Source organism: Melospiza georgiana, chromosome 10, assembly GCF_028018845.1.
Source record: "Melospiza georgiana isolate bMelGeo1 chromosome 10, bMelGeo1.pri, whole genome shotgun sequence".
NCBI lineage: Eukaryota > Metazoa > Chordata > Aves > Passeriformes > Passerellidae > Melospiza > Melospiza georgiana.
This window is the reverse complement of record NC_080439.1, coordinates 21,140,949-21,277,386: the sequence shown is the minus strand read 5'-3', so window position 1 is coordinate 21,277,386 and position 136,438 is coordinate 21,140,949. Positions and strand designations below refer to the sequence as shown.

At 51.3% G+C, this 136,438-nt stretch overlaps 9 protein-coding genes and 1 non-coding gene across 13 annotated transcripts in view; 5 read left to right on the top strand and 5 right to left on the bottom strand.

The window, feature by feature from the left end:
- UBE2G2 (ubiquitin conjugating enzyme E2 G2) overlaps positions 1-11,581 on the top strand; it is a 19,581-nt gene extending 8,000 nt beyond the window's left edge. The window contains exons 4-6 of the mRNA XM_058031508.1: positions 2,958-3,076; positions 6,551-6,691; positions 8,401-11,581. Of these exons, the coding sequence (XP_057887491.1) occupies positions 2,958-3,076; positions 6,551-6,691; positions 8,401-8,513 (373 nt within the window). The 3' untranslated portion in view covers positions 8,514-11,581. The remainder of the gene's footprint in view (positions 1-2,957; positions 3,077-6,550; positions 6,692-8,400) is intronic.
- Positions 11,582-20,686: 9,105 nt separating this feature from the next.
- Positions 20,687-35,869, top strand: TSPEAR (thrombospondin type laminin G domain and EAR repeats). The gene is made up of 12 exons (XM_058031394.1): positions 20,687-20,804; positions 24,404-24,624; positions 24,699-24,937; positions 26,732-26,822; positions 27,562-27,718; positions 28,374-28,505; positions 30,898-31,130; positions 32,434-32,620; positions 34,430-34,659; positions 34,736-34,923; positions 35,446-35,547; positions 35,716-35,869. The coding sequence occupies exons 1-12, from the start codon at positions 20,687-20,689 to the stop codon at positions 35,867-35,869; spliced, it is 2,052 nt and encodes a 683-aa protein (XP_057887377.1).
- A 3,351-nt stretch (positions 35,870-39,220) lies between these two features.
- LOC131087285 (leucine-rich repeat-containing protein 3-like) lies at positions 39,221-40,193 on the bottom strand. The gene is given in 3 exon segments (XM_058030789.1): positions 39,221-39,243; positions 39,366-39,557; positions 39,560-40,193. Coding segments are annotated over 3 exon segments (849 nt in total).
- A 2,861-nt stretch (positions 40,194-43,054) lies between these two features.
- Positions 43,055-66,867, bottom strand: TRPM2 (transient receptor potential cation channel subfamily M member 2). The gene is made up of 33 exons (XM_058031055.1): positions 66,696-66,867; positions 63,292-63,558; positions 62,872-62,957; positions 62,273-62,441; positions 61,536-61,716; positions 60,591-60,757; positions 59,967-60,147; positions 59,319-59,380; positions 58,936-59,136; positions 58,550-58,652; positions 58,208-58,329; positions 56,964-57,314; positions 56,522-56,659; positions 55,044-55,173; positions 54,630-54,775; positions 54,402-54,514; positions 53,685-53,904; positions 52,986-53,104; positions 52,574-52,706; positions 52,267-52,438; positions 51,469-51,652; positions 51,110-51,288; positions 50,825-50,957; positions 50,619-50,706; positions 49,896-49,983; positions 49,461-49,612; positions 48,895-48,971; positions 48,706-48,807; positions 47,185-47,271; positions 46,952-47,057; positions 45,841-45,942; positions 45,062-45,178; positions 43,055-44,251 (listed from the first exon to the last, which is right to left on the bottom strand). The coding sequence occupies exons 2-33, from the start codon at positions 63,484-63,486 to the stop codon at positions 44,126-44,128; spliced, it is 4,530 nt and encodes a 1,509-aa protein (XP_057887038.1). The 5' UTR covers positions 63,487-63,558; positions 66,696-66,867; the 3' UTR covers positions 43,055-44,125.
- Positions 45,899-45,983, bottom strand: LOC131087864 (Z6 small nucleolar RNA). Its single transcript, XR_009115002.1, has one exon. It is a non-coding gene; the product is annotated as a Z6 small nucleolar RNA (small nucleolar RNA).
- Positions 66,868-74,752: 7,885 nt separating the features above from the next.
- On the bottom strand, positions 74,753-92,153 carry THAP4 (THAP domain containing 4). 2 transcript variants are annotated; one of them, XM_058031307.1, is made up of 6 exons: positions 92,039-92,153; positions 90,029-91,185; positions 80,368-80,527; positions 78,357-78,466; positions 77,271-77,374; positions 74,753-75,067 (listed from the first exon to the last, which is right to left on the bottom strand). In XM_058031307.1, the coding sequence occupies exons 1-6, from the start codon at positions 92,113-92,115 to the stop codon at positions 74,948-74,950; spliced, it is 1,728 nt and encodes a 575-aa protein (XP_057887290.1). In that variant the 5' UTR covers positions 92,116-92,153; the 3' UTR covers positions 74,753-74,947. The 2 variants fall into 2 exon arrangements, with proteins under 2 accessions (XP_057887290.1, XP_057887291.1); XM_058031308.1 differs by lacking the exons at positions 90,029-91,185; positions 92,039-92,153 and adding an exon at positions 87,065-87,193.
- A 693-nt stretch (positions 92,154-92,846) lies between these two features.
- On the top strand, positions 92,847-112,273 carry ATG4B (autophagy related 4B cysteine peptidase). The gene is made up of 13 exons (XM_058031535.1): positions 92,847-92,911; positions 97,903-98,001; positions 98,419-98,490; positions 100,472-100,570; positions 100,992-101,093; positions 101,484-101,556; positions 101,857-101,936; positions 105,044-105,240; positions 106,153-106,231; positions 106,852-106,997; positions 108,136-108,192; positions 108,604-108,697; positions 110,519-112,273. Exons 1-13 carry the CDS (start codon positions 92,902-92,904, stop codon positions 110,590-110,592), a joined length of 1,182 nt encoding a protein of 393 aa, XP_057887518.1. The 5' UTR covers positions 92,847-92,901; the 3' UTR covers positions 110,593-112,273.
- Positions 112,274-113,413: 1,140 nt separating this feature from the next.
- Positions 113,414-118,911, bottom strand: DTYMK (deoxythymidylate kinase). The gene is made up of 5 exons (XM_058031131.1): positions 118,782-118,911; positions 118,057-118,165; positions 116,764-116,854; positions 114,388-114,585; positions 113,414-113,947 (listed from the first exon to the last, which is right to left on the bottom strand). The coding sequence occupies exons 1-5, from the start codon at positions 118,909-118,911 to the stop codon at positions 113,837-113,839; spliced, it is 639 nt and encodes a 212-aa protein (XP_057887114.1). The 3' UTR covers positions 113,414-113,836.
- A 110-nt stretch (positions 118,912-119,021) lies between these two features.
- ING5 (inhibitor of growth family member 5) lies at positions 119,022-127,318 on the top strand. Of its 2 annotated transcripts, none has more exons than XM_058030996.1 (8): positions 119,022-119,135; positions 119,659-119,730; positions 120,353-120,519; positions 121,846-121,957; positions 122,655-122,748; positions 123,956-124,091; positions 124,272-124,333; positions 124,883-127,318. In XM_058030996.1, exons 1-8 carry the CDS (start codon positions 119,099-119,101, stop codon positions 124,923-124,925), a joined length of 723 nt encoding a protein of 240 aa, XP_057886979.1. In that variant the 5' UTR covers positions 119,022-119,098; the 3' UTR covers positions 124,926-127,318. The 2 variants fall into 2 exon arrangements, with proteins under 2 accessions (XP_057886979.1, XP_057886980.1); XM_058030997.1 differs by lacking the exon at positions 119,022-119,135 and adding an exon at positions 119,401-119,504.
- Positions 127,319-127,419: 101 nt separating this feature from the next.
- Positions 127,420-135,970, top strand: D2HGDH (D-2-hydroxyglutarate dehydrogenase). Of its 2 annotated transcripts, XM_058031440.1 has the most exons (9): positions 127,420-127,865; positions 129,014-129,071; positions 129,975-130,114; positions 130,537-130,730; positions 131,830-131,998; positions 132,575-132,718; positions 133,116-133,258; positions 133,384-133,549; positions 135,149-135,970. In XM_058031440.1, the coding sequence occupies exons 1-9, from the start codon at positions 127,595-127,597 to the stop codon at positions 135,421-135,423; spliced, it is 1,560 nt and encodes a 519-aa protein (XP_057887423.1). In that variant the 5' UTR covers positions 127,420-127,594; the 3' UTR covers positions 135,424-135,970. The 2 variants fall into 2 exon arrangements, with proteins under 2 accessions (XP_057887423.1, XP_057887424.1); XM_058031441.1 differs by lacking the exons at positions 129,975-130,114; positions 130,537-130,730 and having other exon boundaries at positions 128,974-129,071.
- Positions 135,971-136,438: the final 468 nt, after the last annotated feature.

Genomic DNA, 136,438 nt, shown 5'->3' with positions numbered 1-136,438 from the left:
ATAAAGCTAGAGCTTCATATAATGGCACATAACTTTAAAAAAAGAGACCTAAATAAAAAAAAAGACATCTCTCATTTGTCAATTCAAAGGTAGGCTGGGTAATGTTACATAGATTGATGTAAGAGCTTGACTTGGAGATAAAACAAAGCATTTCTAAATAATGGAAATAATAATTACTTGTATCTCCAGTGTTCTTGTCTGCAGCAGCAATGCTGGAGGAATGTGAAATACATAAATGTTGAGACCATAATAAATAAAGGAGAGAACAAATCTTACACTCCCAAAATGAGTGTGATGGGCACAGAACTGAAAATACCCATGTGAAAACCTTTCTGAAGACCAGAGGTGGGGAGCATTGTTGAAAGCCAGGTCTTTGCAACATCATTTCAGGAGAGTTTGCCTTGTGTTGCTCAATTCCCTGGCGCTGCGTGAGGTCCTCCAGGCTGTGTTGTGTTCATGGATTTAACATTTCAAGGCCAAGTTTTGCCCTCTCTGGTTGGCATGTACAAGTGTGTGTTGCTATTAAAGTTTATCCCCAAAAGACACAAAAGCATGCAATGGTTAAGAACTTTATTAGCCTAAAGATTGCTTGAAAACTAAACAGCGTAAATTGAAGTCAACTTATCACAAAGCAGTTTAGAAAGGTAATTAGATCTATAATTAGGCATATGACTTTTGTTTCCATTCCCCTTTTGGGCATCTGATGATTGTGGGGTTTGGTGTTTTTCCAGCATCTTTTCACAAATAAGCTGTTTGCAAATGTATGTGAAGCTGTGATTATAGAATTAGAATCACAGAATTGTTAAGGCATCAAATCCAACCATTCCCCAAGCACTGACAAATCCACCACTAAACCATGTCCCCAAGTGCCACATTCACATGGTTTTTGATTGCTTTCAGGGATGGTGACTCCACCACTGCCCTGGGCAGCCTGAAAAACCCTTTCAGGGAGGAAATTTTTCCCAGTATCAAAACTAAATCTCCACTGTTGCAACTTGAGGCCGTTTCTTCTTGATTTGTCTCTTGTTCTGGGACAGAGCCTGACCCCCACCTGGCTGCACCCTCCTGTCAGGGAGTTGTAGAAGGTCCCCCCTGAGGAGCCTTTTCTCCAAATTTCCATTAGCTGTTCTCCTCAAGGTACTTCTCTCTCCTATTTGGAAGATCCCCACCACTCTTCTCTGCCCCTTGCATGAGTTACAGCCAGCTCCTGGAGGGCAGAGCTTCTCATTTTCATGTTTTGTCTTCTTGTCAGCTTTGGAATCACTGCAGAGCAGGGGGTGATTGCAGCAGCTGCCATGCCCTTACCTCCCTGGCCCTGCCAGTGTCCTTTGTGAGCTCAAAGTGATGCTGTCAAGTTCAAATGCTGAGTGTTTTGTAGCTGCAAATGCTGTCTTGGATTAACTTTAATAATTTCTTTGAAGTTGATCCTGGCAGCGCTGAGTGGCTGAAACAAAAGCATTTTGCTCACATAATACAGGGCCTAAAATGGAGTATGTTGGGTTGAGTGTATTTGACAGAAGAGCCCTTAAGGCTGTGGGTTTGCTCTCAAAACAGAACATAGACACCCACCAGCTTTTCAATGCCTGTATGTACATACTCTCAGAAGTTCAACAATAAGCCTTTAAAATGCAGCTGGAATTAAAATGGTCAGGAAAAAATGCATTCAGTTTACTCTCAGATGTGAATTGAATCCTGACTAAATTTAGGGAAAAGGCCAGAAAGGGAACAAAGTGGTTGAGACAGTTTAGCTTTCATTCTTGCAGAATGTTGGTGCATTTCTCTTACCTTACCTGCCTGTGTCAATATTCATGTTTAAATCACATAGGTTTTGTGATTTAAGCCAAGTTCTTGTGTTTATCTGCCAGCCAAGTCTTTTGAATCCCCAAGTTTGAGACGGTCTTCCACTGCTTTAGGATTTGCTGCTCACCAATTTTAATGTTCTTTCTGGCATGGAGAATGTGGACTGGGAGGAGGAAGCATGAATATATTCCTAACCCTTATTTCCCAGACACTGGAACCTTTGTTTGAATGGCTTTTTACTAAATACATGAGGTTTCCTTGGCAACAATTTTTAGTGCTGAAGCTTTTTTCGTCATCTTTCCAATCAAGGGAAATCATGTTTGTGTTACAACTTCCAGATGGTTCATCAAGTTTGAATACATCATGGCTAATGATTTATTACTTGTTTTTTGCTCACAAATAGCTTGGTTTTTGCTCACTTTCCACAAGTGTTTTATGTAGGCAGGGTAAAATAGTTGTCTTTATGTTCTCAACTCGGCTGCACTTTGAACTAGATTCTGAACACAATAAGGAAATGTTCCTACAAGAGCCCTGATGAAGCCATTTGTTCTCCACCTGCACTGGAGGCAGGGCAAACTCAATAGCTGAAGTCTGCAAAGACACATTGTTGTCCTGCATGTCTTCTGACAATTATGGTCTCTGAGCTATGTTTTTATTTTTCCAAACCTTTGCTGTGCTTTCTGCATCAGACAGTGATAAGTGTTTGTGTGGTTGTGCTAGATACTGGCAGTTGGGATCTCTGTGGCATTTATAAATTAATTTTGAGCTCCAGCATTTGACATCTCTGTCTTGCAGAGCATAACAGTATCTTCAAAGGCACAGGAGTCCCACACCTGCCTCTGCTTTCACTTGACGTGCAGACACTCAAATCCTGGAACATGCCTTGGAGCCAGATACTCCAATTATATCCAGACACACCCTGCTAATTAAACAGTGTTGTGACCTTCCTAGTAATTTAGCGTGCAAGCTTTGATTTCCCCCCTGCCTCCCAAGCCTCATATTTGGATTTAAGTTTATGAGGTGTGGGGTAAGAGCACCTTAACTCTTTGCTTCCTGGAGAAGACGATGTAACCCATGCCTCAAACATCTCATGAGACAAGAATTTGGGTGAAAGAGCTGTTTAAAGCTTTGGTGAATAACCTTTTCTCTGTTTCCAGGGGTCCTGAAGACACCTGTTTTGAGTATGGGGTTTTCCCTGCTATCCTGAGCTTCCCGCTGGATTACCCGCTGAGCCCTCCCAAGATGAGGTTCACCTGTGAGATGTTCCATCCCAACAGTGAGTCTGATGCAGCAGGATGCACAGGGGGGGTTGGAGTTGCTTGTGCAGCTTAAAAAGAAACTTTTGCAGCAGCAGATCTGGCATCCTTCCCAAGGGTGGTTCTCTCCCTCCCCAACCTGGAGCAGGCAGCACGAGCATTCAGCTGCCCAACAGTTTTGCTCTGTCTTAAGGTCCTTTTATCTTTATCCCATTATTCCTCATAAAATTTTTGCTCATCCTAAAAGGATTCCAGCAAATTCCATACCTCTAAATCTTCTGTACAGGATGTGAGACTTAGTGAGTTAATGCAGGCTCTTTCTAGACAAAGAATCATAGAATATCCTGAGGGACCCATCAGGATCGTGGTGTTCAACTCCTGACTGTATGCAGGACACCCCAAGAGTGCTACCATGTGCCTGAAAGCATTGTCCCAACATACCATGAACTCAGTCTTGCTCTGTGGCTTGTATTTAGGTACTTTTGTGTTATTTTAATGACTGAAAAGTTGTTCATGGGTGCAGCTTTATTAGGCAGCATGGCTTCTGCCCCTTGAAATCACAGGTGAAACATTTCTGAGGGGATCTCTCTGAAATACAGTGCTCTGTCCAAGCAGACAACACATTTACAGGTGTTTAATATTAGAATTTGCTGGCCTTTGCTCTGTGATGCTGATTGAGTTAGAGAGAGACCTTTTCCAGCCTTAGTGAGTCTGTGATGGTGACAATATTATCTGAAGACTCTTCAGTGGGAGTAATTGCAGTGACAAGAAATACAGCTCACAAGTTTGAGCCCTGGACATGAAAAAAACTTTAAGTTTTTGTTAAAAACCCTTGAAGTTCCTTAAGGAAAAGGCAAATGCTGTGCTCCTGCCTAGTGCTGCCTCTTCAGCTGACATTCTTGCACTTGGAAAACACACGTCACAATCTCAGCTGGCAATCAATTTCTTTCACCCTATACACAAGGAACTTTGCAATTTCTTGAAGTTTCTCTGTTATTCCTTCCTGGAAGCAACACCTGTGAAGGTTCTTGCCCATTTAATCCACATCTTTATTCTCCTGTAGAGGACACACCAGCATGTCCCAGCACAGAACTGTGTGGACATGCCCAAGGCATTGTGGCACCACATCTGGAGCACTTTGGCATTGGAAGCAGTGTGGCCATGTCAGCACCTTGCTCCAGCTGGACTAATTTGCCCAAACTTCTTGCCAGGACTGTTCTCCCTGAGCAAACCCTTGTCCCTGCAGCTCCAGCTGTGGCCTTGGCTTGAGGTTCACTGCTTGCAGCTGTGTTGTGTGCAGCACTGCCAGGAGGAGTGGGGTGTGGAGAGGCACAAATTGCCTGACTCCTGTGTTGAAGAGTGGCTTTACACATGGGTGTTTCTTCCATGGCATAGTTGGAACACACTGGATGGTCAGCTCAGCTCTTTAAAGCCCTGTGTCTCTGAGTCTTCTCAGTCTGAAGCTGAGATCACCTGAAGTAGACACTTGAATGTTTCTTCTCACTGGGGTTGTGGTGGGCTGCTTCTACCCAGAAAGGGGTGGCTGGGCTGTGCTTTTTCTGTTTATTTCTCCCCCTGTGAGAAATCACAAGGAAAATGTTTTAAAAGTCTGCTGTGTCCCCTCATCTTTGCAGTTTATCTTATGTCAAGGGGGAATTGGGATACCACAGAACTGTTTTCTGTTATACTAAAATGACCTTGGATACCCTGGCAAAAGTAACTAAGTAGTGATGAATGGCATTGCTTGCACTGGCACTGAGCATCAGTGTGGGGAGATCACAGGTAACAGGTGCTTTGGGAAGGATTATTGGAAGGGAAATTAAAACCCATCCTGTTCTACGCCTTGCCATGGGCAGGGACACCTTCCACTGTCCCAGGTGGCTCCAAGTCCTGTCCAGCCTGGCCTTGGGCACTGCCAGGGATCCAGGGGCAGCCACAGCTGCTCTGGGCACCTGTGCCAGGGCTCACCACCCTCTCAAGGAACAATTCAACAATTCCTTCGCAATATGCCATCCATCCCTGCCCTCTGGCTGTGGGAAGCCATTCCCTGTGTCCTGTCACTCCATGTTTTGTCCCCAGTCCCTCTCCAGCTCTCCTGGAGCCCCTTTATGCACTGGAAGGGGTTCTGAAGTCTCCTGGAGCTTTCTCTTGTCCAGGCTGAGCACTCCCAGCCTGTTTCAGGGGCATCTCTCTGTGGCCTCCTTTGGACTTGTTCCAACAGCTCCACGTCCTCAGGTTGGGGCCCCACAGCTGGACAGGGGTGTGTCTCACCTGAGCAGAGCAGAGCAGAGAGGATCCATACATCTTCCTGCAGTCAGCCTTTGATGTCCTGCCTGTGCTGCTGTGCTCCAGCTGTTTTAAATGAGGCACTGCACAGGAACAGGAGTGAATCCCTTCTGCCAGTGGGTTCCTGGCTTGCAGGAAGTGCTGATTCAGCACCTGCCCTGCTGTTTTCACCTCTTGCAGCTATGGTTAGAGCAGCTCCAGTCCTCAGCCTGGGGCTGCAGGAAGGACTGGGAACAAAAGTGCTCCAAGCAGTGTTTACGTGCTTGGGCATAGCTGGGTGAATGGAAGGAGCTGGAAATGAGCACAGCTGCTTCCAGCAGTCATTCCCACTTTTTGTTTTGTCTTGCTTCCCTGGCAATGGCACCAGCTTGGTCACCTGAGGAATAGAAGCCCTGAAATTATTGCATTAAAATTGTCATTCCTCAGGAGCCTGCCATGCAGGAGAACTAGGCCATGTTGGTAGAGCAGTTTTCTTTTGAGGTGCCTCTTCAACCTTTGTTTGGTTTCATTACCAAGTCAGTGGAGTCCAGTCTCTCTGAAGACAACTTGTACTGTTGCTTATGCTAAAGGTGGGAGGGGAAGCACCTGGATCCTTAATTCATAGGTTTCTTTCTTTCCAGGTGGTTTAATGCAGCTGGGCTTTAAGCAAAAAAAAAAAAAAATAAAGTAGTGGGAATTCTTCTGAGTGCACCTCAGTAATATTCAAAAAAAGATCAGTCCTACTGTTCATAATATATTTAACATAACACTTTATTTTTTTCTCATGTTTATAATATATATAACATCACACTTTTCCCTCCTTTGTGTAATGCTTTTCATGGTCACAGTCCAGTGGAGGACTCCAATGTGCATTCAGTGCATTCATTTCCATTTAAGTGGCACTGCTTACCTGCTTGGAGCTGTGTCTGTGCATAAATTCTTGCCTTATTCCACCAGGCTGCATCATTCATTTCTTCCATGGAGCCTTTCTGGTTATTAAATGACACAAGTGTTCCCAACAGGCACTTGGGGAAGGAGTTGCTTAAAGAAGATTTGTCCTGGGGTTTTGTTTTTCATATTTTGTGTCCGCTTGCTTATAGAGGAAATTTAAACCTGGATTTAGTTTTAATCATACAAGAGCTAAGTCTTAAGGCTGATCTATGCCCAAGAGATGGAGATGCTGATCATTTCCACTAAATAACAAGCAACTCTGTGTGCTTTTTGTGCAGTTTACCCAGATGGGAGGGTGTGCATCTCCATCCTCCATGCTCCTGGGGACGATCCCATGGGCTACGAGAGCAGCGCGGAGCGGTGGAGCCCCGTGCAGAGCGTGGAGAAGATCCTCCTGTCTGTTGTCAGCATGCTGGCAGGTGAGCACTGCTGTCCTGGCAGCCCTTCCTCAGTGCAGCACCTTGCTTTTTGCTTTGTTCGCTGAGCAAAGCATGTGGAAAGCTGCTCAGCAGCAGCCACAGTTCTTAAAGCTTTGGGATTTATTTATTTATTGGTGAACCAGTGTTCTGAGAAGGGTTGGAAAAAATGCAACTGAATTAGTAATGGGGGTTACTGCAAGGCTTTCCTTCCAGGTTGGTAGCACCTGGGACAGTAGAGATGGATGAGGTGGTCCCAGAGGCTCAGCTGGACAAAGCCCTCTCTGTATTTGCTGTGCTGTTCTTTATGTTTAAAGCTGTGGATTACAGCCTGTGTTGGATTTGGCTTTGGCAGCTGAAGGGCTATCAGACCTAACCAGTACAGTAAAGTGGAGCCCATGGCCTCTGGTTCAGAAGCCAGCACACTCTGTTTGTCTTTGTTGTTCCCCTCTCTGCCATCTCTGGTTCAGAGGAAGGCTTCTTGAGAAAAGACCTGGGGTGAAAACCTTTTTGTGGAGCCTTTCAGATGTTTTTTCCTAAATCTAACAAGAGCTGTGGATCAGCTGTGTCATGTACAGCTCTCTGGAAAATGGATCATTTTCCAGACAGTGGACAGAGCCACTGAACTGCCTGAAGAGGGCAGAGCCATGTCCCTTAGAACTGGTTGTGAAGGATAAATGGGTTTAGAAGCTGCAAAGTTGACCAAAGAGCAAGCAACAGATTCGTGCAAGGGGCTGTTTTAGCTTTGGAATAGTAACCTGCAGTCGGGAAGCTGAGCAGACAAACAGTACCCATGGGATTCCCATGGTTTGGTTTGTGGTGCAGCCTCACCTGGACTGGGAAGTGTGGGAGCCACCTGGTCTCCTTCTCTGCCTCTGCATCCTGTTTTTCCCATGGCTTTTGGAGAAATTAGGCTAAAACACCAGTGGCCAGCTTCTTTCAGGGCACTGGAAACCTGTGAGCCCTGGCTGTGCAGGTGGTGTAAGCCCAGGTTCTCCAGGCTGGGGACCTGCTCACCTGCTGGCTTTTAAGGTGCACCATCAGGACCATGTGGAGAAGGATGGATCCCAGATACTGCCATGAACTGGGCTGGGGTGGGAGTGGGTGTGACAAGAGAGGTGAGCAGAGTGTGGTAGTGCCTTCTGGAACCCCAGGACAGTGTCCTGCTGCCCACAGACCTTGTAAGTCCTGGGTTTCACCTTACCCCCATAAAAAACAGGGAGCCCCTGGGACTTCAGCACCCATAAAGCATTCTGAAATCATCTGATGAAAGATGTTGCAGAAGTGAAAGCATATTCCATGGGTTTCCTCAAATTATTTTGTTGTTTTTTAATAGAACAAACCATCCCAACAAGGGACAGCCTGTTTGGGTGGCCTGCTTGGAGAGGTTTTGTGTCTGGGAAGCTGGAGAACAAGAAAAAAAAAACGTTGTGCAGGAAGAAACATGTGGTTTTAAAAGCCCTTGACAGTACTGGGGGTGCCACATCTTGTGCCACTTGTTTCTTGCCTAAACTCAAACTTGCTGTGATATCCTTTCTCTTGTGGTCAGTTAAATCAGAGCCTTCTGGGAATGCAGGAGCTGTCACTGGATTTGCTGCAGTGGTGTTTCTGCAGCCTCAAGGAGGAGAAGTGTTTCAAAGCCTTGGGGAAGTGACATTCCTGAAGAAGCAAGAGGCTCCATTGCCCACCTGCCTTTGTCTTTCTTGTTTCAGAGCCAAATGATGAAAGTGGAGCCAACGTAGACGCCTCCAAGATGTGGCGGGAAGACAGAGAACAGTTTAACAAAATTGCCAAGCAGATTGTGCAGAAGTCACTTGGACTTTAAGCTCACAGAGAGACTGAAGTGTTTTGTATTTCTCTCCACCTGGAAATGAGCAGTGCTCAGTGCTGGTACCAAAAAGGAAAACTTTGTAAAACTATTGGCCTAGTTCTTATAATTCGTAATTTATTTACCATTTCTTTTCTTCCACTGCTCCAGAGAAGCCTCTAGTTCACTCACTAAATTGTGTGGAAAAGGGATTCAATGGTAGAGAAAAATACAGAGACAATGCTGTTTCAAAGGCTGCTTGTTGCTACCCTCCTTTGTGGTGTGGAAAGCCTGGAGATTTGGCAATCTGCAGCCCTCCCTCACCCATCTGCTGTTGGAGAGCAGTTTGGATCATCTGCTGGCAGAATTAGTTGTGTTTTTGTAGGTAGCATTGCATCAGGAGCAGCAGTAGACAGGAATTACTCTATCCATTCTGTACTTGGTAGGTTAAGGGCAGCAGTTGCAGTCAGAGCTGATTTGAAGAGTGTAGTTAGCAGGAGAGGCTGTAAAGCAGAGCTGTAGTCAAGGTGTGCTAGCAAAGAAAGGAGCTTTAGGCAGTGAGTGTGAGGGCTGGCTGGGGTCTGGAATGGCCTGGTGTTCCCATGTACCTCTATGAGCTTGTACTGAGCCTTTGAGTCACTGTTGGCTTGGCAGCAATCCCAAGAGCTGCTTCATTAATCCTTGAGGACACTCAGCTGTAAACTCCACACTCAGAGGCACAAGGTGTGAAGGCTGCATTGTGCAAGGTCACCTGGCTGAGGTGGGTCACTGGCAGCTGGAAAATCCAGTGAGGGTGTTTTTGTTCTGCTGGGCATGTTCACAGCTCTGCAAGAGTGCCAGCTCACTCTGGTGACATGTGAGTGCTGAGAGGATTTGGCACTGCTCTGCCATCACACCTGTCACCCATTTTCAGGTGAATGAGCCAAGGTGAGCATGATGGAGTTGCAAAAATCACTGAGTGCTCTGTGTGTTAAATAGGAGCCAGAGAGGATGGGCTGTTTGCTGGAGGATGGTACTAGGGGTGCTTTGGACATTGCAGTGTTGTAGCCAGTGTGCAGGAAATTCCAGCTGGTCAGTTCCTAAAACTGCTGAGGGGCCTCTGCTGACCTTTCTGCTTTGCAAACCAATCTCATGTGTAGGTCCAAATTTCTCCAATTTACTACAAGCAATAACATGCCCATTGATAGCACATGGAACCCAATTTTGTTGGCAGCTTTAAATGGGCTAAATTTGACAAGGGCTGTTTTTTTTGTTTTATTTTTTAAATGTGAAAAAGTGTGATGTGGAAGGAGTCACACCATGAAGAAAGCTTTGCAGAGGTGATCGTGTGCATGTGTGTGGTACAACTGTTCAGCATTTTTGTCTTGCTGTCTGTGCTGCAGATCACACTTGGCCATTGTTGTGCACCTCTGGAGAGTTGTATTGCTACAACCTGCTGATTTTACCTCCTTGTAGAAATAATTGTGGCTTTGATGTCAGGGTGGAAGTGGGACTGGACATAGTTTGGGAGCAGAGATGATGAAATAGTGTTGTACCTAACTAGTATTTCAAGGCATACAGGAAAATGTAGCACTTTATGCAAACTGGGAGTGTTTTGTGTAGTAGAGGGAGGATTGTTCCTGGGAGTACTGCAGCCACCTTTGGGAACAATCCTGGAAAGCTGCAGGATCCACTGCAGAAACACAGACCTGGCAAAAGGGGGGTTTGCTTAAGTGCTGAGTGTTTTATTCATGTGTGCTTGCTCATTATCTTGATTTTATGGTGGGATTTAGTCTGTATACTGAAAATAAAGTGCTTCTATTTTCTCCTTTTATAGTTGTACACAAATGTATTGCAGTGGGTGTTGTATGTGAGTAACCACACAGCCAAGAGACCTGCTCCAAAGGGCTGGAAGGGTTCATTCTAACCCAGCTAAAACATGGCATACTTTAGCAGTGAAAGAGCTGACATGACTGCATGGGCTTTCCAGGCAAATGTCTTGTCTCTAATGCTGGCAGTGGGTGATTCAAAGAAAACTATAAAAATCTGACAGTGGGCAGATGTGTAGTTTGTCATTATATCCATGTATCTGGCCTAGGAAGTTCTTGTGAACATGCAACAGGTGAATTCATTCAGAATGTGCTGGTATCAGCACTTGGATTTGAGGAGAACATGTAGATCATAGAATCACTGAATGGTTTGGATGGGAACAGACCCTAAAGACCATCTGGTTCCAACCCCCTGCCACAAACAGGGATAATTTCCACTCAAGCAGGTTTCTCAGATGCCCAGTTCCAACTCAGAGCTCCCATAATCCTCAAATCTCTGTTCAAAAGTAAAAGAACCTTTCTTTTTAAGTGACTGACATGCAGTGGGCTTGCTGATGGGCATTTGACCCAGTGACCATATCCACCTCTAAATCTTAAAGGTGGCAGAATGTGGGCAGAAGTTCACCTCAGAGGACTGAAACTTGGTGTTGAGCTGAGAACTGTCCTGCCTGGTGGGTGTTTACTCAGCTGAAGGCAGAGGGTGAGCATTTGTGTGCATTGAAATTCATTGTTCATTGTGATCTTTTAGGAAGGAATTTCTCCCTGTGAGGGAGGTGAGGCCCTGGCACAGGCTGGAAATGTCCAAGGCCAGGGCTTGGAGCAACCTGGGATAGTGGAAGGTGTCCCTGCCTATGGCAGAGAATGGAATGGGATGAGCTTTAAGGTCCCTTCCAACCCACACCATTCTGGAATTCTATGGAAGGTTTAAAGGTTAGATTCCCTGCTTATATTTGCCAAAATACCCTAAAACTTGATTATTCTGCCACAAACAGAATCCTTGCATGAAGCAGGAGGGTTCAGCTCCTGCAGCTGGGGAACACCTGAAGGTAAAAGCTTGCAAAGCTGGTGTGTAGCTCCTGGGATAGACATCCCTGAAAGACTTAATTGTGTCCCTGAATGAGCACTCATGTTGGCAGGATGTGCAGTAGTGGCCAGTAGCAATGTTTTTCTGAGCAGTTGTCTTTTTTCAGCCTGAAACACTTACTATAAAACATGTTCCTTGGGGAGTGTCAGAGCTCTACAGGTGTTATGCATGTAGGTAAAGTATTAAAGATTTTTTTTTAAAAATCCTTTTCTCTGCATTGTATTTGCTTTAGGCTTTTATATTAAAAAAAATAATCCCAACCAAACCCTCCAACAAAGCTGTAAAAATGCAAGCAACATCCTCTGTCAATCCTTTGTGTATACACACATCCACACACGCTCACTGTTGTTTTTCCTTGGCAGAGGGGCTGTGTCAGAACACACACAGTGGGCTGTGAGACATCCATTAAGTGGGTTGGTGTGCCTTTGAAAGTGTGAGAGGCGTTGGAGCCACATGAAAGGGCTGCAGCTCGTGGGCAGAGCCAGCCCTGGGCTCCCTGCCAGCTTTTTTTTGCCTTTCTGGGGTGATATCCTGAATGGAAGGTGCTGTTGTGCACTGGGATGGATGCAGCAGGGAAGCTCTGTGCCAGGTGCCTTCCTGGTGAGGATGCTCCGTGTGTTTTACCCCTGTGAGGATGGAAAGGACAAGCAGCACAGATGTGAAATACCTGGGTATTTCAGATCTGCATTTTCCAATACCCGGCAGTCCCTCCAGCCAGGGACACCCAGCAATGGAGGGAGAGAATGATGCATCTGACTCCATGTTCTCAGAAGGCTAATTTATTACTTTATTATACTGTATTATAGTATAAAAGGCTAATTTATTATGTATAGTATAGTAATTATAGTATAATATACTATACTAAAGAATACAGAAGGAAGAGAAGAAACTGTAGCTGAGAGAAGAAGCTGTGGCTGCCCATCCCTGCAAGTGTCCAAGGCCAGGTTGGTGGGGCTTGGAGCAGCCTGGGATAGTGTAAAGGTGTCCCTGCCCATGGCAGGGGGTGGGACTGGATGGGCTTTAAGGTATAATACACTATAGTAAAGAATACAGGAAGGACACTTACAGAAGGCTAAAAAGATAATAATGAAAACTGGTGACTCTCCAGAGTCCTGACACAGCTTGGCCAAAGAATCAAAACAACTCAGACCAGAATCCAATGAAACAATCACCTGTGGGAAACAATCCCCAAACTCATTCCACATGAGCACAACACAGGAGAAGCAAATGAGATAAGAATTGTTTTCCTTTTCTCTGAGGCCTCTCTCTGCCTTTCAGCTTCCCAGGACAAAAACCCTTTGGTTGAAGGGCTTATTTCAGAGAATGTGAGTGCCACAGCCAGGAAGGGCTGTCCTGGGCCAGAGCTCCCTGAGGAGGGAAGGCAAACACCCCTGCTGCAGCCAGGGTGGGTTCAAAGCAGAGAAATGCAGGATGCAACATGCAGGGGTTGGGGGGCACCCACACACTTGTGTGCAGGGCCCTGCATGGGGAGGCTCTCCACCCACAGCTGGGATGGAAGTTTGGGCCCCAAACAGTTCTCCCCATGCCAAAATAATTTGGCAGATTGAACCCAATTGGGCTGGCATGGGGATGTTGAATGAATCTGGGTTTCTTTGCCAAGTCTGCCTGGAATGGGCTCACACAGACTGCTCTCCTGGTGTGGTGCTCCACCAGGATCCCTGTCTTGAGGGATCTTCATGTTAGATCCCTGAGATCTGATCAGATTGGATCCCTCCAAGCTTGCTCAGCAGGTGAGGTGCTGGGGGATCTCCCTCTGTGAGACAGGTGTGTTAGAGGCATGCCCAGGTCCCCAAGCTGAAAATGAACAGCAGAGCTCATCCCCTTGCTTCCCCTTGCCATTCATCCTTCTGGGAACTAGGAAATGGTGAAATATGGAGTGGGTTGGATCAGGTGAACTTGTTCTGAAGCAAAAACCTCTGGGGCTGGAGATCCTTCCTTGGTATCTGACAGGCTTGCTGTGAGGGTGGCTCCAGAGGGGCCTTGCTCACCCAGAGCTCAGCTTTTCTCACCAGACCTTGCAATGGAGGAGGATGGCAGACAGGCAGGCTGGAGTCCAGGTGTTTTCAAGCTCCATTTGTCTGGAGAGGCAGTTAGAAGTTGAGCTTTGTCCTTGGCCAGATCCTGGTTTGATATGGGATCTTCTCCTTGGAGCCATGGCCTTGGTGGGAGGCCCGGTGTTTGTGGGCTGTGGGAAGCTCCCAAGGCTCTGTATGAAGTGCGGCTTTACAAAAACATCAGTATTATTGGAGAAGCCACTTGTCCAATGTGTCCAGCCTCACTTAACATTTGAAACTTTCAGCATCTGTCCCTGGAACACCCAGTAAGTGACCAGGGACATTTGCTTTATTTTATCCATCTGTCACCATCCTACAAAACTCATAGGTTGAATTCTCTCTCACACAGTAGATTCCTTCTTTGCTCAGAGAATAAGGTGTGGCTGCCCAGTCCCTGAAAGTGTCCAAGGCCGGGTTGGATGGGGCTTGGAGCAACCTGGGACAGTGGATGAGCTTTAAGGTCCCTTCGTACCCAAGCCATTCTATGATTCTTCTGTAGATGCTTCTGTTCCCCCTTGGAGACCCACAGAAATGATCAGGGTGATCTCCTTCACTTGGAGAAGTGATCAGAGTGATTCTCCTTCACTTTGAGAAGTGATCAGGATGATCTTCACTTTGAGAAGTGATCAGGGTGGTCTCAATCCCTTTGAGAAGTGAGCAGGGTGATTCTCCTTCCCTTTGAGAAGTGATCAGGGTGATCTTCACTTGGAGAAGTGATCAGGGTGATGATCTCCTTCACTTTTAGCCCATGCTGAGCTCACCCCTTCCCCACCACAGGCTCTGTTCCTTGGCTGGTTACAGGAATCTGGGTGTCATCACAGAATTGTTCATTTGGACAAGACCTCTGAGATCACGGAGCCAAACCATCAACCCAGCACTGCCATATTCCCACGCCTGAGCATCTCAGGGATTCCCAGTGGGAATTTTCCCAGAAAATGCCTGGGTTTCCTTGCTGTGGCTCCTTGTGGAGTAGGAGAGGAGCCGTGGTGGGTGGGTAACGCTGCTGGCAGAGCTGTCTGTGTGCTGCTGGAGGGCTCGGAGGGTCGGTGGCAGGGGAACCCCATCCCCAGAGCGCAGCGGGCCGCGGTTCCGCAGCCGGAGAGCCTGGGCAGCAGCACCGCGCTGGAAGAGCCGCCCTGAAGAAAGTCATGGAAAACAATAGGAATTGTTCTCTGCCTTTGTTCGCTTTCCTTGCCGGATGTCGGAGGAGAGGGAGCCGGCGGGTGGGCACGGAGAGCCCGCCTGTCCCGCCGCCTGCCCCGCTCCTCCGAGCCGGGACCGCTGCTCCTGGGGGAGTTAATGTGGAAAACACCAAGCGCTTGGTTTTAAAATTTTTAAAAGTTTAATAGTAATAAAATGGTTATAAAATAATAATAATATAATTGGAGTAATAATAATTTGGACAAATTGGATTAGGACAATATGAGACAATAGAAACAAACAGTTACGGACAGTGTACCTTTTTCTGGGCAGCACAAGCCTGAAAAAGAACATACATTAACAGAGGATTAACCCTTAAAAACAATAGCCCGTTGAATATTCATACATGTCATACATGATGCATAAATTCCATTCAAACACAGGATTCTGTCTGGTCATCATCAACTTCTTCCTCTGAATCCTGACAGTGTCTTCACACCTGAGCAAGGCAGGAAGAAGTTAATTTCTTCTGATAATGGAGCAATAAATTCTCTTTCTCTGAAAGGTTTAGGTGTCCTGTGGCTGCTATCTGGTTCAAGTACCTCATTCCTTTCTTAAAAAAAATATATATATCCTACATCCATAGTTCTTATTTTAACTACAAAAGTTACCTTTTAACTACAAAACTAAATTTACCACACTATTAAAATATTAATACAGCACTACTAATCAATACAACCAAATACATATAGTAAATATCTGCGTAGAGCCATATAATATGCAATTTTCACATTAAAGTTTGACATTGTCATGCCAGTGAGAGATAAAATTGGCCAGTGATTCTCTGTGTCTGGAGCAGGAGGTTTCTTATGGCTGTGGGTGCTGAAGCTGCTGTTTGCTGCAGGGACTCAGCCTGTGATCTCAGCCCAGATTTGCTGCCAGCACTGGGGATTGTGGTGCCCACGCTCTCCATGGGCAGGCGGTCTGAGGTGGATTTGTGGCACAGAAATTGCTGACTGGACCCTAGCCTGGCAGCCATGGGATCATTTCAGCACTGTGCTTCCCATTTTCTATCCCTGCCAGCCCTCAGTGGGCCCGAGCACGTGGGGAAAATCCCTGGGTTTCCTTGCTGTGGCTCCCTGTGCTGCTGACAGCCATCTGCCTGCTGAGAGCTGGTGCTGTGGTCACTGCCCAGATCAAAGGGCTGCAAGCAGAGGCGTGGGAGGGTTTCCCCCTGCCCTGCCAAGGGAGATTCCCCGTGCCAGAGCCAGCCCTGGGGCTCAGGTGTAGCTCCAAGGCAGCCTACAGAGAGAGATCGCAGCATCAGAATCCCTGAGTGGTTTGTGTTGGGAGAGATATTGAAGCTCATCTCACTCCAATCCACCTTCCACCAGCCCAGGTTCCTCCAATCCCCATCCAGCCTGGCCTTGGTCATTTTCAGGGATGGAGAGCCCACATCTCTAGGTCAGCACAGAGCATTGCCATGGGCTTTGCTTGGCCAAGCTGGCATCTCCCCACTCAGAGCCCCTGGGTGTGCATGCTCAGCCTGCTGAGCTGCTGATCCTGATGCAGGGAGGAAATCTCAGGTATTTCCAAACCCCAGCTGCTCTGCACAACCCCAGGTATGGGGACAAGAGCCGTTGCTGAAGGAGATTAAAGCACAGGCAGCCAGCATGGAACATGAGTGTTGCCTCCTTCCCCTTGGACTCTGAACTCTGTTTATTTCCTTTGTGGACAGATCTCAGCTGAGCTCCAAGCCAAGGAGAATTTTCCCATTGCAGGTGGAGCAGGGGGCTCAGGCAGAGCTCCTGGATCTCCTGCACCACCACCCAGTGACCTGCAGGCCCCTGTCCTGCCCTTTTGCCTCTGAGATCTACAGAAAACACCCAGAGCACTGTTCCCACAGTCAGCGCGCTTGGGTTGGATGCTGTCCATCCAAAGTGGCGAGTCTGGGGATCCTGCAGCTGTGGGGAGGTGGCTCAGCCTCTTCAACAGGTTTGGGCACACTCGAGGAAGGTGACAAAAATTAAAACAACTACATCAACAAGGGACAGGCAATAGTGAAGAGCTGTTGGTCACATGCAGGGTGAAATGAGGGGAGACGCAGCTGTGGGGCTGCACAGCCCCACGTGAAACAGCTCTGGGAAGTGTGGAAGTGTGGTCTCAAAGCATGGTCTCCAAGCATGGTCTCAAAGCCTGTCTTCCCTTGTACTGGTGAAAGTTAAGTGTCTGCTTTCTGGAGCCCTTTCAGAGCCTGCCAGCTCAGCTGCCATGTGTCCTCCAAATGCAGGGCAGGATGCTCAGCTTCCTCCTGGCTGCCTGGACGGGCACATGGGCTGCAAGCCATGGCCAAAACAGGCTGGGGGCTCCCAGCTCCTTCCTTCCCCGGGGCTGGCAGTGGGTGTGGGGCCAGGGAGGGCTCTGGGACATGATGCTGGTGGCTGGCAGGGATTGCTCCCAAAGGCAGCTCCATGCTGCGAAGCTGGCAGCAGGACTTGCTGCGTTGGGGCGGCTTTGTGCTTTTTTTTTTTTTTTTTTTTTTGGTGGTTTTCCTAAAAACTGTGCCTTTTGCAATCCTCCCAGTCTTTCAAAAAGCTTTTCCTGGCAGAACCTCTCCAAAACTTCTGGGAATTCAGCTTTTGAAAGGCGTTGGGGTTAAAGACTTTTGCGCTTCTGTACGACGCTGACAGGTTTCCTGGGGTGGGGATCTCTTGCCGGAACTGTTCCATGGTGCTGCGTTGGACTCAGGGAGCTCAGGTTGCTCCAGGGAAGATGTTCAGCCTGGGAGAAAGGGCAGAGGTGACAAGGGAGGAGCCTTGGAGGTGGCTGAGCATGGAGAACTCATCCCACCATGCTGGGGAGGGTGTTCCAGTTGTTTAAGCCAGTGTGGTTTGGGGAACTGCGATCTGGGGATGTCACTGTGAGAACAATTCCCCCCATTTCCTTCACAACTGATCCCAAAGGGCTGATGTCCACCTCATCCCACCATGCTGGGGAAGGTGTTCCAGTTGTTGAACCCAAAGTGTGGTTTGGGGAACTGTGATCTAGGATGTAACTCTGAGAACAATTCCCCCCATTCCCTTCACAACTGATCCCAAAGGGCTGATGTCCACCTCATCCCACCATGCTGGGGAAGGTGTTCCAGTTGTTGAACCCAAAGTGTGGTTTGGGGAACTGCGATCTAGGATGTGACTCTGAGAACAATTCCCCCATGCCTTTCATAACTGATCCCAAAGGGCTGATGCCCACCCTGCTGCTCACACAGGTGAGACCAACTCCATGGACTCATCACTGACCTCCAGCTCTCTCCCCGTGGATGTGTGGCAGGCTCTGCTGGCCCTGCTGGTGCAGACAAAATTTGGGGACACCATGGGATGGGCATTTTTCCATCAGTCACTTATGGGGTCCCTCAAAGCTCTGCCCTTGCTGATGCTGCGCTGCGTTTCAGAGGAAAAATACTTGACGGACTTAGAGGTCTTTTCCAACCTAAAGGATCCTCTGATTATATACAGATGTGAGGAATAAAGACTGAAATGAATAAGGCATGAAGCCCTGAAACACGGCTTTGTGTCTGCAAATAATAAGGAATGAGTTACAGCCTTGGAAGGGCAGGAACGTTCCCCCGTGCGCAGGGTCCAGCCGGCCCCTGGCGTCAGCGAGGTGCCCTCCTCACACTGTCCCCTGCAGGAAAGCTCTGCTCCCAGTGGATTGCCTGCAGATGGCTTTCTCAACCTTTCCTAGCCCAGGGAGGGCCAAACCTTTCTGGTGAAAACCCAAGGATCATTTTGTTCTGTGGAGCCACCACATGGTTTTATTTACGCCCCATGCGAATTAGGCAAACGTCTCACTGTTTGTCTCTTTTATTTCATCCCCTCGTGCTTGTTGCTGCACACAGGAATGTGTGCCTGTGTGCTTAGGAGATATTTTGCAGACCACTTCCTACTGTCCTGGGGACACGGAGCAGGTCCTGGACCCAATGTGACAGCGGGGAGCGATGTGTCCCTGTCCTTACTTCACATCACAGCTCGGCTCACCAGGCAGGAGCAAAGCACCAGGCCTGGCCAAGCCACTCCACCATCTCCTGCCACGCCAGCATCCCAGCCCAGGGAGGGGCAAAACCCTTCAGGACCTTCAATGTCCCTGTCCTCACCTGGAGAATGTTCATTAACGTGGCTGAACAGCAGCCTGAGCCCACCACGTCCTCTGTGCTCATCACTGGGGGGCTTCAGTCCCTCCACCTCTGGCCTGGATGCCCACAGGTCTCCCTGTGTCTCACAGCGTGTCCTTGGCTCTGGGGATGTCCCCACTGACTGGTTTTTTTTTTGGCCAAGAAAGCACTGAAAGGTAGCTGCATCCCCTTTGGAAAACAAACGGACTCAGAATCTCCGCCAGGACTTTCCCTCCCTCCCTGGACCCTTGCAGAGCCTCAGCAGGAGCCTTCCCCAAATCCATCCCTTGCTCAGGGCAGCTCTGCCAGCTCCCAAAGCCACGCTTAACTTGACACATGTGTGCAGCCCTGGGAAATGTGCTGGCTCTGATTCTTGTTTGTGATGCCTTCCCCGGCTCCAACCTGACAGGAGCCTCCCCTCCAGTGCCCACCTCTCTGCCAGACATGCCTGGAACACCAAGAACACCAATTTCCATCCTGGAGATGGCCTGGGGCTCCAGTGGGGTGGCTGCTCCAAGTCCCAGCCCTGGTGGGTGCCCTCAGGGCTGTGAGGAGTATCAGGAGGGACTGTGCCTGTCAGGGGAGATGGGGTGGTTTGTCATCCTGCATGCCTTGTGTTCACCTCCAGCAGCTGCCATTCAGGGCCCCCAGCTGCCATTTGGAATTCACAGGGGCCATTTGGAACTCCCAGGTGCCATTCAGGACCCCCAGGCTTGGTTATGGCTGTGCCACTGGACACATCCCTAGCGCGAGGATGAGGATGAGGAGACAGCAGTGTTTCGTCTCTTGCAGAGAGGTCAAGCTCTGTTTAAGCACAATCCTGGTAGAACCCTAATTTGGGGGATGCCCAAGGGAGGCTGTTGGGATGGGGGGCTCCATGCAGCCCTGCTAGGGCTGTTGGACAGACACACAGCCATCTCCAGCTCTGAGACAGAGGCACCAAGGTTCTGCTGTCTTGCCCTTCGTGGGGCCCAGCACAGCTCCTGTTGGGCTGTGGGACCAAGGTGTGGGCATGGTGCTGCACTCCTTGGGCTGCACTCTCACTCCCAGCACTCTGGGGTGGGGACAGACTGACAGCAAACGCGGCTGTGGGTCCAGCTCTGGCTCCTCCTCGCTGACAAAACCCCCAGTTTGCGACACAGTTTTTGGCGTTTGGTCCTCGCCAAAAATCCGCTTTCCATTGCAGCGCTCGCCTCGCAGGGAGGCTATGGGGATGAGGGGGGTGGGAGCCTGTTTCAATTGTTTGGGGAATGGAAGAGGCTGGTTCTGTGGGTGGTGGAGCCCAGCAGAGCTCTTGCTGTGAGCAGGGAGCTTTACCACTGCTGGTGCTTCCCTTGCAGCAGCAGAACCTGCAGGGTTTCTGAGTTGGTGGCACTTTGGTGGCAGGGGATGGAGCCTTGCCTGGGGCATGGGGTGTGCATCACCTGCCCGGGACAATTCTGAGGGAACAATACACAGTTTTTGGGATCTGGCCATTGGTCTCTCATCCAATCCAAGCTGAAAACCAATTCACTTATGGGCAGGAGGGGTCCCACCCCGGCTCTCTCCAGGCAGGGGTGAATCTCTCACCTACTCCCGTGTGAGCTCAGAAAAATGAATCACCAAAAATTAAAGGAAGCGAAGAAAGCAAGCAGAAAAAAAAAAAAAAAAAAAAAAAAAAGATTAAAAAATCCCTCCCCAAAGCCGCCTTCCAGAGGGTTGGGCAAAAGATAAAAGCTCTCGGAGGAGCCGGGACTCCTCCTCTCCCACCACCGACCTCTCATTTAAATGTCTGTGTGCAGGCTGCAGCCGGCAGTGCCGGGCCGGCCGTGCCCCGGGGGCGATGCCCGGGCCGGGCACGGGCACCGAGCGGGGCTGCAGGTGACACCGGCGGCGACACCGGGGCGACACGGGGGTGCCACGACCGGTCCCGGTGCATGGACACCCCCGGGCCGGCCCCGATGGCGGCGCCGCTGCTGCTCTGGGTGGTTCTGCTGCGCTGGGCCAGCGGCGGGGGCTTCACCCGGGCGGGCAGGACCTGGCAGCACTGCACAGGTAGGAGCCGGGGCCGGGGGGGCTGCACCGGGCACAGGCGGGCTCACCTGCCGGGACCGGGCTGGGATGCTCCCCGCGCTGCCGGGACAAAGCCCAGGAGGTGTGCTATGATTTGGGGAGCAAAGCCCAGGAGGTGGCTCTGTTTTGGGGAGAAAAGCCCAGGAGGTGAGCTCTGTTTTGGGGAGAAAAGCCCAGAAGGTGAGCTCTGATTTGGGGAGAAAAGCCCAAGAGGTGAGCTCTGATTTGGGGAGAAAAGCCCAGAAGGTGTGCTATGATTTGGGGAGCAAAGCCCAGAAGGTGAGCTCTGTTCTGGGGGGCACAGCCCAGGAGGTGGCTCTGTTTTGGGGAGAAAAGCCCAGGAGGTGAGCTCTGATTTGGGGAGAAAAGCCCAGGAGGTGAGCTCTGTTCTGGGGGGCACAGCCCAGGAGGTGGCTCTGTTTTGGGGAGAAAAGCCCAGGAGGTGTGCTCTGATTTGGGAGGCAAAGCCCAAGAGGTGAGCTCTGTTCTGGGGGGCACAGCCCAGGAGGTGAGCTCTGATTTGGGAGGCAAAGCCCAGGAGGTGAGCTCTGTTCTGGGGGGCACAGCCCAGAAAGTGTGCTGTGATTTGGGTCAGCCTCTCCTGGCATCCCAGCCTAGGTGTTTCAGTGCTCGCTCGATGCACCGAGTGACAGAGGTGCCTCAGGGGCTGCATGGCAGCACCATGGATGGTGGCATTGCTGTGCCTGCAGCCCCCACAGTGCCACCAGGGGAGCATCCAGCCCTGTGGGAGCTGTAGGGAGAGCTGGGCCCGTCCCTGCTGCACAGGCGTTGTCCCAGGTTCTGCTGGAGTGGAGGGGAAGGACTGGAAAAAGCCATGAAGTCCCCTGGAAAGTCCCTCCTGCCCGGATTTTCTGTGCTCTGACAGGCACAATGCCCACCCTGCCATCCCACCTCCTTTCCCGAGCCCAGGAGGGCCCTGGTGCCCCAGCTCTGCCATCCCCTCCCCACGCCTGTGCTGGGTGGGCAGCAAAGCCTGGGCTCCGCTTTTGGGGCTGCTTAGGGCTTGTCCCAGTTTGATGGCAACTGTGTTTGCTTTTTGTTCCAGCCCAGGTGATGTGAGAAGAAAACCAGGGAGAGATTGGAGAGTTTCTGCCTCCTCCCTGAGGGGTTCCAGTCTCTCTGGGAATGTCCCTGCTGTCCCCAGGCAGCCTTGGCTGGGGGATCCTGGGGGTGCTGAGGCCCCAGCATCATCCTGGGGACCCCGGCACGAGGTCCCCTGACAGCACCTGTGCTGCCCAAGCTGGGCTGGAGCCCCCCAGCTGCCCTGCCAGCCTTGGCAGTGATGGATGTGGGGGGCAGCCCTTTGGATTTAGGGGTTTGGGTTTGGTCCCTTCCTGGCCCACAGCCTCCAGCCCCAGCTGAGCTCTCCCCCAGCTCACCCTCAGCATCTCAGGGGCAGCTGGGGGCTCCTAAATCCCTCTGCAAATCCAAGCCTGAGTTCAGCTTGTACTTTTTGCTGGGGAAAACAGGAACTGGCTGTTGCCTGAGCGATGCATTTCTGAAATAAGCTGTTCCAGTCAAACCCCCCCCTCCCACCAGGACTTTGCTTAAACCAGCAGTGGGGTGGGCAGGGGGCACACAGAGCTGCCAGGCTGGGGAGGACCTCACCCATGTCCCTGCTCTGCTCTGGATGGAGCCACACGAGCAGATTCCTCCTGGCTCTGCCCACCTGGAACGGGGCTGGTGTTGGAGGAAGCGCTTCCCTTCTGCAGCTGGTTTGGATTCACACACACAGCCCAGCCTTGCTCGCAGCTCCCTCCTTCCCAGCCCTCCTGCTGTGCCCCAGCAGCCCGGATTTATTAGTACAAATTGGAGCTAAAAGCCAGGTCTCAGCGGGGTGGGACCGAATCGGGGATGGTTTGTGCTGCCAAGAGCGGCTTCATCTCTCGGGCACCATCTCCCTCCTCTGCCAGAAAACCATTCCAAAATCAAACCAGGAGGGTCCCAGACCAGGAGAAACCCCCAGAGCTGCTCCAGCCCTGCCTGTGCCACGATGTTGGAGCTGGCATTGCTCCATGGGGTGGCACTTTCTGGTGCTGCTGCGCTGTGCGCTCTCACCGGGGCGATGCCCTGGGGCTGGGCACGGCGCTCCCTTCTCTGGGGAGAGGGTAATTATTTATAATGAGTGGTTTTGGTGCCTGCTGGGAGAGTGTGTGTGTGCAATGAGGGCTGGGCTGGGAGAGCCGGAACGGCACCAGAGGGGTGGAGCTGTCCCCACTGCCCTGAGAGCAGGGCTGTGGCAGCCTTGGAAGCAGCTGAGCAAGGAGACCTCATCCCACCATGCTGGGGAAGGTGTTCCAGTTGTTGAACCCAATGTGTGGTTTGGGGAACTGCCGTCTGGGATGTCACCCTGAGAACAATTCCCTCCATTCTCTTCATAACTGATACCAAAGGGCTGATGTCCCCCTCATCCCACCATGTTGGGGTGTTCCAGTTGTTGAACCCAAAGTGTGGTTTGGGGAACTGTGACCTGGGGATGTCACTCTGAGATCAATTCCCCCCATGCCCTTCATAACTGATGCCAAAGGGCTGATGTCCCCCTCATCCCACCATGCTGAGGAAGGTGTTCCAATTGTTGAAGCCAGTGTGGTTTGGGGAACTGCGATCTGGGGATGTCACCCTGAGAACAATTCCCCCCATTCCCTTCACAACTGATTCCAAAGGGATCAGACTGCATCCCTGCCTGCTGGGGCGGGGGGATCCCGAGGGGGTGCCTGGCTGGCAGGTCCCAGCTCCAGTGTCAGCACCCAGAGCTGCCTCAGTGACACGGTTCTGCTCTCTCGCTGTTCCTGCTGTGGCCATGGAGATGCCAGCCTTGTGTCTGCAGGGCAAATCTCTGTTCTGGCCCTGGAGAGGGGCTTGGGGCAGACCCCAGGGAAGGACTGGCACCATCCTGCAGCACGCCAGGCCATCCTGCTGCTCTGCCAGCGCCGGGTACCCCATCCTGACACCAGCAAGGGGGGCTATTTACAGACATGAATGAGACGGGGCTGCTGTGGAAAGTGCTTCGAGCTGTTTATTTTTCAGCATCAGTCTCATTACATGATTATGATAATGGGAAGGTGCTAGCAGCTCACAATCTAGGCAGCAGGCCAAAAAACTTAATGTCACAACTTATTTTATAAGCTTCTCAACTAATCACACAAAGCAAAAGCATATTGACAGTAGTTCTATCCAATCACCATAAGCACACGTACCTTTGGTTAAACAATGCTTGCTTATTTCCTGTACAATATGTGTTTATAAGCCTTAAAACACAATGCACAGAGCTCCATTATTAAGCTTTAACCTTCTTAATATCTTGCTAGATAAACTTTCTGCAGCTTAGAAAGCTATTGAGACAAGCATTACTACACAAGCTATTATTCTATTTGCCTTTGCTTTTCCTACAGTTTAAATAATTTTTCTGCTGACCTATCTCATGGCTGTTGCTTTAGCTCTACTCACAGTTCTGCCGCCATCTAAAGCCTGCCTTTTTCAGCTTTCCCAAAACCCTCTAATTTCATAAATCCCCACACATGCCACCTGGGGGTAACGCCCTGGGCTGTCTCTCGGCACAGACCTGCGCCCGCTGGACGTGCTGTCGGAGGCGGTGCCGCCCGGGGCGCTGGCCCGGGGCATGCGGGTCCTGCAGGTGCAGGGGCTGCGGGGGTTGCAGCTCTCGGCGTCGCGGCCCCGCGCCCTGGCCTTCCCCGCCTCGCGGCTCTTCATCCACTGCGACCGCTTCCCCGAGGAGTTCTCCATCATCGTCACCCTTCGGGCGCTGCGCCGCCCCGCCAAGGTGAGCACGGGCACGGCTGGGCACGGCACGGCTTGGCACGGCCCCGCAGGTGCCAGCCCCGTGCCCTTCTGCAGAGGAACGAGTACATCTTCACGCTGATGGTGGAGGAGAGCCCCGGCGTGCTGGTGGGGATGCGCTACGCCCCCGACAAGCTGCACTTCATGTTCTGGAGCCAGGAGCGCGCCGGGGGATGGCAGAGCCGCGTCACCTTCCCCAACGTGTCCCTCTCCGACAGCCGCTGGCACACGCTCGTCCTGGCCGTGTCCGGACAGTCCTTCTCCTTGACGGTGGATTGCAGCGTGCCCAAGGACGTGTAGGTTGGGGCTCGGCAGGGCGGGCAGGGTGATGTTCTTCCACCAGTTGTGGGTGTTTCTGGATCTGGATTGAAGACTTGAGACACAATTCATTGAAGACTTGAGACGTAATTCATCTTTGGACTCAGGTGTTTATTATTTCTGATCAGTAAAACAGTCTCACTACTGTGAGTTTGGCAGCTTTTCATAGAAGACACAAAAAGACCAACAGTCTCTTGTTACAAGGTCTTTTAAGACTAAGCTATCCAATTAAGAACTAAACTATCCAATTAAGAACCCCAAGGATGTGTAGGTTGGGGGTGGTGCTGGGGGCTCATCAGGGCGGGCAGGGTGATGTTCTTCCACTGTAGGGGTCCCAGTTGTGGGTTTTTCTGGGTCTGGATTGAAGACTTGAGACAGAAATTCGTGTTCAGACTCAGGTTTATTATTATTATTTCTTATCAGTAAAACAGTCTCACTACTGTGAGTTGGGCAGCTTTTCATTAGAAGGCACAAAATGGCCAACAATCTCTTGTTCCAAGGTCTTTTAAGACTAACTATCCAATTAAGAACTAAACTGTCCAATTAAGAACTAAACGATTAAGAACCCCAAGGATGTGTAGGTTGTGTTCAGTAATTCGTGTTCAGACTCAGGTTTATTATTATTATTATTATTATTATTATTATTATTATTATTATTATTATTATTATTATTTCTTATCAGTAAAACAGTCTCACTACTGTGAGTTGGGCAGCTTTTCATTAGAACACACAAAATGGCAAACAAACAATCTCTTGTTCCAAGGTCTTTTAAGACTAAGCTATCCAATTAAGAACTAAACTATCCAATTAAGAACCCCAAGGATGTGTAGGTTGGGAGCGGCGCTGGGGGCTCGTCAGGGCGGGCAGGGTGATGTTCTTCCACTGTGGGGGTCCCAGTTGTGGGTTTTTCTGGGTCTGGATTGAAGACGTGAGACAGTAATTCATGTTCAGACTCAGGTTTATTATTATTATTTCTTATCAGTTAAACAGTCTCACTACTGTGAGTTGGGCAGCTTTTCATTAGAAGGCACAAAATGGCCAACAATCTCTTGTTCCAAGGTCTTTTAAGACTAACTATCCAATTAAGAACTAAACTGTCCAATTAAGAACTAAACGATTAAGAACCCCAAGGATGTGTAGGTTGTGTTCAGTAATTCGTGTTCAGACTCAGGTTTATTATTATTATTATTATTATTATTATTATTATTATTATTATTATTATTATTTCTTATCAGTAAAACAGTCTCACTACTGTGAGTTTGGCAGCTTTTCATAGAAGACACAAAAAGACCAACAATCTCTTGTTACGAGGTCTTTTAAGACTAACCTATCCAATTAAGAACTAAACTATCCAATTAAGAACCCCAAGGATGTGTAGGTTGGGGGTGTAGGTGCTGGGGGCTCGTCAGGGCGGGCAGGGTGATGTTCTTCCACTGTGGGGGTCCCAGTTGTGGGTTTTTCTGGGTCTGGATTGAAGACTTGTGACAGTATTTCATGTTGGGACTCAGGTGTTTATTGTTTCTTATCAGTAAAACAGTCCCACTACTGTGAGTTGGGCAGCATTTCATTAGAAGGCACAAAATGGCCAACAATCTCTTGTTACAAGGTCTTTTAAGGCTAAACTGCCCAATTAAGAACTGACACCTAGATTATTTTCCCTTTTCCAATTAAGAACTGACACCTAGGTTATTTTCCCTTTTAACCCACACCTCCTCTGGCCACTGCTTTGAAACTGCCCTTTTTTGTGAAACCTCTCCTCTGCCCATCCCCAGGGTGGTGGAGACCCCATTTCCAGCCTCGCTGTCGGTGAGGAGAGCCAGCTTCTACCTGGGCAACAGGAGGAGGAGGAAAGGCGTGTTCACGGTAGGTGCCCCTGCTCTGGGCTGTCCAGGGTGCCCAGAGGGGCTCCGGGCTGGCTCTGGGGTGACCCACAGCCAGTCCCCTATGCTGGCAGGGCTTGGGCCATGGCACAGGAGGCAGAGTCCCTCCTGTGGGTCCCTGCCATGTGGAGGCATAGCAAGGCAGCTGCTCCAAGCCCCATGCCAGTGCTCCCCTTACTCCAGCTGTTAGATTGCCCACAAATCCTGTGGGCACTTCTGCATTGTGACCGTGGTCACAGGGGTTTTCAGGATGAGATAGAGAATGTTGACTCTATGATCAGAAGGCTTGATTTATTATTTTATTTTATATATATAACATTATGACTATATTAAAAAGAAAAGGAAGGAGAAGGTTCTTCAGAAGGCTAAGCTAAGAATAGAATAGAATGATAACAAAGATCTGTGTCTCGGCAGAGAGCGAGACTCAGCTCCGCCATGAGTGGTCAGTAAATTTAAACATCTACAGGAGACCAATCACAGATCTACCTGTTGCATTCCACAGCAGCAGATAACCATTGTTTACACTTTGTTGCTGAAACTTCTCAGCTACAGAAGGAAAAATTCTAATGAAAGGGTTTTAATGAAAAGATGTCTGCGACACTGCATCCCAGGAGGGAAGGCAGGAAATCCAAGGCATGGATTACCTATTACCTGCAGCTCCCATTCTGTGATCCGTGGGACTTGGTCTCCATCCCTGTGCCCCCGCTTTTCCCTTTTCCCAGGGCTTGCTGAGGCAGCTTGTGCTGCTGCCAGGAGCTGATGCCACCCCCCGGATGTGCCACGGCCTGAACTTCAAAGTGGCAACGCTCTCTGTGCCCAGTGTCCTCCAGGATGTCCCTGCAAAGGCAGTGAGCAACGAGGTGCTCAAATACCCCTACGGTCAGTGCCCCATGGCACATTCTCTCAGCAGAGAGAGGAAGGGGCTGGGAATGAAGCAGGAGCAGAGGGCAGGAGGGTGCTCCTGTCCCCAGCACTCTCTGTTTCTCAATGTGTGTGTTGGGATCCCTGTCCAAAATCTCCCTGAACACAAAGGGTGGCCCTGCCTGGCTCCCTGGGCTCATGTCAGTGACCCCACACAGATTCTCCCAGCCTGTGCTTTCCCAGATCTGTGCTGGGATTCTATTTTCCCCGCTGCCTGATGAGGATGAGACCAAAATGTTTGTCCTCCCTGCCTCTGTGCACTGAGAGACTCCTGCCTGGCTCCTCTCCTGTAGGGGGATAGAACATAAGCAAATAAAGGTAGTATAGAAAGTAATCTTACCCCCTAAAGAGTTGCAGCTGAGCCAATTATTAAGGATTAGGAGCTGGCCTGATGTTAACAGGCCACAGCTGTAGCCAGTAGGAAGAGTGTTATAAAAGAGTGGATTGGTGGGAACTGGAGCCAGTTGGCTGCTGTGAGGGCAAGGAAGAGTCAGTGCCCAGAGGAGCTGCCTACAAGAAACATCAAGGAGGTACAAAGCTCTGGCAACATAGAACCCTTGCAATATAATGATAATAGACCTGTTGCAATATAATGACAACACTCTGTGCACAGAGACTGACATGAAAGTGACCCTGGGGGCCCGGCCCCGCTGCTCCAAGCAGGAGAAGGCTCAGTTCTGGTTCAACGCCTCCCGGCGAGGGCTCTACCTGTGCAACGGCAGCACCTGGCTCTCCATGCTGGAAGGTACCTGGGGAGGCTCTGGGGAGGGAAGGAGAGCCTTGCAGCAGAGCAGGAGCTGAGCTTTGCTTTTGCAAGGGTGACTCTGACAAAGGGGAGAGAAAATGATGCATCTGACTCCATCATCAGGAGGCTAAAGAATTACTTTATTATACCATACTATGTATATTTCATCTAAACTGAATCTGCCATGCGCTCACTCTTGCTCACCACTGCTCACACTGCACTCATCTCTGATTCTCCCATGATAGCCTGACACACACACAACTGACCCTGATAGGCCAAGAGAACAAAACATCCTCACTTTGAGTAAACAATTTCCATATTGCATTCTGTTATAGCACAACACAAGCGAGGTAAAAATTGTGTTTTCCTTCTTCTCTGCTTGTCTCACAGCTTCTCTCTGTTCAGAGGGCATGTGAATGCCACAGTTTGCCCCCCAAACCCCTTTGGGGTGGGAGTCAGCAGCAATGAGGGGCTGGGGGTGCCCCTGTCTGTGCTCTGCTTGGCCAGGTTTTGCTTTGCTCTCAGTGCCCATGATGCTTCCAGAGCACCTCTGGATTCAAGTGCCTCTCTGCTTCTCCAAGTTATCTCTCCCTCCTGGGAATTTTCTGGGCAGGATGAGCTCCTGACCTGTCTGCTCAGACAGCTCACCCCACAGAGAGCCATGCTCAGGGTGTTGGGGTGCTGCCCCAGTGCAGAAGTGTTTGTGGGATGGATAAAAGGAAACAAAGAGACCCAAAAGCTGCCAGAAGTACCGGGGATGATTGGGAGGGTGGCAGACACAGGCCTCAATGTCATCTGGGCCCTGGTGGGACACTTGGTAAGGAAATCAGTGGGTGTACCAAGGTGGGAAAGCCAACCAGAGCCTGGGATGGGTGGGTGTTGTTTAATTACATGGGTTTCATCTACTGGTACTGTCACTCACTCCAGGCTGTCTTCCCAGGATTGCTGGAGAGGACATGGAGGATGGGATAAGTCCCTAACTGAGCTGTCCTTCCCTTCCCTCCTCTCCCGGCATTTTTCTGGGTTTGGATGAGCCATTTGTTCCCCACAGCAGTGACTGGACCCTCTATCCTTCCGTACCTCTGGAAGCCATCAGGATTGCCATGATGTCCGTGTTTTCCCAAGGAGAGCTCATGCTGGGGTCTTACTGACCTGTGCCCCTTGGTGCCACCAAACACTGCCCTTTCTGCCCTTTGTCCCTTCCAGTGCCCATCTGCCTGCTATCAGGGCCACTCTGGAGGTTTCTGCTCCAATTTCTGGCATTAATTCTGTCTTGGCCTTCCCTAACCTCTCTGGCTGTCATCTCCTCCTTGCTCTCTTGAGGATGAATGTACCAAAGTGATCCAAATCTGTGCCATGGGGTTCCTCCCTGCTCCCAGGGAGAACAGGGCTGGATGTGCTGCAGTCAGCCTCTTCCCACCCCTTGGTTTGGCCCTTCACCCCCAGTGGCACCAGGACCCTCATGTGCCCCACAGAGCCCTGCACAGCAGCAGGTGCCACTGAGGCAGGGTCACCACATTTCTCTTCACAGAGAAAAGCAAAGCAAAATTCCAGCCAAGAATATTTCTGGGTTTCACACCCTCTGAACCTCAGAGAAAAAAAAAACCAAACAATTCTTATGTCATTTACTGCTCCTGTGTTGTTCACAAATGGAATGCATTGTGGAAGATTGTTTACCTGAAGGGAATTGGTAGTTAATTGGATTCTGGTGTGAGTGTTTTGATTCATTGACCATTAGAATCCTCCAGGTTTGTGTGTGTTGGGACTGTGGGCTGACAGTCACCAGATTCTCAGTGGTGGTGTCACAGGGATCCCAGGATGAGGGAAGAGATGATAATCTTGACTCCATGTTTCAGAAGGCTGATTTATTATTTTATTATATGTATTATATTAAAACCATACTAAAAGAATAGAAGAAAGGCTTTCATCAAAAGCCTTGACAGGAAAAGGAAATGGAATGATAATAAAATCTTGTGACTGACCAGAGCATCTGAGGCAGCCGGACTGTGATTGGCCATTAATTAAAAACAACCACATGGACCAATCAAAGATGCACCTGTTGCATTCCACAGTAGCAGATAATTATTGATTTTTCTTTTCCTCTGAGGCCTCTCAGCTTCTCAGGAGAAAAAATCCTGGCAAAGGGATTTTTCAGAAAATATCATGACTGCAATACTGGGCAGTTGAGTGCTTGGCAAATCCAATTTAGATGTAATGTGAAATAGTATAGAATAATACAGTATAATAAAGTAATTAATTAGCCTTTGATATAAATGGAGTCCTCCTCACCATTCCTCTTGTTTGTTGGGGGCAAAAATATCCACGATAAGCTCCTCTCCAGCTAAAACCCACCTGTTTTTAACCTCATCCCTCTTTCTTTGTGTGCTCCCAGTCCAACCCAGGCTGGACTACGTGGAGGAGCACCAGAAGCTGGTGACCAACTCAGAGACCATGGGCGTTGAGGTGTTCACTATCCCCAGGCTGGGGCTGTTTGCAGCCACGGCCAACAGGCTGACACCCCCGGGGTCAGCCATCTACAGGTGGACTGACGGCAAGTTTGTGCACTACCAGAACATCCCCACGCACCAGGCACAGTCCTGGAAGTATTTCACCATTGGGAAGAAGGTGAGCCTGCCAGCAAGGTGTGCTTCCATGTTGCAGTATATAAGCTGAAGGTATAAAGTATAAACGGAAGGTGTAAAGTATAAACTGCAGGTGCCCAGCACTGGGTTCTCTGAAGCCTGGAGTCTTGGACGTGGTTTAGAAAATATCACTTTGGAGAATAAAGGTTTAGAGAATACAGGTAGCTGCATCTCGGAGATCTGCCTATGGTCTTGAAGTACCATCAGGGCCTGCACTTCCCTCTTGAGGCCCGCTGAGTCCAACTTGTTGCATTTTAAAATTCTCTTGCTTTTAAATTATTCCTGGAATTCAGAGCTGCCTCTTCTCCCATGGGCAATCTGCCCTGGGGCTTGAGCAGAGGATTTGCCTGGTTTCTCTCCCTGGGAAGCTGTTTAGCACCTGGGGGGAGCCCAGGAAAGCCATCTGCTGGGAGCCAGCTCTGTGCAGGGCCCCCAGGGAAGCTGGGACTGTTCCGCCTCTGTTGTGACCCATTCTGGCTTTGTCCCCAGGGTTTTCTCTTCCCACTGGAGCTGTTTCTGGGGATGCCCCAAAGGGGCTCCATGGACTGGTGCTTGCAGGGAGAGCAGGGCTGGGGATTCACCTTTTGTGGGGGGACAGGGGGACAGCCCAGCCCTGTCCTTGGGGATGGCTGAACAAAGCCTTGGTCCTGTACAGGCCAGGAGGCAGGAGGCACTCCCACTGACTCTTTCCTCTTTGTGGGCTGTGTCCCTGTGCCTCTTTGTGGCCCAAACTGGGCCACAATCTCTGCATAATGTCCCTCCATCTGAAGGACACTGGGGTGGCACAGCGTGACAGAGCTCGGATGTGCTCCCTGCCTTGCACTTGGCCACCTCTGCTGCACCATTCTTGTCCCTTACACTTCCACAGGGGTTTCTTGGTCTGGGAAATGTTTTGTCTCAGGGAATTGTTAGCATTATTGTCATTGTTATGCCTTTTTTTTTGTTCTGAACCACCTTTGCTTACAGAGGGGTTTGTCACCTCCCTCCTTCCCCAGTGCATTTCACGTCCATGCTCCCCATTCCTGGGCCCGGAGGGTGTGAGTGCAGACAGCTCAGCTCTCCCTCCCCTTGTCTAAGAGCTGCTGGCTGCCAGTTGTGCCCCTGCCATGCACAAGGACCCCCAGAGGCCACTGGGTCCCTGTCCCCACTTTGTGTGGCATGGGGACAGCTCAAGGACCATCTCATCCCACACCAGCCACCTCCATCCCGCCTCCCCCTGCATTTTCTTGCCCATGCTGCTTTGAGAGGAGAAGAAACCCAAGCCACCCTGGCTTTTCCTTTTCCAGATCTTCCTGGCAGTGGCCAATTTTGAGCAGAACGAGAGGGGCCAGGAGTTCTCAGTGATTTTCAAGTGGAGCCGCAGGAAGGCGAAGTTCCTGGCGTACCAGAGGATCAGCACGCACAGTGCCCGCGACTGGGAGGCCTTTGTCATCCAGGGAGAGGCTTTCCTGGCTGTGGTCAACCACAGGGAAGGTAGCCAGCCCTCAGGGCTCCCTGCAGGGGTGTATCTGCTGTAAGAGCTGAAATGAGGGATGTGGGATTCCAGGCAGCTCTCCAAAATGCAGTTTATTGTATACAAAATGCAGTTTATTGTATACAAAATGCAGTTTATTGCATCCAAGATGTTACAGCAGTCCAAGGTCATGGGTGACAGAGCTGTGCCCTCAGCTGTCAGCTCCAGCTGCAGGCAGGCCTGGAGACCCTTAGTTTAGGTTACAATGCTTTATATACTTTTCTTTTGGTTACAATGCATTATAGACTTTTCTTTGCTGAGCATCTTAATACAGCAGAACCAATCTATACCTTAACTATTACCTATAGCCTGTCATAACCACTGTGAATACCATATTCATGTTACTATTCTCCAGTCACTAAAAGTTAGTACATTACAGTTTAAGCTAGAAGTTGTTTTTCCAGCTTTTTTGCAGTGGAAAATTCTGAGACCTTTTTTCTAATTGCAACATCTGCTGACTTGTTTGCCTGTGCTATCTTTCTGCTTGGTCAAAACATCTTGTTTGAGATGAGTTTATCCTTTGCCCTAAGTCATAAAAACCCCTTTTAACTAACACACCTTTTTCTTCCTTGGTTATCCAGTAAAACTGGCTCAGCAATTATTTTCTTCTATATAAAAACTTGCTTTCATTTCTATTCCTTCTTCAGATTCGACATTCAAAAATCTTTCTGCTAAGCCCACATATCTGTGAGACTTTCTTGTCAAGCTTTCATCCTTCCCAGCAGTCTGGAAGCCTGGCAGTGCCCTGCTCAGAGCAGGCTCCCTGTGCATGCCCAGGAGTGCAGGGCAGCTGAACACTCAGCCTGGGGTCCCCCGGGTCTCCCAAGGCCTTGGGAGGAGAGAAAAGCTCTTGAGCAAGTGGCTGACACAGTCACCCTCTGGGTTCTGACTGCAGGGGACAAAGAAAGAGTGGGGACAGGGTCTGTGCTGAATCTTTCTGCTTATTTTCAATTTTATCCCCAGTACTACGTAACCTGGCAGTGCTGCAGGTGAAGCCAGATCCTCAGCCTTGGAGGAGCTGGATGGAGCTTTAGGGCAGGGGGAAGCCCCCAATTTCAGGAGCTTAGGGGATGTAGGCATGGTGTTTGGGAGTGGGGCTGAGCCCCAGTGGGCACAGCTGTGAGCAGCAGGTGAGCAGCACTGACAGCAACGAGCCATGGAGTGCCCAGGGGCACTGACCAACCACCAAAGGGAACAGAGGGCACACAGGGGCAGGGCATCAACAGGAGGGGACAAAAGGCTGGGCTGAAGAACAAGAAGGGCCAATGCTTGAAGCCTTCTGAAGTGGTGAGGTGTTGCTCTGTATGGGCTGAAGCTTTCTGAAGTTGCCTGGTGATATTCTGTGTATGGTGGCTGTCTCAACTGTGACAAGTGCTGTGGCATAGGGACACATCCCTGCCACAGAGCAGAGCTTGTCCACCCTGGGCTGCTGGCAGGGAGCCTCTGGAGTGCTGCCTGTGTGGGGACAAAGCCCCTGCCTGTCCCTCCTCTGCCAGGGCTGCCACGAAGCTGCTGCTGCTGCTGAGCACTTGGGCCAAACTGTTGGTGTGTTCCATGGGATGGAGACACTAGATGGGGATGGAGGGGTCTTTAGGTAGGGATGGAGGCTGTAGAATCTCTTTGGCTACTTCTTGGGGAGCAGCAGGTCACTTACAAACAGCCTCGAGACCTGCTGGCAAATATTCATGGAGCTGAGCCTGTTTTGGGGTCTTGTTTCCTCCACAAAGCAGGAATTGCTTTCCCTCATGGCGCCCATCTGTCTCCCCCAGGGAACAACCACAACATAGACAGTGTGATATACAGGTGGAACCCCAGGACAGGGCTGTTTGAAACCAACCAGACCATTCCTACCTCTGGAGCCTACGACTGGGAGTTCTTCACCATTGGGCCATATTCCTTCCTGGCTGTGGCCAACACATTCAATGGCACCTCCACCAGGATCTACTCACACATCTACATCTGGCTCAGGGGCTCCTTCCAGCTCTTCCAGTCCATCCTGGTAAGGCTTGGCCCCTGCTCCTCTGTGTTTGGACAGGGCAGCCACATGCAGCTCCTCACGGCCTCCTTCCCCACAGACGTTTGGTGCAGCTGACTGGGAGGTTTTCCACATTGGGGACAGAGTGTTCCTGGCTGTGGCCAACAGCCACAGCTATGACAGCGGGATGCCAGCACCCTCCAACTTCTATGCCATCAACTCCTCCATCTATGAGCTGAACGTCACAGCCCAGATGTTTGTTAAATTCCAGGACCTTCTCACCTACAGGTACCTGGGCAAGGGTTCAGGGTGCTCCTTGGTCCTTCCCCTGAGCACCCCAAAGGTATCATGGAATCCCAGAATGGTTTGGGTGGGAATGGTCCTTAAATCCCATCTCATTCTATCCCCACCATGGGCAGGGACACCTTCCACTACCCCAGGGGGCTCCAAGCCCTGTCCTGCCTGGCCTTGGACACTTCCAGGGATCCAGGGGCTGCCACAGCTTCTCTGGGCACCCTGTGCCAGGGCTTCTTCTCTTTCAGTTTAAAACTGCACTTGCCTATCTCCTGGAGGGTTCCTGCAGGCTTCACACTCCCAGGGCCTGAGGCTGGTGGGGAGGGTGTTGGGCGATGGCCCCTTGGCACCAAACCCCAGTGGGGGCTGGGAGAAGGGCCTAGCTTTGGGAATGAGGGTGGGTTTCTTTCAGGAGCAGCCTGGGGGGAAGAGCAGGGCTTTTTATGTGTCAGAGACTGGGGTGGGGTGGCCACGTGGAGGTCATCTCACCTGTCCCTCTGCCCATTCCCTCCCCAGTGCCCTGGATTGGGAGTTCTTCTCGGTGGGAGATGACTCTTTCCTGGTGGTGGCCAACTCCTTCGATGGCTTCACCTTCTCTGTCAACAGCATCATCTACAGGTACTGCACAGGGCGGGCTGGGGGCTGCTGCCACAGGAATGACCCTGGGCACACCCTGCTGCACCTGCCCAGGGAGGGTGGGCAGGATCATTCCCTGTTTCCAGGCAGGGATGGGACATCCCGCCCTGGACCATGGCATCCCCATGGCGCCCTGCCCTCCCTGTGCAGGTGGCAGGGCTACGAGGGCTTCGTGGCAGCGCACCAGCTGCCCACGGTGGGCTGCCGGGACTGGGAGGCGTTCCACACCGCCGAGGGCTCCTTCCTGCTCTACTCCAGCGCCAGGGAGCCGCTCTCCAAGGTGCTCAGGCTGAAAACCACCTGAGGCAGCCGAGACACGCCCGGCCCGTCGGGGGAGAGGGACACAGAGCCCGGGAATGGCCGCAGCATCCGAGCATCAGCCGGGCAGGGGCTGCTGCGGGAAAGGAGGAAGAGGAGGAGGGAGCTCCAGGCTCTCTGCAGCCTTGTCCAGGGGCTGTTTCTCCTGGGAAAGCTCTGCCACCACCACGTCCTAGCCAAGGTTGTGGAGCGTGGGTGCATCCCCTGGCTCAGCAGAACCGTGGTTCTGGGCAATTTCCAGTGCCCAGGAGGGACCCAGAGCCTGCACAAAGGCAGGGAAGGAAGAGGCAGAGCAGGTCAGGAGCGGCTGGGTGCATGGCACAGGGGAGTAAACACGTGAGAAATTGTGGGGGAACAGTGTGTCCAGGCTTGGCTCTGCCTGCCTGGGCTGTGATGTTCCTGGGGACAGCTGGTTTGGCGTTGCAGCCATCCTTCATGTCACCTTTGTGCCACTGCCACAGTGCTGCCCATCTCCCTCTCTGGGCTGGTTCTCCTTCAACAAGTTCAGAGCTGTTGGTGTGCTCCAGGGCCAGCACTGCTCCATGCCTGGGGTTAGGGACCCCTGAGCAAACCTGCTTTGCATTTGGACCCACCCAGCTGCCATGGGAGTGGGGAAAAACCCAAACCTGCTTCAGGTGCGACTGTGGCCTCTTTTCTTTTCCTCACCTTCGCTGGGGGGACTCTTTTTTGCTTAACCAGAGCTGTAATAAAAGTGTGTGCACCCAGCCTTTCTCCCACATGCTGCTCTGCATCCCTTCACCTAGCAAATCACCCCTGAATGGCCATGGCCAGCCCAGTGAGGATGGGGTGGCCCTGAGCTCAGGAGTGTGCTGGGCTGGGGGTGCCCCTCTGTTCCACCCACTGGGTGTCCCAGAGCCCCTCTCAGCCTTCCCAGAGCCAGGCTGGATTCCTGCTGAGCTGGGACACCCATCCTGGCACTGGGAGCACTCAGGAGGTGCCAGCCCCATCAAGAAGAGCTGGGGAGGGGTCACAGCCTGAACTTTTGCAGGGTCCAGACCTGCAGGGGAACCTCTGCATCCCTCCCTCCCCTCCCCTCCCTGTTCACTGAACACTCCCTGCTCAGTGCAGCTGGCTCTGCCAGGAAGGACCATTTCTCCCCTGTGAGAAAAGGGAAAATTCTTTGCCAGGAAGGACCGTTTCTCCCCTGTGAGAAAAGGGACAATTTGATTTGCTTCCCTCACTGAGCTGTGAGCAACAACTCTAATTCAGCCTGAGAAGGGCAAGATAAGGCAAGATCAGATGTGTTTGGGCAGCGGGTCCCTGCTTGGGACTCAGCTGAGGGTGGGAGGGGATGGTGCCTAATGGGAGTTGTGCTGGTACATTGAATTTAGGCAGATTGCATTAGGATAAGCCCCCCAAGCACCATGAGCACCACCACCCTCCCTGGATGCTCATCTCCCAGCACAAACCCTGAGGGCTTTTCCTTGATTGAGGAAGCAGAGGCTTTGGAGTTCCCTGGTGCTGAGGGCCCTGGGGAGGCTGTGCTGCCCTTGGCAAGGCTGGTGCCTCGCTGGAGCCAGCATGGAGTGACCCCTCTGCACCCCTGCAGGGACCTCCTGGCCGCACAACCCACCTCTCCCAACCACGAGGGTGTGCTGGGGCTGCATTCCCTGCCAGCCCAGCTCTGGCAGGGAAAAAGGCTCTGCCTGAGGCTGTTTGTCACCACGGACGGGCCCGTGTGGGGTGTCCCGTGTCATCTGCTCTGTGCAGCCTTGCTGGGCAGGGGGGATTGGTGGCACTGGTCTGGAGAAAGCACTGGAGAATCCCACCAGGAAGCTTTGATGCCCACCAGGTGGTGATGAGCTCCGTGTGAAGATGCTGGAAGCTGGCACCCAGCCCTGCCCTTTTGGGTGGTGCTGGTGCTCCCTGCCATGGGCTGCCTGTGGATGAGCCTGAAGCTGCACCCAGCTCTCACTACAGGGCTGTGCTGGTGTGTCAGAACCCAGGAAATTCCTCTGGCTGCCCTGCAGTACTCGAGAGCCTGCCCAGGGGGCTCAGAGACCTTGACACAGAGCCCCAGACCCCTGTGCCTTTGATTTAGCCCTTGGAAAAAACAATTACCCACCTTATATGAAGAATTACGAGCCACGAAAGTTAAAGTAGAATGATAGTGAATTTATCACAGGGTGAAAAATAGATTTTTTTGGGGGTTTAGAACAGGGGTTCAGGAGGCAAGATGGAGGGATCTGGGCATGTCCAGCCTTTCTCCTCCTTCTTCTTGGCATCCATCTTCTGCTGTGATGGTGTGGGAACCCAGGGCACCCCTCTGGCTGTCCAGGATGGCCAGGACCCTGCCAGGGGGCTCAGAGACCCTGGCACAGAGCCCAAAACACCTGTGGGTTTGATTATGACCCGTGGAGCAAATTACCAACCTTAGATGAAGATCAGCAAGCCACAACAGTTTAGGTAGAATAATAATGAAGTTACCATGGGGTGAAAAAGTAGATTTTGGGGTTTTGGTATGGGGGTTCAGCAGGCAAGATGGAGGGATCTGGGTGTGTCCAGCCTTTCTCCTTCTTCTTCTTGGCCTCCATCTTCTGCTGTGATGGTGGCACTGACAGATTGGTTTAGAGTAGAAGCTCACTGTCTAACATAGGTGATAGGCATTGGGAAGTAATTGTAGATATTGTACAGGTAGTTTTTAGTATAAAAAGATAACACTGTCCTGGGGCAGGCAGAGTGCCTGGAACTGTCCTGCTGGATGGACCTCGGCAGGGCAGGAGAAAGAATTTTATAGATAAGGAACAATAAACAACCTTGAGACCGAGAAATGAAGAGCTGTGACTCCTTTGAGTGCCAAGCTGGGAAAAGAGACTTTCTTGTCACAGACACGTTTTATGAAAAATCCTTTCCTTAGGACTTTTCCTCCTGAGAAGCTGAGAGACCTCAGAAACAAAATGTAAACAATGGTTATCTGCTGCTGTGGAATGCAACAGGTGCATCTGGGATTGGTCTCATGTGGTTGTTTCTAATTAAGGGCCAATCACAGTCAGCTGGCTCAGATGGAGAGTCTGAGACAGAGTCTTTGTTATCATTCTTTTCTATTCTATTCTATTCTTAGCCAGCCTTCTGATGAAATCCTTTCTTCTATTCTTTTAGTATAGTTTTAATATAATATATATCATAAAATAATAAATCAAGCCTTCTGAAACATGGAGTCAGATCCTCATCTCTTCCCTCATCCTCAGACCCCTGTGAACACCGTCACACTTTCTAACATATTTTGGGGTCACTCTGAGCAGCTAGAGACCCCGAGGCTGGTGCTCTCTGCCATGGGCTCCATGTGAAGATGCTGGAGGCTGGCACCCATCCCTCACTACAGGACAGTGCGGGTGCTCCCTGCCATGGGCTCCCGGTGGATAAGGCTGAAGCTGGCACCCAGCTCTGCCCTTTGGGGTGATGCTGGTGCTCTCTGCCATGGGCTCCATGTGAAGATGCTGGAGCTGGCACCCACCCCTCACTACAGGGCGGTGCTGGCGCTCTCTGCCCGTTCCCGTGTGCCTGGCAGTGCCCGCAGGAGCGCTCCCGGTTGTGTCGCACGTAGCCCGTGACACAGGCGGCGAGCATGGCGAACATGGCGAACATGGCGAGCAGCGTGGCCACGTCCGTGCTCCTCCGTGGCACACTGCAGAGGTTGGCCCCGCTGCCCAGCCCTGCAGCAGCGGCTTGCCCACGAGCTCGTGTGGCGGGGCCGTGTGGCAGCTGATGTCCTGCACGGAGTCGGGGTGCGGCCGTGCCACCCCCAGCAGCTCCTGCAGGGCGCACCCGCAGTGCCAGGGGTTGTTGGCCAGCCGCAGCTCGGCCCTGAGAGCCAGCAGTGCCTCCTTGGGAATGCTGCGGATGCGGTTCCCGGACAGGTCGAGGCTCCTCAGCCCGGCTGCCACCCCTCTGAAGGCCGCCCTGTCGATGTGCTCGATGGCGTTCCAGGACGGGTCGATCTCCTGCAGGCGGGACAGGTGCCTGAAGGCATTGCTGGGGATGCTGTTGGCATCCAGCTTGAGGAGCACCGCGTCCCTGGGGATGTCCTTGGGGATCTCCTGCAGGTGCTGGGAGCTGCAGAGCACAGCCTTGGCCCCGGCCCGCTCCGAGCACTGGCAGCTGGGCGGGCAGGAGCTGCCCCAGGGCATGCAGAGCAGGAGGCAGAAGAAAGCCTGGGCCATGCTGGTGGTGCTGGTGAGGGTCATCCTGCAGGCAGGCAGCTGGGCACGGCCCCTGGCAGCTCCCCGGGCATGGCAGCAGCTCCTGGGCACCAGGAGAGTCCCTGGGCATCCCTGCAAGGCCTCTGCCATGGCTGGAGGGAAGCTGTGGGTGGAGGGGATGGGGTGTCACAGACATGTTTTATGAAAAATCCTTTCCTTAGGGTTTTCCTCCTGAGAAGCTGAGAGGCCTCAGGAACAAAATGTAAACAATGGTTATCTGCTGCTGTGGAATGCAACAAGTAGATCTTTGATTAGCCCATGTTGGTTGTTTCTAATTAATGGCCAATCACCGCCGAGCTGTCCAGACTGTCTCGGCCAGTCACAAGTCTTTGTTATAATTTCTTTTTTTCCTATTCTTAGCCAGCCTTCTGATGAAATCTTTTCTTCTATTCTTTTAGTATAGTTTTAATATAATATATATCATAAAATAATAAATCAAGCCTTCTGAAACATGGAGTCAGCATTATTGCCTGGAACAGAGGGCATGGCTCCTGTGTGGTGTGCCTGGCAAAGGGGTGAGAGGCTGGGCTCATGAGACCGGAGTGACACTGGCTGTCTTTCCCAGGACAGCTTAATTGGGATTAATTAGAAATAGAAACCCCAGCTGCCCTACCCCTGTCTCTGCAGGGGCCACCCCAGTGGACAAAGGGAGCTCAGGATGGGGAGTGGAGATGGGCTGGGAGCCTCTGCCCCATCCTGCTGCCAGTTTCCAGGGGGGATGCATTAATTTGCTGCTGGAGAGCAGCAGCAGCAAATCCCTGTCTCACCAACCCTGAGTGTTTTAAAAGAAGTGATGAGTCAGACTCCGAGGATCATCAGAGTGATTTAATCACCACCAGGGTTTGAAATAACAAGATGTGTTTTGCTTTCCCTTTCCTTCTGTGTGAGCTGGTACAAGCCAGGTTTCTGCGAGTTTCACCAAAGAAGTGTTTGGAGGTGAGTTTGTGTTTTTAAAGAAAATGAAGAGTGTGGTTTGACAGCCTGACTGTGGGGCTGGGAGGGCAAGGGAGGAGCCACTGCCTGGCACAGTAAAGGGGTGATGCAGGAGCCCCAGAGGACACCCCAGTGCTGCCAGGGGCAAGGCGGGAGGTGAGGCAGGTGGGGCACCTTTCCTCTGCCTTTGGTGCTGCTCGTGTCCCTGCTGCTGCCTTGGCCAGCCTGGCAGAAGAGACCCTCACTGAGGGGAGCTCTGAGAGGCCAAGGGAACATTTCTCACGGGAATTAAATGTCCCATATGGTGTCATTATGGGCACCAAGTTGTTGTCCCTGTGGTACCAGAATCCTTCTGCTAATGGCACTCCCCTGGCAACAGCAGCATCCCTCAGGTGTGCCCAGGGTACCACAGGGGGATGCTCACACCTGAAGGATGCTCATACCTGAGGGATGCTCACACCTGAGGGATGCTCACACCTGAGGGATGCTCACACCCGAGGGATGCTCACACCTGAAGGATGCTCACACCTGAGGGATGCTCACACCTGAGGGATGCTCACACCTGAAGGATACTCACACCTGAAGGATACTCACACCTGAGGGATGCTGATACCTGAGAGATGCTCACACCTGAGAGATGCTCACACCTGAGGGATGCTCACACCCAAAGGATGCTCACACCTGAGAGATGCTCACACCTGAGAGATACTCACACCCAAAGGATGCTCACACCCAAAGGATACTCACACCTGAGGGATACTCACACCCGAGGGATGCTCACACCCGAGGTGTGCTCATACCTGAAGGATGCTATCTGCAGCTCTGCCTGCAGCCCTGCCCACAGCAGTGGATTCTGCACAGGGATATGAAGTTGGGCTTCCCGGGAATCCCTCCGGCCCCGCAAAATGCCCCGGGCTATGGCAGCTCTCACAGCTCCGTCTCTCCGGGGCCGGTCCCACCGCATGGAAGGGCTCCGGGGCTCTCAGGAGCCGCAGCCTCCCCGCACCGGGGCTGTCGGGGGAGATGCTCCAGCTCACCCCGCTGCCCTGCCGGGGACCCGGGGCTCCTCCGCGCAGCACCACCGACCCCGCGGCCCCGCTGCCCCGGAGCCCGGGGCTCGGTGTCGGTATCGGTGCTGGTGCCCGTTCGGTTCAGCCGCGGTCCCGGCCGGCCCCACCTGTTGCTGCGGCCGCTCCCCGGGCCGGGCGGTCCCGCCGCGGTGGCACCGGGAGGTGCGGGATGGGGATGGGGCCGTGCGGGGATGGGATGGGATGGGATGGGATGGGATGGGATGGGATGGGAGCGGTGCGGGGATGGGGATGGGGATGGAGGCGGGGATGGGGATGGGGATGGGGACGGGAGGAGCAGCGTGGTGGGACAGCCAGGGGCTGCGGGAGAGTGGCCGCGCCGAGCCCAGTGCGCACAAATTGAGTGCTGCTAATGAGATTCCCGCAGGTTTGGGAGGCTGCGGTCCGGGCTGCCCGTCTAGAAGCTTCATCAGCTGCTGTGAGGCGCAATCGTCCCTCCCCAGCCGGGCCCCGGCCCGGAGGTGATGGGAAACCGGGAGCAGACTTCAGCCCAGGAGCAGACATCAGCCCAGGAGCAGACATCAGTCCAGGAGCAGACATCAGCCCAGGAGCAGACATCAGTCCAGGAGCAGACATCAGCCCAGGAGCAGACTTCAGCCCAGGAGCGATGGAAGAAGGTGCCTTGCAGCAGTTCAGAGCACAGCTCTCATTTCAGCTCTGAACGGGGCCAGCCCTCTCGAGCACATCAGCTCTAAACGGGTTCTCTTCTCCCGGGCTGCTGCAAGCTGTTCCTGCCCACGGCAGGGGGCTTGAAATGAAACCATCCCTGAAATCCCGTCCAACCCAAACCCTTCTGTGATTCAGCCATCGCTGCGGGCAAAGTGGGTTTGTACAGGATTGGGGTGGGAATTGGGCTCATCCTGGGGGTGTGCTCCAAGCATGGCCCCCAGGAGCAGCCCCTGCTTAAACAGCTGTCAGACACCAGCAGCCTGCAGTGTTTAATAATGGTTTATTGAGCTGGGTTGAACACATTGCCAGACTGAGCCCCTCCCCTTGCCAAAGCCACGTGCAGCACTGGTGAAACTGCAGTTGTGCCATGGTGGGCACCAGTGTGGGATGAGCAGCCTTGGCTGGCCAGGTCTGATCCACTGGGAGGAGGTGGGGTACCAAAATCCCTTCCTGAGCAGTCCCAGGCACAACATACCACCATGGGGCTCCTCTGGATGACAAAAAATGTGTCCACAGTGCCTTGTTCTCCCCAGGGCAGGCAGCAGAAAACGTGAGTGAAAGACCCCTTAAAGCAGGGACGTCTGGGATTGACACACAGATGCCCCCTCTCCTGTCCCCACCTGCCCAAGGAGCCACAGAGCAGGGGTCACCTGTGTCCCAGCAAGCTGCTACCTCCCACCCATGTGCACAAGGGTGGGGACAGGCAGGTGACATTCAGCTCAGGGAGAGGAGGGAGGTTTAGCTACAAGCTCAGCATACACAAGCAGGATCACACACAGTTTGGGGCATGGCAGGGCTGTGAATCCATAGGTACAGAAGCCAAGAGCTGCTCACACCTTCAGGAATGCTGGCTCACAGCTCAGGACCATGTTGTTGGGTCTGAGGCAACCAGAGGTACGGGTGCAGCCACCACAGGAGGGACTCCAGGCCTTGCCCAGAGCAATCCTTTGGGATCTGTGGCAGTGGCTCAGAGCAGGAGAAGGAGCAGGGATGGATATTCAGGAGGAGGAGCAGCCGGGGCTGGTGAGCCCCCCGTGCCCACCCTGAGCCAAGAGCAGGCTGGAGTGGACAGAAGGACCATCTCACAGGGAAACCCCATGGCTCTGTGTGCCCCAAGCTCTGGGCTAGTGCTGTGGGCTGATGTGGAAGCACCAAGCCACGAGCTGGGGCTGAACTTGGTGGCTCAGGTGGCAGGGAGGGGACACTTTTCCTCCCAGAGTCCTGCGGCATACATACATTCACAGAGGCACCCAGAGCACCTCAGCTCCAGCAGCTCCCGTGTTCCCAGAGCTGCAGGGCCCAGCCTGAGCCTGGTGTGTGCCCAAGGAGGCCTCAGTAGTAGGCACCGAGGAGGGTTGAGACCTTGTGCAGGAGCTCCTTGTGGTTGGCGTGCAGGGGGATCCTCTTGTCCAGCACCTGCCAGCGGATGCACAGCTCGGGGTCACAGCCCTGGAGGAACTGCAGGGGGACAGGTGTCACACAGGTGTGTGTGGCACAGACATCTTTCATGAAAAACCCTTTCCTTAGGACTTTTCCTCCTGAGAAGCTGAGAGGCCTCAGGAACAAAATGTAAACAATGGTTATCTGCTGCTGTGGAATGCAACAGGTGCATCTGGGATTGGTCTCATGTGGTTGTTTCTAATTAATGGCCAATCACAGTCAGCTGGCTTGGACAGAGAGTCTGAGCCACAAGCCTTTGTTATCATTCTTTCTTTTTCTATTCTTAGCCAGCCTTCTGATGAAAGGGTATTAATTCAGAGAGATTCTATGTTCTGATTCAATTGAAAAAATTGAAAAATTGGAAAAATTTCACCTTTCAATTGACTCAGACCCTGGAAAAATTTCATCTTTCAATTGACTCAGACCCTGGAAAAATTTCACTTTTCTTGGGTACTTGTCCTGGTTTTGCCTCACCTGATCCTCCAGAGAGCCTAATCTTTGCTCCGCTACCCTCGTCCTCTTTTTTTAGTATAGTTTTAATGTAATATATATCATAAAATAATAAATCAGCCTTCTGAAACATGGAGTCAGATCCTCATCTCTTCCCTCATCCTCAGACCCCTGTGAACACTGTCACACATGTGCTGCCAGCCACACTCAACAGCACCTCCCATCCCCAACCCTGCCTGTTTTTGGGGCACACATTCTGGTGCCACCCCACGTTCATCCCCTGCTCTCCCCCACTACATGCAGCAGAGCCCTGTGGGGCTGTGGCTGTGCAGATGTGGCTGCTGTGCCCAGGGAGCCCCGAGGGTGGCAGCCCCTCACCGAGTTCAGCCGCTTCATCTCCAGGTCGTGCTGGGTGTCAAAGTGCACGCTGATGGCCACCGTCTCCACCCAGGCATTATCTGTGTTCCGGGGGTCGTCCAGGTACCCCTTGTGCACCTGTGTGTGGGGATGGCACCTGAGCAGAGCCCTCAGCACCTCCCTGAGGGCACCCTGGGCTGGGTGGGGCAGTGCCCAGCAGGTCTGCCCTGCTGGAGACCAGAGCCCCACTCCCGGTGGCATGGGGAGCCACTGCTGCAGGCCCAGCCTGGTGTGGGCAGCCTTCCCTGCGGTCTCTGTGCTGCTCCCTGACCCCCAGACACGAATTATGGCACATCCTCACCTCCCCTGCCCCTTCCTTTCTGGTGGCAGCAGTGGCCAAGAGGTGATGCACCCTGCCTCTCTACACTGTGCCACCCACATGGCCCATGATGCCCACATGTCCCCGTGCCATGGTGATGTCCCCATGTCACCTGTGTGCCACCCAGGGTGATGCCCACATGTCCCCGTGCCATGGTGATGTCCCCGTGTCACCTGTGTGTCACCCAGGGTGATGCCCACATGTCCCCGTGCCATGGTGATGTCCCCATGTCACCTGTGTGCCACCCAGGGTGATGCCCACATGTCCCCATGCCACGGTGATGTCCCCATGACACCTGTGTGCCACCCAGGGTGATGCCCACATGTCCCCATGCCATGCTGATGTCCCCATGACACCTGTGTGCCACCCAGGGTGATGCCCACGTGTCTGAGCCCTCCTGTGACCCCCTGTGTGTCCCCACCTCAGTGCCTTGTTTCAGCAGGTTCTGGAACTGGGGCCAGAACTCCCTGCGCAGGATCCACTTGAGCTTCAGTGGCAGCGTCTCCCCTGGCTCCAGGGAGCCCTGTGCCAAAGCAGATGTCAGCACTGGGGCTGCCACCAGCACACTGCAGCCTCCCTCCCTGCCACCAGCCTGGCCATCAGGCCTGCCAGCACTGCAGGAGGTGCCACAAGGGCTGCTGGTGCCTCCCACCCTCCCTCTGCTGCTCAGAGCCCTCAGCTCTGCCCCAGTCTATGTCTGAGTTTGCCTGATCCAGTGTCTGCCAAAGGTTGCTCTGCCAACGGCTTAACAGGCTCACATGGAGGATGGAGCCATGGAGAGGAGGAGGGAGAGCCAGGGGGTCAGGGTGAGTGGGGGAATGTCAGGAGAGCACTGCTCCCCCAGCAGCCTGGCATGCAGGTATGTCACAGACATCTTCTATGGAAAATCCTTTCCTTGGGATTTCTCCTCCTGAGAAGCTGAGAAGCCTCAGGAACAAAATGTAAACAATGGTTATCTGCTGCTGTGGAATGCAACAGGTGCATCTGTGATTGTGCTCATGTGGTTGTTTCTAATTAATGGCCAATCACAATCAGCTGGCTCGAACAGAGTCCAAGCCACAAGCCTTTGTTATCATTCTTTCTTTTTCTATGCTTAGCTAGCCCTCTGATGAAATCCTTTATTCTATTCTTTTAGTATAGTTTTAATATAATATATATCTAAAATAATAAATCAAGCCTTTTGAAACATGGAGTCAGATCCTCGTCTCTTCCCTCATCCTCAGACCCCTGTGAACACTGTCACAGAGGGGCTCTGCAGGAGGGGCAGAGGCACCTCCTGAACCAGGCTGTGACACACACCTGTGATTCCCCCTTTTCTGTGGGTCCCTTCCCTTCCCTTCCCTTCCCTTCCCTTCCCTTCCCTTCCCTTCCCTTCCCTTCCCTTCCCTTCCCTTCCCTTCCCTTCCCTTCCCTTCCCTTCCCTTCCCTTCCCTTCCCTTCCCTTCCCTTCCCTTCCCTTCCCTTCCCTTCCCTTCCCTTCCCTTCCCTTCCCTTCCCTTCCCTTCCCTTCCCTGTTTTGTCCCAGTTCTCACCCCAGGCAGTGCCCACACATCTGACAGGGGGTATTGGGCCACCAGCACTTCCAGCATCTTCTTCAGGCTCTTCCTTATGATGGACCCATCCAGGTTCCTCCTCCAGCTGTGGGAGAGGCCCCTGTCACGCTGCAGCTGTGGCTCCCCTCTGCCCAGCAGTGTTGGGGTTTGGCCAGCTCTCTGGGGTGACCCCATGGCCCCTTTTCCACCCCACATCCCCACCCCACACTCACCGGGTCACCACGGGGTGCAGGGCATGGTTGGGCCCGAAGCAGTGCAGCCTCCCACGGCCTCTCAGCCCCGTCCTGCCCATGGGGTTCCTGCAGGGTGACAGTGAGGGCTCCCTCTGGGCACCCCAGAACCCTCCCCTGCCCCTGCATCCCACATTTTGGGGTGTTTTTGGGGGTCAGCCCATGCAGTTATCCCTGCCCCGTAGGACAGTGGGGATGGGATGGATGTGCCCAGGCAGCTCTGGCCTCTCTGTGTGCCCGTGCTTGTCCTGCCAGGCGGCTGCCATGGGGGTGGCACTCACAGGGGCAGGAGCACTCATGGTGGCAGGGACACTCAGTGGCAGGGGCAGGGGCACTCATGGTAGCAGTGGCACTCACAGTGACACTCACAGTGGCAGTGGCACTCACAGTGACAGTGGCACTCACAGTGGCACGGGCACTCACAGGGGCAGTGTCAGAGACACTCAAAGTGGCAGTGGCACGCACAGTGGCACTCAGTGACAGTGGCACACAGTGGCAGTGACACTCACGGGGACACTCACAGTGGCATTCACAGGGACACTCACAGTGGCACTCTCAGTGACAGGGGCACTCACAGTGGCTGTGACACTCAGTGACAGTGGCACTCACAGTGGCAGTAACAGGGGCAGTGACAGGGACACTCAGTGACAGGGACACTCACAGTGGCAGTGACACTGTGACAGTGGCACTCACAGGGGCAGTGGCACTCACAGGGGCTCTCACAGTGGCAGGGACACTCAGTGACAATGGAACTCACAGGGACAGTGACACTCACAGTAACTCTCACAGTGGCAGGGACACTCACAGTGGCAGTGACACAGTGACAGTGGCACTCACAGTCACAGGGGCACTCACAGTGGCAGTGACACGGTGACAGTGGCACTCACAGTGACAGTGGCACTCACAGTCACAGGGGCACTCACAGTGGCACTCAGTGACAGTGGCACTCACAGTGGCAGTGACAGGGACACTCACAGTGGTACAGTGACAGGGACACTCACAGTCACAGGGGCACTCACAGTGGCACTCAGTGACAGTGGCACTCACAGTGGCACTCAGTGACAGTGGCACTCACAGTGGCAGTGACAGGGACACACAGTGGCACAGTGACAGTGGCACTCACAGTGGCAGTGACAGGGACACTCACAGTGGCACAGTGACAGTGGCACTCACAGTGACAGTGGCACTCACAGTCACAGGGGCACTCACAGTGGCACTCAGTGACAGTGGCACTCAGTGACAGTGGCACTCACAGTGGCAGTGACAGGGACACTCACAGTGGCACAGTGACAGTGGCACTCACAGTGACAGTGGCACTCAGTGACAGTGGCACTCACAGTCACAGGGGCACTCACAGTGGCACTCAGTGACAGTGGCACTCACAGTGGCACAGTGACAGTGGCACTCACAGTGGCAGTGACAGGGACACTCACAGTGGTACAGTGACAGTGGCACTCACAGTCACAGGGACACTCACAGTGGCACAGTGACAGTGGCACTCACAGTGGCAGCCCGTCCTGCACGGTGTACAGCCCGTGGAAGCTCTGCCGGTCGATCAGCCCGTCCATGGTGTTGTAGTTGATCTTGAGCAGAGACTCCAAGGAGCTGCAGGGTGGGAGGCAGCCGGGCTGGGAGGGCTGGCTGTGCCACCAGGGCAGGGAGGAGGGCTGGGGACCCTGGGGGGACACTCACAGGCTGAAGGGGTCCTGCACTGCCATGTCCTTGTGCTCAGCCGAGTAGGCCGGGGGGTCGTAGAGCGGGAAATCCACCTGCACCAGACATGGCTGGGTCAGCCCCCAGGCTGTCAGTCCCCCTGGGACCCCAGGGACACCTCAGGGCCCAGTCTCTCCCTCTGCCCAGCCCGTGGGATGCTCCCCAGGTGATGCTCCAGGCTCTGCTGGGGGCTGAGCTCAGAGTCCCGGCTGGAGGGCTCACACCCCCGTGGAAGCCAGTACTGGATCCTGTCCCTGCCCCTGAGCCAGCCGTGCTTCAGGAAATGCACAGGTGGGTGCTTGTATGCCCTGTGTCCCACCAAGCATCCCCAGGCATTCCTGGCACTGCAGGCCCTAGCAGGGATGGATCCCAGCTCTTTTCTCTGGGGTCACTCAAGCAGCGCCTCCGGGAAGCCAAGGGTCCCTCCCAGGGCTGGGAAGAACAACAGCTCCCAAATGGGATGATGGGCTCCTCTTCCCACCACTGTCAGGATGTGCCTCAAACCTTCCCCTGCCAGCCCCAGTGCCCCTGTTCACAGCTCCTACCTCCCAGGGCACCTTCTCGTCGGGCACAGGGAAGCGGAGAATGTGGGACCCCGGGTACAGGAGGTTCCGGGCCAGCACGTGGCACGGGGGCTGCCTCTCCTCGGGCCTCCCCTCCAGGGCGAGCTCCTTGGTGCCCAGGGCTGTGGAGGAGCCTGTGGGGCAGACACAGACAGCAGGGTCCCACAAAGCAGGGCCCCACGTCCAGCACTGTGGGCTGGGGCCCTGCTGAGTCTCTCCATGGGGATGTTGGTGTCCCCTGGCTTCTCTTCTGGCATTAAACCCCAGGGAGGGTGGGGATGGACTCAGGAAGGGCTGGATGAGCTCATGGAGACACCAAACCTCCCAGGAGCAAAGGAACCTGTGTCTCCCTGCTTGTCAGAGGGGTGTGAGGGCTGCCCAGCCTGGCACTGCTGGGGAGGAGCGGGCTGTGCTTACCCACGGGCGGCACATCCTCTGCCGGGCTGAAGCCATTGCCCCGCAGCGCCTGCATCATCCACCGCAGGGCCTGGGCGCTCTGGTGCACCTGCAGGGCACAGCACAGGGTCACCCCCTGCCCCACTGTCCCCTGAGTGCCACGGGAGCCTGCCCTGGCACCGCCACCCTGGGCACCGACCCTGTGATCCTGGCTGTGCCCTAGTGTTTGTTGCAGACATCTTTTATGAAAAATCCTTTCATTGGGATTTTCCCTCCTGAGAAGCTGAGAAGCCTCAGGAACAAAATGTAAACATTGATTATCTGCTGCTGTGGAATGCAACAGGTGCATCTGTGATTGGTCTCATGTGGTTGTTTCTAATAATTGGCCAATCACAGTCAGCTGGCTCGGGCAGAGCGTCCGAGCCACAAGCTTTTGTTATCATTCCATTCTTTCTTTTCTATGCTTAGCTAGCCTTCAGATGAAATCCTTTCTTTTATTCTTTTAGTACAGTTTTAATATAATATATATCATAAAATAATAAATCAAGCCTTCTGAAACATGGAGTCAGATCCTCGTCTCTTCCCTCATCCTTGGACAACTGTGAACACTGTCACATCAAAGGGTATTGATTCAGAGAGATTCTATGTTCTGATTCAATTGACTCAGACCCTGGAAAAATTTCACCTTTCAATTGACTCAGACCCTGGAAAAATTTCATCTTTCTTGCCCTGCTTTTGCCTCACCTGGTCCTCCAGAGAGCCCAATCTTTGCTCCACTACCCCCGTCCTCTTCACCCTGTCCAAGTCCAGCAGCTCTGCCAGCACATCAACCCTGGAGAGAGAGTGCAGGCTGGAACATCCTCAGCAGCCACCCCTGCCCTGATCCCAGCTCTTCCATGCCCAGGACACCGAAGGACAGAAGGAATCTCCTTCCCAGGGGGCAGCCATACCTCTGTGCAATGTCCCGGATCATCTGCTCCGTGTTCTGCTTCTCCTGGCACTGCTGGTGCTGCAGGTAGCTCTCCTTCAGGTACATCTCCCACGAGAGCAGGGCAGCTTCTTCGTTCTTCTCCAGCTTCTCCTCTGCCCAGGGAAGAGCACGGCAGCGCTGTCACACCCCTGGCCATCCATCCCAAAGCGCAGGAGCGCAGCCCCCGTGCCCAGCCCCATGCCTCGGGGTGCGGTGCCGTGCCCTGGGGAGGGGGCAGAGGGCAGGAGGGGGTGCTGGTGCTCACTGAGCTTGTGCTGGGTGGCAGGCTGGCGGAGCAGGCCCCGGCGCAGCAGCAGCTGCAGGTGGCTGAGCAGGATGAGGGGCGGCGGCGCGGGCGGGCGGCCGTGGTACTCCTGGATCAGGTCGTGCCGCTGGAACTTCCAGATCTGGTCCGTGTGCTCCTGCACCTGCTGGAAGGTGTAGCTGGGGCACAGCCCAGGTGTCAGCCGTGCCGGGCGGATCAGGGGGCACAGCGTGGCTGGATGGTGTCCCAGCTCTACCCAGCTCCCTCATCAGCCCCGAGCTGCAGCTACTCCTACCACATCTATGATCCCTGAATGGGATCCCATCGCTTCCACCACACCTAGAGCCCCCCAGACTCACTTGAACATGGCAATGAGGAGGTTGAGGAGGAGGATGTTGGTGAAGAGCAGGTACAGGCACAGCAGGATGACTGTCAGCCACTCTGGGAAGATGGGTGTGTTGTTGTCCCCGTTTGTCTCCGGGCACTTGGGCTTGTAAGGGTCGGTCCCGTTGGGGCTGCACTGGTCGATGTTGAAGTTGACCCCTGTGGGAGAGCACAGTGTGATTTTGTGGTGGCCAAACCTTGAGTGTATTTTGGAGCACATTCTGCTCCCAGACAGCAGCCAGCATCCAGGCAGCTTAGCGCCAGGCAGGGACTAAACCTCCATCTGTGCCATCCCAGGTGCTCTGCTCACTGCCAGCTCTGTGGCACTTCCATGGATCAGCATGGCATGAGTTTGGTACATCAGCTCTGCCACAGCCACCCTGCTCATGGTTATCACAGCCACCCTGCTCGTGCCATGGTTATCACAGCCACCCTGCTCATGGTTATCACAGCCACCCTGCTCGTGCCATGGTTATCACAGCCACCCTGCTTAGGCCATGGCTGCCACAGCCACCCTGCTCATGCCATGGTTATCACAGCCACCCTGCTCATGGCATGGTTATCACAGCCACCCTGCTCGTGCCATGGTTATCACAGCCACCCTGCCATGGTTATCACAGCCACCCTGCTTAGGCCATGGCTGCCACAGCCACCCTGCTCATGCCATGGTTATCACAGCCACCCTGCCATGGTTATCACAGCTACCCTGCTCATGCCATGGTTATCACAGCCACCCTGCTTAGGCCATGGCTGCCACAGCCAGTGTCCTGTACCATCAATGTAGGAGGGAATCTGCCCGAAGATGGTCAGGTAGGAATGGTAGACCACGCCACGGAACAGCCACTCCACACGTTCCTCGTTGTGGATCAGGATAGCCTGCTTGGCCACCCCAAAGGACACCACCCACACTGCCAGCAGGAAGAGGAAGAAGAAGACATCCTTCATCTGCAAAGACACAGGGGGAGGATGGCTGTGTCCTGGAGCAAGCCCCTCTCCAGGATGGCATGACAGGGGTGGCACATCCACCTGCTGCAGCAGGAGGGTCCAGCCTCACCCCCCAGGACAGGGGGGAGCTCTCACCATGCGCTTCACAATGATGATCTTGGGCCCCAGAGTCCTGCTGACTGTGAAAATGTGCATCAGGCGCAGGCAGAAAATGATGAACGCCAGGGACAGTATGATGCGCCCGGGGTATAACGTTGATGGGATCAGCCTGGCCATGGAGGAGAGGAAAGGAAACACCTCAGTGCCACCATAGAACCATATAGAATCATTTAGGTTGGAATTATTGAGAGGGAAGTGAGGCCCTGGCACAGAGAAGCTGTGGCTGTCCCATCCCTGGAAGTGTCCAAGGCCAGGTTGGACAGGGCTTGGAGCAACCTGGAAAGTGGGAGGTGTCCCTGCCCATGGGTGGGCTTTAATGCTCCTTCCAACCCAAACCACTCTGAGATTCCATAATTCTGTGAAAATACTGTTGAGCTCTGCAGCTCACCTGCAAGTCAGCCCTGCAATAAAGACCAGGATAGCACAGATATCCAGCTTGTTCCAGAAGTCCTTGATGTACAGGGAAGCCATTTTCACAATCCCGAGTCCATCTGGATCATACAAGAGCTGTTGGGAAGAGAAAAAGGGCTGGGTGAAAGATGCTCATGTGTCTCATGGATGGAAGGGAGCACACACAGATCATCTGGCCATCAATGGATACTCTCACTGTACCAAAGGCAACCTGAGCCTATGTGGTTTGCTCTAGGGGCATGGGAGGAGCATGGGAACATCTGGGAAGGAGCATGGGGACACCAGGGACATTAGGGCTCTTCAGGCTGGAGGAGAAAGGCACTGAGATGCTGAAGCAAAAGCTGGAAAATCTCAAACGTCAAGCAAAACCTGGAAATCCTACTGGGAATTCACCCAAAGGAAGAGCTCCTCCATCTCCTTACATTCCCAAAACAGACACCAGACACCTCCTGGGAAAAGCCCACCAGCCCTACAGCATTTTCTCCTGCAAATACACAGCAGCCAAGGAGAATCCCTGGCCTCAGAGATGAGGAATCTGCTGGTTCCACGTGCCAGGACCTCTCGGAACAGGGGGTGACACGAGAAGCAGCATGGGAACACGAGCTGTGTGGTGGCACCTCCTGGAGCACCCAGAGGGCTGTGTGCCCTCCTGTGCCACCTGCCAGCCTGCCCACACCTGGCGGGTCTCCTCGCACACCAGGGAGAAGAGCCAGAAGTAGATGAGGTATTCCCGCCAGGAGGGCGCGGGCTGGAAGTCCACCATCAGCACGTAGGCGAAGAGCAGCAGGAAGGTGAAGTAGGACAGGGTGTTCATGAGGAAGATGACGATGGGCGCTGTGAAGAAGGCTCGGAGGCGCGCCAGGCAGCCCATGGGGGGCTGCAGCCTCTTCTCCCTGCTGCAGGAGGGATGGATGTGGGTTCAGGAGATGCCACAGCAGCTCCCCCAGCCCAGCCAGCCACAGGGGGAGGCTGGAGGAAGCCCTGCCTCAGTGCAATGTCACAGACATGTATTATGAAAAACCCTTTTTTTAGGATTTTTTCTCCTGAGAAGCTGAGAGGCCTCAGGAACAAAATGTAAACAATGATTATCTGCTGCTGTGGAATGCAACAGGTGCATCTGGGATTGGTCTCATGTGGTTGTTTCTAATTAATGGCCAATCAATTGGTCCACGTTGGTCGTTTCTAATTAACGGCCAATCAATTGGTCCATGTTGGTTGTTTCTAATTAATGGCCAGTCAAAGATGCACCTGTTGCATTCCACAGCAGCAGATAATCATTGTTTACAGTTTGTTCCTGAGGCTTCTCAGCTTCTCAGGAGGAAAAATCCTAAGGAAAGGATTTTTCTTAAAACATGTCTGTGACAATGCAAGAGTGTCCCAGCTGTCAGAATACCTGAAGGTGATGAGCTTGGTGTAGAGCAAGGGGAAGAACAGCATGCAGGTGATCACCCTCCAAAGGCCATTGTCCACTGAGAGCTTCCCCCACCAGACCTTGGTTAGAAAAGCCTGTGAAGAGGAGAAAGAGGAGTTCTGGCTACAGAGGCTGAAGGGCAGAGTGACACAGCCACCCACAAGGAACTCTTGGGCACATTCCCTCCAGGGACCACTGCTGGGAGCCCACCTGAACGCCCCCATGGGACACAAAATTCATGTTCTTGGCCTCCAAGGCCAGCTGCAGACAGGTTGTCTTCCCCCAGGCCTCAGAGACACGGGTGAGAAGCTTCTGGGCTCTCTCCTCGTCCTTGCGGTAGCAGTCTGTGAACACACCTGGAAGGGCCAGCACCAGCAGGAGGAGGCTGAGCTCTGGGGCCCACAGAGCCACCCTTCTGAGCTGGATCAGGACATGGCACCACACACTGATACTCCCACCAGCGTGTGGGCATGGCCTGTGGACCATAATCACCAACTGTGGGGATGGGACCCTCATTTCTCACCCCCCAGACATCTCCTGGGTAAAGCTCAGCTGCCCTGGAATGCAGGAGCAGCTCTGGGGGGGACAGGAGCAGCCCTGGGGTGCTGGTGCCCTCCTGCTCACCGATTGCTTTGTGCTCGTACTCCTCGGCCAGGGCCAGCATGTCATCGGTGGTGTCCGTGTCCTCCTCCTCCTTGGCCAGCTCCTTCAGGATTTTGCTGCAGGCCAGTGCAGCTGCCATGCAGTCCTGGCTCTGGCACAGAAGAGGATATGGAAAGCATGGGCACTCTGTCTGTCACGTCCCAGAAGCCTTGACAAGATCTGCCCAGCTGCCACAGGAAGGAGGGAGGGTGGCCCAAGCAGGTTGGTGCTCAGGATGGACAGCTTGCCACGACAAGGGCTGAGCCAAGCTCAGGATGGACAGCTTGCCACGGTGCTCAGGATGGACACCTTGCTGTGACAAGGGCTCAGCCAAGCTCACCTGTGGATAACCCACTGTCTGGGGAATATGGGAGCAGCCCTGCCCTTGGCTGATGGGACAGGGTGGCTCCTTGGCATGCTCACTGTGCCACCAGTTACATTGCCCCTTGTCCTGGAATGCTGTTTATGAGTGGAAGACTCCTCCACCCCAACTGCCGTGTCCCTGGGGGCTCTCTCAGCCTGACTTAGCCCACTTCTGGCTCAGCACATCCCCTCTGCCTGTTCTGGCCAGGAAATGAGGGATCTGGCCTCATGGTGTGGCTGGGGATGGACATTAAGTGCCCTCAGGCTGGCTGGCTCCTCTTTGGCTGGGGTCAGGCTAAGGACAGCTCTCCCACTACCCCAAACCCCAGTGGGGCTGTGAGGTTTGGCTCCATGTGAGCCCCTCAGCTCTGGGCTGTGGTACCTTGTTGGGGAAGATGAAACAGGAAAGCCTTATAAATATGATTGCCTGGCAAAAGATTTTGAGAATATGGAAACAATAAGTGAGATTGAAAGGAAAGCAAGCTTTGAGATCCCTTAGTTACTGAACAACTGGAAAACAATGGTGTGGCTGGCTGAAGGTAATCCCCTTTTGATGGAACAATTCCCTCTGCTTTCAGACAGGCCCAAGGGTCAGAGCAGACCCTGCCAGCTTGGCAGAAGGGGCCCAAAGAGGAGTTTTTAGGGTTTAAAATGCAACACAGTCTGGTAATGTAATGGTTCTGATAGGCTGTATGTAAGTGCTATAGGATTTGTATCTTGTACTAGATTGGTTAGTGAGAATCAGAATATTCAACACAGAAGATTTATGGTATTGTAAAGGGAACTTTGCTCCCTTACACTTTTACTCCCTTACCCTTTTACTCTCTTATCCCCTCACCCTCTCTCCCCGTCTCCTCTCTCAGGCCTGCTCTGAGCTGTGGCTGCAGCTCCCAGCAGGGCCCTGCACCCAGGCCCTCTGCAATGAACCCCAAATCCCAGCAGGGCCCTGCACCCAGGCCCTTTGCAATAAACCCCAAATCCCAGCAGGGCCCTGCACCCAGGCCCTTTGCAATAAACCCCAAGTTCCACGACCTGGCTTCAGAGATCTCTCATCTCCATCCATCCCGACCATCCCACCCCCCTGGCTCCTACAGTACCTGTGCCCAGATGATCTCTGCCAGCTCCCTGCGGTTCTGCACCACGGCCCAGATGAGCAGGTCGCGCACGGGGTCCATGGTGAAGGTGACTCGGCCAGGAGAGCGCTTGTAGAGGGACCTCAGGCTGGAGCCCTGCACCTGCAAGGTGTGCCACGCTCAAACCCCTGCTGCTGCCTCCAGCACCCATGCAAAGGGCTTTGCCCGCCTCCCAGGACTGGATTAATCCTGGGATTTTCACTTTTTCTAGCGGGATCAGGTGGAGTTGTGCATCCACCGTGCACCCACCCCACCAGCATCACGCATCCACACAGTGCTACAGCTGTAGGAAGCTGCACCTTTTAGACGACTAAAAGGCACTTTTAGGAGCATTTTTGAGCAGACAGCAGGACAGAGACCCGGAGGCGGTGTCCCTCCCTCCCCAGCGGTAACCCGAGATGCGTACGTTCAGCTTGATGTGCGGCACGGGGATGGAGAGCCGGGGCCGCTCCGCCTGCTTGGGCTTGGGGTACAGGGGCTGCGTGGAGCACCCCAGCAGCTCCCGCAGCACCTGCGAGACGTGGTGCATCTGCAGCCTCGGCACCTTGGAGCCGGCCGTGTGCTCCCTCTCCTCCAGCAGCACCTTCTGCAGCTTGCTGTGGAACAGGCAGGATGGCGCCAGGTTGTCGTAGAGGTAAACCAGCGTGTCCCAGGTGACAAAATCCTTGAGGCGCACTCCCTGCTCCAGGAACAGCTTCACAAAGTCGGGTTTGTTGGAGATCAGGGCGGCTGCCATCACGGGGTGGAGATCCGAGGGCTGGCAGGGCAGAGGCAGAGGTGAGGGGCTCCCTGGTCTCAGAGCTCCTACTGTGCTCCTCACTCGGGGGGAGATTTCATCCCTGAGCACAGGAGGAGTCTTTGGATGTGAAAGAGCACAAGGCATGCACTAAAACTTGTGGGATGTTCCCAGGGCGTTAGAAGAGGGCACTCCTCTGCGGCAGTGGAGACCTCTGGCCCCTTGGCTGCTGGGCAGAGGGATGGATAGGGTAGAGACCACCTATCCCAAGTTCAGGAATATCACACAATCACAGCACAGTTTGGGTTGGAAGCTCATCTCATTCCAATCCCCTGCCAGGGGCAGGGACACCTTGCAGGTGTCCAGGTTGCCAGCTTGACCTTCAACATTTGGGGCATTTATCCTTGATAAATATCCCTTCCCAGTCTCATCAAAGGTGTGTGAGCTGGGGGAACCCAAACTGTTGGCTGCAATAGGAAAATCCCTTCCAGGTTCCACAGCCCCATCAGGAAGGACAGAAAACCCTGCTCAGCTTTGGCTTCTCAACAGCAAGGTCAGGCAGGGATGGCAGAGCTGGCCCCTGCCCCACTCTGCAATAAGGTATGAGCAGGGATTAGTTTAGACACAAATTTCTGTTTGAGCAGTGACCACAGGGCAGAGCTGTCAAGAGGTGCTTTAGGTTCTAGGTGGGTGTTTAAAAACACTGGTTTTGAGCAAAATACCAATTGCCTTTGTGTGTGCTTAGCTCTGCTCTGGGTGTTTGAGAGCATTTTTGAAGAACAGCCCCAGTTAATGCACTGGGAGTTCAGGGTCCAGGAGAAACCCCTTGAAAACTCTCCCTGGGCACAGCCAAGGTGAGAAGTGCCCGCCAAGCTGTAAGCCTGACCAGACAAGCAGCACAGGCATGGCCCTACCTTCCAGTCGTGGTCATCTGTGAAGATCTCACTCCGGGCAATGTCCACCCTGTTCCAGGCCACGGCCAGCTTCAGCTGGTGGTCCCAGTTCTCCCGACCAAAGTGGTCCTGGTTTCGGGATGCTGCACACAAAGTGAACGGGTTAGAACAGAGCATCACCCAGTGAGAAGATACCACCTGGGAGCTTCCTTGGGTGTGTGGCCCTTTGGATAATAATCTCTCTCCAAGAACAAGTTTGGGGACTTCTTTGGTGACCCCATGAGTCAAGCAGAAGTAGGAGGTGACTTGACCCCTGTCCTGTTCACCTTGCCCCATCCTCCCAGGGAGGCCCCCAGCCCTCACCTTTGAAGAGGGCCTGGAGGATGGCCACATCCACGTCTTGCTGGCCATATTTGCCCTCTCTGAAGATGGTCAGGAGCTGCCGGCTCCGCACGATGTCTTGGATCTACAGGAGAGCCATGGGCAAAGCATTGAGCAGCAGCATCTCCTCCCTGCTGCTCCCCACTGTGCTGGGCAATTCCTCACTGCCCTCCATCTCCTGCAGAACCCCTGGGCTGTGTCCTCCACCGTGGGCTGGTCACAAACACTCCCTCTGTGCCCAAAGGGAGCCTGAGCCCTTGAGGTGCCCACCAGGACAATGATGAGAGTGCCTGGGGGCAGATGAGGCTTAAACTCCCCACTGGGACCCTCGCTGCTCTTTGGTCTCCCAAAGGCTGTAGGGGACTCACCTTCTTGGTCCACTCCACCAGTTTGCTCTCAGTGAAGAGCTCGTAGGTGTCCTGGAAGAGGACGCTGAGTTTGCTCTGGATCAGGGCGATGGTGATCTTGGCCACGGGCAGGTTGGCCACCTGCGCGATGACATCGGCCACGCGCCCCGACCCTTCCACGATCACACAGGGGGTCCCGTGGGTGATGGCATTGTAGATGGTCTGCAGCAGAGCAGGGAGCTTGGTCAGGATCCCAGCCAGACACTTGCAGGCCCTCTCTGAGCCTGGCACCCTCTGCTGCTGCCAGCACTCCTGTCCTTGTGGCACCAACGGGAGCAGCACCCCGGGAAGGGGCTGTTCCTCCTCTGAACCCCTGCCTCAGCTTGCCACAAGCACTTCCTTACATCAAGAGTCCCAGGGCCTCCTTCCAGCACCACACACACGATGGGGATCTTGATGGCAACACCTGCAGGGAAGCAAACCCAGGGTGACCTTCCCATAGGGTCTCCTCTGAGTGGTGGAGTGCAGAAGGCAAGGTGGGAGCAGTGTCCCTGACACGTCAGGCTTCAGGGGAGGGGAGGAAAACCATGCCCAGTGTTTGTCTGGCAGGTCAGACACATGGTGGGATTTTTGGGGGTGTTCTGTGCAAGGAGTTGGACTTGAGGATCCTTATGGGTCTCTTCTGGCTCAGGGGGTTCTGGGGTTCTGTGAGCACATGAGTGCATGTGCCATGGCAGGAGATCATCTGCACAGTGAGAAGGTGACATCTGGAAGCTCCATTGGGACCTGGCCCTGTGGGAGAAATTACTTTCCCTGAACAACTCAGCATCACAAGGTCTGGGGACTCCTTTAGTGATCCCATAAGTCTGGCAGAGTAAGGTTCTTTGATCTGTGTCACGGAGGAACCAGGTTCCACATTTATCATGGCAATCCTCTCAGACACTGCCTGGATCCTCTGGGGAAGCCACAGCCCCTTGCTGGAGCCCAGGAAGGACACCATTCCAGGGGCATGGCCCATCCCTGCCTCAGGCCAGGCTGCGTGTTGCCATTACCTCCTTTCACCTTGGTCTGCTCAGAGATGAACTTCTCCAGCCTGGTCCTCAGGGGGATTTCCACACCGTACCTCCCGTGGGTCCCGTCGTCCACCAGGATGAAGTGGGAGTGGTTGCTGTCCAGGCAGGAAAGGCTGCCTTGGTTCTCCTCATCCAGCACGTACTCAGCAGGAAAGCCCCCCTGTAAGGAGCAGGAGGAGACACTCTGGGAGAAGCCTGGCAGAGGAGCAGCAGATAGCCAAGGTGACCAGCACGTGGGGACAGGAATGGGTCAGCACTTGGGGACAGTCTGGCCAAACTGTCCCTGTGCCCCCACAGCGCTCATGTCAGCCTTGCCCCATGCTCCACTGTCCCTCACACCCACAAGAGTCCACCCAGGAGAAGCACAGAACCACTGGGCAGGGTGGAGGGGCTTCTCAGCAAATTCCAGCCTGGTGCCATCCCTGGAAGAGTTCAAGGCCAGGCTGGATGGCTCTTGGAGCAACCTGGTCTAATCAAAGATTCCCTGCCCATGGCAGAGGGTGGAACAAGCTGAGCCATAAGGTTCCTTCCAACCCAAGCCATTCTGGAGTTCTGTGAGCATCACTTGTGCCCAGCTGTGTTTCCCTGGGCTGCCTGGCTCACCATGGGGCAGACGAGGCTCTCGCGGTTGTACACGGTCCCCCAGGTGGCAATGCCAATGGTGACAATGTCGCCCTCCTTGTGGCTGCAGCTCAGCATGAAGTCTCGCACTGCCTCTCCCACCTGTTTCATCACACCAGCGTGGGACCCCCCTGTGATGATCCAGGCTCCTGGGAGGGGGCACAGAGGGCCATGGGAAGGGAGAGGCTCTGCCCACAGCCGTCTCCCAGCCTCCCCCATGTGGCTGTGGGTCCCTGGGGTGCTCCGTTCCCCAAGAGATGTCCCTTCCCTGCCCTGGTGGCACAGGCAATGCCTTCTTCAGCACCTTTTGAGCCTCTCTTGTGACTGAGCAGGAGCAGCCCATCCCTGGTGATCGTGGTCCAGGTAGGACCTACAGAGCTCCCAAAGCAGCTCAGCACCACCAGAGCAGCCCAGCTCCCTGAGCCTGGCATGGCCAGGTACAACCACAGGGAGACCCTTGTCACAGACACGTTTTATGAAAAATCCTTTCATTAGGATTTTTCCTCCTGAGAAGCCTGGAGGCCTCAGGAACAGAATGTAAACAATGGTTATCTGCTGCTGTGGAATGCAACAGGTGCATCTGTGATTGGTCTCATTTGGCTGTTTCTAATTAATGGCCAATCACAGTCAGCTGGCTTGGACTCTCTGAGACTCACGAGCTTTTGTTATCTTTCAATTCTCTTTCCTTTCAAGCCTTCTGATAAAATCCTTTATTCTATTCTTTTAGTATAGTTTTAACACAATATATATGTAATAAAATAATAAATAAGCTTTCTGAAACATGGAGTCAGATTCTCGTCTCTTCCCTCTTCCCAGGACCCCTGTGAACACCACCACAGACCCTCTGCATCCAAATGACATTTAAAAGTCCCTTTCAACCCCAACTATTCTATGACTCTGCAATGTCATTATTCTGTGGTGTCTTACCTGTGGTCTGGGCCACCTTGACCAGCCCTTGCCGGAAGATGTTCTTCAGCCTTGGCTTCATGACGAAGTTTTTGGCTCCCCCAGTGACTGAGATGAGCAGGTTGGGGGGGTCCAGGCCCCAGTGCTGTGTCATGAGGTGGTAGATGACCCTTGGGGGGGTGTCCGAGGAGACACGCACGTACTGCAGGAAAAGGGACCACGCGCATTTGTTATTTTGGGTATAAACCACGGGGTCAGGGTAACAGGACACCTCCTCCAGCACAATTCCTCCTGTCCCACCCCAGAGGCTTCCCAACACCATTCCACAGCAGAGTTCTGCTGCTGCTGGTCCAGGTCTATGTCCATGACCCTATTCCTGTTCACTTTCCTGGGAAGAAACATTCCCCAGACAAATCTGAGGGCAAGGACAGGGAACAGCCACTCCTTGAATCATGAGTCTTGTGGTTTCAGAAAGGGTTTAAGGCTGAGAGGAGGGGTCCTGTCCCAACCCCTCCACTGCTTGAGTCACTGTTGCTTTTGGGGCAATTCCACCCTTTCCCAATGTCCTCTCATCAAGGAGGGAAATGCTCCTGTGCCATCTCCCATGTCATCGCACAGGTGGCCAACCCGCCCATGGCCAAGATAACCATCGCCCTGATCCAGAGGAAACTCTGTGTCCTCTCCCACGACACCTATGAGCTCTTCACTGACCCAAGCACTGACTCCCCACACACCCACGGGGGGGACAAGCAGATCACCTTCCCTGTCTTCTGCCCCAGCCCTGTGAAGCGGATATCGCCGAAGGCATCCGTTGGCATCTCCTGGATGTGCCTGCTGGGGTCCCACTCCTTCCCCAGGAAGATGGGAGGCTTGGCAGCATCGTCCAGGTGCTGTTCCCTGAGATAGCCACACTCACAAACGATCCTCCTGAAAAACACACCGAGAGCTCCATGGAGAAACCCCAACCTCAGCCTGGGCAGGAGGTGCTGTTCTCCCGAGGAGCATCACGGACCCCACACCTCCCACCCAGCTGCTCCCCCTGCTCACAACTTGTGCAGAAACAAGGGCAATGTTTGGGGGGGGAATTAAGGGAAAAAAGCCAAATATTTCAACCGGTAGAGATTTAGGATGGAAATATTTAGGGTGGAAATGACTGCCTGCAAAAGCATTGGAAATGTTTTTCTTTGGGACACAGAATCTCAGCCATGTGGTGACTCACCACATGCTGAACAACCAGTTAGAAAGGGGGTTGTGAATCCCTGTGAGAGAAAGTTGGGATTTCTGGTGCTGTAGCTTTGTTACCAACCCTCACTTCTGCTCTCCTGCAGGGGAGGGAAGGAGGGAGTGCCTCACTTACCCAGAATCTGACGTCTGGGAGCTTTCCACAAAATAGGTGCATTCCTTCTTTCGGATGTTTTCAGGAATCCAGGAGATGAGATTTTCCTGGTGGAGCAAGAAAAGCAGCCACGGGTCAGGGTTTCTGGAAAGGGCCAGAAGTTATTCCAGGGGTCAGACACCATGGAGATGGGAGCACATCTGGGCGCTTCTTGGGGTGTGAAGCATGAAAGCTCCATTGTTTTCTGCAAGCACAAAGCCAGTTGCATTCCAAGGAGAAGGGATATGAGTGCTGGCCATGTGCCTCAGATGTCTGGAGGTTTTCTGTCTGTCCCTAAAACCAACCTGATCAGTTATTAATGCTCCTGTTAGTGAGCCGCTCATTAATGCTGTTTCACGCACGTGCCCAGCCATCCCCTCTTCCAGCACCCCCTGAACTTGCCTTTTCATTGCTGCCAGCAGGGAAATGAGCCTTCCTCCTGCTCCTGGAGACACTGCTGCTGCTCTGCTGCAGGTTGGGGACCACCTCGAAGTCGCTCATCTTGCTGGGGTGTGTGGCAGGCTCATCTCCCCTCTCGGGGCACACCTTGTTCAGCTCGGAGGGCAGCACCCTGGCGCAGCGCCCGCGCGCCGACATGGCTCCTGCGTCCGGGGCTTCTCAGCCTCCCCTCTCCTCATCCTAGGCTGGGAGCTCCTCAGCGTCCCCATCCTGAGGGCAGGGGAGGAGAATCAGAGAGTCCCAGAATGGTTTGGATTGGGAAGGGCCTTAAATTTCATCTCCTTCCACACTCCTGCCAAGGGCAGAGACACCTGCCCCTCTAGCAGGTTTCTCCAAGCCTCCTCCAAGCCAGACATCTTTTATGAAAAATCCTTTCCTTAGGATTTTTCCTCCTGAGAAGCTGAGAGACCTCAGGGACAAAATGTAAACAATGGTTATCTGCTGCTGTGGAATGCAACAGGTGCATCTGTGATTGGTCTCATGGTTGTTTCTAATTAATAGCCAATCACAGCCCAGCTGTCTTGGACTCTCTGTCCGAGACAGAAGCTTTGTTATCATTCTTTCTTTGCTATTCTTAGCTTAGCCAGCCTTCTGATGAAATCCTTTCTTGTATTCTTTTAGTATAGTATTAATGTAATATATAATAAAATAATAAATCAGCCTTCTGAAACATGGAGTCAGGTCCTCATCTCTTCCCTGTGACCACCATTACACCCTCCAACCTGGCCTTCAAAAACAAAAGGATGCCCATGAGCTAAGGGCACTGAGGTGCCCCATCCATCACTGCCAGGGTGGAGAGTGGCCCACCTGCATCCCCTCAGCACAATCCTGACTCAGGGTGTCCCCACGTCTGTGGTGACCCCAGCACAATTCCCTGGGGAGCCCCTCAATATCCCCAAAGCGCCCCAGCACTGCCAGCCTGTGGCTCTCCTCACCTGCTCTCCACTGCAGGCAGCTGGGATATTTCTGGCAGCAGGGAGAGCAGAAACTAGGTCTCTTGTGTGAGCAGTCTAAGCATGGCCCTGCATGGAAAATCGGGGAATATGGACATGCAGGCTGCAGGGACTGGGTGCTGGAGTCCTGTGTGCCCTGCAAAGGTGTCCTGAGAGCCCCAAGATGCACATGGGCTTGCTGCAGAACTCCTATGCCCCCCTGGACACCCACAGCCCCTTTGCAGAGATGGGAGAGCTGCTGAGGCAAAGGTGGAAATGCTCCTGGGGTCTCTGGAGCCTAAGGGAGGTGATGTCCTCTCAGGAGAGCTGGGGTTAGGTAATGGAGGAAGCACCAGGCTCAGGCGATGCTCTGCTCAAGCTGTGGGGTCTGTGTTTAAGGAGGATTTTTTTCTGCTTTCTTCAAGCCAAATCCTTCATTTCACCCAAGGGTGGGGAGTCCTTGTGGGAACAAGGATGCTGATGCTAAATCATGGAGTAGCAATGAAAAGCTCTTTTATCAGCCTCCCTCCTGGGATCTCCCACAGCCCCACTGACCTTGGGAGGCAGATTTTGGCAGGCTGGGTTTCTGCATCAGCACAACCCCCAGCAGATCTGATTTTTGGAGAAAGAGCAGTTGAAATAAGGTCAAATGCACTCCTAATTCTTGTCCGTGGCCCCACAAGGCAGACAGGCTTGTGGGGGCTTGGGGCATGGCCACAAACAGCTCATAAACCCATGCAGGAAGGGCTCCAGCACCTGAAATAGCTGTCTGTCCTCCAGTACCTGGAATTCCTGTCCTTAGGGGCTTGGGGACAAGGACAGGCACACACTGCCTGCCTCCCAGCTTGAGGGGGTGAGGCTGGCCCTCAGCACACGGGGTGGTCACAGTACCCAGCAGGAGGGAGTGCAAGGAGGAAAACTGCCCCTGATTCTGCCACCCTCAAAACTGCCCCCCTGAAAACTGCCTCTGATCCTGTCTGCCCTGAAAGCTGGCCCTGCTCCTGCCCTCCATGAAAACTGCCCATGATTCTGCCACCCTGAAAACTGCTCGTGATCCTTAACCCCCTGAAAACTGCCAGTATAATCCTGCCAACCTCAAAAACCGCCCGTGATCCTAAACCCCCTGAAAACTGCCCATCCCAAAAACTGCCCCTGATCCTGGCCCCCCTGGAAACTGCCCGTGCTCCTAAACCCCTTGAAAACTGCCCGTGATGCTTCCCATCCCGAAAATTGCCCCTCCTCCTGCCCCCCATAAAACTGCCCTTGTTCCTGCACCCCTGAAAACTGCTCCTGATCCTAAACCCCCTGAAAACTGTTCCTGATTCTGCTCACCCTGAAAACTGCCCCTGATCTTGCCCCCCTGAAAACCGCCCCTGATCCTGGCCCCCTGAAAACTGCCCCTGATCTTAAACCCCCTAAAAACTGCCCATGATGGTTCCCACCTCGAAAACTGCCTCTGATCCTGCTCCCCTGAAAACTGCCCCTGTTCCTAAACTCCCTGAAAACTGCCCCTGATGCTAAAGCCCCTGAAAACTGTCCCTGATTCTGCCCCTACGCCTATGAAAACTGCTGGTAATCCTGCCAACCCCAAAAAGCGCCTGTGATCCTAAACCCCCTGAAAACTGCCTGTGATGCTTCCCACCCTGAAAACTGCCCCTGATCCTAAACCCCATGCAAACTGCCCCTCTGCTCCTGCTCCCCCTGAAAATTGCCCCTGATCCTAAAGCCCCTGAAAACTGCCCGTGATTCTGCCCTCCCTGAAAACCTCCCCTGCTCCTAAACCCCATGCAAACTGCTCCTGCTTCTGCCCATGATCCTGCCCCTCCTGAAAACTGCCCCTGTTTCTAAACCCCCTGAAAACTGCCCCTCTGCTCCTGCTCCCCCTGAAAACTTCCCTTGATCCTGCCCCCCTGCAAACTGCCCATGCTCCTTAAACCCCCTGAAAACTGCCTCTGCTCCTGCCCTCCCTGAAAACCGCCCCTGATCCTGGCCCCCTAAAAACTGCCCCTGATCCTAAACCCCCTGAAAACTGCCCCTGCCCTCCTGAAAACTGCCCACGATCCTGCACCCCTAAAAATTGCCCCTGATCCTAAACCCCCTGAAAACTGCCCTGATCCTAAACCCCCTGAAAACTGCCCCTGCCCTCCTGAAAACTGCCCACGATCCTGCACCCCTGCAAACTGCCCCTGTTCCTAAACCCTCTGGATACTGCCTGTCATCCTAAACCCCCTGAAAAATGCCCATGATCCTGCCAACCTAGAAAACTGTCTGTGAACCTGAACCCCCTGAAATCTGCCCCTGCTCCTAAACCCCCTGAAAACGATCCGCGATCCTGCACCCCTGAAAGCTGCCCCTGTTCCTAAACCCCTGCGAGCCGCCCCGGTTGCTGCCCCTCCCGGCACACCGTGCCCGTACCTTTGGTGCCGCATCCCCGGGCCGCATCCCCGGCTCTCCGCCCCGTGCCCCCGCAGCCATTCAGCGCCGTGTCCCTCCGCTCCGCCGGGTCACTCTGTCATTCTGTCGCCAGAGGCAGCGGTGATGAGCGGGGAGCGGGGCAGAGCTGCCTGCAGAGAGGAGGAGGCGGCAGCCGCTGGCAGCTTCCCAGCAAATCAGGCTGCGGGAGCGATCCGAGCCGCGGAGCTGCAGAGCCCAGGCGGGCCCGAGCGTGCTGGAGAGGCTGAGTCACCCTGGCAGTGCCCGCAGTGAGCCCCGATGCCCCTAGCCCCAGGTGGGCAGGGCTCACTGCGCCCAAACCCCTCGGGGCAGGCGTCAGGATGCGGTTATTGAGGATGTCAGAAGTGCCTCTGCCTGAATTAAGGTGCTAATGTCACTGTCACATAGGCCAGTGATAATGGTATGGGGTTTATCTGACTGTGAATATCAAATTCACTGGAGAGAGAGAGGGAAAGAAAGAAATAGGAAATAGGTGGGGGGGGGGGTGCTGGGGAAGATGAAACAGGAAAGCCTTATAAATATGATTGTCTGGCAAAAGATTTTGAGAATATAGAAACTATAGGCGAGATTGAAATGAAAGCAAGCTTTGAGATACCTTAGTTGCTAAAAAACTGGAAAACAATGGTGTGGCTGGGTGAAGGTAATCCCCTTTTGATGGAACAACACCCTCTGCTTGCAGACAGCTCCAAGGGTCAGAGCAGACCCTACAGCTTGGCAGAAGGGGCCCAAAGAGGCGTTTTTAGGGTTTAAAATGTAACCCAGTATGGTAATGTAATGATTCTTATAGACTGTATGTAAATGCTATAGAATTTGTATCTTGTACTAGATTGGTTAGTGAGAATCAGAATATTCAACACAGAAGAAGATTTATGGTATTGTAATGGGAACTTTGCTCTCTTACCCATTTACGCTCTTACACTTTTGCTCTCTTACCCTCTCATCCTCTCTCCCCCTCTCTTCTCTCAGGCCTGCTCTGAGCTGTGGCTGCAGCTCCCAGCAGGGCCCTGCACCCAGGCCCTTGGCAATAAACCCCAAATCCCAGCAGGGCCCTGCACCCAGGCCCTGTGCAATAAACCCCAAGTTCCTGACCTGGCTGCAGAGATTTCTGCTCTCCATCCATCCCCACCGTGCTACCCCCCGACACTCCTACAGGGGGGGACAGAAAGAGGGACAAAAACAGGGACAGAATAAGGAAAATATCAGCACTCCATGGTCAGTGATGTTCTGCTGATTCTCTCCTGCTAGTCTTCTTGGTGGTGAAGGTCCCCCCAAAAAGCATAGAATTCAATGGTTTAATATATGCTCAGGCCAGGTAGGAAAATCCAGGTAATTCACTAAGGGAGGGGTGGCAGGGGGGAGTTTGCCATTGTCTCTCACCACAGATTTTGGGTTTGTTGCATCCCGTGCAGTCCTGTGGTGGAAGGCTTCAGGAATGACTTGGGGGGGGCTTTGATGGATTAATGGATTAATTAACCTCAGCTGCCTCTCACATGAATGTCCTGTGGATGTGGCATTCCCTGGGCTGGGGGTTCCACAGCAATCTGTGTAAGGGAGGATAGATGGGTTCAGTGCCCCTGAACAGAGGTTACAGCACACCAAAACTTCTTCCTCCACCTCAGCTGGGAGGGAAATCTGTGCAAACCAACTCCCAGCAAAATGGTCTGTGGGCTACAGCCTCCCCCACCCCAAAGAAAGCCAGAGATGATTCTTAGCACAGCTTCTGGGGCTGGCTCACATTCTTTTCCTTTTTACTTGTTTGCTTCAGGTGACTGAGGAAAGGAATGGGTTTTGTAGGCACAGAGTTTGTGGTGATTGGGAGTGGGGCTGAGCCCCAATGGGCACAGCTGTGAGCAGCAGGTGAGCAGCACTGACAGCAACGAGCCACGGAGTGCCCAGGGGCACTGACCAACCACCAAAGGGAACAGAGGGCGCACAGGGGCAGGGCATCAACAGGAGGGGACAAAAGGCTGGGCTAAAGAACAAGAAGGGCAGAGATTGAAGCCTTCTGAGGAGGTAAGGTGTTGCTCTGTATGGGTTGAACTGGTCTGAAATTGTGTGGTGATACTCTGTGTATTGTGGCCACCTCAACTGTGACATGTGCTGTGACAGGGTTTTCCCCTTATCTAATCTCAGCAATTTGCTTTCAGTCCAAAGTCCCAGTCAGGCATCTTCAGGGAGGTTTCTTTGGTTGTAGCTTCTTTATACAGTTTTTTTTTATAATGAGAAAAAAACCTATATTAATGTTTGAAGCATGAACTGTTTAATTCTCTGACAGCTGATATGACGAGCAGGGGCTGCTTGGGGGATGCGTGGTCCCAGAAAGAAGCAGCAGCCTGGTGGTGCTGATGGAGGCTCAGGTATGTGACAGGCTTGGTAAATGTGATGAAAAAATCACTTTTCTAACTGTCAAACATCATTTTATAGTACCAAAGTATATTAATTTTGTGTATACATATACTATATATAGTAATTAAACACTGATATAAGGAAGAAGTGGAGCTTTGTTGAAGACTTTGCTATTGTTTGTGCTGAAGTAAAACAAACCCTGGAGAGAAGGATTTTGCTGTTGGAGGCTGAGAGCAGTCTCTGAGGGATAAAGAACAGCTTTATCCCTGGGATGACCAAGGTATCACAGCATCCCAGGCTCTGAGACCCTCCCAGGCTGGTCTGGTGTCACAGCTCAGTCACTGCAGCCAGAGGGACACAACGACACCTGGATCCATGGACGAGCAGAAACAGCAGCTTTGCCAGGTTTTACTGTGACTGGAGATCTGTTGTGTGGGTGTCAGTGCTCAGTCAATTTGTGCTGTACCTGAGCATGGGATGGACTGAAGAACCTCATAAAAAACCCCACCTGGGTGCCCTGATTTGGCTGGGACATCTCACACCCATGAATAAATATTTACACTTTGTAATTCCAAGCTTTGCATCCCAACCTGGCACCTTGGTTGGCATGGGCCACATGTGAATTTTTATTTAGGAACCCCAGGCAACAAAAGCCTTTTGGACATTATGTTCTGTGCCTGAATGAACTGGTTCTCTGGTGGATTTGCAGCCACTTAACTTGCATTTGCCACAACACTCAGTTAACAAACCCAGCATCCGTTTTCCTTGGGAAATGTGCTCAGCAGTAGAGCCAGGCCAGGCCAGCAGCCAAGGCAGAGGATGCTGCAGCAGTGATTTGGCTGCTGTGGCTCAGCAGCAGCAGAAAAACCCTTGGGAGCCCAGGGAACTGCAGGTCTGAGAGAGCTGAGGGTCTGCAGCACCAGGGCCACTCATCCCATGGCTCCTGCTGGAGGAGAGAGCTGTGTCCAGAGAAGGAAACAGAGATGTGAAGGGTCTGGAGCACAAACCTTGCAAGGAATGGTTGAGGGAGCTGGAAAGGGGCTCAGCCTGGAGAAAACGAGTCTCAGGGGGTCCTTCTTGCTGTCCACACCTCCCTGACAGGAGGAGACAGCCAGCAGGGATCAGGCTCTGCTCCCAGGAAACAGGGACAGGACAAGAGGAAGTGGCCTCAAGCTGTACGAGGGGAGGTTTAAGCTGGATATTAAGGAAGAATTCTTCATTGAAAGGCTTGTCAAGCATTTGAATGGGCTGCTCAGCGCAGTGGTGGAGTCACCATCCCTGGAAGTGTTCAAAAAAATGTGTGGATGTGGCACTTGAGGACATGGTTTAGTGGTGAACATGTCCAGTGGAAATGCTGGGTTGATGGTTGGACTCAATGATCTTAGAGGGCTTTTCCCACTTGATGATTCCATGAGTCTGTGATTTTTGTGATGATAAAACATTGTGGGGCAGTGCTAGGAGACAGGTGGGAAGAGAAATGCTGCTGGATCTCCAACACAGCCACGTCCTTCAGGTTTGGTGTGAAGCTCTGTGCCCCCCTCATGCTGTGCTGGGCAGAGGCACTAAACCACCAAGCAGGGTGAGAATGGAACCCCAGTGGTGTGCTCACCTCCCTCAGCTGAGAATGGAACCCCAGTGGTGTGCTCAGCTCCCTCAGCTGAGAATGGAACCCCAGTGGTGTGCTCACCTTCCTCAGCTGAGAATGGAACCCCAGTGGTGTGCTCAGCTCCCTCAGCTGAGAATGGAACCCCAGTGGTGTGCTCACCTCTCTTGGCTGAAAATGGAACCCCAGTGGTGTGCTCACCTCTCTTGGCTGAGAATGGAACCCCAGTGGTGTGCTCAGCTCTCTTAGGTGAGAATAGAACCCCAGTGGTGTGCTCACCTCTCTTGGCTGAGAATGGAACCCCAGTGGTGTGCTCACCTCTCAGCTGAAAATGGAACCCCAGTGGTGTGCTCACCTCTCAGCTGAAAATGGAACCCCAGTGGTGTGCTCACCTCCCTCAGCTGAAAATGGAACCCCAGTGGTGTGCTCACCTTCCTCAGCTGAGAATGGAACCCCAGTGGTGTGCTCACCTCTCTAGGCTGAAAATGGAACCCCAGTGGTGTGCTCAGCTCCCTCAGCTGAGAATGGAACCCCAGTGGTGTGCTCAGCTCCCTCAGCTGAGAATGGAACCCCAGTGGTGTGCTCACCTCCCTCAGCTGAAAATGGAACCCCAGTGGTGTGCTCAGCTCTCTAGGCTGAAAATGGAACCCCAGTGGTGTGCTCACCTCTCTAGGCTGAAAATGGAACCCCAGTGGTGTGCTCAGCTCCCTCAGCTGAGAATGGAACCCCAGTGGTGTGCTCAGCTCCCTCAGCTCACTCCCCAGCCCAAGGAGGTGAGTTCCACTGCTTCCCCTGAACGAGAGCAAACAGCTGAGCCACTTCTGTGGGAGAACAGATGCTGCTAATAAGGCAGTAAATAAATCCATGTGCAAGGCTTTATAGTTGGGTTGTAATTACCTCTGCAGTGCCAAGAGAGCCGACGCCAGGGCTGCACATTAATGACACATTAATGGGAGCGCTCATCCGCTCTGGGCTGGCTGGCTCCCCAGAGAACAGCGCTTTTATTTCATTTTTGCACATGCCAAAACCACCACGGGCCGGTGGGACTCGCCTGGAGCCAGCACCGGGGTGGTTCCCACTGCTCCTCCTAAAAGCCCAGCTAGGAACCAGCAGGGCTGAGAGCAATTCCCAGCAAGTTAACATCCATTTGCAGCAGTGGGAGCATGGAGGGCTGGCTGTGCTCCAGGGGCTGTGCCTGCACACCCATCACACACATCCCCTGCCCCAGGTCACATTCAGCCATAGGAATGTTTGGGATCCAGGATGCTTTTTCCTGCCAAGGCACAGCAGAGCTGGGACCAGCTTCATGGGGATTTTTGGAGCTGGGATCACACTCCAAGCCTCTCTCAGCCATGACCCCTCTCCATCCCCCCAGAAGCCATCGTGGTGCTGCCTTGGCACTGCTGTGTTCCCAAGGGGGAACCTCTCTGCAGAGCATGGACCTCAGGGTGTCCATGCCCTTCCCCTCTCCTCAGGGGTGAAGCCATTCTGATGTCCTGACACATGCCTGGTCTGCCAGGGAGAGATAATCCCTCCTGCCTCTTTGCTCCATGCCCCAAAGACATGATCATTTGGATCCCTGTCTCTGAGCAGCTCCCATGAAGGATGTCTCCTTCCAAGGGATCGCTTACAGACAGCCTGGGGCCTCCAGCAGGAGGCTGCTGGGAAGTACCAAAGAGCCACCTCCTGCTTGCCAGGGTTTTCCCACCTACACCTCCAGATTTCCATCCATCTCCAGGGCAGAAGGCACCGTGAGGCTGTGGTCACCCTGAGAAGCCTCACCCCATGCTTGGCTGCCCTGCCCGGGGCAGACACAGCCTCCAACACTGTTGACACCAATGTGTGAGGGCTATTCCTGGGAAACAAGGTTTGCCAAAGCAGCAGGCAGCTGTGGGCAGAAGCTCAGTCCTAATGCCAGGAGTTCTGCAGCCACTTGGGTCATGGAAGGGGATGGAGCAGGGTGACAATGAGGATGCACAGCCACCACACAGCTCCTGGTGCTGCCCCAAATGGGGAAGAGCTCTGGGATTCCTCAGAGGAGATGCCCTGAACAGGTCTGTGCTGGCTGTCCCTTCTCCCACAGGCAGTGCCCTGCAGCTGGTGGCTGTGCCAGGGCTGCCTCCTCCAGCTGTTGTGGGGCAAGGAGAGGAGGGTCTGCCCCAATCTCCATCTCAGTCTCTGTCGTCACCCTGGCCCTCAGAAAGAGCAGGCACTACTCCCTTAGGAATCTGCTGAGGGATCCAGGGGGCTCTCGCTTTCCTCTTCTCTTGCTGAGCTCCATCCCCCCCCAGAAATAGGCAAAGCAGCACAGAACCAACCAAGGACAGTCTCTCTCCAGTTCCAACATCCACATTATTCCTCTCCACCAGTTCTTCAGCCTTATCCCACCCTCTGCCCAAGTTCCCACAGCCACATCCCTCCCTCTCCTACAGCTCCCACTCCCCCAGTCCTGCTCTAATGAGCAAAGGAGCAGAAGAAACCAGGCGAGGCCCTTCTCAGCATGCTGGTTTTCATTTCAGAGGGGCCGTGGAGGATCCACATCAAAAGGGATCAAGGGGAGGAGGTGCACGTGGTGCCGAGGCCAGGCCTGCCCTGGCTGTTTCTGCCCAGCTCCTCCGACACTCTCTGGGAACGCTGCCGGAGCCCGGGGGGGCTCGGGGCCCTGTCCCCATGGGAGAATGTGCAGTGCTGGCCACCTCCAGGAGCTGCCTACTCCTGCTGCTGCTGGTTCTGCTGCTCGTTCTGCTGCTGGTTCGGGTTCTGCTGGTTCTGGTTCTGCTGGTTCTGCTGCTGCCGCTGCTGCCGCTGGCGCCAGCGCACCACGAAGGGATGGAGGCGGCGGCGGGGCCGGCGCGGGGCCAGCCCGGCGCGGCTCTCCTGGGCCTGCAGCACGCGGATGCCCCCGATGGGCCCTTGGCAGGTCGGGCAGGTGGCGGCGGCGTCGGGCCCGGCCTGGGGCTGGATGCAGGCGTGGCAGAACACGTGTCCGCAGGGCTCCACGGCGGCAGCGGGGCTCTGCAGGAAATCCACGCAGATGCGGCACACCCGCACGGCCCGGGGCGCTGGGGGCTCCTCCCTGACCTCGGCCATTGCTGCTCCCGGGCTCGACTGCTCTCGGCCGCTGGCAGGACTCGAAGGCTCGGCTTCCACTTGGGGCACTCGGAGGCTCCTCAGTCGCTGGCAGCACTCGGAGGCTCCTCAGTCCCTGCTGGCATTCAGAGGCTCCTCAGTCACTGAGAGCACTCAGAAGCTCCTCGGCTGCTGTGGGTCACAGCCCGAGCGCTCTGGCACTGCCCAGCACTGGGGGTTACAGTTTGTTTATGGTTACCCACTGCAGGTGAGTGATCCTGGCCCTGGTGACATCACAGGGTTCTGAGGGGCACAGCCAGGAGCTCCCCCATCCACAGAGACAGATCCTGTGGCACACAGCCCACCTGGCCGTGGGCTGCACACCTCAGTGTTTGCCCAGATCCCTTCCAGGTGGTCCTGTGCCACTGTTACACTCCCAGAGTGACTGAGGCTGCTAGGGACCTGCAGAGCTCATCTGGTCCATTACTGCTGAAGAGTCTCTGCTGTAGGCCAGCAGTGATCAAAGTGTTCTGCCTCCCTCATTTTTGAGTGACTTGATGACAGGTCTCACAATGGCTGCATCCTGATTCCAGAGCTGGAAATTTAGAGTTGGAGATTGAGCCCCACTGTTAGCAGTTTCTCTTGCTCGTTGGCTCACAGTTGTCCCCCAAACTCTTGGGATATTCTGCACTGAAGTCTGGCCCTGACCTTCCCACACTGCAGCAATTCCCCTCAAACTGCTGGACAACCTCCCAAAGCAAGGTGTAGGTGCTCCCTCTTGATATTCAAGCCAAGTTTCACTGGACAGGCTCTGCAGTTTTCAGGGTCTTTCCCTGCAGTGCAAACCCATTCCAGAACCTGTGGCTCCCCCAAAATTCTCCAGGCTGTCCAGGAGGCTGGATCTCCACCCCAACACCTACTGATGATGAGGCAGCACAAAGTCCCTCCATGAGCACTACCTTGCAGTCTAAGCAAAGACACAGCCATAAAAATAAAAGCTTTTTATTTGTTTTTTTATATACCATTACAGAAACATCTGAGTAACATTCTCAGGACAGGCAGCTCTGGGGCCCAAGGGATGAGCACAGGCAGCCAGCTCTGGGGTCTGCCATGCTGTGCTCCTGAGCTGCTGCTGCTCTTGGTGCATGATGTCCTTGCTCCTTGCCCTCAGGGAGGTGACCCAGCACTCCTGGTGTCAGGGTGTCACCTTCTTGTAGGTGATGTGTAAGTGCTGAGTCATGGGCTGCGTAGTGGTTGCCATTGAGACAGTTTGTTCGAGTTTCCCATCGGAATTGAGCCTGAATTTTCTGGTAATCTAAACCAGGGGGGAGGAAAAGAAATAAGGAAATCAAGCAATGAGTGTCCACAAGGTGAATGCCTTACCTGGCCTTTCTTCCCTTTGCCATCCACCTGCCTGCTGAAGGATATCCTCGCTACAGCAGGCAAATGAACAAGGAGGTTTGTCTCCTAAAGAAAGCAGCCTTCTCCACAACACCAGCTCCAAGCCCATTACCCATGGAACAAGGCATGTTCACAGAATTAACTGAGTTGGAAAAGACCTTTGAGACCACCAAGTCCAGCCCATGACCTAATTCCATCTTATTAACTAAACCATGGCACTGAGTGACACATCCAGGCTCTTCTTAAACACCTCCAGGGACAGTGACTGCACCATTTCACCTCTCTGGCAGCCCCTTCCAATGCTCAATCACCCTTTCTGTGAACAGCTTATTCCTAATGTGCAGCCTAACCTTCCCCTGGTGCAGCTCAAGCCTGTGTCCTCTTGTCCTGTCAGTGGTTGCCTGGGAGAGGAGAACAACCCCACCTGGCTATAACCTCCTTTCAGGGAGTTGCAGAGGATGATGAGGTCTCCCCTCAGCCTCCTCTTCTCCTGCATATCCCCCCTGCATCCAATAAAGAATGGAGGTTGTCCTTGCCCCTTCTCATCCACGAGTAGCAACAGAGGGAACCTTGCCATAATTTCATTAAGCTGTGCTTTCACACATTTGTATTAAATCTGCATTGATAACACCTTTAAAGGTGATTCTTCAAGCAACCTAAATCACTCATGACAGCCTGGTGCAGGAAATGAGCCTTCCTCCCTCAGTGAGAGCTCAGCCAAGCCACAGCCACCCTGAATCACTTTTCACCAAGAATGCAACAATATGGTGAAGTTTTCTCAAAATGAGCAACTCCAGCAGCAGCACACATGTCCTTCTCACAAAACTGTGGCCTCTTTGTTTCACAGGTAATTTAAGCTGCTCTTGGTGAAGGAGAAAAGGCTCTGGAGTTGGTTTCCTGACAACTCCTCTCATTCCACACCCAGACACTCACTAGGACCAGTCCCTGGGCCTGAGCTTCCCACAGGTGCCAGATGAGCACAGATCTCCAGCCCTAGAGCTTCCTTCCTTCTTCCAGCCAAGGCCAGCCTTGGAGCCCTCAATTAGGAATATATCTGCTGGCTTTCTGTGCTTTGCCCTCTCCTCCTGCCATTCTATCTGCCCACAGCTCAGGCAGCAACTCAGAGGACAGTCCCTTTAATTGAAATGTTTGCAATCCAGAGCTCTGCCTCCCTGCTGACACCCACAGGATCTAATTTACTTTGCTATGGGAAGGAGGCACTACAGCTGTTCCTGGGAAAGAGGAAACCTGAAAACATGCACCCAAAGGCAGGGGAGATGGGACTTCCCAAAGTTAGGACACTATCTGTGTAAGCAAATCAAATTTTTGTCTACATCTGCACAAACTTGTGCTCTCTGCTAAGGGTAAGTTTTACAGCACACAAAAACCAGGCTGTGAGAGCTTGTCTCTCAGCTGCTGCTCAGCCACCACAGCTTCAGATGTGACAGTGACGCCTCCAGAGGTGACCTCAGGATGCCACACTGACTCCAGCAGTGCCACTGCACTCACAGCTGGCTGTACCCCTCCAGCTGTATCAACAAACCCCCACTACACACCCAAAAAGTCAAACCCCCAAAAGCAGCCAACCAAAGGTGGAGCTGACAGCAAGAGCCAGCCCCACCCTGCAGCCACAGGTGGGAAAAGAGCCCAGAGCAAGGTCTGAATGCTCTGAAAAGTACAGAGCAAGAACTGCAGGTGTTCCTGAAATATCCTCATGAGGCCCAGTACTGACCATACCTGAAATTGCATCCTCATACTGCAATCAACCCAGAAAACCAGCATTAATAACTAATCCCACTGCCATAAAAGAGTATTTAGACAAGACTTTCCTCTTTTCTTCCCTAAGGACCTGCTACTGGCCTTTCTGGAGACAGGATTCTGGGTTAGCTGGTCTCATCCAGCCCGTCAGTTTTTATCATAATGATCCCTCTGGGTCTCATAATGTACAAAATCTGTTCTGAAGGCACTTACAGAAATAAGCCAGGATGCCATGCAGTACTTCCAAGAACCTCTGATGGCATTCTGTAATTAAAGCATGCTAAATAACATATCCTCTCAACCAGACTCCTCCTGGGACAAGCAGTGCTATAGGAATGGCTCACTCTGTGCACACTCACCTGCTCTACATGGGGCTTCTTGGCAAAGGAGATCCTGGCTATGGAGTGAGAAGCTATAGACAGCTCTTGTCCATTCACCTCCCCTTCCTCCACCTCCACCAGACCTAAGGAAAAGCAAGGGCACACATAGTATTAGGCTGCAAAGGTTATTTAAGCATGTCACAATTGTTATTTTGACCTTTCAGTACTTAAGAGGAAGCTTATAAAAGAGGAAGAGGGATTTTTTACGCATTCAGATAAGGACAGGACAAGGAAGAAGTTTTTAATCTGTAAGAGGAGAAATTTAGGTTAGATATTGGGAAGAAATTCTTCCCAGTGAGGGTGGTGAGGCCAGAGAAGCTGTGGCTGCCCCATCCCTGGAAGTGTTCAAAGTCTGGTCAGATAGGGCTTGGAATAACCTGGTCTGGTGGAAGGTGTCCCTGACCATGGCAGGGAGGTGCAATGAGATTTAAGGTTCCTTCCCACCCAAACCATTCCATGCTCTATTAGGCTGCTTAACAGACCAGCCCTCCCTGTGGAGAATGGTTTTATTTGCCCTAATTAATTTTATTTATTGACAACTGCAGATCCACACAACCTCAGACATGGAAAGCTGGACTTATTCATACTGTGTAGCATGAGTGTCACAGCACAACTGGCACTCCTCCCTTCAAATCTGTCATTTTAGATGCAAACTTCAGCATCAACTGGGGTTTAACACTTTCACTCATAATAACTGAGATGTGGTCCTCTCTCATTCAGTCCCCATAAAGCAAGAAGTACCAAGGTGCTGCACCCACACACTGGGAGGCTCTCCTAGTTTGGGAACCACTGTGGGTCCAGCACCAAAGAGCAGTGATTCTGACAGGAAAAATTAATTAAATAAAACTGTGAGAGGTGCAAGAATTTTCTCAAACCCCCACACACTGGGAGGCTCTCTTAGTTTAGGAACCACTGTGTGTTCAGCACCAAAGAGCAGCGATTCCGACAGGGAAAAATTAATTAAATAAAACCATCAGAGGTGCAAGAACTGTCTGAAAAAGTGATGAAATGGCCCAGCAGGGTAAGAACCTCCACTTTTCCCCAGAGTGGGTATGAGGAGTGTACCTGTGTTCTGGGCACTGATGAAGGCCACCTTGTTAGTGTCGGGTTTGAGGCGGATGAAGCCGCACTCCCGGTGCATGGGCTTCCTGGTGTCCGGGTGGAAGGCGTTGAACCTGAGGGCAAACCAGAGCACAAATCTCATGGGTTTTGCACTCAAAAGACATTTTCTGGCCTGTTTTCCTCTTATTTAACCCCATGAGTGCCTGCAGTATTCTTTGAAGTGTAAAAGACTGACAGCAGTTCACAGTTGAGAGATGAAAACCTGGAGAAATACGGTTACTTTACAGAGGCACAGCTATTTCTTAAAGCTGGAGTTAAGCCTTTAAGTTCAAGTCTTTAAGTTCAAGCCTTTAAGTTCAAGCCTTTAAGTTCAAGCCTTTAAGTTCAAGCCTTTAAGTTCAAGCCTTTAAGTTCAAGCCTTTAAGTTCAAGCCTTTAAGTTCAAGCCTTTAAGTTCAAGCCTTTAAGTTCAAGCCTTTAAGTCTTGAAGTTGAAGTCTTTAAGTCAACTTAAACTTAAAGACTTAAGTCCTTAAATTCAAGTTCAAGCTTTGGACTTTCCATGACCCCTGGCTCTTGCTAAGAACTAGCTCAGAAACCTCTCAGATGTTACACAGATGCTGAAGCCACCTGTCTCAAAAACTTCCTTTTCTCAAATAAATATCTGGAATTACTGTATCATCTTTATTTAGTTTTTACACCTGGAAAAGTTGTTTTGTCTGTATATTCCTTGCTGTAGAAAGCAACAGAGCAGACATATTTCTCCCATCACTTCCTTCAAAAAGATAACAAATTCAGCTCAGACTCTTATTTATTCTTCAGGATGCCTTAAGAACTGTAGGTTTGGTCCCCCATAAGATGGGTGATTATACTTTTCAAAGGAAAAACAAACTTAAATCAGGCAGTTTTCAGTGCTTGGAGCATTTAAGGGATACAGGGACTGTCCTGCCTATTTTCCAGGTGCTTCCTAAAGCTCAACAGCTCACAGGTCTGTAACTTCTTGACACAAAGAAAAGGAGGGGCAAAAAGAAAAAGGTGACTCAAATAAGGAACTGTTCCCAAGCTGGGGAGGGAGGTGCAGCCAGAGCAAGACTGTCAGAGCTTTGTTTCTTTTGGAAACTGGACTAAAGCAGTCCCAGGCTGAGCTGGCAGCTCCAGCACACTCCAGGAACACAGGGCATCCCTCACACAGCACTTCCATCTTGTAATTCTTCTTTTCTTGGTTTTCAAAGCAACACACTTTCCAACTCACCCCTGCTGAAGGAACACTGGAGCACTACTGAGCAATAGCCAGTTTGTCACTTCCCTCTCTCTGGATTTCTTTTGATTTTTCTTAGAACAACCACTTGAAGCCAAAGCAAGTAGTTAAGCTACCTGCCTCCTGTTTGACAAGCTCTAATTTTTCTCAGATTTTCACAGTGGTGAAGACTGAGGACTACAGCTTAAAATGGAGACACCTGGTAGCAATGTCACAGCTCCTCCATTTATTCTATGTGGGAATTTCACACAGAATGCCAATTAATCACAAGTTTTTGTCAGATTATGCCCTCTTCTGACTCAGAGATGGGGCAACTGAGAGGTATTTTAAAAACTTTTATTCCATTTTCAGTTTAATGTGAAGGGTGAGACAATGCAGATGTTATAACTCATGCTATCTCAATCAGCAGCTATTTCTTAATTACAATATATTATAAGCATTTCTTGGCCTATCAGCTTTTGCCACACTATGTTGTAAATGCCTTAAAGTTAATCATCTAAAATTACCCTTCATGGGCCACTGTAGTTGGCATTTGTAATGCTAATTAATCACAAGTTTTCAAGGAAAATCAAAGTTAGACCATGCAGTCACACACCACAGCATCATCTCGTTTTGAAAATGAGGTGGAAATTTATGTACTTTGATGAATTAAGGTGAAAATTTCTGTTCTTTGCCACTGGAAAAGAAACCCAACCAACAAATCCACGGCTGCTCCAATCCAGGAGCTGCTGCCAAGCCTGGCAGATCCCCTGACTTACGAGAAGTTGAGCATGGGCTGTCCCACGTGAGAGATGTGCACTTCCTCCAGGTACTGGAAGGGCTTCATTGTAGGGAAGGTGCCATCTCCTGGTGGGTCTGAGAGCCAGGTGCCCAGCATCCAGGACAGGGGTTCCATCACAGGGTTCAGCTGGGGAGTCTCTGTGGAGCAAAAGACAGAAGGAAGAAGGAAAACTCAGGGATCTGTGCTCTGCAGGTTGCTGTGAGCTGCCTCCAGCTGGCTGGAGGTGAACACAGAACACCTCAGAAATGGTTCAACACCACAGGAATGCTTTTGTTCAGAGCAGTGCCAGCTCCAAGGGGGAGTCATGGAAAGTGGGTCTGTTTCCACACAGAGAGCACTCTTACAGGTGGGTCCATTTCTGACTCCTCTCTGTAGCTTGATCTGAAAGAAAATCCCACTCCCAGCCACATGCAGGGAAGAAGATGACTGAAAGCTCAACACAAAGAATAATCATTAAATGATAATGAAGCCTCTAACACTGGGCTAATCTCTCTCAAGCACTGAGCACACACTGTTCCTGTTTGTTTCAGAGGCTCAGGAAATGAGTCCTCATTTCAAGAGAAAATCAGGCTGTGTGCATATTCAAGATCAAAGTTTGGCTATAATATTTTTTTAAGAGGTTAACAATGGCCTGAACTTGTACAAAGAGACAAGGAAGGATCATTCAGAAGCTGTTCTACTAAGGCTCTGGACTAATGCAAACATCTTAAAAATACCTGGGTGCCTGTAAGGCAAAGAGTAAACGAAAGAGAAAGACACTTCCCTTTGTCACTGCAGTTATGAAAAAGCAACCAAGGCCTATTTCACAAAGTTAAAACTTCTTTAACAAATCATTTTACAGAACCACAGAATAAGATGAGCTGGAAGGAACCCACAAGGATCACCAAGTCCAACTACTGGCCCTGCACAGGACCATGCCAAAGAGTCACACCATGTGCCTGGGAGCATTGTCCAAATGCTTCTTGAACTGTATCAGGCTTGGTGTTGTAGAAGAGTTTTGATAAACAGTTTTGCATTTTACTTTCAGAGGCTGTGACCTGAAAAAAATACATCAGAAAAATGGAGACAGACAATTTAAAGCCAGGTGAAGAGCAGAGCAGATCCATTACTAAGGTGTAAGTAGGGAAAGCAAAACATCACCCATGGGATGTTGGGAAAGATGGATTCCCACACAAACAGGCTGCCTGCTACTCTCAGTAGTCTGTTATGCAGAGAAATATGACTGAAGTAAGCTTAAAGCATGGCCTCTTCCCTGCATGGCAGAAATATTTCATCCTGGCAAGGTGGGTGCTGCAGGGGGGTGTTTCCACACCTAGAGATCAAGAATACAAGAACAAGCTGCCTGGCTGATCTAAAGGGCACAGACTAAACTGCAGGCAGAAATCACAACCTAAGAGTAAAGCTGTGGCCAAAATTTGCTTGACCAGTCTGAGCTTCACTGTGCTCTTTATGAAATGTCAGGCTAAAAGATTGAGCAAGGAGGAAGGACAGTCCACACCTGCAATGCCAGAGGAGAAGGAAGAGCAGCTTTCCTGGGTAAAGAGACCACTTGTGGTACCCATTCTCCCACAGACAGCAGGTGTGAAAAGCCAGCCCATGTCAGCAAAGTGCTGCTACTTGCTTTGCTCTATCCTCAAGTATTTTGCAAGGGAAGCAACATGAGGAAACATGAGAGCTCACTAGGAAATCAGTGATAGAGGTCCACAGCATCAGAGCCAGGATCTGTAGAACACCCTGCCAGACTGTGCAGTCCCCAGGACTTGGAAAGGGGTTCCCACAACCTGTGCAGCAGTGTCAGTGTACTGCACAGTATCTCCTTGTACTCACCTTTGCAGTTCCATGAGGGGAACACACAGTTCTGTGGATAAGCAGCATACTGCTCCTCCCTCCAGCTGATGTTTGCCTTTCACTCTCTGCTGCATTTCTTTTCAAGCTCTTTGCAGGCTCATTTCCCATGATGGAAGTGAAAAGCAAAGCTTTGGAAAAGCTGCAGGAGCCTGCAGCCTGGGCTGCTGCTGCCCTCTCCTGGGTCAGCATGCCAGGAGCAGGACAGTTTCTGTCACCACAGTGCTTTCATAGGGCACTTCACTTTCTGCTGCTTGCACTTCAGGAAAAGCATCCAAACAACAGATGAAAAGAATGGCTGTAGCCATTCCCACTCTTTAGACTTGATTATAAACCAAGAGAAGCCAAGGGAAGCCATTTCCACCATCCCACTGCCTTGCTGTGCAGCACCCAGCCTGGCTGGAGGTGCCTGAGCTGGTCTCACCTCCAAAGGGCTGGAATTGCAGCCAGCTGAGAAGTGAAGATGGAACTGTACATCCTGAAGTCTCTGGCACTTGGGCAAACAGCACAGCCAAATGATCATTATTACTTTTCTAAACTACCTAGATGGCAGCAAAGCTAAAGAGCTCTTTAATTCTCATGTGGCTTGGAAAAGTCAAGAGCAGCAGAAGTGAGTAAAGACCAGGGGCTCAGTGAAGTGTGGTGGGTGCAGACATCCTGATCTCATCCCATGCTCTTCTTACCTTCAGTGTTGGGCTCTGACTGGTGCACTAAGAATTTTTTCCTTCCTGGCTGGAAGAGTGGAAAAGCAAGAGGGGAGGCAGACAGGAGAGAGTCTGATTGAATCCACCAGAAAAAAAAAAAAAAAAAAAAAAAGCAAAGCCCACAGCTACTTGAAAAGCAATTTGCTTTTTTTATGTCATGGTTGGGGCAGGTAAATGCAAGACTATTGTAGCAACAAGAAGTTCTATGCTGAGCTGCTTTGTTTCAAATTTCAAGTTTATAGATACAGTCACTGTCAAGACACTGATGAAGGAGCCTGTATATCCCTTTTAAAGGTCTAAACTCCTGGCACATGATTTTTACAAAAACCCCACTAATTTTGACAAAACCCCACTTAATGGCTTAACAGGTAAGTGTATGATAGTATCAAGAATGCAAATGACATCTGAGAATTTGCAGCACTAGAGACCCTGGTCACCCTTCTGCACACTTAAAGCTTCACATTCAGAGGGGGTGCTCTTAAATGCAGATTCTCTTGCATTCACAAGCACAGCTCCTCTTTTGCCTTCTCACAGGGAAGCTCTCTCTGCATCCTCTTTCTTTACAAAAACATTCCTGGAGTCACCTTCTGCACTTCCTGGAAGCCATTAGGGACCCAGCATCTCCAAGACCCCATTCCTCTACAACCTGGTGAGGTGGAAGGTGTCCCTGCCCATGGCAGGGGGCTGGAACAAGATGAGCTTTAAGGTCCCTTCATCCCAAACCATCCTGTGGTTCTAGAAGATCTCACACAACACTCATGAAACAAAACCACACACCCATCAGCAACCTGATCACCTTGATCTCTTTCCTTCAGGAAGTCACTCAGGCCACAACCCAGGCCCTGAGCACACAGGTCAGTTCTATTTCAACACCTGTCCCTGCTCCACCCCTCCAAACTCAGACTGTTCCTACATCTTTTCCATTCCCAGAAAGTTTCCAAGCCAAATTCCACCCTGCACTGGAACTGGCTGTCCAGGCTTTGCACCAGGAGATGCTGAGTTCTCCCTGCTTCTGAGTGGGATCCCTGGCACAGAAAGCTAAGCTGGCACAAATTCTACACAGCTTTATCAGTGAGGGCCAGCTGGTTGCTAACAAGGCAGCTAACCCATTTCCTTGAGCTGGGGAACACTTCCTACAGAAAACTTGAGGGAATAAATTATACAAACAACAACAACAACAATAAAAAACTCACCAAAAATCCCCCCAAAAAAATCCCTGAGTCTTCTAAGTGAGGGGTCTGCAGCGTGAACCTGGCAGTTCCCTGAAATTCTTCCTTCAGCACAGCTGCTAACTGGGTTTAAAAGAAAGCATTAAACACCTTTGCCTTGTCCTTGTCCCTGTTTGTGAGGTGACCATCCTCATCCTTGAGCAGGGCAATGTTATTTCTAAACTGCTTTTTGCCATTTATATATTTGAAAAAAAAATTATTTTTCTCTGCAGTTTTGGCAGCTTTGACTCCAATTGAGCTTTGCCTGTATGAATTTTCATACAGTGGGGAGCAACACCTCTGTGTCCTTCCCACATTACCTGACCTTGCTTCCACTGGGCATTTCCACCATTCCATCTTATTTCCAAGAGAAATCCCTGGCCAGCCAAGCCTTCTGCCTCACCTGCTTGCCTTCTGACATTTAGGAATTGCTGTTCCTGTGCCCTTAGGAGATGATGTTTAAAAGTGACCAGCACTGACCCCAGCAGAAACATTTCCCAGGGCACCTTACTCATTAATTCCCTGAGCAGCCTGAGGTTTCATGGCCAGAGTTGAGGTTTTTCAGGCACTTCTCTTCCTGTCACCAGAGATTTGGTGATGGCTCTGTGGTCTCAAAGTTCACTTTGCTCATGAGATCCTCTCTGATGACAAGCAGGAGATGAAGATCATCTTCCAAGTCAGCTCCCTGAGGACCTGCTCCATAAAGTTGTCATGCAGGTGTTTTAGGAGCCTCCTGGCCCAGGCTGTACCAGCTGTGGGATGCTCCCACTTAATTCCTGGCAGGTTGAAGTCCCCTGGGGCAGCTGACTTGGAATCATCCCCTAATTCCTCAAGGAATAATTTGTCAGTGTCATCATCCTGGCTGGGAGGTCCAGAGCAGACTCCCACAGTGAAATTGCATTATTTGTTTGCCCTTTGATTCTTATCCAAAGGTTCTCAACTGTGCCATTGCCAATTGTGAGCTCCTGACACTCCAACCCTTCTGTCACACACAGTGCCACCCCTCTGTCCCTCCTGAGGAGCCTGGAACTGTCCCTCAGGGCACTCCAGTCACAGGGAAAACTCCCACCAGGTTTCACTGATGCCAGATCTCTGAGACTGGGCCAAAGCTCCTCACTGGTCCCTCCTGCTGGGTGCATTAATGCAGAGACATTTCTGGTGTGGTGCACTGTGACCAGCACCTGGTGATGCAGATTCAGGGATCCTATTAGTGCTGCTTCCCTCAAGTTTAGGGACTCCAGCCCATTGCTCTTCCCTGTTGACCCTGGGTTTGTCCCTTTCCCCTTTCCAAGCTAGTTTAAGGCCCTATCAACAAGCTCTCCCAGCTCCTGTGCTAGAACTTTCTCCCCCAAGAAAGATGCATCCCACCAGGTGTGTCAGCAGATCAGCTGTTGAACAGATCATCCCATCTCTGCTCCAAAAGCTGGAAATGGCATTATATTCACACTCAGTAATTAATTTCCTAGCCAAGTTCCAAGGTGGTAATGCTCCGCTGCCTGCAGTCATTGCCAGAGTTCTGCTTTACATAACACAGAGAAAATATTTAAATATTTTTTAAAATTCTACTCTATCATGAGAAACCAAACACCCTACCTGAGCTCAGCCTGACTTTCTCTCGAGTTTTCCTTAGTTTGCTGTTTCATTGCTTCCTAGCTGCAAGCTGGGTTTTTGTTGTGAGTCATTGCCAACTCACTGCAAAATTAAATGCTTAATGCACAAACTCTATAGACTATTAGGCAAAAAAAAAAAACAAACAACAAAAAACTGGAAAGAACAAGACCATCCCACTGAAAAAAACCCAACCAACAGCAGTGCAAAAAGTCGTTTGCTCCCTTCCAACTGCCTTTCTCTCCAAGGGGGAGGTCAAAGAGCCACCACCCTCAACCAAGTCCCAAAGCTGCTGTGCCTGCACCACGCTGAGCACAAAACAGTTCACCTCCCACCCAAGTGAAATCTCTCAAGATACCTCCTGCCATGGATTCAGCCCTGTGCACACATATTTCTACTCCTTACCTCACTCTCAGTTTACCTTATGGCTCTCTTGTTCTTTGCAATGCTCGCCCTACAGACCAGTTTTCTACCCCAGCCATTCCCACCCCAGACAGGGCACAAAAACTACCACAAACTGTCTCAGAATAAAAGCAGTTTTCTTCCAAAATCTAGCTCCAAGTTAACATGCAACTGCCAGGCTAGCAGTGCCTGCCCTGGTGGAGGCAATTTTCCTGACAGAACATCCCTGTGACCCCTCAGACACATTTCAGTTTCAAGCTGAGCTGGACACCAGCCCCTTGCTGGTCCAGTCCTTGTCAGCCAGGTGAAAGCACAGCACCTCCAACCATGCTCAATCCCACTCAGATGAAAGCACAGCACCTCCAACCATGCTCAATCCACATCCAGGTGAAGCACAGCACCTCCAACCATGCACAATCCACACCCAGGTGAAAGCACAGCACCTCCAACCATGCACAATTCCATTTCTCACTGCCAGTCAGGAATGGGATTTTGCTTTTCCTTTTCTGCAGCATGAATGAAATCTGTTGCCACCACTTGAGGCCCCACAGGCCAGGTCTCAGGACTCTGCCTCAGCACAAAACCATGCATTAAGTGCTCTGTTATTCTGCTTGCCCAAAGTTTGCCAACTATGCCTCATTTGCATGTAAAACTGTAAATGACCCCATTTCTACACTGGCTTTGCACAGGTACTCAAAGACAAATCCAAGCCAGATTTCCCACAGATTCCTAGTAAAGTTCTAACCGTTTTTCACATGAACTCATTTTGCAAACTCTCCTGCCTTTAATATGACCTTCATGAAAACAGACATGCAGCATGGAAGAGGCTCCTCATACCCCCAAACAGCTGAATTCCAAGTTTTACCTCTCTGATGAACTCAGAAACTCAAATGCCATGGAATCCTACCTGTGTCTGCTCCACGCCCAGCCATGTTTGCAGATATTTTGCTATTTGCTGTACCTGCAGCCCCCCCCTGCCCCAGAAAGCTCTCTGTGCAGGGTGCCAAGATGGCCAAGAGGGAAGTGAGCTCATGTTTGGGTAAAACACTGATCCTGCTGCCTGCTGGGAGATGTAGTTTTGCAACCAGACCAAACTGGGGCACGGCAGGAGGAGGTGGTGCTGTGGAAGGAGCTGCTGGGATCTCCTGTCTGAGTGAGCACAGCAGAGCTGTGAAACCTTCATGCAGAAGAAGGTGGTCAGACAGTGCTGTCAGGACACCCAGGACTTCTCCAGGACACATCTCTGGTGGTTTGCTGGCTCTCCCTCATTTCTCCCAGTGCATCCTGTGATCCTCCAGAAGCCACATCTCACCCTGTCCTGCCTGGCACACTGTGCCTAACCACACTCATCCACCAGCAGCATTCCTCAGCCTCCATGGACCTCATAAAGCAGAAGGAAATATTTTCCTACCAAACAAACACCTAAATTCAAAATTTAGATGGAAAAGGCCACCATTTCAGCTGTGCTGTAGACAGCCTGGGGCTTCTCCTAAACCAGGGTGAGACAGGTTGGGAAACAGCCCTCAAGCACATGGTGACAGCTGGAGCTGGAGCCACTTGGGCACCCTGAGTCACCCAGCCCCAAGTGTGGCTGGCAGGCAGTGCTGGGCAGCAACCCTGCACAAACCTGCTCTTCCCAGCCTGCTGCAGCTTGGAGACAGCCAGCAGAAATTTATTGGGCTCATTAGAGGAAAAATATGTGAGAACTAGCACTGAAATGAAGTCCTGCTGAGTGGGTGTGGGCCTAAAGTTGGTGTTTTGTGCTCAGGATTTGGTGGGAGCAGCTGAGGGTGAGGGATGCAGACAGGTAACAACCTGCATGGTCAGCCCAGGCTGGTACTTACACACAAGGAACTGCCTTCAGCAGAAAAAAATATGCAGGCTCAGGTTCACAGCTAAAACCATCACCTCAACCACACATCAGATGAGCTGGGACAACTGAGACAGGGCTGCTAACAAAGACTATTATTAACCTAATGTGTTACCTGATGTATTTTTATGAATATGAAAAGCCTTTCTGAACTCAGCTTTGTGTTACAGTAAAACTTGGTGTCTGGGCATGAACCAGACTCATCTGGCTGCACTTCATCAGTTATTTTCACTGCCATGAACTGGTACTACAAGCACACAGAAAAAGAGTCCAAAACAGAAAAACACCAAGATGAAGCTAAAAAAGTTTTTAAAAAGCCAGTTAGTCACCAACCAACCCATTAGAAAAGTTCCCATCCTGCCAAGCTAAAACTGCCAAAATGGTTGATTTTCACACACTGATCTCTATTTTGTTGATAAAAGATGGGAGAATGGGTAATGAATTGGTCAGTTCATTAGGAAAACTTACATTTTCCCTTATAAAATAGAGTATGTAACTCATATATTAAAAATATCTTTACAAGAACATAAAATTTTCACTTCTTAAAGACGTATCTATGAAAACACTCATCTTGGGAAAAAGGAGAAAAATCATAGTACTTACAAGAATAAAAAAAAAAATCTCTAAAGATACTCTTTCTGCAATTAGTATCTCAGTATTGAAGGTATTCCAACAAAGGCAGACACCTTTTAAAATAAATGTATAAATAAATATATGTATATATATGAATGACAACTATGGAACCCTAAAATTGTATTTAGTTATTTTCTTTAGTTTGACACCTAAACAATATAAAAACACAGACCAGAAGGTACAAACAAGACTATGCTGATTTCCCAGGGCAAAACTTTTCCCCTCTCCACCCAAATAAAAGTGTGAGTTTTCCCATATTGTGAAAAATTAGATACATATGGGAAAAGTAGTGCTGGGTGTCAACCTTCATGAATTTTAGAGTCTACTTTCCTCTCCTAGTGAGGAAGTTGGCCATGCTACAACATGCTGCCCATGCCAGCATCACTTTTCTGACTTCCCAACATCCCCAGAAGAAGCCATGGAGTGTTTCTCCTAAAGGAAAGGTGAGAATCAGCCAGCAGGAGACACCCAACCCTCCACAGGTGACAACTTCTCCAAGCAAGCCCCACATCACAAATCCTTCCCAAGGCAACCCAAAGTTTTCTCATCAGCCACACACACACCACCATTAGATGGTCCCAAACTCCTGCCCTGAAATGCACCTTGCAATCAGTCACTGTGTACACATTGTACATTAAAAGACACTTTTTTTGTTGAAGAAGAAGAAGGGCCTCATTTGACTTCTAGGTAACAAACTTTTTACATGACCTGACCCCTCACTGAGTTCCCTTATTTATTATTTTTGTAATTGAGAGAGAAGTATCTTCCATCACTCCCTGCTTTATTATGTTTCCTGACTTCTTCTGCCTTACAAGGGAGGAAAGGATCAGACATTTGCTCACAAATTGTGACCTCAATGTGCCTCATGACATTGTCATATTCGATACCTCCCACTTCACTTGCATTTCCTGTATCCTCAGTACTGAGTGCAGTATATGAAATCCAATACCAAAAGTATTTCTTATGCCACTGAGGACAAGAACAGATTTCCCAGATACCTGCTGCTAGGACAGCACCAGAAAAAAATCACAGGCATGGCCAAAGGAAGAAGGAAAATCCTAGTAGGAGCCACTGTATCACAAATAAGTTAAAATAATTCAGAAAGAAAAGAAAATAAATTCATGAACAGAGTTGCCTGTAACACCACAATCTAAATTCTGATTCCACATCTTGGAAAGGTTAGGGGTGTAAGAATTAACTTGTGGGCCCACTGAGTGAATTTTTTAATCTGTATCCATTGGTGTTAGCGAAGCTGCTACTCCTCCTTCCCAGAGCGTCACACCTTCTCCCCATCACACCTTTCACAGCCCCCAACTCAAGAAAGCAGGGAATTCCACCTGAGTGTGCAGCACCCCTGGCAATACTGACCACAGTCCTGGGATATCAGGCTGTTCAAGTAAGGGAAAGTGTTGCGCTTCATCTCATTGAGCTTCTCCTTGAGCTTCCTGACTTGGCTGTCAGAGCGGCTGATCCTCTGCCTCAGCAGCTTCAGCTCGCCGTTCTTCTTCTCCACCTGCTCGCGCAGGCAGCACACCTGGCTCTTGCTCTGCCGCGAGGAGAAGCAGTACGAGTGCAGGGAGTCGATGAGCTTGCAGGCGCCCGAGGCCGACATGATCACCTCGTTGATGGACATGGGGTTGGCGTCCGTGTCCCCCTTGCGCCCCAGCACGGCCTCGGCGGCGGGACGGGGGGTCAGGTCGGCCGGGGACGCCGACAGACCCTGCGAGGGTTTCTGGGGGGTGGCCGTGAGGGATGATGTTGGGGACGCTTCAGTGACGGCCTTGTCGTGCCCCAAGGGTTGGCTGCTGCAGCTGGGCTCCACGTCTCTCTTTGGCCTTTTCCTTTCTAGCTGCTCCTTGGGGAGAGACGGCCTCTCCCTGGCGTGCTTGGAGGAAAAGCTGTACGAGTGCAGGGAGCCGATGAACTTGCAGGCACCGGAGGCCGGAGGGGTGAAATCGTCCACGGACACGCCGCTCCTGTCTGCCACCCAGCTCCCTGCCCAGCTGCCCCTGGCACAGTCCTTGCCAGGAGACCTCTCGGGCTTCACCTGCACCCCGGCCTTGGTGCCCAAATGATCCCCTAACGTCCTTCTCCGAGGGCCCTCCAGCTGGCTGTGGAGGGCCTGCTCCTCCTTGGGCACGGATCCTATTTCCTCTTTCAGAGTGGCCTCCTCCATCTCTTTCGTCCCTTGCATCACCATGAAGTCCTGGCCAGAAGATGGAGACCTGTGTGCTACCTCACCGCCTCCCTCCTGCGGGGCCTCCCCATCCTTCACCAGCACCTGCCTGGCTATTTTCCTTCTGCTCCTGACATAATCCAGCTTGCCGTGCTTCTTCTCCACCAGCTGGAAGATGGTGGGGACAGCAGTGGGCTTCAGCAAGCGGTGATGGTCTTCCAGCCGCTTGAAGAAACTGTCTTTGGTGAAGTGCTCGCTGCAGAGAAAGGAATACTTGGTGGGAGTCCAGTTGTCTCTCTGAACAGCTTTCAGCCACTGAATCAAGCGCTTCGAATCCTTCAGAGGGAATCTGAAAGGGGAACAGAGAAAACCCGCTAAAAAACAAGCTACGTTTCGGGAATCAGAAGGGTTGGTACTTTACGAATTGCAGAACCATGGAATCATAGAACTGTTGAGGTAGGAGAAGACCTTTGAGGTGACCAAGTCCAAGGTGACGGCTTGGTTTAGGAGATTTTGGGGAAAGTTGTGTTTTGGGAAGTTACGCTCATTTACAAATGAAATTACACTCATTTAAGAATTATTTCACTTTGGTCTGAAACATTTCATATTCATTCGCTGCGTCAACAGCTCCACTTCACAACAAGCGTAGGACATAAAGGTGTTGTTTCCATTTCCATCAGCAATCGATCCATTACTCCGCTCACCAGCCCCAGGAGGAACAAACAGCCTGTCCCCAAGGAATGGGGATGTGCCCACCACCAAAGCACCCAGCTCAGCCAGCACGCTGCCCAGCGTAACCCGGCTGCTGCTCACACCGAGTGTGCTTAATAACATTTAATTAGCTGTAGAAATGCCTGCAGTACACGAAAGCCCCTGAGCAGGAGAGCCGGGCTCCGTTTCCAATGGGACTCCCGAGACAGGGACTTTTCCCGGGGACTCACGGCCGGCAGCATCCCCAGCGAGGGCTGAGGCGGCGGGGCACGGACCGGGGAAGGGTCGGGGTGACAGGCCGGGAGGGCCCGGCCCCATGGCGAGGGGCGCTCCCGCTGCCCGCCCGGGGCTGCACGATCCGGGAGCCCCGAGCCGCTCTCCCCTGAGGGAAACAAAGAGCGGTCGCTGCCGTGGGGGCCCGGGGAAGGGAGCGGGATTGGGACCGGGGAGCGGGCGGCCCAGCCGCGGCACTTGCGGCGGGCCGCCCTTACCTGTGGAAGGAGACGGCGCCGTGGCGCGCCTTGCCCTGCCGGTTAGAGCAGTTGGCGGCGGCGCAGCAGATCACCATCTCCGACCGCCGCCGCCGCCCTCGGCCGGCCGGGCCCGCCCCGGCCCCCGCCCCGGCCCCCGCCCCGGCCCCGGCCCCGCCGCGCCGCCGTACGGCAAGATGGCGGAGCCGGGTCACCCCGGCGCCCCTCGCCGGTGGGGAAGGGGTTTCTGTACGGCACAACATGGCGGCCGCCACATGGCCGCCGCCATTTTGGCCGGGCTGCAGCTGTACGGCGCTAGGCAGGCGGGGAAAGGGGGGTTCGCTCCCGGGGCCTCTCGCTTGCCTCGTCGGCGCAGCTGGGCGTCCGCCTCCCGACGAGCCGCTCGGTCCGTGGCAGCCGAGCCCTGAAAGGCGTCTCCGAGTGGGGCGGGCATGGTGGAAGGGCTTACTCTCACGGGGAACGGAGGGGCGGGGCTGGGCCGGCTCCGTACAACACCATGGCGGCGCCCGTTTATCACATCGTTCTTAGGTGTACGTGTCACAGGACCCGCCCGTCGGCGCTGTGCGCAAGGAGCCGAACGCTCACACTCCGCGCCGCCCTCTAGCCCCAAGCTCAGCCCCTCCGCCTGCCCGCTGCCGCCCCGCGCTCCGCTTTGCCGCTCCGTACGGCAACATGGCAGCTCCCTGCCCGCGGCCACCGGCGCGTGGCGCCGCGCTGTGACGAAACCACCGACAGCCAATCAGCGCGGGGGCCGGCGGCGAGCGGCGCTCCCATTGGCCGGGAGAGGCGCGTCGCGCCAGCAGCCGCGCAGGGCCGCGCCGGGCGTGAGAGTCGGCGGCGGCCGCAGCCTCGGTGGGGCCGCCATGGACGCAGGTGGGTCCCGGGCGGGCCCTGCCCGCGGCGCGGCGGCCGCGCTTCCCCTCGGGGCTCCCCGGCCTGCCTCAGCCCGGCCCGGCGGCCGCTCGAGGCCCGCGGCTCCGCGGCGCGGCCTCCCCGGGCAAGGCGCCGCTTTCCGCCCTGGGCACGGCCCTGGGAGCCGCGGCCCTCCGGGACCGGCCGCCCCTCTGGTGGGGCGAAGGGGAAGGCGGCGGCTGCGGGGCTGCCGGGCGGCGAGTCCCCCTTGCCCTCCACAGCCCCACTGCTGCCGTCGTTCCTCGAAAGCTCGGAGCTCTGCCGGAGCCGGGTCGGGTCTGCCCGGGGGGAACCGGAGCGGGGACAGGGCTGGAGTCTCCCCAGTGCTTGAGGGGCAGGAGGGCAGCGTGGGGGTAAGAGAGGGACTTTGGAGCGGTGAGAAGGTGCCTCGGGGGTAAAAAGGCGACCCAGCCACGCATCACCCTCACAGAGGGCTCCAGCAAAGCTGCTGGTGGTAGAGATTTTGGTTTCGTGCGGGGTAAAGTAAAAATAAGTGTTCGCACTTGTGTTGGGACCCGCTTCCCTCCAGCCTGAGCGTAGTAGCGGCTCCCACCCCCTCGGCGGAGAGAAGTGTTGTTCCACAGCAACAAACGCTTCCCTGGGCTCCTCCTCCGCATGGCCAGCACGGTGTGCCGGGATCCCTGTCCCTCCCCAGGGCTCTCCTGGCTTGGTTCGGCCTTTGTGCCGCTGTTGGTGTCACTGTGGTCCGGCTGAGAGCGTCCCCAATGTCACATCTGAGCCTGCACCCTGCTCCGGGAGATGCGTGTGCATTCCCTTGGTGTGAAGGCAAAGGAAAACTTGGCTGTGGTGGGGCTGGGTCTCCTCCCTGAGAGGAGGAGGAGGAGAATCTCTGGGCTCAAGCCCCTCTGTGTCCAGCCCTGCTCCTGAGATGGTCAGCGAGCTGACAGCAAAACTTGGAACTGTTTGCTTCAGGCCTTCAAGAAAGCACCACCCTTCAGCAGCCTGACTTTCCTCACTGTCTGTCTCTTAACTCCTTGTTGGTGCGCAGATAATCAGGATTTGTCTTGTTTGAAGGAGGTTGAAAATATTTAATCTTTCTTCTGCAAGGGGCAGAAGTAAGGGTTTGAGCTGTTTGGTGTTTTTCAGCAATGTGTTTTACTAAAGTGTTAAATTTACCTTCTCTTCTTGACTATCTCTGAAATGTTCCACATCCACCTGTGTTCTTCCTGTGCCTTGGGTGAGGTGCCTGTATCAGCTAAAGGACAGATCATCCACCTCATTTCTGATCCTTAGTTGGATGTGAAAGGATTTGGGAAGGCATGAGAGCCTTTTCAGAGAAGGGAGAAGCCCCGGGAGCAGTTTGGGAAGGGAAGCGTGGCAGTGCCAGGCTTCAAAGCTCAGCTTCTCTCATTTTTTGTGAGGAGTTCTTCAGCATCAGGCTGCCCGTGGTGGTTGGTGCTGTGAAAATCACCTGCTGTGTTTCTGTTGGAGTCACCCGAGCCCGCACTTGTTGTTACTTGTTTCCCAGAGTTGATGCTGAAGCAGATGGCTCTGGCTGTGGTCCCTCAGGAGCTGTCACAGGCCTGGCCTCCAGCAGGTTTGCGAACTGGCAGCAGCACTCAGGGGCTGCTCCCGGCGCCCAGCTGTGCCTCTGGGTGTGCTTGATACAAGTTGGGACAATGTTTTTGTCTCCAGTGTGGCATTGTGCTGATGAAGGCTATGAGAAAGGAGGGGAAATGGGAAATGTCGCTTTCTACCCTAATCCTGTGTGTTTGGAGATGATGGAGCACATTTCCTGTGGGGAAAGGCTGGGAGAGCTGGGGGTGTTCACCTGGAGAGCAGAGGGCTCTGGGGAGACCTGAGAGCCTCTTCCAGGGCCTGAAGGGGCTCCAGGAGAGCTGGAGAGGGACTGGGGACAAAGCATGGAGTGACAGGACCCAGGGAATGGCTTCCCACAGCCAAAGGGTTAGATGGGATATAGGGAAGGAGTTGTTCCCTGTGAGGGTGATGAGGCCCTGGGACAGTTGCCCACAGAAGCTGTGGCTGCCCCTGGATCCCTGGAATTGTTCCTGGACAGGGCTTGAAGCACCCTGGTCTATTGGAAGGTGTCCCTGCCCATGGCAGGGGGTGGAATGAGATGAGCCTTGAGGTTCCTTCCAGCCCAAACCATCCTGGGATTCTGCTGTGGCATGTACAAAGCTCTGCCTTTCCTGCTGAGGCTTTCTGGGGTGAGGAGTTCTGCAGATGCCATGGGGCAGCAATCCAGGCAGCCTCTCCTCACTCCCAGTGCGTGCAGGGCTCCTGGAAAGCAAGGCTGCCTTTCAGGGTGAGCTGTGCAGGGCTCACACTCTGCTTTTTAACTCTAAAACCTTGTGAAGTTGAGCTGCTGTGTTTGATGTGCAGAGACTGCACATCCTTCTCTGCAGAAACTGCTGCTCCACTGTCCTGGATGCTCAGAGGTCGGTAATTAAAATAGACTGAGGGCTTTCTGAAGGTGAAGCTTTGGAGCACTGCCTGAGAAATGTGCTGATCTCACCCAGCTTCTGCAGCTCTGAGAGGAGCAGCTTCAAACAGGATTTCTGCTTGGTGAATTTCCAGATGGATTTCTCTTCTTCATCTCTGGCTGTAAGAAGGAGGGAAAGGCTCCTGTGCAGTCTGTGATGTTCTTTGTGCCCTGCCTGAATTGTTTGGGTCCCACTGGCTGGAATTTAACCCATCTGGGCAATAGCACAATAGATGGACTTTGGAAAAGTGCTGGAGGCTTGTAAAGGAAGCACTCAGTGACCTCAGGCCTTGTGAGGAGTTTACTGCTCCCATTAGAATGTCCTTGATACTAACTGGGAGCAACCTCTTGGATTTTCATCCCTGTGAAGGAGAAACCTGAACTCCTGCATTTAGTATCTGTGCCTTTCTTTTCAAATATTTTTCTCCCCAGATGCCAACACAAATGTCTGACCACCTCTTTGGGGTGCACAGCTGGACACACAGAGCCTTGTACAGAGCCAGATGTTGGGCTGCAAACCTGGGACTCTCCTCCCCAATGTGCTGTGTCATGACACACGTGCTGCATTCCCTGAACACAGCGTGGCTGCTCCAGCTGGAAATCCCCCTTTATCTGCTGCCCCCTTCCTCTCTGAGCTTTGGTGGGAGGGCAAAGACTCCAGCAGCTCCTTTCCAGCTGCTGATCCTTGCTGTGAGGTGTCCAGTTGCAAATCCTGTCCTTGCAAAGTGTGCAGCTGCAGAGGTTGTGATATTTGAGCAGCTCAGGGAATGTTGCTGGGAAGGAGAAGGAGGGATTGTGGATAGCTGGATATTCCTGTGTAGCATCCTTGTTTCACTCATTTTCTTCAGGCTATTTGAGACTCCTGACAGAGAATTGGATACATGACAAACCACAGAATATTCCTTGGAGCTTCAAAACCTTCCTGAGAACATCAGTATTTATGTTAAAATCATGAAAAACTGAGAACATCAGTATTTATGTTAAAATCATGTCACTTACCTTTTCAAATCTGGACATTTGCAAGTTTGGGTAGTAAATGGGAAAGAAATCCTTCCTTTCCCTGCTGAAGTTTGTTAGAGGAGCAGACTGCAGCAGTAATTTGTTGGGACATTTCTGTGCAAGCAGAATTGTTTTGTTTAGCTTGCTGAGGAGTCCCATCATGGGGTGGCAATGGGAACATGTGGCCTGTGCAATCCTAAAGGTACCTGAAGTTAATCTTAAGGACTAATTCACACAAAGAATGTGCTTTAAGTCTTGTGGGCTGGAATTAAGGCAGAATCTGATTCAAAATTTGATGTAGGAGCCTGTTGTCATTTCTGCTGCTGTGATTCCTGCTTGTTGGTCTTAGTGATGGTATCTGCTGGAGGGTTTTCTTGGACATTTGGAATTGGAATTCCAGGTCAGGGAGCCCACGTTAAAAGGCTGAGCTACTTCAGGAGGCCAAAATGTCTTCTGTAGCAGCAGGTTACTCTGGAGAAGCCAAAAATGTGTGCCCCATGGAGAGGGGTGGCTGTGCAGAGAGCCAGGCTGACAGGAGCTTGTGGCTCCTTTGTCCTGCTTTAAACTCATCACATTACCACAGATTGCATTTGCTGTGAGAGATGTTTTCAGTCACTACTCTAACAGTCTGCCTTAGCTCTGCTTTAAATTTTAGAGGTGCTTTGTTACAGATTTGTCACCTTTAAAATCATGTGGGTCTTTTCCAGAATTCCCAGACTGCTTTCAAGTCCATGTTTCCAAACACAGATCTAGTGGAGCACAGCTCATCCAGCTCCTCTGGTTTTTCCTCCCTGTTGTTTGTACCCTGTGCACAGCAGCTGAACCCTGATCCAAGGGCAGCCTGGGCTGCTGGGTTCTTCTGTCATGGTCCTGGATTTTTAGGCACTGATGGATGCCAGGCTGTGAAGGAAATCAGTAAAAGAGACCAAAGTTGTGCCTCTCACCTTTCCATGAGCACATCTTCACAGCTCTGTGTTCCTCACTTTGTGGGGTGACACCTGTATGAGTTTCTGCTGGGTATTGTGCTTCTTGAACAAGATTTAGTTTCCACCTTAATGTGATCTGTGTTTTGCATGTTCTTCCCTCAAAATTTGTGTTCTCTGCAAGAGGATTTGAGCCACTTTGCTGGATGGAAAAGAGGCCCTCAACATCAACGCTGTAGCTGATGGTGTGCATGATGCTGCCTGTTCTGGGGAATGGTGTAGCTGCCAGGTGAAGCTTTAGATGTTTTCTGCCCCAGGCAGAAGCTGGAGCTGGCCCAACCTGGAAATCTTGCTGCTCTTCTGCCTGTGGAGCAGCCAGGAGCGAGCCAGGGCTGGGTCTGTGCCCCCCAGAGCTGAGTGCAGAGCCCTGGGACCATTCCTGCCAGCCCAGGGCCTTTGGGGGTGTCTGGGACTCCCTGGGCCACAGCAGCTCTGATTCTGCAGCTTTGTCTGGTTTTCAAAACAAAAGGAAAATCTATCAAATATCTGTGATTTCTCCTTTCCAGCTACGCTTACCTACGACACCCTCAGGTTTGAGTATGAAGACTTCCCTGAGACCAAAGAACCTGTTTGGATCCTTGGCAGGAAATACAGTGTTTTTACAGGTATTTTCTGTGCTCAGTGCAATGCTTTAAGGCTCCACAGGACCTTGTTAGTGTTGCACTTGGATTTTAGCTGCCATGCTTCTGTCTGTCTGGCCATTTCCGTGGGCTCAGGAATATTTTTGTGCAGGAAGTTACTATGTGGGAGTTGTTGGGGCATGTCATGAGGGCAGCCAGGGGGCAGAAGGATGGTTTGCTGCTTCATAATTTGCCTCTGGCCCTGGTGTCTTTGGGTTGATGGCAGCTATTTTGGGGGGCAAAGGAAATACTTTGTGCACAGCAGTACTGCCCTGTTCCTCAGGCAGCCTCTGGGTCTGCAGACTAAGGAGCAGAATCCCTTGGCAGGGTGGGTGGGATGTGGGTTTAGCAGTGTTGGTGCCCCCCTCATGTGTGTGCCTTTCCATGCTGAACACTTTGCAGAGAAGGAAGAAATCCTGCTGGATGTGACCTCTAGGCTTTGGTTCACCTACAGAAAGAACTTCCCTGCTATTGGTATGTACTTTGGGGGACTCTAAAATAAATGATTATAATCTGGATATCCCTAATAAAGCAGTCCCCACAAACATGACATCATTTCCATTCATGAGTGTGAAATCTGCTTCATCTAATTGATTAGACAGGCTTTTTGTTTATCTGATAATGAGAATTCCTCATCCCCTTGGGTAGGAGGGATAGAAGTGGTTTTTAAAGGGACATAAGGACAAGTTTGGGAAGTCTGCTCTTTTTTTAGGCAACATGGGAGGATTTTTGTGCTTCATCACATCCTACATCAGTCTAGTGTGAAATATTTGCTGAATGATGGTCTTGAGTGGATTAAAATGATGAAGCCTGGAGAATGCTGCAGAAATTGCTGCCTTTGTGCATCTGCTCCAGGCTCTGTGTGGGGGTTTTGTTTGTCTAGGGGGAGTTTTGTGCCTGCAGTGTCTGTCACACACAGGAGCTGTAGTGACAGGGGAGTGTTTCCCAGTGAGCTCAAAGGAGGATGTCTGGGTTCCTTCAGATACTCTGCATGGCCTCTTCTGGGATTTGTGTTTGTGTGCTGGGTGCAAGGTGTGTCAGAGGAGATCTAAGAGCAGGTAAATGGGACTCCATGTCCCCCTTCTGTCCCTGTCATGCCCAGCAGTCAGTGGGAAAGGAACATGGCTCAGCTTTGGAAAAGAGACTTCCTCCTAACTGGTCCTTCTGGCTTGTGCTGTTCTTTCCCTGATGGGAAGCTCCCTGCCTCACAAGCTCTGAGACATCTTTGATGCAGTTTAATCCCTTTAAATTCATGTTTGTGCACCATAGTTAAACACATGTTTGAGAACAAAGGGTTAGCACATGTTTAACTGGCTCACAGACACAGTTTTGGTTTCCTTGTGAGTCATTAAAGGCTGTGGGGTGAACGCAGACCCCATTTTCTGAGTCATTTCCCATTTACACCACAGATATGATCTGCAAGTCATATACAGTAAACCTTTTCCAGTATTTTTTCTCCCAGGCACTCCTGTTACTGTTCATCTCTTCCCTCTGTGCTAGCCCACTTAATTATTGTAAGGCTTAGGGAACTAATTAGTCTAATGCTAATTTTGTGAAGCATTATCACTTTTGGAATTTGTACATGTTATGAATTACTGGTGAAATTATAGAATACAACTGGTGACCATTGAGAAGCTGGTTAAATAGTCCTCCAGGTGATTTTTCTCCCTGTTTGGGACCAAAAGAAGGAAGCAGTATTACAAAGACTTGCAGAAGCTGTGCCCAGGCACAGATTACCTGCTGTGATCACACTGAACATTTGATCTCTGTTATTTGTACTAACAGCCAGAGCTGCAGTGGAGGAGCAGCAGTTTCATTTGGAAGATCTGTCAGGGAAATGCTTTCAGCCTTGTGTCCTTTGTCTTAGATTTTCCAGCACAAGCTTGTCTTAAATTTTCCAGATTTCTCCAACAATATGTAGGATGTGTATTTTTTCACTGCTTGGGTAGGGTTTTTTTTGGCTGGTGCCTTGGTTTTTTTGGCCTGACTACATTGTTCACTTCAGAATTTTATTTGTAGCCACTTGTGAAGTGGGAATTCCCTGGGACTGGTTTGTTCTGCAGGGTGAGTTGCCTTCTCATGATGAGGATTACGAGAGTCATCTTTAACGAACACCTTCATGTAGGAATGTCAGAACTGGGCTGAGAGTCTGCAGCCAGGCTCAAGGGCTGTTGTTCTCCTGAGAAATTCAGCTCTCCCTTGGGCTGCTTAGATTTCCCTTGGGAGTTTTTCCCTTTTCAGATAGTGTTAGAGGAGTTTATTTATTTGTTTTTAAGGGATGCCACTAAGTTACTCATCGATAATCACATTTTTGGTTCTCACTCTTGGCTGTGTGAGCTAAGCTAGCCCTCATTCCCTGCCTCATCTCTTGGTGAGCCTGCTGCCCATTCATTTTCCTCCCTCTTGGCTCTGTCTCACCACTCACCCCCTGTTTATTTTCTGTCCTTGTCTGCAGGAGGAACAGGTCCCACCTCTGACACGGGCTGGGGCTGCATGCTGCGCTGTGGCCAGATGATCTTTGCTCAGGCCTTGGTCTGCAGGCATTTGGGAAGAGGTAAAGCAGTGCACAGCCCACACTGACCTCCAGGGCCATGTGCTCCCAGGAGTGCAGCACTTGGAAGAACAGAGATAACAAAGACACAGCTGGGAATTGCTGAGGCTTCTGTAACTTTTTTCCTCTGAAATTCAGGGCTGTTAAGAGAATAGTCTCCTTGGAACTCTGGGGATATTTATATTTTCTGATTTATATTTGTTTGTTGGCTCTTCTGTGGGTGATGGGGTCTTACCCCAGCTGTAAGAATGTTTTCTGTTATTTTAAAATTAGCCCTTTACTGTTGGGAATGCCTCAGATGCTTAGTAATAATATGACAACGTGAAAATTGAGTTGGTCAATACACAGGAAGAGAATTGCAGCTTGCAGCCTCTGGTTGCTAATAAGTACCATGTTTATTTTATATATCCCTTGTCTGTCCTAGACTGGAGGTGGATAAAAGGGAAGAGGCAGATGGATAATTACTTCAACGTTCTTAATGCCTTCATTGACAAAAAAGACAGCTACTACTCCATTCACCAGATAGGTAAGAAGAGAGAAATGCTCAGATATAGCAAATGGGCTAAGGAAGGCTCTCACCTTGATATAAACTTCCCTGAAAAATCAGAGAAGCAGCCTGATCCAGTGTTTCCTGTGGGGTGGACAGAGCTCAGGTCATAGGGGTGGTCTAGTGATCAAAGCTTCTTCTGATGCAACACTGCCCTGGAACTTCTGTGCTGCTGCACTTTAGAGAAAGGATTTGCTCTGCAGTCCTTCAGGATGTCTCCTTCTCACCCCCACAAAACACTAAATACTGCTGATTCAATAAAGTTTCCAAGTGAGAACTCTTCCCTATTAAATACAAGCCTGATTAGGAGGGGATGCAGTGTGGGTGAAGTTATTGACTGTGTTATTCTGGTTTTTTGTTGTGCTGCAGCCCAGATGGGAGTCGGGGAGGGCAAATCCATAGGCCAGTGGTACGGCCCCAACACGGTGGCACAGGTGCTCAAGTAAGTGCTGCCCTTTCCTTTTCTCTGTCAAATCAGGGGCTGTTGGTGTTTGGCACCTTCTGCCTTTAATGACACCCTCCCTCCTCTCACATCCTCCCCTCACATCAGTAGATGAGCAGGCAGCTCCCTGGAATAGGCTGGAGTTGCCTAACAGCAGCTTTCCCATGTCAAAGCACATTTCACACCTAACTGATAACACCAGTCTCTCCTAATCCAGTTTCTCCACTCTGATACACCACCATCTCTGCCTTGTAGTTGTATTAATCCTTCATTACTTACCTGTTTTTAATTTTCCTCTAGAAAACTTGCAACTTTTGATACGTGGAGTTCCCTGGCAGTGCACATAGCCATGGACAACACAGTGGTGATGGAAGAAATCCGTAAGTGTCACCCAGAGCTGGAGTGTGGTTGGTATATCCTGGGCAGCAAGAGCCCAGGAAAGAGCTGGAGAGCACAGCAAGCATGAAGTACATGTTCTGTCTTTGAGGAATTGTTCTCTGTGAGGGTGCTGAGGCCCTGACAAAGTTGCCCAGAGAAGCTGTGGCTGCCTCATCCCTGGAAGTGTCCAAGGCCAGGTTGGATGGGGCTTAGACTTCCCTGGGAGATAGTGGAAGGTGTTTGTGCCTGGATGAGCTTTAAGGTCCCTTCATTGTGAAACCTGGGTCCAGAAGTGCTAAAACAAGGTGAGAATTGCTGTTTTAGGGCAAGGAAGGGCCTTGTTTGACTTCCATTTAATCTGGTGATGCCTCTGGATCTGGAGAGGAGGTTTGCTGACCTTCAGACAGCCTATGGGAGCTGCTTGGTAGGCAGTGTCAGACTTGTTTATGGCCACAGGGAGCAAGCAGTAAATGGCTCTCACATAATTGGTAGGGGGGTTTCTGCTATTGGACAGAGTAAGAAAGCCAGAACAGATCTGAAGAAGAAAAGGGCCAAAATTGGCAAGGGGAGAGAATAAGAAGGGAATCCACCAATCTCATAATTTTAAGGAATATTCACTGGTGGTTTCTTCTTTTTTGCTTCTTTGCTATTTGGACATTCTGCCCCCAGGCTGGCTCTGGAGGCTGGAGCAGCTCTTCTTGCCCATCCTGAGCCTGCCTGCAGCACTGCAGTAACCAAAGCTACAAAGCTGAGCTCCTGCACTGCTGGTTGCTGCAGCCCTGCATGGTCCTGGCCTCAGCAGCCTTCCCATGCCTTGCTCCAGGCTAATTCCTGAGGCAGTGAGCCCACCCAGCACAAACCTTGCAGTGTTTCTGCCAGGGCAGGGCTCAAACAGCTGGGGTAGGTTACAGCTGAGATGCTGGCAGGCACCATTTAGGCTGGCTTGGCTGCCACAGGCCAGGATCAATAATAGCCAGGCAATTTTTGCCTGGAATGCAGGACAGTCCCTTTGTAAAGTCACATCTCTTGTCAGGTAGGCTCAGTTGGGCCTCAGCCTTCAGCCTAACCTTAGCTGAAGGCATATGCTCATACCCTTGGCTTAAACAAAGGCTAGTTTTAAAACAGAAATTGGATTTTATTTCATCTTCAGCCTGCAAATATCACTTCTAGAGCTGAAGCATGCTGGCTGCAAGGCTCAGGTGTGCTGCAGGCTCTGGCTGCTCAGCACTGATGCTGCTTCAAGTGACATATCCATACAACTTGTCATGGGCAGGGGTGTGTGTGCTTGTTTTCCTCAAAAATGGATCATAATGTACCTGCTCAGGGCCTGAAAGTCACTGTGAGAGTGGTTCTGATGTGTTACATATCTGTAGGTTTGTGTTTGATACCTTGTGCCCCAAACATTGTGGATAAAAGTAGTGTTGTTTCATACATCTGTTCATTCTGTCACTGATAGGGTTCAGTCAAAGGTTCACAGGAAATGCCTTTTGTTACAGCAGTGAAGAAACATAAATCTTTATCCATGAGAAAGGGCATCTCAGCTAGACCTGAGAGGGAGGAGAATCACAAAGGTGGTGAAAATCCAAGGCAGCTGAATCCACCTGCCAGCAGGAGAGGTGTCATGTCAGATCTGCTGGAATATGTTTGCAGTAAATGATTTGGATCCAGCTGGGAAGCTTTAGGTAGGTTCTGCTTTGCTGTGGGACACAGAACTGCAAAGCCTGCCAGATAGCAAGATGAATTTAGCCTGTGCCAAGCTCTCTGCTGCTTAAACTGCAGGTAAATATGTTCATCCACACTGCAGGGTTGCCAGATGAGGAAACCTGCAGTGACACCCCATTCAGCAGCAGCCCTGGCTTGGCAGCTGATTTCACATCATCTGGACAGGCAGGCTACTGCAACAAATAACCTGATTTAGCAGGAGAAATGGCTACAAATAATGGCTTTGAGTTTCCTCAGAACCTCTGGTAACCATGTCTGTGCATCAGATGCACACATACACCTTCTGCCTGAGGAACTGCAAACATCTGTGTAGGTTGTCTCTCCTCCTGAGGCTTTAAATCAAAGTCCTGTTTCTTCTAAATTTGGGTGTAATATTGTCCTCATTCAGCTGGGTTTGAAGGTGTCAGTAGTGAGCAAATAGCCTGAACTGACAAGTGGCTGGTGATTAAGGTGTTTGTTTACATCACATCCTACCTGCTAGAGTGTCCTGGCATTCAGTTTAAGCTGGGAATAAATTAAATGAGCCTCTGGCATTCTGTCCAGCTGCCTTGGCTTCATGATTCTTTAATCATGCTGTGGGTTTCTTTGGGCTTTGGGTTGGGTTTGTTTGGTTTTTTTTTTCCACACACCCAGCAAGTAATTAAATTGGCCAGTGAGACAGGTAGGCTTGGAGTTGTTTCTGGACCAGAATTTACATAACCTGGGTGCATTACAGCCTGGCTGTGTGTCTGTCAAGCCTTTAGGATGAGGATGCAGAGTGCTTATGCCATGTGTATGCCCTGAGGAATTCTGCTGCCCCATATCTTAGAGGCAGAGCTCATGCTGAAAATGCAGAGTTTAATGACCATACTGCTTTAGGTCTGTAAAGTAGCTTGTGAATGATCTCCAAGAAAATTTATGAAGCTTTTTGTGACCTTTAGGAAGATTATAACTACTCTAGACAAATACCATGTTTGTATCTTGCTGCAGCACTTAACAAGTGAATATTTCCTGTGTTAACTCATAATGCTGTTCATTCATGAACTCCTCTGGAGTTGAACATTCCAGAACTTTCCTCTTTCTGCCTACAAGCTTTGTGAATTCAGGACAGTTGTCTGACCTGCTAATCAATCCCTCCAGCTTTGTTGGCACAGGTGGTTGCTCAGAAGAATTTGCATTCTGGAAGAATTTGCATTTTTGCTGCCCAGCAGTTGGTAGCTGTGAGTACAAGCTGCTGAGGCTTGGTGTGAGCTCAGCACACATCACACAGCCCCAGCACTCAACCTCTTCAAGCTCCTCTTGGGTTTAAATGCTGTAGGTTTCTGGTAAAGAGCAGTTATTGCTCAGAGGGATGGCTGAAGGTCTGGGAGCAGTCCTGACGCTTTGTGCTGCTGTTCCCTTCCCCCAGGGAGGCTGTGCCAGTCCAATGTGCCATGTGCTGGAGCTGCAGCATGCCCTGCCCTGGAGTCAGATGTGCTCTACAATGGGTGCCCAGAGGACCTGGGGCTCAGAGGGAGGCTCCCCCTGTGGAAACCCCTGGTGCTGCTGATACCTCTCCGCCTCGGGCTCACAGAGATCAATGAAGCCTACATTGAAACACTAAAGGTAGGGAATTTGGAGCTCAATTCCTGCTGGGGGGGGATGCTAAAGGGTCCTGTTATGAATTAAGTAATTGCTCAGAAGTTATTGCAAAAGAAAAATGTGTTTAGAGGCAGTCCTTGTCAGAGGCCAGGATATGGGTTCTTGCAAGCTGTAGTCAGGAAAATGGGAGGGCTTGAGGGGTTGGGCCTTTTCTGGTTGGGTTGGGTTTTTTTGCTTTTGAGGATCTTACTTCACAGCTTAGCTCTCAGCCTCTCTTTGTGTGCAGATGGTCCCAACCTGCTGAAGCCTTTGTTCAGCACAGCTATACCCTGAGTGTTAATTAACACAGTGTTGCACACTCCCCTTGGCTCAGATGCTGAAGTTTGTGCTACAGACTGAGGCTAAGAGCTGTCAGGTGGATGCAGGTTGGAGTATTGAGAAGCTGCAGAATTTAGGGTGTACACAAAACAGGGAGCACAATGCTAGCAAGCTCTGAGCTTGGGTGAGAGACCTCCAGATTCAGATTTGTGGGAGGTTACTTCCCTTAACTCAGTAGATCAGGCTTGGCTGCTCCAGGTGGATAAAGAACTTAAACTGTTTCCTGAATTCTCTCCTGAGAGCATTGTTGCAACCTGATGACAGCTCCAGGGATCTTGCCACTGAATGCAGCAGAGCCAAGTCCTAGAGTAGTGCAGCTTCTTTCACTTGGTCCACCTGTCTACTCCTGTCAGCAGTTTAAAGTGTTTTTGAGCTGCTTCCACATTCCTAGAAAGCCCTGTGTGGAGTTTTCTCCAGAAATGGCTGGTTTTGCTGCTAGAGTTGCTGATTTTCCATGTCCCTGTCCATCTTTCCCACTGCATTTTTGGATGTTTGCCTTTGTTGCCACCTGCTGTTTCACTGTCTGTCAGCTGTGTGTTTTCTGTGTTGCTTTTCCAGCACTGCTTCATGATGCCCCAGTCCCTGGGAGTGATCGGAGGGAAGCCAAACAGTGCTCACTACTTCATTGGCTATGTAGGTGAGTGCCCAGAGGCCTGCAAAGGCTGTCCAAAGAATCTCCCCCTGGCTAAAAAATGCTTGTGGGGTGGCACACACTCCTGCTTAGCCTGTGGTGCATGCTGCTGGAAGTGTGGGAGGCTGCTGTGGGCTGAGTGATGTAGATTGGAGCAGTGGCCATAAATTTCCACTGCATAAATGTGGTCTGTGGAGTGCATAGAGCCTGCTTCCTGCATTCAGAGCTGACCTCCCTCTGCAGCTTGGCTGGATTTAACTGTTCTTTAGGTGTTCCTCAAACCCTACAAACTCCTGTTACTCTCCTCCTTCTCTCTGGTTTCCTGTCTGCCAGAGAGCTCATGTTATTTGTGCTTTAGATTCCTGGGGTCTATTTGAGCTCACCCAGAAAAGGATGAGCAGGAATACCCCAAATAGTGCCAGTGTCACAGTGGAGTGGCCACTGTGGTTGTGCTGGCAGCTGCGCCTGGCTGAGAAGCATTTGGGGAAATGGCTGGAAGGCATCCACGGAATGTGAATTCCCCTGTGTGGTTATGAGAGCTGGCTCTACCGTTGCTCTTCCTCCTCCTTGCATCAGCTCTCCTCAAGCTGTGGCATGCTGTTGATGTGTCCTTGCCTTGGTGGCAGGTGAGGAGCTCATTTACCTGGACCCCCACACCACGCAGCCGGCGGTGGAGCCCGGCGACAGCGGCTGCCTCCCCGACGAGAGCTTCCACTGCCAGCACCCCCCGTGCAGGATGAGCATCGCCGAGCTCGACCCCTCCATCGCCGTGGTGGGTCCTGCTGCCCCTGGGCTGGGCCCTCTGGGCTGCTCTGCTCTGGGTTTTGGTGACTCTGGTAAAGCAGCTCCTCACAGACAGGGGCTTGTGTCAGGGAAGTCCCACTGTGGTCACGCGTTGTTGCGGTGTTGGTGTGAGGGTCCCCAGGATGAGGTGAGAGATGAGAATTGACTCCAAGTTCTTAGAGGACTGATTCCTTATCTAAGATATTATTTAAGAAATTCTATTATTTAAGAAATTCTATTGTTTAAGAAATTCTATTGTTTAAGAAATTCTATTGTTTAAGAAATTCTATTGTTTAAGAAATTCTATTGTTTAAGAAATTCTATTGTTTAAGAAATTCTATTATTTAAGGAATTCTATTATTTAAGAAATTCTATTATTTAAGAAATTCTACTATATTAAAAGAAAATTATATACTAAAACTATACTAAAGAAAGAGAGACATCAGAAGGCTAGGCAAGAACGATAATAAAAACCTGTGACAGACTCAGAGTCTGACACAGCCGGACTGGGTTGCTTATTAAGTTAAAACAATTCACATGGAACCAATCCAAGGTGCCTCTGTTGGTAAGCCACCTTCAAACTACGTTCCAAGCAAGCAGATAATTATTGTTTACATTTCTTTTCTGAGGCTTCTCAGCTTCTCAGGAGAAAAATTCTGGTGAAGGGATTTTTCATAAAATTCGACAGTGACATCCCCCTTGCATGGCAGTTAAATACCATTCCTCGTGGAGCAGTGTCATTCTCTGGGGTTTAGTCTGGACTTTGATTCCAGCCTTTTGAAGGGCAGATCTGATTCCATTCCTGGATCCATATGATGAGGCACCATGGCTTGTTTTCTGTTGAACCAGAGATGCCTTTCCTTTGTTCCCTCTGGTTTTCCTTCTGCAGTAAAGAAAATACTGATGATTCCAGCCCTTGGAGAGTCACTCACATCAAGCCTTTGTGGACTGTTCAGTTTAACAGGGCAGTGTGAGGCACATTTTTAAAGCAAGGCAGTCAGGAGTAGTAACTGCTCCCAATCCCGATCATGGTACTTGGTGTTGACACAGGGCCTTAAGTCTGAGATGATCAATCTAAAATATAAAAAGATAAAGTCTTTTTCTTCTTCTTTTTTTTTTTTTTTCAGGGCTTTTTCTGCAACACAGAGGCAGACTTTAATGACTGGTGCCAGCAAATCAAAAAGGTTTGTGTTAATAGATCTGGTCAGGCATTGGAACAGGCTGCCCAGGGAAGTGGTGGAGTCCCCATCCCAGGAAGTGTTCAAAAGGCATGTGGATGTGGCACTTGGGGACATGGTTTAGTGGTGACATTGGCAGTGATGAGGGAATGGTTGATCTCCCTCTCTCTGATTCTCTGTCCCTGGGAAAGGAATATCAGGTATTGTTTTGTTTCCAACCACTGCATAGAGACCATGTTCTCTGTAGCATGACCCCATTTTAAGCATACTAAAAAAGTTGATTAAACTACCTAAAGGAGCATAGCTCTGAAATCCTGTTAATGATGTGGTTCAAAAGCTAGAGTGAAGTGCCCAGAGATGATTGTTAGCCCAGCAGTGCAGAGCTGTGGTGCTCATGGCTGTGCTGTGTCTCCACAGCTGTCCCTGGTCAGAGGAGCGCTGCCCATGTTTGAGCTGGTGGAACGCCAGCCCTCCCACTTCTCCAACCCCGACGTCCTGAATCTCACACCAGGTGAGGCCACCAGGGAGGGACAGCTGGGGCTGAGCCCCTCCCTCTGGCTGTCTGCAGATCATGTGGAATTACATTATGACTGCTGGTATGTTCCTGTTCCCACTGGAATTTAACCTGGAGTCAGTTGGTGTCGTTCTTCAGCTTTCAGCTAGAGGTTTGCAGATCCCACAGTGTCTCAGGATGGGAATTATTCTAAAAATAATTCACTGAGCAGAAGAACAAACAAGCTCACAGGCTGTCATGGTAGTGTGACTCTGTGGTTTCTGAGGAGATGTTTGGAGGAATCAAAAGTGTCCAGTGAAAAGGCTGAAAACTGAGTTTGTGGGTAATGAAAATGCTCCAAGACAGGGCTGGTCACACTCGGTTCCAGCATAAGGCACTCCCTCCTTCTTGGCATTACCATTACCAGTGGGAAAAAGGACACGTGCTGGGCCCTAATCTTGCCTGTCAGGCTCTGCTTATCACATTAATGACATGAGCAAACATTGCAGGAGATAAAGCCATTGGCTGCTTCTGCCAAAAGCAGTGAGTGTGTGGGCAAGCCTATCCTCTCACCAGGCATGGAGAGGCCTCCTGGCAACCTGCACTTCTGCTCTCTCTCTCTTTCTCTCTCTTTCTCTGCCCTCCTTCCTTAAAAGCCTTCATTATCACACTGTCCTTTGTTGTTAAGCATGCTCCATTCCCTTAAACTGCCAATTGATCCTTGCCTGTCTTAAATTGTCCCTAATGTCTTTCCTACTCTTAAAAATGTTTTTTAATGGACTGCTTGTCCTTCTTCCTCTTCCCTGGCTTGCAGAGCCTCTCCCTTCTGCCAAGGCCATTTTTTTCTGTTAGTCCTGTCTCTCACTAGAAGGAGTAATTGAACTTTGAGCTCCTTTTAGGGCCTAAAGGGGTTCCAGGAAAGCTGTAGAGGACTTCACACAGTGACAGGACAAGTGGGAATGGCTTCCCACTGCCAGAGGGTAGGCTTAGATGGGATATTGGGAAGGAATTCCTCCCTGTGAGGATGGTGAGGCCATGGGACAGGTTGCTCAGAGAAGCTGTGGCTGCCCCTGGATCCCTAGAAGTGTCAAAGACCAGGCTGGACAGGCTCTGGAGCAACCTGGGATGGTGGAAAGTGTCCTTGCCCATGGCAGGGGGCAGGACTGGATGATCTTTAGGTCCCCTCCAACCCAAACCATTCCGGGATTCTGTAACTGTCCAGCCTGAACTAAGAAAGGTTTCTCTTTCCCCCTGTGCTAAAGTTGCTTTAAGTGTGAGCTCCTTCTTCACCATATACTTGGAAGATGGAGAGGTAGGATCAACTGACATTACCTTTCCTCACAAAGTGAACTGTGCTAATTGCTTTTAGGAGAGTGCACGTTGTAATTACATATCCTAACAGTTGCACCAAAACCAACTATAGCAGAAACGATTCTCTAACACATAGGGGTAAATGTATCTCTTAACTGGGACAGAAATCTTCATAGGTATTAGTCCAGACCTGGCAAGTGCTCCTGTTCTGAGCCTCTTGAGGCAGAACAGTCTCCTGCTAATGCAGAGCTGGGGCACAGGAAGGTTGTACAAAACAGTGGCAGCAGAAATGTGTTTGGATCTGTGAAAGATGCCGTGCTTCTGTGCTCCATGTAATTCTCTCCAGGGCATTTTCCATACCACTGACACGTTCTTATCCTCCTCAGAGCCCTCACTAGGGTTTGTCACTGAGTTTTAGAACTTGTAGGCCCTTGGCACTCAAACTGTGATGCCCTCCAGTTGCTGATCTCACTGCCAGTCACAGCATCCCACTGAGGCAGCACTTTCTGCTTCTTCTTCTTCTTCCAGACTCCTCTGATGCCGACAGATTGGAAAGGTTCTTTGACTCGGAAGATGAAGACTTTGAAATCCTGTCCCTTTGAAAACAAATAGGAAACTGACTCTGCAAATTTGTGTATGTGTGGGGAGAAGGGGGGAGGGAAGCTCCTTCGAGAGCCTGGGGCTACCACCGGTTTTCATAGGCGCTTGCTGCCATCCCTGCCTCCCGTCCATGCCGGCATTCCGTGCAGCCTCGGAGCGGTGTCTGCAGTGGGATGAAGAACCCAGAGGGTGTTCCAGCCTTTCTGGCTACAGTTGCAATGGCTCAGCAGCAAACAGCTGCTGCAAGTGGATGCAGTGGTGCTTAGGAGCTCCAAGCCTATCTGTTACAGCAGCAGGTCAGCAGCCGGGCCTTCCGCGGGAGGCACGGAAATCGTTAGAGCGCTGAATCCTCCCATGGGGACTCCCCTCTGAAGCTTTAGTACCCATCATTTAGCAGGAGAAAGGTCCAGTTAATGCCTTTAGCAGCTTCCCTTCTCACTGGCCAGCCTGGACTGCAGCTCACAATGCCAGGAACAGCAGCCACGTCCCACAGACAGCTGTGAAGCCTCCGGAGCGCAGGTCCCTACGGTACAAACTCCTGTTCATGCTCTGCAGGACACTCAGCACTACCTCTCCTGTCCACAGCCTGTAGAAAGGGGATTGAGGGAACTTCCAAGTGACTGAGAATTCAATAAGTGAAGTGTTGGAGCAGTGCTGTGCTGTGCTGTTGGAGAGCATCTCAATCCCAGTTTAAGTAACAGAAGGAATGGAAGAGTAGAAAATGTGTGTGTTGCTCAGTGAGTCAGTCCATGTGCTTCTACAATGGAATAGTCTCTACTGCAAGTACCTTCAGGAAAGCTGCTTTGAACAGAAAACTGAATTCCACAGCCCTGGAAAAAAGAGCTGGGAGAGCTGAAACAAGGCAGCAGAGCTCTGCCAGGCATGTTCCAGACTTCTGCCTGCCCACCAGTGTGCTGGCATGGTGACTAGGGAGTGATGTCCTGTCAGAAACCCAAGCTGTAAAACCTCTTGAGGTGCCCTGGGTGGGTTGGTCAGCACTTCCTGCAGCTCCTCCTGTCAGACATTCCCTTTCCAAAGCAGAAGAGGTACCTGAAGGTCGAGTAGGTTTCTGAGCTGTGTTGCTGCCTTGCCTCTGCCAGCTCCCCTCCCTGTGGGGTGTGCCCAGAGGTGCTGTAGGAGCTAACCTGGAGAAACCCCTGTCAGGTGACCATCCCAGGAACGGCAGAGTGCCTTGAAAAGGTCCAAATATACTGGAAATTTTAGCTACTTTAAGCTGGTAGCTCTGCCTGGGGCCCTTCTCCACAGAGAGAAGGGTGAACGGTGGAGGAGAGCTGTCTCCATGCACACTGCTAGGGAAGTGCTGCCATGGTTTCCTCGGTGTGTGCTGCACACTTCAACCCTGTTTACAAGGCTTTGGTTTGTGCATTCAGGTTTGGAAGCTGTCAGATGATGGTGGTGTGCCCAAGGGTGGTGCCACCAGGCTAGAAATGTCCTGTTTCCCCTGTGACTGACCTACTGATGCTCTAACTGTCCCTGTGATACCCGAAAGCAGAGGTTTGAACTGGGAACCACAATGCTTCTGTCACTAAATTATTATTTGCTGCTTTCTGCCTGCTTCTCCTCTTCTCTCTTGTAGTCAGGGGAAGAGGCAGCAGAGGAAGTGGGGCTGTGCTCCATTCATCTGCTTTCAATTTCTATCTGAATAAACAGATGTAAAATCGTTGCCTGTCCTGATGTCCTTGCACACGTTGAAGGCAGTGGTGGGTGGTATGGAGTACACCAGGAGAGTCCAGTGTGTAAAGGGCTCCAGGGGAGCTGGAGAAGGACTTTGGACAAGGGGGAATGGCTTCCCCCTGCAGGCTTAGGTGGGATACTGGGAATGAATTGTTCACTCAGAGAGTGGGCAGGCCCTGGCACAGGTTGCCCAGAGCAGCTCTGGCTGCCCCATCCCTGAAGTGTCCAAGGCCAGCTTGGACAGAGCTTGAAGCAGCCTGGGATAGTGGAAGGTGTCCCTGACCATGGAAAAAGATGATCCTTAAGATCCCTTTCCAGCCCCAATCAGTCTGTGATTCTACTGTTAATTCACATTCATGGTTGTATGCTTTAAGGACAGCTCTGCCAGACAAGATTTTACCTGAGTGTTCACACAACCCCAATGACAGAGCTAAGCTCAGCTCCCTTAGATCTTTAGCAGGCATTTCTGGCTGTTCAGTGTTGCCTTGTCCCAGTGTTACTGTCAGGGCCTGATGCAGCATTGCAGGGCTCACCTCCTTCACCAGGAGTGAGGGGAAGCTGTTGCCATTATAGCTGATACTTGTACTAGCAATGTTTTAAATGTTTTAAATATTTAGCTTCCTCTTCCTGCTCCTGAATCAATCTGCCTCTCTCTGAGTTAGAGAGGGTTTAGTCTGTGGAGATCAGAGCAGTCCACCCTGCTGGAAGGTGAGTCAAACATTCAGCAGAGAGATCTGAACTCCCCTGGCCATGCCCATCCCTCAGTGTCCTTTGGAAATTATTAATATTCCAGTTTGTTCTGGTGATTTAGGTGATTCACAGCTGGTCTGCTTTCAAACTGCACTGGGGTGTGTGCAGGAGCCACCAGTGACTGTTCCTCTCATCTTGGCCACTCTAAAATAATTTATGTGCCACTTGTCCTCCAGACTGGCCTTGCTATGAGCACATCCACTTATTTCAGGTTCTTACCTGCTCACAGCTGGGGAGAAGGCTTGAATTCACCTCTCCCTTTTTTCCCACAGCTCTAGCAAACAGTTTTCCCCGGGTTTAGTGCTTAAACTGCAGCACTTTCACCTCCCATATATCCTTTTAGAAGATAAATGATCATACTGAAAAAAATGCCCTGTGCCAAATGCTTAAAAGAGTAATTTATTAGCAAATCCTCTACAAACTGGTTTGAGCAGGGGGGGGGGGGGGGGGATGCATTTCTAGAGGATGAATGATCAGAAATGTGGCATTTCCCTAAAAATGGGAATTGTCTGTGTCCAGGGATGGCCCTGAGCTCCACATCCACATCTGCACTCCAGGACTGGAGCTGGAACAGGGAGGTTTTGACAAGGAATTTTATACACACTCATGGCATGCTCATTTAAAAAATGCAGAAGGGACTCTGCAGGCTGGAAGGGAGGAGCAGAAAATAAAAAGGACATCAGCAGCATGTTGGACCCAAAAGAATACACAGGATCTTTGCTGCTGGCATGTCACAGTCATCCAAGTGCAGAAGATACAAAAAGTGACCTTTCCTTTATTCTTTTAGACCTGTGTGAAGTTTCATTTCCAGAGTTCTCCCAAAGGTTTATTCTGAACCTCCTGCATAGTTTCCTTTGCAATGGACTTGATTTCTCTGTGCAAGTCTTCAATGCTCTTTGAAGCATCCACTGTCTGTTTCCAAGACAACAAAAATACAGGACAGATAACAGAGAACACAGAAATCAGAAAAACCTTGCTGTTAACATCTGCTTACCCCCCATTACTCAATGTTATTCTTCCACAGTAGTGAAATGAGCTAATTACACCTCCTCTCTGCAGTTTCTGGAGAAATCAAAATAGGTAGGAATAGACATTTAAGAAGTAGAAGTGAGGGTGGGTGAAGGTAAACAGAAGCAGCTGCTGCTGGATGTTTTTTGGTGACAGAGGCAGGTAAGCTGGGGATTCATCCCAGGTCTCCTGGAACAGGGAATTGCCCTCTCTGCCACATCTCACAGTGTCCCACTGAGCAAAGTGGGAAGGGGCAGCACAGGGATGTGACAGGCAAAATCTGGGAGCTCTCACTAAAGACCCCCATCTCAGTCCATGACAAACCCATTAGAGTTAATTCTCACCTTCCAGTTGAGGCTCTTGTCCTCCATGAGGCAATAGAAGCACTGAAGAACTTTCTCTTGGAAGGAGCTGGTCTCATAACGTTCCTGTCCAAAGTTGCCTCGTTCTGCTGCTGCTTCTGGGTTTAACTGGAGGAACAGGATCAGGTCTGGCTTTGGGAGCCCAACATCAGGCTGTTTGCACCAGTCCAGGCCAAAGTTCTGCCCCAAGCAAGGACAAGAGAGCGTGAGGTGAGACACAGAGACAGGACAGCAGCAGGTTGGCTGGAGAGTGAGGTGGGGAAGGAAGAGCCCAGGATGGCAGGGATTGCAACCCAAAACTCAGCACAGGCTGTGAACTGCACAGGTGACAGCCCAGCTGAGCATGTGGGAATTCAGCCCTGCTCATCTGGGGCTGAGCAAGTTTTGTCAGGTGTTCAGCACCTCCTGTGCCTATTTAAGTTGGAGAGAGTGAGATCTTTTCATGCCTCTGCTGCAGATCCCATCTGAGCTCCACCAAGGCATGTTCTGAGCCTCCACACAGCCTTTACCACTCCAGAACTTGCTGACTCCAGAAGAAAGCTGCTCCCAAACACAAACACCACACAGCTGCAATGCAGATCTCTCTGAGCCCATGGAGGCTCCTTCCCAACACTCACCTCCCCAGGAATTTCAGCCCAGACACAACAGATGCACTTTGCCAGCTTTTGCATTTTGCTGACAGGTTTGAAGAGTTTCACCAGGGCATCCATGAATGAATCCATGATGTTGGTGAGACTACAGAGTCCACTTACTGCTCATCCACATCTTAAATCCCTCTAAGAGGAGCTGGCACATCTGCCCTCCAGTTTCTCCCCAGATGTTCTGTATCCTGGTCATTGGGTATTTTTGGGATGTATGTGCAGTGGGTTTTTCAATGCCATGAGGGGATAAGAGAGGCTGAAAGTGCCACAACATTCTGGGTGTGAGATCTGGCAGCCTTCTGTGTTAGGTATGGGCATCAACACCCCCCCTTCTCCTGGGAATGATTCTTGAGTGAAAAACATGCCAAACTCCATCTTTGAAGAAGCAGAGGAGGCCCATCCCAGCAGCAAAGGCATCCACATGGCTGAGCCCTCCAGGTCACCAGCTACATCCAAAGAAATGCAGACACTTTAAGCACCCTTTTTCCCCCACAAGAAAGCAGCAGGGCATTCCTTGCTGTGCCCATGTGGATTTGGGATGATGATTTTGGGGTGATCAGCTTGTGTTACACATCCTGGCTCTTAATTTGGGGCTTTTGCAGACACCCAATTAGCACCTAACTGCTTCAATGCATCTGTCTCAATGTCCAGGAAAGCAGGAGGGTGGGAGAAGATGCTGGTGAAGGGTGCAGGGCTTGGGGGCCCAGGATCTCATCAATCCTTCCAGGAAGCAGAAAAGGCTTGGGCAGGAATGAATGAAGGTCACAGCTGGTGCTGCAGGCATGGCTGGAGCTTCTGGGGCCACTCCTGGAGGATTGGTGGCTGCTCAGCAGGAACAGGACACTTCTGAGGGAGTGGGACAAGTGTCTGTGCAGAATGGCTCCAAGGGAGGCTGACAGAGCTGACTTTTCTGAAAGCCAAAAGGCACAAGGGGGAATTCCCAAGATATTGAGAAGAAATTCTTCCCTGTGAGGGTGCTGAACTGGTTCAGCCTCAGCTGCCCAATGTTGTAATCCAGTACAGCACAGGAGCTGGAAATATGGCACCAATGATTCCAAAAAAACCCCAAACTGTGGGATCTGATCTAAGATTACAAGGGCAGGGTTAGATGGGATATTGAGAAGAAATTTTTCACTGTGAGGGTGGGCAGGCACCTCAGGGTGTCCAGAGAAGCTGTGGCTGCCCCTGGATCCCTGGAAGTGTCCAAGGCCAGGTTGGACAGGGCTTGGAGCAACCTGGGATGGTGGAAGGTGTCCCTGCCCATGGCAAGGACAAGTGGGAAATTCAGGCTAAATGAAGAAAACCACTTTTACTCTGAAGGTGAGCAGAGAAAGGAATGGATCCACATCCCTGAAGATACTCAGACCTTGGCTGGATGTAGGCCCAAGAGGCTTGCTCCTGTCAGCCCTGCTGGAGGCTGAATTCCACAGGTCCCTTCTGATGCATGTGGTTCTGTTCCACAAACTGATGGGCCAGCAGCCTGAGTCTTTAATAAACTTCCAGAATCATTCTCCAGAGTCACACAGGTCAGCTTCCAGTCCAGACTTACAAAAAGTCACCAAATGAGTTTTTCTGTTTGTTGTGGGGGTGCGTGGGGCCATGTTAAAATCTGAGCTGACCCTCCCAGCCCTCACCTCCCAGAGGAATGGCCCCTGGGCCATCCACACCAACAGCCTGGTGCAAGAGAGGGGCAGGGGCTGCTGCAGGTGTCACTCACCCCTTTGGCACTTGTGAAGGCCACTCCAGAGAAGGCATATCTGTCAACCACCACCGTGATGCCCTGCTGCAGCTTCTCCTTCATCATGGGTCTGGAACCATGGGGGAGATAAAACAACAGAGCTGCACTCCTCTATGGTGACAGGAATTAAAGGAGTTAGTCTAAAACTCCAAATATCTCATCATTAAGGGAGGTCAGCTGTGATGCAGGTGAAGAGCTGTTTGTATTCCCCACCAGGCACTGACCAAACACTCTTTTTCATGACACCCAAACTCAGGGTGCCAGCCCTGGGCACTGCTCTAGGCAGCTCCAGGGATTCCAAGCAAGATCACAAAAATAATTATATTGACATGGAACTCAGGGTGCCAGCACTGGGCACTGCTCTAGGCAGCTCCAGGGATTCCAAGCAAGATCACAAATTAATTATATTGACACGGACAGCTCGGTCCTCTTCCCTTTGTAGGTGGTACAGCAGATTTTGTGATCAGTTCTGCCACCTTTATTTATGACACTTCTTCTTAGAGCTCACTTGTGTGTCTTCTACTGCCACTACAGCAGAGCCAGCAGAGCTTTTCTGCAAAATGAGAACATTTTGGAATCTGTATTTCCAGGTAAAAACAACAGCCAACAGTGATTTCCCCAGGTCCACACACAGGCTCTGTGACTAAAGCAAGGACAGCCAGTCATGGCTGAACACAGCCTTTGGCTCCAGGGGAAATTTGGGCACAATTCCTTAAGCCCTGTCACCCACAGGGGCTGCCTGGCAAAGCAGGGCACCTTCAGGAAAGAGAATAAATTCACAGCCTGAACTGGTTCAGCCTCAGCTGCCCAATGTTTTAATCCAGCACAGGAGCTGGAAATATGGCACCAATGATTCCAAAAAAACCCCAAACTGTGGGATCTGAGCTAAGATTACAAGGACAGGGTTAGATGAGATACTGAGAAGAAATTTTTCACTGTTAGGGTGGGCAGGCACCTCAGGGTGCCCAGAGCAGCTGTGGCAGCCCCTGGATCCCTGGCAGTGCCCACGGCCAGGCTGGACAGGGCTTGGAGCCACCTGGGACAGTGGAATGTGTCCCTGCCCATGGCAGGGTGGCACTGGATAGGCTTTAATGTCTCTTCCAACCCAAACCATTTTGTCATTAAATCTGAGACCTTAAGACCCCATTCCCAGCCTGTTCCTCTGTCTCAACAGGATCACATTCTTGTATTTCTGTGCCCCCTGCCAGCTCAAACCCCATGGGACCCCACCCCAGCCCTTTTCCTTTCCCAAGTGAGCAGACTCCACGTTACACGTGCTCCCAGCGGTTGGCAGAGAAGAGCAGGTGGATGGTGTGGTCCTCCAGGTTCTTCTGCCTGCCCAGGTAGGAGCTGATCAGCTGCCCAATCTCTGTCGTTCTGTCTGCAGGAAACACAGAACATGCAAAGGCTGTCCTGAAGTGCTCTTCCCAGAGGGGTGTCTGTCTGTCTGGGGGTCTGTCTGTCAGGGGTGGGAGGCTGGTCTGTGTGTCATGGATGGGATGAGGTCAGTCCATCCACGGTGGGGATCTGTCTGTCAGGGGTGGGAGGCTGGTTTGAGCAGGGCAGGGTCAGTCTGTCTGTCACAGATGGGCTGAGATCAGTCTGTCTGTCCATCAGAAGTGGCAGGAGCTCTGTCCAGAGTGAGAGGGATGTTTATTTGCCACAGTGAGAGAATGTCAGTCCATAAAGGGCTGGATCTGCCTGCCTGTGACAGGATGTGGGGGAAGAGCTCGGTCCACCCAGGATGAGCGTCTGTCCGTCTGTCTGTCCGGGACGGGAGGAGTCTATCCACCCTAGTCTGTCTGTCTGTCCGGGACGGGTCCATCCACCCGGGGGTCTGTCTGTCGGAGGGAGGCGGTCTGTCCGTCCAGGGTGGGAGGGCTCTATCGCTCAGAGCAGGGGCGGTCCCTCCGTTCAAACGCGGGCCCGCCCAGAGCTCGGGCGCGCCGGGAGATCCTCCGGCCGGTTCCCCGCGCGTTCCCTCCTCACCAGCGTACCCGGGAAGCGGAGCAGGTCGGCGGGGTGCCCGGCCTCCCTGAGGGCCTCCACGAGCCGCCGGCCCTGCGTGCTCTTGCCGGCGCGATCCACGCCCTCCAGCGCGATCAGCGCCCCGCGCCGCGCCGCCATCGCCGCCCGCCGGCCCCGCCCCTTCCGCCGCGCCCGCCAATCGCCGCCCGCCCCGCCCCTCATGAATATGCAGCGCCCCCGGCGGCGGCGGCCAATGGGAGGCGGGCGCGCCGTGAATACGGGATGAGGCCGCGGGCCTTGTCATGCGGGCCCGGCGGGCGGCGGGGAGCGGCGCGCGGGCCGCAAGATGGCGACTGCCATGTACCTGGAGCACTACCTGGACAGTGAGCGCGGGGCGGGAGCGGCGGAGGGGCCGGGACGGGGAACGGGGCGGGGGCGGCGGGATCGGGGTGGGGGCGGCGGCGGCGGCAGCGCGGGAATTAAAACTGCGCCATGGGCAGCGCGGGGGAGTGGGGGGGGTGGCACGGGGATTGCGTCATCAGCCGGCGTCGGGTTACGTCAGCGGTGCGCGCTGGGGAGTGGGAGTGAAGCCATGGCGGCTGTGGGGGTCCCGCTCCTTCCCCTTGGGATCCCGCTCCTTCCCCTCCCTGTGCTCGGGGTCCCGCTCACGCCCCTTTGCTCTGCTCACGGCCCCGCTGCCCCCTCGGCTGGGCCGTGGTTCTGGGTGGTTCCAACACTCAAAGCCTACTGAGGTGAGCGGGCACTCACGGTGCGTGAATCCCAGGCTGGGTTTGGTTTGGTTTATTGGTTTGGTTTAGAACTCATCTCGTTGCAGCCCCTGCCGTGGGCTGGGACACCTTTCATTGGCAAGGTTGCTCAGACAATTAAGAAGCGTGTTTATTGTAGGTATTGAGAATCTGCCGTGCGAGCTGCAGAGGAACTTCCAGCTGATGCGGGAGCTGGATCAGAGGACGGAAGGTACGTGCAGGTGTTCCGGCAGGCAGAGCCGGGAGAGCCCCCTGGAGGCCGGGCTTTAGAGGTTATGGCTGTTCCTTCTCTCAGGCTCAGTGCTCTTCAGGGTTTGCCTCTCTCCTGTGAGGATCCAGCTCACATGGCACGACTTGATTTTGTTTGCAGTTCACATTTGTAGCTCTGTGATCACTCTACTCAGTGGCCTTCCTTCCACGTGTTTCCATATCTTACAAGTTCTAGACTCCTGTGTGCCTTACAGGGTGATTTTTCTTCCTTTTTGAAGCTTTTGTTGGTATCTGTCTGCACATTAATTATTTTAACTTGGAACCATCAGAGCAGTAAGCGATGGCCCAATTAGTAAAATGTTCTGAAACTTGTGACCCCACGGGTTCAGTTCATGATCTTAACTGTGAATTAACTGTAAATCAACTTCTGAATTAGCTGTAGAACGCTCAAGAAAGCAGAATCACAGCAAAAGTGACAAAGAATGAACACCTTTAGCTTAACTGGGTTTGTTTTTAAAAAAGAAAATGCATTAAGGAATTGAGGGGAGCATAACAGCTGCCAGGAAGGGTCTCCTAAATGGAAATAGAAAAGCAAAAATACCTGATTTTTTTTTTTTTTCCAGACAAGAAAGCAGAGATTGACAGCCTGGCAGCAGCTTACATTGAGTCTGTGAAGAACATGGTACCTGAGGAGAGGGTGGAGCACCTGAGGAAGATCCAGAGTGCCTACAGCAAGTGCAAGGAGTACAGTGATGACAAAGTGCAGCTGGCCATGCAGACCTATGAGATGGTGAGCCATGGAAAAATGGGCATCCTCTGGAATGCTGCACGTGGAGATGCTTCACAGTGTCAGCTTACCCTCACTTTTTCTTTTTTTCTGACCTACATTTACTATCAAAACAAATTATTAGTCCTTTTTATGTTTCTCTCTGTTGCCATTCCCAAAAGACTTTCTCCTTTGGCACCAGGTTTCTCTTTTGCTGAAGAATTAGTGAGATTATCCCCCTTGGAGGTGGCTTTATCAGCAGTACTCCTCTGCTGTGTGATAATGCCAGCAAATTTACCCCACTCCCTCCTCCCCAGCAGCTCTCTGTCACTGATAATTTATGTGGGACACACTCTTTTGAAAGCAAATTGGGTTTTGTGTTTTTTTTTTTTTTTAAGCCAGTGGAGGAACAGCAGGAATTCTGCTCTGTTGCCTTGGTTTATTGGACATCTAAATTTCCTCTGTGGACCTTGGGAGAAAACCCCATCCCATTTCTTAAGATGCATCTTTCCACTTTTTTTTTTCCTTCTGTCCACTGAATAATTCTCATCTCCACTTGTTTTACCCCCTGGATGAAATTTGAGTGAGGGGAATCCTTTTGACTGTATTAAGTGTTTGTTGTCCAGCTTGCAGAGATGCTTTGGGGTTTTGCTGCAGCTGCAGTAGGTGTTTGGCTGCCATCAAACACTGCAAAAAAGGGAATGATGTCCCAGGATATCAATGCCCTGGATAACTAATGAACTCATTTAATGACAAACTATTGCAGCAGCACAATTAACAAATTGCCTGTCAGTTTGGGGGAGGTGGCTTGAAATCCCTGTTCTGAAAGTCACTTTATTGCAGCCAGAGTAGTACCAGGTACTTAATTAGTGTGTGTTGAGTTGATATTGAGGATAGCCAGCCTCTGTCTGTGTTTATTATTAAACTTTGATTCACATGACAGTGAAGTACCATGGGAAAAACCCAAACTGCTCTGCTCCGCACATTTCAAGGACTACCTTTCCATTTTGAAGATTGCGGGCACAAAATGATTATTTTTAGTATCTCTCATCTTGTTTTGTTCTGAAAATCATTAGTTTGAGTTGCTTTAACTCTCTGTTGCCTCCCTTCTTCCTTTCTGCCTGCTCGTGGAGGGGTTGGATCCTTGTGCTTTTCCTCCTCGTTCCCTCTGCGTGTGCCATTTCCCTTTCGCCACCCCATACCCCTTTCCTGCCTCGCTCTGCCCCACCACACTGCTCCTGCTGATAACAGCCGAGTTTGAGCCCTTCCTGTTTTTGTCTGGGGCTCTTTTTTTTTTTCTGCTTTTGGGTGTTTCTGTGCAGTTCAGTTTGTGGTTTCCTCTCGGGGCAGGTGGATAAGCACATCCGCCGGCTGGATGCGGACCTGGCGCGCTTCGAAGCTGATCTCAAAGATAAACTGGAAGGCAGCGACTTTGAAACCCCTGCATCCAGGAGCCTGAAAAGTGGGTGAATTTTACACAGCTGGGAACCTTTTTCAGCACACAGTATCAAAGCAGGAAAGCTGAGATGTAAAATAAGCTGTTATTTGTGGAGGAAGGAAAGAAATGTGTTGTTCTGTTTGTTTTTAATGCTCTTAGAGTGGGCAGGAGATGAAGAGAAATGTGGTGCTGGGATCAAATTTACTGGCACTGTTTCATCCTGAGCTTGTTACTGGTTCTAAAGAGGGTGCTGTGCCAAAACTGCACTGCTGTGACAGTCTTAGCTTTGGGAGAACTTAGGAATTAAAAGATGATCTAAAATTAAAAGCAGCAGCGCAGCTTTATGCCTTTGAACAATGAAATAAGGGGTAGGAGCAAGAAGGTGGAGATAAAAGTTATGTTAGTTATTGAGTAATCTATTAACTGTGTTTAAAATACACTGAGATGAAAAAAAACCACTGCATGCCTAATCAAGTGTGATGCTGTTTATGACATGCTGCAGTGCTTTGTTGCCAAAACTACAAACACAAGAGCTTGGTGCTCAGTTGTTATTAATTTGGTGTACTTGTGGCTTAAAAATGCATTTCAGGCAGCATATTCAATTACATATATAATAAGGATTACACAGTTGCATATTAAATGGGGATTTCATGCATCAAAAGAGCAGCTGGGGATGTTTCTGCCACTCAGATAAAGTGATGGGGTTGTTTTTCCTTTCTAGAGGGACGAAGTCAGAAAGACAAAAGAAGCTCTCGTGGTCGAGGCAGGAGAACATCTGAAGAAGATACACCAAAGAAAAAGAAGCTCAAAGGAGGGTAAGGCAGAGCCAGGCACAGCTCCAGGGCCTTGGGCTTGACACTTGATGAATTTTCCACAGGCTCATATTACCCTGTTTATGACTCATGTCCAGATGGTGAGCAGTGTTAAGAGTGTTCTGGTCTTACTCCATTTCATTAATGTCCTGCTTAGGACAGGCCAGCATTGTTAATTAACTCCTTGGTTGGCATGTGGAAGCTCAGCATGCTTGGAACACTCTGACTGGAAGGACAAGATCAGTCTCCTGTTGCTGTTGGCAAGCCGAGAGAAAATAGCTTTGATTTTTGTCACAGGGCTATTTTTAACAGTTGCTTGTGGTCGTGATGGTAAAAGAAATTCACTTGGCCATCAGGACAGAAACTGATGTTGTGCTGCTGTTCTAGAAATCTTGGAGAATTTTGGGGGGTTGTTTTCACAGAATTGTGTCCTAGGTAGCCTTGAATAATCTGATTTTGAGAGGCAAGGAGGAAAGCTTGTCCCCTCTCTGAGATGGGATTTATATTATAGGGGCTTGGTTTATTATGATATTTTCAGGTGGCAGGAAACTAAAAGTAGTTTCTATGCTCTGCTACAGGCATGTCAGCACATCCCTGTCAGGGTAAGAGAGTTCACTCATACCTGACAATGAGAAAAAATCTATATTGAAACAGGTTGGGAAAAACCCCAAACAGATTGTTGTACCCACAGCCAGGAGTGATCTGTATGGTAATTTTGTTACTTTACTCATGACAGCTACAAATCCCTCTCTTAATTCTTTCCAGTCATGCTGTGTTTGATCCAACCTACCTTATGATTTTAATTATGGATTGTGGTAATGTAAAACAAACTCTAAAATAGGCCCAGTGTGGTTTAGGGAAGATACTGCAAAACACTGATTTTCCCAAGTAGGATTTACATCTTGAAAACATCAAATCCCAGAATGGTTTGGGTTTGGAGGGGCCTTAAAGACCATCCCATTCCATCTCCTGCTGTAGGCAGGGACACCTTCCACTAACCTGGGTTGTTCCAAGTCTGGCCAGGAGCATTTCATGAATAGGGAGGCACAGCTTTTCCAGGCACCCTGTGCCAGGGCTTCCCTCCCAGGGAAGAATTTCCTCCCAGTATCCCATCTAACCCTGCCCTCTGGCAGTGGGGAGCCATGCCCTTGTAACACAGTGCTGTCTGCAGTTGAGAAGTGTTTTGTCCTGACTCTGTCCTTGCCCACAGGTCTGAGTTTGCTGACACCATCCTGTCAGTGCATCCCTCAGATGTCCTGGACATGCCAGTGGATCCCAACGAGCCCACCTACTGCCTGTGTCACCAGGTGTCCTATGGAGAGATGATTGGCTGTGACAACCCAGATGTAAGCACTTGAGAAATTAGTGATTTTCAGGTGTTTGTTGCCTCCCAACCCTGTGCAGTCCAAGGAGGGGGTTCTTGCTCAGTTAGCTCAGTCCTTGCTCACTAAGCTCATACCAAATGATGGGAATGTTTGTGAGCCACTAACAATCTCCTCTGTGGGTTTTTCCTTTCTCTCTTGCAGTGCCCAATCGAGTGGTTCCACTTTGCATGTGTGGACCTGACCACCAAACCAAAAGGGAAATGGTGAGTGTGACGGCATTCAGCTTTGGGGTTTTTATCAGGCTGCAGTTTGCCTCAGAATTAAAGAATTAAAACCCTCCTGTGACCCAGACAGTTTGCATCCTCTGTGATTGGGGATTAATTTGAGGGTAGAAGATACAAGATTAACCTTCTTGTTAAAATCTATTTCTACAGAAGTTTTAGGTACTGATGGGAGCAAAACTGCCTGATAAACAGAGCAGGTTTTGACCTGAGGCTTGTATACACAGGGGCATGTTTCATTTGAGGTTTGCATTGTCACTGCTTGTGGCTGTGCCTAAAACAGACCCAGGTGCCTCTTTGTTTCACTTCTGGAGGCAAATTTTGAAGACTTGTCAGGATTTTACTATGTGCTTATCTTGGAAAGGATTGTGGGGTTGTTACTTTTATCTAATGGACTGTTTTAATCAAATTAACAAATTGCCTGTCAGAAATAGGCTTAATTGTGCCCAAATGTTAAAAACAATTCTCAGTCTCTGTGCTGTTAATTTCAGGAGCTAATTACTGCCTCTTTTTTTTTTTTTTTTCCTACAGGTTTTGTCCTCGTTGTGTTCAGGAAAGAAAGAAAAAGAAGTAAGGAGTAGAGGGGGATACAGCGCCGAGGCAAGAAGAATTTAATATATTCCTTCATTCATGTTGCAATATTACCTTTGATTCTTTTTTGTTAGTCTATCCTCCATCTTTTTCTGGTATGATATTTAATTATCCAGTGGCCAGTTGAAATTCCTGTTCTTTCCTAAGACAATGACTTTGGGAGGGAGTCCCAAATCCCTTTGCCACGGAGATTTTATTTATGTTAGTCTTGCACAATAATACTGAGGGAGGGTGTTGCCTTTTCTGGCTGTTTCCATTTCCCTGAAGATTCTTTGAGTACATCACTGTGAAGATGAAACCTGCAGTATTCTTGGAGAGAGAGAGAGAAGGTTGGATTTATTCACCAAATAAGATGAAGGCCTGAATTGTTAGCTGTGATTGCCTGTGTGGCCCATGGGTAAATATCAGGAAATCAGGTTTTAGGGAAAGGCTCCATGAGGATATTTGTTTGTTCCCATGATGGTGTGGCTCTGCTGTTGAAGGAGGCCATCAGGAATGTTCTGTTAGAACTTCTTGTCTTTTTTTTAATTGGCCACATTTGCATCTTCTTGACTTCTCTAGCTGCCTTTCAGATGATGAATGTGAATCCTTGCATTAGCACAGTGTTAGTGGCTGTAGCAGAAGAGAGAGAGGAAATCAGGAGCTGGAAAGCAAAAATCTGTGTTTTCCTTCCTCTGAGATACAGAGGTTGAGGGAAGAGCAAAGTCTTGCTTTTGTATCTGTCTCCTGCATCGTGAGGCTTCCCTACCTTCAGTGAAAAGATGTAGTGGGGAAAGTATTCCAGGTTTCCTTCCTGCTGGTGAAAGGAGGAAAAAAAAAAGCCCCAAACTCCTGAACTTTACTGGCTCTGGTCCCCAGTGGGTGTTGGTGGCAGCTCTTTGCAGGGCTGTGTGCTGCTTTCCATAGCAGTCTGCAGGAGCTCTTGGTACAGGCTGCTGGAAAAGGCACAAGAAACTCCCAGATAAATTTTTCTTCTGCTGAAAAAACAGCACAGATGGTTAAAAACACTTCTACTCAGATTCTGGCACCTGCTTTCAAAAGAAAGAAGGCTTTTCCTGTTACACTGAGCCTCTTACTCATGTTTTGCAGTGAAGGAAAGTAGAACACAGCTCCTGCCACCTCTCCTTCCCTCTTTGTGGGGCTTTGTGCCTGCTGCTGATGTAGAAGAAATTTCTCAGTTGTGAAGCAGCTTTTCCATGAACATTGATTTATGGCAGGAAAAAGAGATGGATTTTGGGCAAAAATCCTTGTCTTCAGGGTGCTGTCATTTCCAGTGTGGTGTTGCAGGTGTCTTTACTGCATTGTATCACAGAGAGATGAAATTCCCACAGTTCTGTGCATGAAAATGCACATTTTTGATACACATTTGCCATTTCTCCCTCAGAGTAGCACATGGAAATTATTAAGCCAGAGTGTTGGATGGAATGAGGAGGAGCAGCAGTCACACAAACCTGGGGTTCAGTGAGCCCTCTTCTTCTTCTTCCTGCCTCTTCATGAGAGCAAATTTGTGGTACCTCATGAGCCAGCCTGTAATCTTTCCCCTCCCACACAATGGTATTGTAGGCAGCTTCTCTTCCTGGTTTTCCTAAGCTTTGTTATTGCTGTGGATTAAGCATTTGATTGGAAACAATCTCAAAATTTCACTCTGGAGATCTTGCTGGAAATGTGCCATGAGGGAAGGGAGCAGCTCTGGGTGAGCCAGTGTGGAGATGACTTCCCTCAGCTCTAAAATTCTGGTCAGGTAGGATAAAAAAACCACATTTTTAGAAGTATTTTTGGGGTTTTGAAGAGCATTTTCCACTTGAACCAGCAAAGCAAAAAGGAAAACAAGCTCTGGAAGGTAGAGCCCTTAAAAGGAAGGATAATTTGCTAGGAATGATGAATAGTGTGAGGTACAATGTTCTGTTCTTTACAACACCTGTGATGTGTAAAGCATCTGAGATCTGATACCAGCAATAAACTCTCCCACTGGGAACATGCCAGTTCAGGGCTTGGATGGGCTCAGGAGCATCTCCTGCCCTTTTACACCTGGTTGTAGAGAATTTTTACAACTCCTTGTAGACAGAAATACCAGCAGCCTTCATTTTTGCTTACTAAAAGATTGAAACCTTCTGACTTTTGAATGTACAGTGTTAAAATATTTCCTACATAAGGAATACCCCACTAAACATTACCCCCCAAAAATAAAAACCCACAAAGGAAGGGGGGGCCCAGCTTTACTGCAGCTCATCCAAACTGGAGGTCCGTACCGACTTTCACCCAATTCCCGAAAAAAAAAAAATTAAGGAATGTAAAGTTTAAAAGAAAAAAAAAATGTATATCTGTATTTTTGAATCTTGGAGATGTTGGATTATATTATAAATAAAGTATTTTTGGGAATAAATGTGTTGGTTTTGGCGGGAATAAGTGTGAGGGGGGTGCTGTTGCAACCTCCGGCCGCCAGGGGGCGCTGCCGCCCCCTGGCGGCTGGGGGTGAGGCGCGTCCCCGCCGCGGAGCGTCCTTGGAATCTCCCGTTTTACCGGGATAATTCTGAATTTTCCTTCCCGCTCCGCGCTAAACCACGCTGAGGAGGCTGCGGTGGGAGTAGCGGAAGAGCCTCGCTTGCCCTCAGTGCCGCGCTGCCCTCACGGAGCGGAGCCGCGGGTTTTGCCATGGCTGCCGCAGCCGTGTGGCGCCGCGGGGCCGCCTGGCTGAGGAGCTGCCGAGCGAACCGGGAGCTGCCCGGTGTGCCCCGGGCCAGGGGCTGTGCTGGCTCCCGGGAGGTGGTGCCGACCTGCGAGCGGTACGCGGTGCGCAGGCTGCCCTTTGCTCGGCTGGCGGATGGCGATGTGGCGTTCTTCGAGCGCCTCATGCCCGGCAGGGTCATCACCGGCGAGGAGGAGGTGAAGCCATTTAATGTGGACTGGCTGAAGTCGGTGCGAGGTAAGCGAGCTGCGGGGTGAAACCTCCTCCGTGCCTCTGTTAATTAAGGAGTTTGCTAAAGGAAAGCTTGTCTTTATTGATGGCGGATCGTATCTGTACAGGCCGTAGAGTTGGAAGGGAGCCATGAGAATTATGGAGTCCACATGCACTCCGACAATCCCACCCTGTGCTTAAATGCTCCTGGAGCTGTGGCAGCCCTGGGGCCGTGCCCATTCCCTGGGGAGCCTTCTCTGGAGGAAGAACCTTTCCCTGATGTCCACCCTAACCCTTTCCTGACACTGCTCCAGCTCTTCCCTCGGTCCTGTCACTGGTCACCAGAGAGCAGATGAGTGCCTGCGCATCCAAAATGAGTTTTTCTCATAAATTGATTCCATTAAGAATTACCTGATAGCTGGTAAACTTAAAGGCTTTCTCAAAAATAAAAAAAAATCTAAACCCTCTAACTTAATAATTAATTTTTTTCCTGAGACAAGTTGATTCAACAAACAGTTTTGATTGAACCTCAGAAAAGAATATGAAAGCTTTTGGGAGACTATATTGCAGCCTTTCAGTACTTTAAGGGGATTTATTAAAAGGAGGGAGGGAGACTTTTTAAATGGGCCTGGAGTGGCAGGACAAGGGGGAATGGCTTCCCACTGCCAGAGGGCAGGGCTGGCTGGGATATTGAGAAGAAATTCTTCTCTGTGAGGGTGCTGAGGCCCTGGCACAGGCTGCCCAGAGCAGCTGTGGCTGCCCCTGGATCCCTGGAAGTGCCCAAGGCCAGGCTGGACAGGGCTTGGAGCAACCTGGGACAGTGGGAGGTGTCCCTGCCCATGGAATGAGATAAACTTTTAGGTCCCTCCCAACCCAAATCATCCTGTGATTCCAAATCAAGCATTGTGAATTCTCTCTTGCTTCTCTCAAAGATTTCATGAGAATTTAAATAATTTCCCATTGCCTCCAGTGGCAGCCCAGTCTACCTATACAAGCATAGTTTTTTGCAGGGCTTAAAGGGAAAGGCTGCTGTTGAAATATTTGTTATCAAAGTGGTTGAAATGCCTAACAGTGGAGGGAACATTGTTATTTCCCACCTCATCTTTACCCCCCTGTTTCTTTCTGACCTCTGCAGAGCCACAGCTTGCCTTGAGAGTCCCTTGCTTTCATTGCAGGCTGCAGCCAGCTGGTGTTGAAGCCCCAGACAACGGCAGAGGTGTCTCAGATTCTCAGGTAACACACACCTTTCCTGCTGGGCTTGGGGTTGACTCAGGGATGATCCAGCACCTGAAGGGAGCTTGTAGGTGTTCAGACATCAATTCCTTAAGTTGCTGAGTTAGTTTTCTTCGTGACTTTTCTGCTCTGATAAATGGCTAAAATTAGGTATTAGAAAAGAGCAGTTTTGTGAAAGATTCAGGAGGGTCTGTTTGAAAAGATGAAGAAGGTTAGGGCAGAGCCAGGCAGTTTGAAGGTCTGTTTTACCCTCACTGGTGTGAGCACAGCCCAGTGCTGTGCCAGGTCACGGCTTGGCTGAGGAGCTGACAGCTGCAGGAACGTGCTCCTGGCTCTGCTAGAACAGGGATGCAGGGCACAGGGAAGGCAGGCAGGGCTGCTCAAGGAGCTCTGGTGCCATGGGCTCTGTGCCATCCCTTGTGCAGGAGCTGCTGTGAGCTCAGAGGGATGTGCTGGGTGCTGCTTGGCAGGGATGTGGCAGGTGCAGAGGCACAGGTGCACATTTTGTCACCTACAGGGTGTCATTTCTTGGGATGAGGAGGGCAGCATGTCTGAAAGCACTGCCAGAGGATGGCTGGGGAGCCCAAGCTGTTAAAACAGACTGCTGTAGAAACATAAGCAGTGCTTTCCAGGCAGATGTGTGCCAGATGTGTAGATCCACAGGGCCCTAACCTCAGGTGTTGGTTCTTTTCTCAGCCCTGGGCTGAGTTCAGACAGGAGCTGCTCTTTCTCACTTTGCCATTGAAACTCTCTCCTTCCATCAATTTCATCTTTCTGTGAAATGCTGCTTAATTTTAAGGAGTGCTGTCACAACAGTCAACATTCACGTAGAGGTGAAACTTCTCTGACAGACTGATTATGGCTTTTAAATGCATAAAAATTGAGAAACCTTCTTCTTTCCAGGTACTGCCATGAGAGGAACCTGGCAGTGAACCCTCAGGGGGGCAACACAGGCCTTGTTGGGGGCAGTGTTCCTGTCTTTGATGAGATCATTCTCTCCACTGCTCTCATGAACAAGATCATCAGCTTTGACAAGGTGTCTGGTAAATATTCCAGGGATGTGAAGCACAGAAATGAACCTGAGGCCACAAAGCAGGCATTTTCCTGGGAACAGGTAGCAGCAGAATCAGCAGGGTTCAGCCCAGCAGCTTCATAAGGAGGTTTGTTTGGATTTGGGGGGTCAGGCTGGTGTGAGAATCTCTGTTCAAAGAGGGAGAACAACAGGCAGAGATGCATTTAATGTGCCTGTGTTTTACCAGTCCACAGTTGTGGGTGATGAGATACTGAAGTAATATCAAAGCTCCCTGAGGCTTGAGGAGGGGGCAGTTCACAGATTTGTGCATTTAAACTGAATCCCAGGAAGTTTTGAAGAAAGTGGTGGCTGTATCTCCTCAAACTGCTCCTGCTTCTTGAGGAAGCACCTTCTTCTTGGCCATCAGCTTGTAGCATGGTGTTTGTGTTGCAGGAATCCTTGTGTGCCAGGCAGGCTGTGTGCTGGAGAGGCTCAGTGAGTACCTGGAGGAGCAGGGGTTCATCATGCCCCTGGACCTGGGAGCCAAGGGCAGCTGCCACATCGGGGGGAACGTGGCCACCAACGCCGGCGGCTTGCGGCTGCTGAGGTACGGCTCTCTGCGAGGGACCGTGCTGGGCCTGCAAGTGGTAAGGCGAGTACCTGGCAGCTCCCTTCCTGTGTGATCCTCTGCTGTGCTGCTTCCTGCTCCTGTAACTATCCAGCACACTGCCACCTTCCTCTCCAGCCTCCCACTCTTTTCCTTGGTGGGCTCTTCTGAGAAGGGCCAGCACATCTTCATGCTTGTAGCGTGTTATTGCTGCTGCGGTTTCCAGCTTCTGACTTCCAGTGCTTGCTGACGGAGGTGGTGTTAGGTGGTTTTCTGATCCAGACAAGTGAAAAGAAGGTAGGGAAAGGTTGGAGCATCCCAGGTTATCTGCATGGAGTTGGTTCCTCTGGAACACTCTGCTAAATCCGTCCTGCATCACTCTCTCCTAGCGGCTCCTCACTCGGATTTTAATAGAATCATAGGATCACAAACTGGTTTGTGTTGGATGGGACTTTGAGGATTACCTTAGGGTTTAAAGCCCACCCCATAACAGAGCTGTCTGCTTTGGGTTCATTTGGCTGCTGGTTGCCCCAGAGTCTCTGCTGCTCCTCAGCTGCTCCTGTCCTACTGGCGAGTGCATTGGGATGTAAAGGCTGGATTGGGAGTTCTGAAAGTTTTTATGGCTGGGGACAAAATTTGGGCAGGGAACAAAAGCATGGCTTTGTTTTACTGTGAAGACTAGAAAGGAGAGCATTTGTCTGAGGTCAGTTTGGCTCTAATGTGAAAATAGCCTTTAATAACCTGTCTAGGAGATACTCAGCCTTAATTTAAGTGGCAGAGGGTTTACTTCATTCTGCTTAACTGTTCACTGTTTCAAGTAGCTTTCCTTGTTTCTGCTGGATACTGGGAGCTAGGGCTGCAGAGAATGGCTGGTCTTCTCCACCATTAGTAAGAAAAGCAAAGCAAAGTGGATCTTCTGTTATTACTTGTCCTGATGGAAGGAAAGAAATAGGAGGGAAATACCTGCTCTATCCTGCTTGGGTAGGTTATAGACAGGGGAAGAGCTGGGAATGGAGGAGCAGTGTGGGAATGGGCTGCAGCTCAAGGGGAGTGACATTTCCCATCACTTGGTGGTAAGTTCATTCCCAAAGGCAGCAGTTTCCTATCCAGGTGCTCTGACTGGGTCCCTGTTCCCACAGGTGCTGGCTGATGGCTCAGCTCTGGACTGCCTGACCTCTCTGCGCAAAGATAACACGGGCTATGACCTCAAGCAGCTCTTCATCGGATCCGAGGGCACCTTGGGAGTTATCACTGCTGTCTCCATCCTCTGTCCTCAGAGGCCTAAGGCTGTGAATGTGGCATTCCTAGGTAGAAGCTGATATGAATGATTTCACACCTGAATTGAAAGGCTGGGAGTAGGGATAGAGAGGAGAAAGCATTGCTCAGCCTGCTGAGCTGCACTGCCAGCATCAGCTGGTTTCTGGGAAATAATGTAGTTCTCTGTGCTGAAATACCTGTGCAGGTATTTAATATCTGTTGAAATATCTGCAAGGGCAGGTTGTTCTGTAAGGAAAGTGGAGCCAGGAGCTTAGCAGGGTGAGCAGGCAGGCAGGACAGTCCCCTCACTGGTGAGGGAGGGCCTTGGTCTGACAGGCTCAGGAGATGAGCAGGACAAAACTGTGACAGCAGGCAGAGGCAGCCACCATCCAGGAGTCAGGTGAGTGACCAGGTGATGAGGCAAGGCTGAGAAATCACATCTGCAGGTCAGGCTCTGGATCAGTATGTGGCCAGGCTGCTTAAAAGCTGCTTCTGGATGTCCCTCAGCAGGTCCAGAATTCTTTGTGGGGAACCTTCACTGAGGTTGTTTTACTTCTCAGAAACCTGCAGAGGGTTTGGGGTGGTGTCTGTTTTTTTGGTCCTGATTGCTGTTTGTTCTGTCTGAAGGGTGTCAGAGTTTTGCCAAGGTTCTGGAAACATTCACAACCTGCAGAGCCATGCTGGGGGAGATCCTGTCTGCCTACGAGTTCATGGATGAGAAGTGCATGGAACTGGTTGAGACACACCTCAAGCTGTCCAGCCCAGTGGCAGGTACCAGTGATATCCACACTGCAGAAAGGGGCAGGGAATCCCCTTCTTGGGGATTTTTAAACACTTCTAAAAAGTGACTCATTTTAAAAAGTTGACTCACTGACTTTTAAAAGGTTGGTGATTGTGTGGGCGTCCCTCATAATTTTCGTATCTAGTATATCAATTCCAAACACCTTTTATCTTTTAAGATGAGACTTTTTACTTGTATTTGTCCTCACAAAACTGCTAGCTTTCTGGGAAGTGGTTGCTTAATAAAAGATCTAGCATGTCAGTGAAGTGCTCTCTCTGGCACCAGGGAGTCTGGGTACATAACATGTGTGGAAAGTTCCAAAACCTGCCCTGAATTCTTCTGTTTTGCCCCAGGGCATCTACTTACTTTGTTTACTCTCATTCTCAGACAGCCCTTTTTATGTTTTAATTGAAACTTCGGGCTCCAACTCAACTCATGATGAAGAAAAATTGCACAACTTCCTAGAGCAGGCCATGGCTTCTGGTTTGGTCACTGATGGAACTGTGGCAACGGACAAGAAGAAAATAAAGGCAAGTCAGTGTTTCCTGTCCCACAAATCTCTTTGGGTGGATTTGTGTTTTATATAGGGAGGTGTTCTTGGTGTATGCATGGAACCCAAGAGCTAATTGGATTTCTGTGATCCTTCATTGCTCAGGTGCTGTGGAGCCTGCGGGAGAGGATCACCGAGGCCCTCACTCACGAGGGTTACGTGTACAAGTACGACATCTCCCTGCCTGTGGGGAAGCTCTATGACCTTGTCACTGACATGAGGGCTCGGCTGGGCCAGAGTGCCAAAAACGTGGTGGGCTATGGCCACTTGGGTAAGTGGGGGTGTGTTGGATTTGCAGGGAATGCCCTGAGGAAGGCAGGAATGATAAGTCTGACTCCATGTTCTCAGAAGGCTCATTTATCACTTTATCATACTATATTATATTAAAGAATACTATACTGTACTGTACTATACTAATACTATACTATACTATACTATACTATAGAATACAGGAAGGATACCTACACAATCCTAAAAAGATAATAATGAAAACTTGTGAATCTTTCCAAAGTCCTGACACAGCTTGGCCAATGAGTCAAACCAACTCACACCAGAATCCAATGAAACAATCACCTGTGGTAAACAATCTCCAAACTCATTCTACATGAGCAAAACACAGGAGAAGCAAATGAGATAAGAATTGTTTTCCTTTTCTCTGAGGCTTCTCAGCTTCCCAGGAGAAAAATCCTGGGCAAAGGGATTTTGTCAGAGAATGTGAATGCCACAGGGGTGCTGGGAAAGGAGGTGATGGCCCCTCTATGCTGTGGGTGAGAGGCTTAAATTGAGGGCTGTGGAAGAGGAAGGTGCATCAGGGTATTTGAATTTCACTGCTTTCAGATTGTTTTCCATATACTGATGGCAGGTTGCTGGCCAGTGAGCCATGGAACTGGTCATCTGTATCTGCTTGCTGTGTACTTTCTGTTTAAACATGTGATTTGTTCAATTGGACCATCAATTTGGTTGATGAACTTAGACACATTTGGCAGATAACCACTTTATTGTCCAAAATGATTAATCCTACTGGAAATCAGTTTTTTTGTGAGTTTTTTATATCTCTCCAACAGAGAGTGATAATGATAAATGCACAGAAAGGCTGATAGATTCATCAGCTTGCTAGGAAACAAATCTGATTTTACAAGCAGGTAAACTGGGCATTTAGGAGAGCTGTTCTCTTACAAAAAAACACCATGGAACACTGTTGAGCACACTTGATTAGGGATCGTTTGAAAGACACGTTGCATAACAAAGGCTTCCTGTTGGTAGCTCTTTGAGGACTAAGCTGTGTGCAGTGAGTGTTTGCTAGGATGCAGGAGGAGGATGAGCAAGTTGTATTTTTCTTTGTGTGTTTTGTCTTTTGGAGTACCCAGCAGCTCTGTGCTTAATCAAATACTGTCACACACGGTGGCAAAAGGAGAAATTGTTCTGCTTTCTTTGTTTCTATTGACACAGTGCCAAAGCACATTTAGAGCATTGCACAAACATAATAGGGAGAGAAAAAGTGATGAAGGACCATGTTAAAATCTAATAATCATTATGAAATGCCATTGGGCAAGTCTTTGTCATTGCATCACGGTGGTGGCACAAACGTTAATGCAGCACAGTGGGAATTTGAAAATCACAAAAGTTGGAGTTTGAAAGTAGCTTAACTCAGAACCTTTCCCCAAATATTGCACTTGGAGCATGGAAAAGCAAAGATCCTATTTGAATTATTTGTGCACGTAGAGGCTGACGTTTGTAGGACACTGAGCTTGTCCTTTTTGCACTGCTTGCAGACTAACAAAGGCCCTGTTGTTTGAGAACAGGAATGAGGATCCATTGCAGGGCCACCAGGTTTTTCTCCCAGACCCATCTGTGCAATGTTTTCTTCCAGGAGATGGGAACTTGCACTTGAACATCACTGCAGAGTCCTACAGCCATTCCCTGCTGGAGGCCATCGAGCCCTTCGTGTACGAGTGGACTGCGAGGTGCAGTGGGAGCATCAGTGCAGAGCACGGGCTGGGCTTCAAGAAGAGGCACTTCATTCACTACAGCAAACCCCACGAGGCAGTGCTGCTCATGCAGCAGTTCAAAGCCATGCTGGACCCCAAAGGGATCCTCAACCCCTACAAGACTCTGCCCTCAGCTCCTGACGGGAGCACGTGCTGAGGAGGCAGCAGAGCAGCTCCAGCTCTGCACCTGCACTTGGGCCATAAGCACTCTGGATCAGCAAGAACATGGAGTGGGAGTTTGATTTTTTGATTTTGTTAGTGGGATGGAACAAGTAAAGGAATGGGGTTGCTCTTGCTGAAGAACACACTGCTGGGTTTCCTCTTAGTCTGAACACTGAAACCAAACACTGTGTGTATGTATGAGTATTCCAACTCTCTGTCCCCTTGGATTTGCTTTGATTTATCAGTGACAGCAGCCAAAGGAGGCATTTTCTCTCTTGGCTGTGCAAGTGAAGCATCAGAGACACAGGAGAGCCTGTGGATGTAAATCTTCCAAGTGAAGGTGTTGCTTTTCCTGTCTTGGTTTGAACAGACAGGTGTCTGCTAAGGAAGGCAGGAGCCTCCCCTGAAATGGAAAATGTAAACCCCTCCCTCTGAATTATTATGATTTTGAAATTAAGAGGCTCTCAGGCAAAGTTATGGGAATAGGAACAACAGTTCTTTACTAGGAAAATTAAAATAAAAATGCAATAGTACAAACAAAACCATTGACAGAGTCAGACCATGCCCTGTCCCCTGTGTGCCAGGGCGGTGTCCCAGCCCCATCCCAGGGGGGCTCAGCCCTCCTGCAGTGCCAGCTGTGGCTCTGCTGCAGCAGGGATCCTGCACAAGGGGGGAGTTTTCCTCTGCAGCTCCAGGGCTGCTGCAGATGGGCCTGGGCTCCCTCTGGCCATGCAGGGCAGCAGAAAGCTGCTCCTCTGGCAGTGCAGGGGGCAAAGGCTGCTGTGCTGTGCCAGGCTCAGATTGGATCCAGGTAGGAATGCTTGGCTCCTCCCCTGGGCGGAGCATCTCCCCATGGGATGCTGGGATTGGATCAGCCCTGCAGGGGCACTCAGTGGCCATGGACAGCAGAGATCTCCTGCAGGGAGGGTTGGCTGGGGGAGAGATAAAATAAACTGCCAATTAACAGAGAAAAACTGCCCTGCCTTTAACAGATGGTAATTTAATACACA

What these genes read in the sequence shown, in the direction of transcription:
- TSPEAR (XM_058031394.1), top strand. Translation starts at nt 20,687, where the DNA reads ATGGACACCCCCGGGCCGGCCCCGATGGCGGCGCCGCTGCTGCTCTGG. An exon ending in CTGGCTCTCCATGCTGGAAG is followed by an intron (nt 28,506 to 30,897) that starts GTACCTGGGGAG and finishes GTGTGCTCCCAG; the next exon opens with TCCAACCCAGGCTGGACTAC. An exon ending in CAGGACCTTCTCACCTACAG is followed by an intron (nt 34,924 to 35,445) that starts GTACCTGGGCAA and finishes TTCCCTCCCCAG; the next exon opens with TGCCCTGGATTGGGAGTTCT.
- TRPM2 (XM_058031055.1), bottom strand. Translation starts at nt 63,486, where the DNA reads ATGTCGGCGCGCGGGCGCTGCGCCAGGGTGCTGCCCTCCGAGCTGAAC. An exon ending in CTCCTCATTGCCATGTTCAA is followed by an intron (nt 51,289 to 51,468) that starts GTGAGTCTGGGG and finishes GCTGTGCCCCAG; the next exon opens with CTACACCTTCCAGCAGGTGC. An exon ending in TGCCACCCAGCACAAGCTCA is followed by an intron (nt 50,958 to 51,109) that starts GTGAGCACCAGC and finishes TTCCCTGGGCAG; the next exon opens with AGGAGAAGCTGGAGAAGAAC.
- THAP4 (XM_058031307.1), bottom strand. Translation starts at nt 92,115, where the DNA reads ATGGTGATCTGCTGCGCCGCCGCCAACTGCTCTAACCGGCAGGGCAAG. An exon ending in CATCAGTGCCCAGAACACAG is followed by an intron (nt 77,375 to 78,356) that starts GTACACTCCTCA and finishes GCTTTTCCTTAG; the next exon opens with GTCTGGTGGAGGTGGAGGAA. An exon ending in AGAAGCCCCATGTAGAGCAG is followed by an intron (nt 75,068 to 77,270) that starts GTGAGTGTGCAC and finishes CCCCTGGTTTAG; the next exon opens with ATTACCAGAAAATTCAGGCT.
- ATG4B (XM_058031535.1), top strand. An exon ending in GAAATACAGTGTTTTTACAG is followed by an intron (nt 98,002 to 98,418) that starts GTATTTTCTGTG and finishes AACACTTTGCAG; the next exon opens with AGAAGGAAGAAATCCTGCTG. An exon ending in TCGACCCCTCCATCGCCGTG is followed by an intron (nt 106,998 to 108,135) that starts GTGGGTCCTGCT and finishes TTTTTTTTTCAG; the next exon opens with GGCTTTTTCTGCAACACAGA.
- DTYMK (XM_058031131.1), bottom strand. Translation starts at nt 118,911, where the DNA reads ATGGCGGCGCGGCGCGGGGCGCTGATCGCGCTGGAGGGCGTGGATCGC. An exon ending in CGACCTGCTCCGCTTCCCGG is followed by an intron (nt 118,166 to 118,781) that starts GTACGCTGGTGA and finishes TGTTTCCTGCAG; the next exon opens with ACAGAACGACAGAGATTGGG. An exon ending in GCCAACCGCTGGGAGCACGT is followed by an intron (nt 116,855 to 118,056) that starts GTAACGTGGAGT and finishes CCATGGTTCCAG; the next exon opens with ACCCATGATGAAGGAGAAGC.
- ING5 (XM_058030996.1), top strand. Translation starts at nt 119,099, where the DNA reads ATGGCGACTGCCATGTACCTGGAGCACTACCTGGACA. An exon ending in CCTGGAGCACTACCTGGACA is followed by an intron (nt 119,136 to 119,658) that starts GTGAGCGCGGGG and finishes TGTTTATTGTAG; the next exon opens with GTATTGAGAATCTGCCGTGC. An exon ending in TTGGCTGTGACAACCCAGAT is followed by an intron (nt 124,092 to 124,271) that starts GTAAGCACTTGA and finishes TCTCTCTTGCAG; the next exon opens with TGCCCAATCGAGTGGTTCCA.
- D2HGDH (XM_058031440.1), top strand. Translation starts at nt 127,595, where the DNA reads ATGGCTGCCGCAGCCGTGTGGCGCCGCGGGGCCGCCTGGCTGAGGAGC. An exon ending in CTGGCTGAAGTCGGTGCGAG is followed by an intron (nt 127,866 to 129,013) that starts GTAAGCGAGCTG and finishes CTTTCATTGCAG; the next exon opens with GCTGCAGCCAGCTGGTGTTG. An exon ending in CGGACAAGAAGAAAATAAAG is followed by an intron (nt 133,259 to 133,383) that starts GCAAGTCAGTGT and finishes TTCATTGCTCAG; the next exon opens with GTGCTGTGGAGCCTGCGGGA.